General features: G+C 41.8%; 2 protein-coding genes across 2 annotated transcripts; both read right to left on the bottom strand.

The window, feature by feature from the left end:
• Nucleotides 1–26,152: 26,152 nt before the first annotated feature.
• cpz (carboxypeptidase Z) lies at nt 26,153–99,844 on the bottom strand. Its single transcript, XM_087977630.1, has 12 exons — nt 99,712–99,844; nt 98,687–98,865; nt 65,658–65,687; nt 59,258–59,632; nt 58,290–58,493; nt 56,761–56,957; nt 41,250–41,411; nt 36,271–36,429; nt 36,049–36,184; nt 34,043–34,182; nt 27,543–27,642; nt 26,153–27,375 (listed from the first exon to the last, which is right to left on the bottom strand). The coding sequence occupies exons 2-12, from the start codon at nt 98,775–98,777 to the stop codon at nt 27,029–27,031; spliced, it is 1,941 nt and encodes a 646-aa protein (XP_087833756.1). The 5' UTR covers nt 98,778–98,865; nt 99,712–99,844; the 3' UTR covers nt 26,153–27,028.
• Nucleotides 99,734–115,127, bottom strand: gpr78b (G protein-coupled receptor 78b). The gene is made up of 3 exons (XM_043698665.2): nt 113,433–115,127; nt 112,061–112,174; nt 99,734–99,968 (listed from the first exon to the last, which is right to left on the bottom strand). The coding sequence occupies exons 1-3, from the start codon at nt 114,098–114,100 to the stop codon at nt 99,734–99,736; spliced, it is 1,017 nt and encodes a 338-aa protein (XP_043554600.1). The 5' UTR covers nt 114,101–115,127.
• Between the last annotated feature and the right edge of the window lie 29,052 nt (nt 115,128–144,179).

Here is a 144,179-nt window from a genome sequence, read left to right as displayed (position 1 = left end):
CTGCAGGGGACCTATATCCACTTTGGCCACTCTTTTGATGGAACTATTTCTGGAACTTTTCAGTTTTCCAGAAGATACTTTAACTGAGAGATTTGTGCAGCCTATCTTGCTATAAGGTTTTTTTTTCTAAGATTGAATGATCTTGCTGCCCCCAATTTGATGCTTGTTCCTATAATTGATCACTTTAGCTGTGTACTGAAATAGCAACTTCAGATTAGAGGCTGTTGCTAGGCAATCTTCAGGACAATTCCTCTCAAATCAGACTGTTCAGCAATTGTAATCCATAAGATTGTAATCTTGTACAAGTTTTGGCTTGCATTTTTTCCATGGTCAGTTTGCCTTTTGTAGACGGTTAGCTGAACATCCATAGGAGGGAAAATACTAGAGGCTTTCATTAAAGAAGAAATAGTGAAAGATCTGGATGGAAAGCGTTCCATCTGGCGGATGTAGCATGGATTTGGACAGGGAAAGTCTTGTTTGACAAACTTACTGGAGTTTTTGAAGATGTAATGTAACAAGCGCGGTAGATGGAGGGGAACAGGTGGACATTGTGCACTTGGATTTCCAGAAGGCATTCAGTAAGGTGCCGTATAAAGAGTCATCGATAACATAGGAATGCATGGAGTTGCGGGGAATGTACTAGCATGGATAGAGGTGTGGTTAACGAATAGAAAGCAGAGAGTTGGGATAAACGGATGATTCTCTGGTTGGGAATCAGTGGTGAGCAGGGTGCCGTAGTGGTCAGTGCTGGGCCCGCCACTGTTCATGATAAATGTAAATGATATGGAAAAGGAGACTGAGTGTAATGTATCCAGGTTTGCTGATGACACTAGATTGAGTGAAAGGCAAACTCTGCAGAGGATGTGGAGGGTCTACAGAGAGATTTAGAAAGGTTAAGTGGGTGGGCAAGGGTCTGGCAGATGGAGTACAATGTTGGTAAATGTGAGGTTATCTACTTTGGAAGTAAAAATAGTAGGTCAGAGAATTATTTAAACGGTGAAAGGTTGTGCAGAGGGACTTAGGAGTGCTCGTACATGAATCACCAAAAGTTGATTTGGAGGAGCAACAGGTAATCAGGAAGGCAAATGGAATATTGGCTTTCATTGCTAGAGGGATTGAATTTAAGAGCAGGAAGGCTCTGCTGCAATTGTACAAGGTGTTGGTGAGGCCACATCTGGAGTATTGTGCACAGTTCTGGTCTCCTTACTTGAGGAAGGATATACTTGCTTTGGAGGTGGTGCAGAGGAGGTTTACCAGATTGATTCCAGAGATGAGGGAGTTACCCTATGAGGAGAGGTTGAGCCGCCTGGGAGTGTACTCACTAGAATTTAGAAGATTGAGAGGAGATCTTATTGAAACATATAAAAATATGAAAGGAATAGATAAGATAGAGGCAGGCAAATTGTTTCTGCTGGTGGGTGAGACTAGGACTAGGGGACATGACCTCAAGATTAGGGGAGTAGATTTAGGACAGAGATGAAGAGGAACTGTTTTTCCCAGAGAGTAGTGAATCTATGGAATTCTCTGCACAAGAAAGCAGTTGAGGCAGCTTCATTAAATATATTCAAGACACAGTTGGATGGGTTGTTGCATGGTAGGGGAATTAAGAGTTATGTGGATAATGCAGGTAGGAGGAGCTGAAAGATCAGCCATGATCTTAATGGATGGTGGAGCAGGCTTGTCAGGCCAAATAGTCTATTCCTGCTTCTATTATATGAAATTTACTCGTATTCTGAAAGCCAACTTGTTACTTCTAGTCAAAGGTCTAAGTCTAACTGATTTTTCAACTGAAATGAAGTTCAGTTTGAGGTTTTTTTGAATAGATTACTTACTATATGGAAACAGGCCCCAACAAGTTCACACCGACCCTCCGAAGAGCAACCCACCCAGACCCATTCCCCTACATTTACCCATTCACCTAACACAATGGGCAATTTAGCATGGCCAATTCACCTAACCTGCACATTTTTCGACTGTGGGAGGAAACCAGAGCACCTGGAGGAAATTCACGCAGACACGGGGAGAATGTGCAAACTCCACACTGACAGTTGCCTGAGGCAGGAATTGAACCCGGGTCTCTGGTGCTGTGAGGCAACAGTGCTAACCACTGTTCTTGACAATTGTGCAGCTGTAAGCACTGTGATCTCAATAATAGGATGTCAAATAGTCAGTGTGATATCTTCTTTTTCTATCCTTTGTTTGGACTTCTGGTCTATCATAGTGTTTCACTCTTTTCTGGTTTACAAACTAATATCACTTCTGCAGAGTTGTGTTGCCTTATCTGTCAAGTGAATGTGTTCTTGGGGTTAAAAGTGTATGGTTTAATTCTGCATTGTAATTTAGATGCTAACCAGTTTTAACACAATGTAAAAACACGGCTATTAAATAATAACAAGTTAGTTTTGAGTCTGATGGATATTTCTTTTCTTCTACAAAACAGAGATAAATTGAGAATTTTGATGATTAGTAAAACTTTTACACCTTCAGTACAGACTGTGGAGTTGTAATCCCGAGGTTCTTCATCAAGTCTGCGTTCTTTTCGAACCACTTTCCCCAGGCACCCATATTATTATGACTCTTCCTGTCAGAATCATAATAAAGGTGCATAATCAGAAATACATGTATATGAATGTCATTTTTACAATTTTGAGTTCAATAGAGGTAAGTGGGTATTGATTGCATCTGTGAAGAGGTTTCTTTATTAATAAAAATAAGGTCAGAGAATCATTTTGGAACTGTGACTTAAATTTATCATTTGTTAGAAAGCAAGTAACTATAGATCTTTGTGGTGTCAATGGACAGATTGGTTCATCCTGTTGGGTTTCTGACCAGAATGGTAAACATTTAAAACCTTAACCTTTGTTTTTATTTCAGAACAGCCTAGGATTGAGCAGGTTTTTAACTCCATTCAGAAAACAAAAAAATTGAATTCTGAAGCATGTTTAGCTGCTCTCCTAGACGGAGTTCAGGCAGTTTTGGGAAATAATCAATCTTTCAGAAGCTAAACCAAGAAGGTTTGGATTGAAATCTGTAGGTTATTAGGACAGAGAAAATTTATGCTTTCAAGTTTGTATAAAGTTCCTGTTGAGAGACTTGGAAATAATACATTGAATTGCCTCCATAGTCCATGACAAGTAAATTGTAAGGACCTGTTGGGTAAAAACTTCAAGTGTAGAAGTAGGGCTGGTTTTTTTTGGGCTTAAGTCTCAGTTACAGATAGTGCCAGGAATCAGGTGGAAGCTTTATTTTGCCAGGCGTTTTAAGGTCATTTTGTCTTCTATATTTAGAAATCTTGCTTTTTTTTGTGTTCCACTTCTGTTTCTTTGTAAAGAAAATCTTCAGCCTTCTGTGACTTGCCACCACATTAGCTAACTAGACGAATGGAAAAACATAATCGATCAAGGCAGGATTCTTTCTGGGATCTGATTTGTTCGATTGTAACAATTATGTGAGTCTGTTTACTACTGATGCTCACTGTACTCGAGTGGCCAAACATAGGTGTAGACTCACAAACAGTAAATAAATTGCAGAAGGTTCTGGAAGTTAGATCTGCACCATGAATGTGGCCATTTTATGACTGCAACGATATTTTACAACTCTTGCTGAAAATGTTCTATGCACATAAAACTTAGGGCATATTATCTCAGTGTTGGTCTGAGACATAAAATATGGAACAGTTGTGCTTGGCCAGCAAACAATGAAGATGGAAGTGTGATCATCGAGGTGACCAACAGATGTCCTTCTGCACTCCCTTTAGCAACATTAAAAAGAACCAACAAACTTTGAGACTTTGGTCATATCTCCACGTTGTACTGCTTCAGGCAATACTCTAGATAATTAGCTGTAACTCCATTCACTTGGAATGACATAGTCCTGTGGCCAGCACAGTGTTTGCATTCCCTGTTATCCCTGACAATGTAAAAAATAAATCAACCATCTCTTTCTCTTTCAACTATGTTTTTGGGATCCTCAGCTGTAGATTGTCCTGAATGTGCAGACACACATACATAAGTCAAACCACCAGTGAATGTTTCAAAAAATGCCATGTGAGCAAAGATTACAATGGTTGAGCCAATTATAGTGATGGAGCAGAGAAACTGTTTGAAACCAGCATCAGAGGACTGAGTTATGATTAAAACATTGGAAAATCCTTGAGCTAGTCAATTTTGTCCTGAGGTAACTGAGAAGAGACCTTTTAAGCTATGTATGATTTAATGGCACAGAAAAGTCCACAACTCTATTTCAAATTGAACCATAGCAGTCAGAAATAACAAAAAGATTAGCTGAAGGCAAATTTAGAATTGAAACCAAGAACATGACATAAAGAATGATTGATATATGGAATGGACCTCCAGGCAGGGTGGTGGAGATTACAACCTAGAATCATTTAGGCAACTGTTGGTTGTGGTGAAGAAGCAGAACTTGAGGATATTTCAGGATGAAAGAGCTGGATGGATCAAATGGCTTTTCTTATCCTTTTCTATCTTGTTGCACATTGTCAATAAATACTAATTTTCAAAAAAGTACCTCTTTTAGCATGACAATCATAAATGTACATTCCTAACAACATGCTAGCTAAATATGTTTTATCACTACTTACTTTTGAAACTACAGCTAATACGTTCCTTAGAAAGCTCTCCGTTTTTTTTTCTTTTGAAGCAAGTAGTACTCAACTATAATATTGTGCCTGAGGCAACCACAGCAGATGATCAATGCTGTTTATAACAGGATGGAACCTTTAATACCATGTTGATTCTGTCAGTTTAGCTTTACTACTCAACTATTAAGAGCATAAGAACACCAAAAACTCAATGACAGGAGAAGGTCATTTGATCCATCAAAGCTCATCTTTCTGCTGCTCCATGACAGCTAGTCTGGCATCCAGCTACCCCTCATATTTTTACATTTCCTGCCTTATGTTTGGTAGATGACTCCTTTAATTTTTTTAATATCAGTTTTAAATTTACTATTCAATATTCTGAATATATTTCCTCAGGGTGTAGACATAATTCATTCCTCCAATCAGTTCTTAATTTATCCTTGATTAGATTTCAATTAGGAATTCCATATCTTAATGGAAACTGCTCATAAAAGGATGCCATACCTCAATCACAGCTTCCCCTAACCTAACTCTTCAGCACAACCATTGAATTGAGTCACAATGCAACAAGTTTACATGGGTAATTTCCATTAATACTGTTGGCATGATCACTTATAGCTACAAAACATACGACAAGCAGTACGCTCAGTTGTAAGTCATTGTTGACACCTTCTGGTATACTGCTGAAATGCTGCAATCTTGATTGACATAATTAGGTTGTTAACTGTTTAGTGCCTTCTTTCTTCAGAAGCAGGAACAATATGACACTCAATAATCAATTACTCATTACAATAACCAATATTAAGTCACAAAAGTGCACCAATAATGTATATAATTAATTCCCTATGGGTAAGTATTAATGTATTACTGAACATCACTGCTATAATGTGGACACTTTCTGTACGCAATCAACTAGATGGGCTACCCTGATGTATACTATTTAGATTCTAAAAATTCCAGTCATTGTCAAGAAGGTCAACTATATCGTGTGACACCAATTGTAATCCTTAAATGCAAGCAGGTAGAATATTGTAGCTGGTGCATGGGAGTGAATGTGTAAGTGATACAAGGAGTGATGATAGAAAAGGTTTGGGAGAGCTCTGTAGAAACATAGTGATGGGCTCCAAACTATTACTGCTGCACGCAGTATATCCTAACCCATACTCGTTAACCTACATATACTGGATTGGCAATGCTTCCATTTTAAAATTCTCCAGCTTATTTTCAAATCCCCCATTATCTTGTTTGTTCCAATCCCTGCCAATTCTTAGAGGGCTCTGAATCTATGCTCCTTCGATTCTAGCTTCTTGTTTATCCTGGGTTTCCTTTGCAGCACTATATGGATAATGCATTATATGGATCAGCACGATATGTGTCATGCATTCAGTTGTCTTGACTTTAAGCTCTGGAATTTCCTCTCATAATTTCTTTGCCTCTCCGTAACTCCTTTTTCCATTAAGCTGCTCCCTAAAGCTTAGACCTTTGACCAAGGGTTTGTTTGTCTTTCTTAATATCGTATATGGCTTAATATCGAACCCATGCAATGCCTTGGGACACACTATGACTTTTCATGTGTGATGAGGTGGGTGTAGTTTGATGCATTTCAGAGTGATGTGCTTGGATTGCCTATAAACATTATGAAGCTGATATTCATCCTTCCTAATAGAAACAGATTAATAAACATTTTACATTCTTTGGGTAATGGGAGAGGGGAATGGCCTTAATGCAGTTATTGTTACTGGTGGATGTACAGGGAAGAGGGCAGAAGTTCAGAGCAGGTGAACATTATCGCCTTGGGATTAAAGAGTAAGACAAAACTAGTGGAAGGCTGCACAAGGTTTGACTTATATTTGCACAGAACCTTCTGCTGACCATGTGAGCCTGACCTTGCCATCTCCCCGACAAGAGCACAACACATTCTCTGAAACTCCTTAGCCTTCGCCTTGGAGGAAAGAAAGAGTTAGAATGTACCGATGTCCATTCTGGTCATCTGGGTAACACTTCAGTGAGGAACTCGTTATGGCCTCCTGCCAAGCAACCCCCACCAGGAATAGCAACTATGGCGAGGAGAGGTCAGATAAAGAATTCCTTTTCCAGTTTCCTTTTGTGCCAGGAGAAAGCTTCATATTCCTGAAAGGAAGTCTTTGGCCTCCCTTGAGCTAAGGTCTTACCCCTGCCCCGACTCACACCATGATTGCCTCTATTAGGAACACACACCTTGAGCTTGGTACAATTACTCTCTGTGGTGGTGCTGCCGAGTAGCCATTGTATACAACTGCATATTATTGAAGAGGCCCTTCGGCCCACCAAGTGTGTACTGCCACAAATATACTACTGCCTATATTAGTCCCATTTTCCCGCACTAGGCCCATAACCTTGAGTAAAAACAAGGACTGCAGATGCTGGAAACCAGAGTCTAGATTAGACTCATGTTTTTCCAGCACCACTCTAATCTAGACCCATAACCTTGAGTGTAGAAGTACTCATCCAAGTAATTTTTAAGAATTGCAAACTTTCCCCTCTCACTACCCTCCCAGCTAATGTGTTTCTGACCCCCATCACCCATAGGGTGAAAAACTCTTTCCCCAGATTCCCTCTAAACCTCCTGTCTTTCACTTTAAAATTATGCCCATTTCTGTCTAGGCTGCTTTTCCCAACCAGCTGTTAAAAACAAATCCTAAATTTCTTACCTTTTTGACACCAATATTCCTTAGCAAATCTTTGTGAGCATTTTTAACATGCAAAACCAATTTACCAAGGCACTGAAATATTCCTGACTTATTAAAAACTGGAATCTATATTGAACTGCTACATGTTCAATTATGCTTTGAATGAAATCATTTCATTTCCTGTGTTGATCTCACAATTCACAACACTCTTCTATGTAACAATTAATATGATTACTGTCACTTCACTCAACAGTACCTTTCCAATTCAATAAGATTAGACTTGGCAATTTGACCCAATTGTATTATAGCCATGAAAGATGCTGGTGAAGTTCAGAATGTGTGTCCTAATCGATTATATAATTAACAGATAAATTCTTGAAAAAGCTTTGCTTTTCCATGCATCTTCAAAAGAAACAGATGGAACATGAACCTACAGTTCCTTTACCACTCTCTAAACATACCAAGACATCCAATGCCAAATCAAACTGACCCAATTAAAGCCTAGTCACAGACCACCCTGATTGATCTACCCATTTTAGTCAGGTTTAAGCATTTGGCCTGGTATCATGTTCATTCCTGCTCTGTGTGTGTCCTTGATGCTGTTGCCAGATGCAGTAAAGTACATGTTGCCTTTTAAAGTGCAGCAGCCCCTCATTTTTATCAGGAATTATGTCCAGCAATTATAAGCAATATTTGCACTAAATTGGTTCTTTAAATTACATTGAATGCAACAAAATTCTGAAGAATAAAAACATCAGTGTTGAATTAATCATTCACAGTGGTGCTGCAACAAATTTTATTTTGATTTTGTTTCTCTGGAAGTTCTGACAAGACATTTTCATTCAACAAATCTTTGTACCCCTGTGTTATAGTGAGTTACATCTGATGATGCTCTCACTCCATGTCCAGGAGGCATTTTAGGCTCTGATTGCTTTATAAAGTAGTCAATTGTAAGTAATTAATTGTGGCACAACATCAGTAAATGTTGCTGCTGCAACGAGCTTGTGAAGCCAACAATTTAAACTATTGCATCCAATGTCTTCCAATTAGCATAATTTCATCCTGAAGTAACTATAATAAGGGATGTAATATATTGACTACATATAGTAATGTACTAAACAAGTATTAATATTCAGCAACGATATAATAAACTTAAACAATAAAATAGGAAGTAGTGTTGATGCTATTTCACTGATTAGTTACATATGATTTTATATTATGAAAAGACCTTTATTATTCTTAAAATAAATTGTGGCATCACTCGGGCCCTGGAGGCCCAGCATTATGGCCATACCCTTCCCCCATCACCGGAAGAATGTGCAATGCTTATTAATCTGTCCTTGTTAGGAAAGGATAAAATTACATTGGCCAAAGGCTGAATATCAGCTTCACAAGCCAACCACGTCTCTCCGAAATGCATCAAACTACATCCATCTCAACCACCAGCATATAAAGACATCTCATCATTTCTGAATATCTGTTTGAAATGCCTTGCAAATTGTTCTCACAGAGCTGAGCATTTTTGAAATGCAAGGAATACTTCAGGTCAGCGAACAAAAATATGGTTTGCTATTAAGCTATTGTATCATAACGCATGCCTGATATTACAGAATACCATTAGAAATTCAGGAGAAAAGACAACTGGCTTTGATAATACAGCCCTAGAAAGAAATGAGTGTCAATTGCTGAACTTTTGGGGGTTAGCTGGATGTGTAGAACTATGGGCAAAATTGCCCCTTCCCTGGTGTGGTGAGAGTAATAACTCACATGGTGACAAAATAAGAAGTGTATTATAAGAAAAATTACCAATCAAAAATAAATGGTAGTTTCAGAATCTTATATTGACATGGCAATTAGATTATTTCCATTTATGTTAATCTCATTAAAGCTCCATCTCATCCTAGTTAGATCTGATTTCCAATTCTCTCTCCTCCACCAAGAAACAAGAGTCTGAAAATTTATGGCAGGCAGAACAGAGTGGAGATGATGAAAAGCCTGAAGGTAAATAAATCAGCCAGACTGGATGGACTACACCTAGTTCTGAAGGAGATAACAGAGGAGGTTGTACAGGCATTGGTGGTGATCTTTCAGGTATCACTGGAGTCAGGGAAGGTCCAAGGGGACTGGAAAGTGACTAATGTAACTGTTTAGGAAGGGAGGGATGCAGAAGACAGGAAGTTATAGGCCGGTAGCCTGATCTTGATTGTTGGTAAGATTTTGGACCCTATTATTAAGGATGAGATTGCCGAGGGCTTGGAAATGCATGATAAATAGGGCAGAATCAGCATGGCTTTGTCAGGGGAAGGTCATGCCTGAAAAATCTGTTAGAATTCTTTGAGGAGGTAATGAGCAGGTTAGATAATGGAGAGCCATGGGCATAATCTATTTGGATTTCCAAAAGGCCTTTGACAAGGTGCTGGACTGGAGGTTGATTACAAAGATAAGAGCCCATGGAGTTAGGGGCAAGGTACTGGCATGGCTAGAGGATTGGCTGACAGACAAAAAGCAAGGTGTAGGAATAAAGGGGTCTTTTTCAGCATGGCAACCAGTGACGAGTGGAGATCCACAGGGGTCAGTGATATATTAACATTCTGGATGAAGGAACTGATGGCACTGTTGCTAAGTTTGCAAATGACACAAACATAAGTTGTGTTGAGGAAATGTAAGGCTGCAGAAGGACTTGGACATGTCAGGTGAATGGGCAAAGAGGTGGCAGATGAAATGAAGTGTGACAAAATGTGCGGTTACACATTTCAATGTAGAATAGGAGGGTTAACTATTCTCTAAATGGGGAAAGGGTTTGGAAATCTGAAGCGCAAAGAGACTTAGGAGTCATAATTCTTGATTCTCTTCAGGTTAACATGTAGATTCCGTTGGCAGTTAGGAAGGCAAATGCAAAATTGGCATTCACTTCAATGGCCTAGAATACAAGAGTAGGGATGTACTGCTGAGGATGCATAAGACTGTAGTCAGACTGTATTTGGAATCTTATGAACAGTTTTGGGCTCCATATCTAAGCAAAGATGTGCTGGCATTGGAGGCGGTCCAGGGGTGGTTTACTAGAATGATCCCAGGGGATGAAGGGCTTGTGTTATGAGCAGCTGTTGAGAACTCTGGGTCTATATCCAGTGGAGTTTAGATAGATACGGCAGAATCTGATTGAAACTTACAAAATACCAAGATGCCTGGATAGAGTGGATGAGGAGAAGATGTTTCCATTCGTAAGAGAAAGTAAGACCCATGGGCACAGCCTCAGAGTAAAGGGACAACGGTTTAGAACTGAGATGAGGAAGGACTTTTTCAGCCAGAGGGTGGTGAATCTGTGGAACCCATTGCCACAGAGGGCTGTGGAGGCCATGTCATTGAGTGTATTTAAAACAAAACTAGATAGATTCTTGATGAGAAAGGGTTTGAGGGTTACGTGGAGAAGGCTGAAGAATGGGGTTGAGAAGCATGTCAGCCTTGATTGAATGGCAGAACGTTTCAATGGGCTGAATGACCTTATTCTGCTTTTATATCTTATGGTCTGATGATGTTATGGTGTTATGGACATCAAAAATAGCTAATCACTTAGAACATAGAACATTACAGCGCAGTACAGGCCCTTCGGCCCTTGATGTTGCGCCAACCTGTCATACCAATCTGAAGCCCATCTATCCTACACTATTCCATGTACGTCCATATGCTTGTTCAATGACTTGTTGAGATTTGTTGAAAGAAAAATTGAAACTAAACTATCAGGATCTCAGAATCACGTGAAGCACCATGTCATTGTATATCTGGGAGTAACTAAAATCTGGCTTTTTCATATTCCAAACGTACACCTGCAAATTGGCCTGAAATTCTTTCACAGAACAGACAAGCTTAGTTTGTCTTTCTCTGTATTGCAACTTCACATTTAATTGCCTCAAGTTACTACTGACATTGGTGAGAAAAGGCAGACATGACTACACCCCAGAACCACATAAGTGAAGAGGCAATCTCTTAAAGATCAAGAGATTTGGTATAAAATCATGAGTTGATATGTTGTTTCAACGTATCCCAATTTTCGATCGCTTGTTTCAAACCCTTAACCGTGGCTTATTGAGTTGGCAACAGCTCAGATCTGTTTAAAGAATTGAAGGCTAGAATCTCCTCCTGAACTGGGAATTGCAAGTCAGAATGTTCCCTGATGACGCAATTCCATCTGTCGCTTTGCAGCTCCCAATCATGCTCTTTTCATCACAGGGTGACAGACGTGGGCTGGGGTCAGGGCCACCACTGCCTCCCAAAGTTGGGAAGTGAAGTGGTGGATGTCGAAATGGACAGATTGAAAGGCCCATCTTTATTTGCTGGAACATCAGCCCAATTCTCTACATGGCAGATGGGGAGGTGAAGGCATGGTGGGTATTATTACTCGTCTAGTAATCCAGAAACTCAGATAATGTTGCAGTTTATAAAAGGTTTGAATCTCAGCAGATTTGATTTAAATGGAAGTCTAATTATGGCCATGAAATCCATTGTTTTACAACCTTCTCTGATGACTTTCAGGAAAGGGCACCCCGTAGTACTGTGTGCAGTTTTGGTCTCCTTATCTGAGGAATGATCTTCTAGTTCTGCAGGGAGTGCAACAAAGGTTTACCAGATTGATTTCTGGGAATGGGGCAGGAACGTACGAAGTGACACAGGTTGAATTAGAATTGCATTTGCTTGGGTTTAAAATAACGAGGGGTCACCCAGAGGAGCAGACAGGGTAAATGCTGACCAGGGAGTCCAGAATCAAGGTTCTCAGTCTAAGGATACAGGGAAGACCAGTTAGGGCTAGAATGAGGAGAAATTTCATTCCCCCAGACAGTGGTGAACCTGTGGAATTCTTGCCAGAGAAAGAGGTTGAGGCCAAAACATGCTTTCAAAGGGGAGTTGGATGTAGATCTTGGGGCTAAAGGAATCAAAGGGTATGGGATTGGATGATCAGGCATGATCATATGAATGGCGGCGCCAGCTTGAAGGGCCAAATGGCCTACTCCTGCTTTTATTTGCTCTGTTTCCATGACAGAATTCATAACAATGTGGTTGAGTCTTAAATGTCCTAGTAAACCATTCATTTGTATTACCCTCTAGTAACTAAAAAAGAAATGAAACCAAACATGCTACTTGGTGTCAACCTGCAAATTCCTACTAATATCTTGGGGCTGGTGTCAAAATTGGGAGAGCTGTCTCAGCGATTAATCAAGCAACTGCCTGACACAGTCATACTCATGGAACCATACGTATCGTATAACGTCGCAGGGCACATTCTGCTCCAATGGCATGGTAGCCCCAGCAGGGATAAGGGCAAAATGGTGTACAGTTTGGAGGGAGCTACCTTAGGAGTCCCCAACATTGATTCCAGACCTATGGAGTCTCATGGCATCCGGTCAGGGATACGCAAGGAAACATCCTGCTAATTACCATGTATTGTCCCCCTCAGCTGATGAATCAGTACTCCCCCCATGTTGAACAGCACTTGGCTTCATTTAAATGAACAGTTTTGCTTGTTTTTCTTTCATGTGGTTTCCAGGTGCTGATTGTTTACTTTGGGCAGCTTCATGGTTACTTAATAAAATTAGGATTTCTCAAGTGGAGTTTTAAAGGGCACTTTCATGAGCATCCCAAATGCTTCCCAAATGTTAATAAATAGCTTATGAAATTTGTCCAAACGGAATACTGTCTGAAGGGCATTGGAGAATTTGGGGACATAGGTGATATAGGGGGAGGTGGGATATGGGGAAAGGATGGTATAGCCAAGGCAGGGATTGGATAGGGTGTGAAAGAAGAAGGGGTAACTACAGTGGGTGGGAGAGTTGAGGGGGTAAAGGGTGAGTGTTAGTGCTTTTTTAATTCATTTGTTTGTGCATCATTGGTTGGGCGTTTTCGTCTGCCTTCTTGAATCAATAAAGTTCATTTACTGTAGTTGGATGCACAATGCTATTGGGCTGGGAGTTCCAGAATGTTGACCCAGCAATGCTGAGGGAATGATAAAATGTTTTGAAGTCAGGATGGAGAAAACTTCGAGACGGTGATGTGCCCATATAACTGCTGCTTTTGTCCTTTGAGTTGGTAGTCGGTCATGGATGTCAAGGAGCCTTGGCAAATTTCTGCAGTGCATCATGTAGATGTTGCTGAGTGGCATTGGTAGAAGGACTGAACATTTGTAGATATGATGCCATTCAAGTGCACTGCTCTGTCCTGGATGGTGTCAAGCTTGTTGTGTGTTTTTGGAGTAGCATTTATTCAGACAAATGGGGAGTATTCCACCACACTCCTGACATGTGCCTTGTAGATGATAGACAGGCTTTGGGGAGTCAGGTGGTGAGTTATTCTCTGCAGTATTCCAAGTCTCTGACCTTCTTTTATAGCCATTCTATTTAAATGGTGAGTTCAGTTCAGTTTCTGGTCTATGGTAACTGCTAGGATGTGGATAGTGCGGGAGATCAGCGATCATAACACCATTGATTGTCTTTATGAATTATATTTTTTGAACTCTGTCCTACGAAGGTATGTTGTCCATTCTATTATACCAATCTTGAAATTGTGTGAGAGTACTTTTGGGAAAAGTGTTGTCATGTATTTAAATCAGAATAAAATGATGCTTGAATGGCTTGGGTAATGAAAATAATTTCAGTGTCCTTTCAAAATTGAAAAATAAAACAAACCCTTTAACAACTTTCACAAACGAGAAAGGAAATATTTTATTTCCTCCTGATCCACTTTATTGACAGGTGTATCTTGAAAAACTCCAACTGTTTTGATAGAGTGCATCACTTACATTTCTCAGAGTTTGGCATTAAATTTAAGCCAAGTTTGAATGCTTGGCTGAGCTTCAAAAGATAAAGAATAGCTTATCTCAGTGGGAGCCAGTGTTCACAGTTTGATTGCATTTACAAGGGTGGCATGGTGGCTCAGTGGTTAGCACTACTGCCTCACAGCACCAGGGAGCAGGGTTCAATTCCAGCCTTGGGTGATTGTGTGGAGCTTGCATATTCTCCCCATGTGTGTGTTGGTTTCCTCCCACAATCCAAAGATATGCAGGTTAGATGAATTGGCCATGCTAAGTTGTCCATAGTGTTCAGGGATGTGTAGATTAGATGCATTAGTCAGGGGTAAATGTAGAGGAATGGGTTGGGATACTCTTCGGAGGGTCGGTGCGCACTTGTTGTGCCAAAGTCCCTGTTTCCCCATTGTATGGATTCTAATTCTCGATGGTTAGTAAAGGAGTTTACCTTGGATTTGTACCTGTGACTCAGAAAAAATCAGAGCTGTGTGAATTCAACTTTTAAATGTTGCCACTGGTACATTGGATTCCCATTCCAGGGTTTGGGCTACATTAGAGCCTGTACTGGGCAACCGTGGAACAACAACAGAGGCTGCCACATGCAGAAAAAAGCTGACCAAAAGGCTTAGAATGATTCACCAGCATTGTATGAACACTTCAGAAAAACTACATAGAACCTCCCTCCATCTTTCATCCACTTACCCCCACACTCCCACACATTCCCCATCCATGCCAACTCTTGCCACATCTCACCCCATAACCCATTAACACTCCTTGTCAACGCAGATACCCATGTAACCCCTTATAATTTTTCTTCAATGTCAACTGATGACCCTGCACCCAATCACTAATGCTCCTCCACATCCCCCATGTCAACCTTCACCTCCTCTACTCAACTCACATTGGACTGTATGGTCCAAGCTATGTTAGCCTATGCCATTCCATCCAAAACCTTAGGCCTTCATAGCCATAATGTCAATGTTGTACCTTACTAGACCTTTTGCGCTTCCATCTACCTCATTTGTATCCATCATGCTCAGAGCATAAATAAAGTTCTAAGTTTGTATGATAATCTTCACTATGTTGATAAAGCACTCATTCATAAAAAATGATAATATTTAATTTTCTTCAAAAAAAATGGCTTCATGGAAGTGCAGTTACTTATAAAGACAAATATTTGAATTCATATACAGTCCCACTTCAAAAAGTTTATAACCATTTGTTTGTCAAGGTACCTCACACTTTGGATGATCATAAAATCAACCATGTAGCAATAATCCATGAATGGAAACCCTCAAAATTACATTAACAGATGGATTGAAGTAGAAAATAGTAACTTCTTTCAAAAGTACGGGCATATTATTTTCCAAATATTTTAAGGGTGTTAAAGACTTTATCAGCTCCTTTTGACTGTTGTTTTTGAAATTAATTTTCACAGGTGTGTCGACAGTTTCAAGGAGATTGACAGAGAATATCTTTATGTATTTTTACACACTTTATGACCACTTTTAACAATTCATAGGGACATATTCCCCATAGGTCACCTGACTTATTCCCAAATTGCTAAAGGAAAATATCCAATTGGATACCTAACCTCTCTGTGATTAAGCGATCACGGGCCCAAACCTGGACATCCAAAATTGGCCCACAGCTGGGAGATGAAGGGCCTGACTGAAAATTGTCCAAACTAAATTAAACAGCAACCAACACCTATTGAGAACTGTGGAAACCAAGATTAAAGAGATTACAAAGGTGCAGGTGAACCTGTTACAACCAGCCTCGAGGGTTGTATTTCAATCAGACATTCTGGCACCTTGACTTTCAGCCAGTGCCTAAGGATATGCACTTTATACCTCCTGATATGGCAACAGTGATGGATGGCAGCATGCCCCCATTGGATGATTTGAACCCAGTTCAGGACCCCATTGGACAAAGGCCACAGAATTCTCTGGAAGGTTAGGAGTAAGGAGGGGTGCGGCGAAGGTGAATAATAATACTCATCTGAATGCAACCCAGTCAGCAAGATGCAGTGAAGACTCAGAGAAGATTCGACCTGGCCCAGCAACAGAGCTGCAGCTACCAGGAGAGGAGAGAGAGAAAATCAGCCCTGATCTGTGACACCCACCTTTGTGGGAGAGAGCTGGGCTTGCATCAGAGAGGAAAGAGATTTCATTGCTCCAGCTTGAACATGTGGATCTTTTAGATAATCTCCTTTTTCAGATGTCTCGACTGAGGTAAAGAGTAAATATTGTGGGAATTTGGAAAATGCTCACATGACATTTTTAATAAGGAATATTTTGTGAATAAAATTGGGTTGAACCTCAAACCGAATTCTGTGCCCTTTTGTCAGCCTCACCAACAAAAATATTTAGATAAAGTATATTTTGTACATAAACTGGTTGAAGTGTATGAAGGATGGATAACACCATCAAAGCAAAGGCACAAAGTTCAGTTATGTTCTTACAAGGCCCAGTCTACATACTTCGGGATTCATGCTCCTGGGCTACAAACTTCTGACTTAAATAGAAGCAGCTGACTATTTCAATGACCAACTGCCTTGGTGAATTGTACACGTATGAATCTCAACATAACTCCTGGTTTGACCCTGTAAAAATGGGAATGCCGTATTTTGTGGCAGGACTGTGATTTCCAAACTTGTCTGCCATTTTTTGATTAGATTAGATTCCCTACAGTGTGGAAACAGGCTCTTCGGCCCACCAAGTCCACACCAACCCTCCGAAGAGTAACCCACCCAGACCCATTTCCCTCTGACTAAGACTATGGGCAATTTAGCATGGTCAATTCATCTGACCTGCACATCTTTGGACTGTGGGAGGAAACCGGAGCACCCAGAGGAAACACATGCAGACACGGAGGGAATGTGCAAACTCCACACAGACAGTCGTCCGAGGCTAGAGTCGAACAGGGGACCTTGGTGTTGTGAGGCAGCAGTGCTAACCACTGAGCCACCGTGCCATGCCCTTGCCATCTTCATCACAACAAAAATTTAAGCCCATATATTTATGATGTGTTTAGTGAAACAGATTTTTGTCTTAGTGATTTTCGAGAAGATTTGTAGCTCACGTTGATGATAAGTATGTAAGTTGGCTTGTTCAGCTTGAAAGTTTTTTTTCAGATGTTTCATCACCATACTAAGTAACATCATCAGTGAGAGTCTCCGGTGAAGCACTGGTGGTATGTACCGCCTCTCTATTTATAGATCTTGTTTTCTTAAGATGGGTGATGTCATTTCTGGGTTTTTTTTCAAGGGGAGGTAGACGGGATCTACGTCGATGTGTTTATTGATGGAGTTCTGGTTAGAATGCCATGCCTCTAAGAACTCTCGTGCCTGTCTTTGTTTTGCCTGGCCCAGGATGTGTGTGTTACCCCAGTCAAAGTGGTGTTCTTCTTTGCATGTAAAGAATAGGAGATTTAGTTGGGATTTAAGGAGAAATCTTTTCACCGGAGGATGATGAGTATCTGGAATCTCACTGGCTGAAAGATTGATGCAGACGAGAACTATTACACTTTTAAGCGTTCAGATGAATACTTGAAATGCCATTGTATAGAAGGCTATGAGATTAATGCAGATAAGTGCTTGATTATGACATGGATCTGATGGATCAAAGGATCTCTTTCTGTGCTGTAACACACTTTGACTCAGAACAAAAAGAACCATTTACCATCTTTCCTTCATAAACATCTATTATTATTGAGGAAACTTTATTCCACAACGATGCAGAACAATCAGTTTGGAACCTGAAGATAGTGAAAGGTATATTTCTCTCTGCAGCGATTCACTTTGGGCAGAAACAAAACCTTTTGGCCAGTGATGGTTAGTCCTTGAAGGCAAAAATGATAATTTTAGATTTAGATCACTTACAGTGTGGAAACAGGCCCTTCAGCCCAACAAGTCCACACTGATCATCCAAAGAACAACCCACCCAGACCCATTGCCCTACATTTATCCCTTCACCTAACACTGTGGGCAATTTAGCATGGCCAATTCACCTAACCTGCACATTTTTGGACTGTGGGAGGAAACTGGAGCACCTGGAGGAAACTCACGCAGACACGGGGAGAATGTGCAAACTCTACACAAACAGTTGCCTGAGGCGGGAATTGAACCCGGGTCTCTGACGCTGTATGGCAGTAGTGCTAATCACTGTGCCACCGTGTTGGCACCAAATATTCACTTGTGTTGAATATTCAGAAAGCTTTTGGTCTGACATTCTGATATATGTAGAAAGTTGTTGCTGGGAACCTTTGTGATGCAATCGTTCAGGAATCATCGACAAACTCTTTCAGAAACTTTTCACATAACAGCAGCTGAATACCAGGTACCAGACCAGGTCCACAACAAGGAACTAAATTGGGCAGCTCCTTGCAGTCAGCAGACCGACTGCCAATTATGTTAACTAATTTAGGTATGATCCTAGCTGACATGATTGCCAGACAAGTCAGATCCCAGACTGGCATCTGGCTTCATTCATCATATTTTGTCCTGATTTTAACAAATCTGAAACATAAGCACACAATGTTGCAGATTTTGCCTAAACAGTAAAACAGAAGATTATTAACTAAAGAAATGAAGATAAAATAGAATAACCTCAAACCATCTCCTCATAATAGAAAACCAAACATTTTCAAACACACAGTAAAATTATAATCCCAAACTATTCCTTTACCAATTGAAAAGAAAAGAAAAACAGTCTTTGCAGAGTATCCAAAACACACCTCAGGTACATTACCCAAAATATTACCTGTCCAATACTCACATCAGAGTCTCTGTATCAAATATGTCAATAGGTTTAAATCACTTGTGACTCCAACTTACAGACTGAAACAACAGATAGCTTCTTCCTGGAGGTAGTATACACTGTTAGGGCTGCCCATCGTTCTCCATTGACATAAAATGGCTGGGGAAGATTTTTTAGCTAAAACAGTAGGCTTCTGTAGTCTGATGCTTGAAGGTGAACTATAAATTTGAGTAATTATAAGCTTCATACCCTTGATAACAAGATTAAAATAACACAAAAGGCGTACAATAGGGTCCTGCTTAGCCAAGTTTAGTCATGACTTACACAGACTGTGTTTGATAACGAGCATCCATGACAACATAGAACATAGAACAATACAGTGCAGAACAGGCCCTTTGGCCCTCGATCTTGTGCTGACCTGTGAATTAATTTAAACCCATCATCCTACACTATCCCATCATTGTCCATATGCTTATCCAAGGACTATTTAAATGCCCCAAATGTAGCTGAATTAACTGCATTGGCATGCAAGGCATTCCATGCCCTTACAACTCTCTGAGTGAAGAACCTGCCTTTAACATCTGTTTTAAATCTATCACCCCTCAGTTTGCAGCTATGTCCCCTCGTGCGAGCAGATGTCATCATCCTCAGAAAAAGACACTCTTTGTCCACTCTATCTAATCCTTTGATCATCTTGTATGTCTCTATTAAATCTGAAAATGTGTTGCTGGAAATGCGCAGCAGGTCAGGCAGCATCCAACGATCAGGAGAATCGACGTTTCGGGCATAAGCCCTTCTTCAGGAATTCTTAATTCCTGAAGAAGGGCTTATGCCCGAAACATCGATTCTCCTGTTCCTTGGATGCTGCCTGACGTGCTGCGCTTTTCCAGCAACACATTTTCAGCTCTGATCTCCAGCATCTGCAGTCCTCACTTTCTCCTGTCTCTATTAAAGCCCCTCTTAGCCTTCTTCTCTCTAATGAGAACAGACTCCAGTGAAAAACACTGAAACTCTTGCAAGCTAGTCCAAAGTTTGCTATTTAATATGGGATAGAAGGGGGAAATAGTTGACCCACATTAGCTAAGACCTTCTAGGCAATTATAACCTCAATTATATATGCACAAATGTATGCAGTGGAGTTTTAAATGTAATCGATATTTAAGGCTTTAACTGAATTCCTGTAAACAATCAGCTTTAGACAGTAAGAAGAGACATTCTTTCTCATAGCAGGGGGACACTGAATAACTGGTACAGGAATTAAACCTGGAATAAGGTTGAATAAAATGCATTGTGAAAATCCAAGAATATGTGATAAGAGGAATATGGTAAGTATCATGAGATCGTGGGAAGATCTAGAATTTTCTATCACTGATCACGCAGTCACATAAATAACCTGATTGAGTATATCTGTAATCAATCAATAACTCAATTGGTTTGTAAATGCTAATGCAGGGTGAAAACAAGTAAGCAAAAATTTAGGTCTTTCCTTTGTTTTTCAAAGAAGCTTCTTGACCCACACTGGCATAAAACTCTTTCATACTACAGTGAATTCTGGGTGTTGAATGATTAATTTGGTCTCTCCACAACTGAGCTTAAACTTACTCAGCTCTAAATATCCTCTTCAGGATTTTATCCCAACACTTTTTTTTTGCCTGGGACTAACTTTTCCTTTCACTAAATAACCTATATCATTATATCCTTCTCTCTCAGGAGCACTGGTCTATAGTGCCACCATTATCCAAGGAGTTCAAAGGACTGCCTCACACAAAGTAAAACTGAAACCAAAAGTCTCCCCTTCTAGGCTGTGAATGTTGCTCTTAAGGTTCAAAATATATAAGTTCCAGAGGTCTCAGTAAATCTAACACATCATTATTTACCTTCCTGTGTAACAAAACAAAATGAGATGAAGTAACAGATCCATTAGCAGTGTACACAAACCCCTTCATTTTAAAGTGAAGTCTCAAACTTTTAAAAGAAATTACAATGACCAGAGAAACACCTACAAGTTAATGATTAATGTCAGACACACAGAAACAAACTCAAAAACCAAAAGCCTGAACTTACAATAAATTACATTAAAAATATATAAAACATTCCATGAGACAATTTACTGCCTACTCCAAACCAAACTCTGCAACCTGATAGTCATGAAGCCAATAATTTGGGTTTCAAGTAAACAAAAAGCTATCACAAGCCAGGCCAAGAAATGCCTTATAAATAAAAATCCAATATACTTTTATTGACCTCTTTAAAAAGGTATCCATAATCCTTCAAACACAAGCCAAAAACCATTACATTTGATACATAATATAACTTACCAAGAGGAATTGTAACTAGCCATTTGTTTGGATTGTGGTTGGCATTATTGTTCTTCTCACTGTCAAATAAAATTTCTGCCAGTCAGTAACAAAGCAAACCAAAAATAAACACCGTGGGTCAGATTTTCAAATTGAAAGCAAAAACCAGAAGACAGGACTAATTCTACGTCCCATCCCTGCCTCAGGTGTTGAGTCTGTCAGAAAGCTGGAATTTCTGAAGATCCATGCCAGGAGCAGGTTAAAAGACCTGACTTTGCTTCTAGAAAGAAATACTTGCAATGCAGTGGCTCACTTTTATACAGTTCAACCATCTGACCACTTAAAAACTCTTCACTATATCCCCTCAACCTACTTGATAACCATTATCTGGTACATAAAAGCTTACAAGTTATTGTCAGAGCTAGAAGCTGTTATGCTGCCCATTATATTCCCCAAGTGAAGAAACAGACTCTTTAAAACAAATGCGTAAACAAGATTAAAGAATTATAAAATGATTAGGCAGTTGGATTGTAATAAATAGCCCATAAAACTCCATGTGAAAATAAATTGACTTGAGAACTGCTACTTCAAAAGATATTTATATAATATATATCAAAATAATAGGAAAATGTTAAACATTTATACTTTGTGTGTCATGTTTGGCCAACTTATCAGTAGTATGAAAAGTCCTCCAATATTTTATCAATTCTGAGGACTATTCCACATTTATGATGTTGATCTTTAACTCAACAGCTTGCCCATTTGTAAAAGCAGGTGACTATCAAACGTATTTAAGTGATAGTTATGTGTTGCAATCACTGTCAAAGTTCACTTCAATGAACTAAAAACAAGTGATGCCTCAGTGTTTGAGGATGAACCATTAAGACGCAAAACCAATTTAGTTATCATTTAAACTTTTTCCATCTGCAATCCATGGTTCATACCTCTATATGGCTGGTATTCAACCCATCAGTTGCTGAAATCTAGCTACTTCCCTGAAAATTAAAAGTTTTGCTACAGACAGACACTTGCTAAGCCCAGTGCTACCTGTATAAGTGTGTGTGGGTTCCAGGACTGGGTCCCTCTTCTGCTCTCATGAAAATGGTCACCAGATATCTGAGTATGCTGCTTGGAGACCATCATTATTCCCAGTATCACCTCCACTTGGTTCCAATTAGGACTGTGAAAATCTGATCCACAGTGTATGTTGGTAGGGCTGATAGATAGTTTTTAGTAAACTTGTTCAGACATGTTTTGACACCTCTGGAGCAAATGGAGCTTGAACCCAGACCTTCTGGCCAGAGTGCCACAAGATCCCAGTCAGTCTGATATACTGGTGTTTTCTTGATTTGATTTATTATTGTCACAAATACCTATGTACAGTGAAAAGTGCATTAGGGTAATAGAACAAAGGGAAGAATACAATGTTATGGCTGCAGAGAAGGTAACAAAGAGCGACGTCAACATTAAATTTAAAATTTGAGAGATCCATTCAGAGGTCTGATAATAGTGGGGAAGAAGCCTGTTCTTGAATCTGTTGCTATGTGTGTATAAGCTTTTGTGTCTTCTGACCAATGGTAGAGGCTGGACGAGACTATATCTGGGGTGGGAGTGGGGGGGGACTTAGATGATGTTGGCTGCCTTCCTGAGGCAGTGAGAAGTGTAGATGGAGTCAATGGATGGAAGGCTGGTTTTCGTGATGGACTTGAGCTGAGCTCACGACTTTCTGTAGTTTCGTATGGTCTTGGGCAGAACAGGTACTATACTAAACCATGTTGCTTTCTATGGTGTAACAATAAAAATTAATAAGAGTCTTTGCAGGCATGCGGAATTTCCTTAGCCTCAACCTTCCCATGACTGGAGTAATAGCTTGACGGGATTTTTGAAGCTTTGTGCCAGAAGATCTGATTTAGACCTTAAGGTGAATCACAGTAAGATATGATTTAGTCTTGTCTGCACATCATGTGAAGGTGGCAATATCATGCAATTGTATTCATTGTATACAGCTTTGTATTAAAACTTGAGTCTTTCCTCCCAGTTCAGGAAATGCATGCTGTGTATCTGTACCTTTGAGTATTATCATCATTCATTTCTCTCTTTCCTGCTGACAGGAGATCCAGCGCTAGCTTCAAAATAAAATACTTAAATTAATTTAACTCAACTTAAATCAAAAAAGCCGAATCAAATCAAATCGAATCAATAGTGGGTGGCACGGTGGCACAGTGATTAGCACTGCTGCCTCACAGCACCAGAGACCCGGGTTCAATTCCCGCCTCAGGCGACTGTGTGGAGTTTGCACGTTCTCCCCATGTCTGCGTGGGTTTCCTCCGGGTGCTCCGGTTTCCTCCCACAGTCCAAAGATGTGCAGGCCAGGTGAATTGGCCATGCTAAATTGTCCGTAGTGTTAGGTAAGGGGTAAATGTAGGGGTATGGGTGGGTTGCGCTTCGGCGGGTCGGTGTGGACTTGTTGGGGCCGAAGGGCCTGTTTCCACAATGTAATGTAATGTAATCTAATCTAATCTAAAACCAAATTAAAGGGCACCAGTCCCTTAAAGGGACACTCTAAAAGAAACCAAGGGTACAAATTTAAATTAATATTCAAATTAAAATGTCACTTGAAAATTAGTATTCTACTCCAGGCCGTGCAGCACCCAGTGATCATAGGAAGCCTTGAGTGAGCCAGTGAACAGTGCACACTTCCTCTCTGTGGCATAGTACGTCATAACCACCCACTGCCTCTTTCTGGTGACTTTGGCCAGATATTTTCATGATTCATGAGGAAAGCCCTGAGACCTGCCTATCCCCTATGTGGCGGCTGGCCATAGATTGAGTACATGGGGCTGAACCGAATGCTTGAGGAGCATCTTGTGAAAAAGTGACGGTAAACAACCGTACCCAGGATGAGTGAGGAATATGGACCCCCGGGGCTGCAAGAAACACAGGCAGCTCCAGCCCCCCTTAACAAATTATTACATGTAGACCCAATATCATGTTTATTATGCTCCATCCAGGACAGAGGTCAGTGGTAGCACCCTATTAAAGAACCAGTTGTGAATGACTATCAAACATCTCAAGATCTCAAGGCCTCCTGGGAAGAAGTAGGGCTTACTTTTATCTCGAGATTGTGTCTGTTCTGATAATGGATGAGATTTGACATGATTGGAAATGAGACAGCACTTGGATAACTGCCTGAAATGTTACAATATTCAGGCTATGGGCATGGTTTGGGGAAGTGGGAACTGTGTATGTTTTGCAGTACAACTTAATGGGCCAAATAGCCTCTTCTGTGCTATATAATTCTACGATGCTAGGCGACCACATTTTTAAGGCAAATACAAGGACTGCAGATGCTGGAAACCAGAGTCTAGATTAGAGTGGTGCTGGAAAAGCACAGCAGGTCAGGCAGCATCGGAGGAGCAGGAAAATCGGGCAAAAGCCCTTCATCAGGAATGTCGATTTTCCTGGCCCTCGGATGCTGCCTGACCTGCTGTGCTTTTCCAGCACCACTCTAATCTAGACCACATTTTAAAAATTCCATCCTTATGATTTGTTAGATATTGTCCAGTTTGCCTATTCTATCAACCGTGTCTCTGATGGTTGCAGTCACAAACATTTCTAACACTTTGCCCTGGCTCTCACATTTGGTGTGCAATTTATGAATAAGGGCTATCAATCCCTTTCAGTTAGTTGGGAAACTTACGAGCCATTGAGGTCTGTTTATTGTGTACTTTACCACCTCCGCAATTAGCATTTATCTCCAACTGCCTCCAATTTCCATTTCTGTCTTATATGGCACATTGGCTCAGTGGTTAGCACTGCTGCCTCACAGTGCCAGGGATCTCAGTTCAATTCCCCCCTTGGGCGACTGTCTGTGTGGAGTTTGCATGTTCTCCCCATGCCTGTGTGGGTTTCCTCCCATAGTCCAAAGATGTGCAGGTCAGATGAATTGACCATGTTAAATTGCCCATAGTGTTAGGTGCATTAGCCTAGGGGAATGGGTCTGGGTCAGGTTACTCTTTGGAGGTTTGGTGTAAACTTGTTGGGCCAAAGGGCCTGTTTCCATACTGTAGGGAATCTAATTCTACTCCTATCCTAAAGGGACTGACTCTTTCCAAGTCCTCACTGTCCTTAAGGTTCACTTTATGGTGAGAACAGCAGAGTATCGCACTGAGACCCTCACAGCAAGGTATTGCAAAGCACCACATGACTGCATTGCCACAGGCACTGGACTCTGTGCCCTCTGAGCTGGCAATGCCATTTAATTGTTATCTTGTGTTGTCTAGCATCTGTCACCGAGGTGATGCATCAGTATGTAATGTGGAGTAGAACTCTACATTGACAAGGACGCAGTTGTGACCATCTGCCTATAGAGTCACAGTCTCATTTAACACAAGTTCTCAGTACTTTCACCTCTCTCAGTAAATTCTGTGCTCAGGTAGAATTGTGCCCCTAACCCTTTCTTCTGGCCTCTTGATGCTAACGATTCTGCCTTTCAAGGCAGGCTGCTTTCTTCATCACCAGTGGCCTGGATGTCTGGGGACAGAGCATCCATTTCAAAGTATTACTCTTCCTGATGCTTAGGTGGCATTTGAAAGCAGTGGTGCTACTGGGGTGGCAATGCTTTCTTCCTCCATGGCCTGTGATAAGCAGCTGCAACTTCACATTCAAAGTGTTGAACCCATTAACCTCTAAAATGCCTTTTTATTTACCTGTTTCAACTCTTCATGCCTCCATGAGCTACCATAGATGTTGCCCTTGCCTCAGTCTGATTTTCTGATTCAGACCGTTGCTAAACCCCAATCCACTCAGAGATGGCTAACCCCTCTGTGTTGGTCATTTATCATATAACTGGTGCATTCCAGTTTTGAGACTCACATTGTCGCCCACCCTTGTCAATTGACGGATGCAAGTGGAGCTTCTGGCTGCATGACAATCCAGCTTTTCTTTCACTGTCCACCTCTAACCAAACTTGGTTGGCCTTGGAAAATCTGGCTATCAGCAAAACAGTTGATGAAGCATTGAATGTAGATAGGTCCAGTGTAAATGTTCAATTTATTTGCAAATTGTGAACATTTTGTAAATAAGCACCAGTAGCGATTGAGTTGTGACAAAATCTGTCCGAACAAGAGAGTCGGCCTTATGTAGAGAGGTAAGCTTCGCACAGCATAAAATAGCAATGTCATTTTTGACAGATAACGATATTATCACACTTACATAAAACCACAGTCATTCAGATAGTTTGAGACACTCAATGCACTTGTATGTTACATGTTTTTACATTTGATAAGCGTTTTTGAAAAAAAACTCTTGAAAATAAAAAAAAGTTGTTTATCTCAAGCAGTGGAATGTATCCATCTATTGAAGAAAAAAAAAGTATGCCATCCACTTAATTTGTTATTTTGTTGTTAAGGGATAAGAAAGCACCACTTCTAGTGATATAACAATCACAGAAAACACGAATAAGGTAACCTGCTCCTTACAAAATGATAGATTTATTCCATAATTTCTTTTCAAGTAACAACTTGGATCACGCATGCCATAGGTAGTTAGGAAGAAAATATGCCTTTTAATTGAAAACAAAAAACAAAATGATCTCTTCCAAGTTCTTATCTGCCATAACATGCGAACATAACATTGGACATACAGTACACACAGCAATACGCCCAGGTAAGCATTCATTTTACTATGCTGTGATCTGTGATGCCCTCTTGTGCTGAGGACCTGTAATTATAATTGGCCCCTTCAGGACTATAAGATTAAGAAAATATGTTTTCAAAGTATATTTTTTTCCCATATCATAAGATATGATTAAGGTTAAGACTATTAAGGAATCACTGAGATTATAATTGCATTCTTTAAGGCCAACTTGCTCATGTATCCTCTGTTTATTATAAAATCCACAATAGCTATTAATTGTTTCGTAGAAGCCAGTCTGGTGAATTTGGTCCCAAAGTGGAAAAGAATGGCCACCACCAAGGCTTTCCTCCACGTGAAGATGAATATTCATCCTCTTCATCTTCATATCCCTGCTGAGTCCTCTCCAGACGTTCTATCATGTCTAGTTCATCCGATTCTTCATCAAAAGATTCGAAATAAATATCAGGTTCAAGGCGACGCAGAACAAAGTCCACACGTCCAGATCCCTCCATCTTTATTGGTAAATATACTCTCTTCAAAACGCGTGTATGGCCTCGAGCATATGCACTTACAAAATGCGTACCTGGAGGCAGTAATCTCCAATACTCTCCATTAGCAACTAAGGCAAAAATGGAAAACCAAGTTATATTCATAAACGAGACAAGGCAACATGTTTTAAGAGTGTGTTATATATTTAATAGAAATTATAAACAAATTTATATATCATTATGTATGATAACAAAGAGAACTTGTTTCCCTATAACTGTCCTAATTTTTCACATTTACCTGAAAGGATGTTATGTCTGATTCCTTTAACTTTGATCTGTGCCCCTTTAATTCCTCTTCCTTTGTCATCTTTTACAATTCCTTTGATTCCTCGATGCACCTACAAGACCAACACAGCATTGTGAATTAGTTCCAGTTCTTATTGAGAAACTGTGCTCCCCACAGCAATGGAGATTCATGGATTCCATGGCACCCATGCATTTTATCCGAACAAAATGAGTACACGACCCTGGAAATCTACACGCACAAAACCACATCACCTCTTGTCTTCAGCATGTATGCCACCTTTTGCCAGCTACAATCAGTTCTGAAGAAGGGTCACTGGACACGAAATGTTAACCCTGCTTTCTCTCCACAGACCAGCAATTTCTGACCTTGACCCTGGAAATCTAGCCTACTCTTTCATACAAGTATACACCAGATACCATTTTAGGTAATTTTCATTCAGTTCGCTAGTCTAGAATTCAATGTGTATAACAGTCTGCATTTGTTTTGCAGTGAAAACCATCTAGCACTTACTTACAAGGGTGCCCTCAGCTATATCATTGCTTTGTTCACGTTGACTGCTATTCTTGTTGTCTTAACTGACTTGGCTGCTGTAGTTGACATTGAACTTTCCAAATGTTTATCTGCTGAGTCTACAGTAGAATTTTGATGTGGAGCTTTTGACAATTCTCAGACTCTATATTTGTTCATCATTTGTGCATAATTGACACACTGTTGTGTTAGAAGAAGAGGAATAAAGAACACAAAGTATGAGGAACAAAGCTTGCAGAAACCTTATTGGAAAGAATACAGGGAAACACCTTGATAATGCTTGTCAGTTAGAAACAGTGTGTGAGGAGCTTTGGCGGGGAGGCTGTCATACAGTTATGTCACCTGCCATAGTACCAACTGCCACCCAGTACTGGACACACTTGCCTTTGTTGTGGTTGTGTTCGCCGAGCTGGGAATTTGTGTTGCAGATGTTTCGTCCCCTGTCTAGGTGACATCTTCAGTGCTTGGGAGCCTCCTGTGAAGCGCTTCTGTGATGTTTCCTCTGGCATTTATAGTGATTTGTATCTGCCGGAGGAATATGCCGGAATAAATGCCGGAGGAAACATCACAGAAGCGCTTCACAGGAGGCTCCCGAGCACTGAGGATGTCACCCAGACAGGGGACGAAACGTCTGCAACACAAATTCCCAGCTCGGCGAACAGAACCACAACAACGAGCACCCGAGCTACAAATCTTCTCCCAAACTTTGAACACTTGTCTTTGCCTGGAGCTCTGACACTCACTGTGCCCTTGAACCTTCATGTCTTGGGCTATTTCAAATTGCAGTAGGTGACGTTAGCAGCTTTATTCAATTAGCCGTGCACACCTGGATCAAGCAAATGATCAACACATTCTTTGTCATAACTAACAACTTCAACTCTGATCTCTATAGTGGGCACAAAGCAGGAAGGTGGAACTAACTGGGATTTAAGAACATAGGAAGTAATAGCTGGAAATAGCCATTTGGACCTGGAGCCTGCTCCATGATTTTACTAGATTATGGCTAATTTTGCACATTTATTCTATTTTCTCACGCTATCCCCACATTCATAGTCATATGGAAACAGACCCCTCAGTCATACACATGCATCTATGTTCCCAAACCAAACTAGTCCTACTTGCCTGCATTTGGCCCATGTCTCTCTAAATTATTCCTATTCATGTACTTAAACAAATATCTTTTCAATGTTGTAACTGTGCCTGCATCCATCACTTCCTCTGGCAGTTCATTCCACATACAAACCACTCTGTGTAAAAAGGTTGCCCTTCTTGTCCTTTTTAAATCTTTCTCCTCCCACCTTAAAACCATGCCCCCTACTTTTGAACTTCCCCACCCTAGAGAAAAGACCCTTGCTATGCATCTTATCTACACCCCTGTGATTTTATAAATCTTTTTAAGGTCACCCCGCAACCTCTTACATTTCAGTCCCAGCCGATCCAGCCTATCTTTCTAACTCAAACCTTTTAATGCTGATGACATTCTGGTGAATATTTTCTGAACCCTCTCCAGCTTAACAATGCCCTTCCTATAACAGGGTGACCAGAACTGGACACAGCCCTCCAGAACCGATAATATGTTGCTGGAAAAGCGCAGCTGGTCAGGCAGCATCCAAGGAGCAGGAGAATCGACGTTTTGGGCAAGAGCACTTTTCAGGAATGGGGTTCCTTCATCAGGAAGGGCTCTTGCCCGAAACGTCGATTCTCCTGCTCCTCGGGTGCTGCCTGACCTGCTGAGTTCTTCCAGCAACACACTCTCGGCTCTGGTCTCCAGCATCTGCTGTCCTCACTTTCTCTGAGTTTATCCCATCCACTACACTCATGTGCTAAATGCCTTCTTAACCAATATGCACCTAAACCCCTCAGTCTCTCTGTTCTATGAGACTACCAAGGGTCTTGCCATTAATTGTGTAAGTTCTGCCCTTGTTTTTTACACCAAATGCAATACCTTGCATTATTCTAAATCATGCTCCATCTGCTCATCCCATTGATCCTATTGATTGAGATCTCTTTGTATTCTTAGATAACTATCTTTACTGTCCACTATACCACCAAGTTTGCTTTCCTTGATAGGTTTAATATACAGAAAATGATCAACCTCTGTTTCCAATGCTCACAATGTCTGAGCTTCCACAGACCTCCAAAGATTCACCATCTCTGAGTGAAGACATTCCTCCTTACACCAGTTCTAATTGTTCTGGTTCTCATTCTGAGAATATGCCCCTGATTGTAGAACTCCCCCGCAAGAGGACTTAAATATTCCTTCTGTGCTAACCTTTCTGACCCCTCGAAGAGTTTGAAATACATCAGTGAGATCACCTCTCATTCTTCTAAACTTTGCACTCTAGTGGCCTGCAGTTCTTCTCACTAGATGAATCCAGGAATTACTCTGACAAATCTTTGTTGCACTCTCTTTCTGGTCAATATGTCTTTTCTTAGGTAATGAGACCAAATTGTACTAAAAACTCCACTGTGGTCCACCAGTCTCTGAACACTTGCAGAAGGGCTTCTTCACTTCTGTATTCAAATCCTTTTGCAATAAAGGCCAGCAAATCATTTGCCTTCCTAATTGTTTGCTGCATCCATAACTTATTTTTCAATGATTTATGAAGAAGGACGAAAGTGCTCTTCCTCTCATGCTCTGTTTTCTTGTTTTTCCGACCAGAATGGATAGCTTCAGCTTTTTCCACATTCTACTCAACCTGCAATTTTCCTGTCCCATCACTTAATGTGTCTAATTCCCTTTGAGGCTTCTTTGCATCTTCCTCACAGTTCTAGTACTGAAGCATCAGCAAGTTTGGGAATATTACATTTAATTTACACATCCACATTATTGATACGGATTGTGATTAACTGGGATTCAACCACTGATCCTTGTTTACTGCACGAGTCACAGTCTATTAACCTGACAATGTGCTGTTTACTCCAACTGCCAGCTTTCTGTGAACCAATCCTCAGTACATGTTACTGTATTACCCCCAATTCCTTGAGCTCTATTTTTGCTCAATGGTCTTCTATGTAAGATTATGTTGAAAGCCTTCTGAAAATCTAAATGTGTCATATCCATTGATTTCTTTTTCTTGGCAAGTTGCGTCCCCAAAATCTTTAACAGGTTTGTCAAATATGATTTCCTTTCCCTAAATCTATCTTAACTCTCTCCAACCCTGCCCTTGTTTACTAAATGTCTAATTATCATATCATTTCAAATAGATTCTAGTGTTTTCCCAACTACCAAGGTCACTTTAGCTGTCCTGTTTCCTCTCTCCTTCGTTTTTTAAAAAAAAGTCTTGCTACATTTGCTACCTTCTTATCTCCTGAAACCATTTCAAAATCGATAGAGCTTTTGAAGCTGACCAGCAATACATCTACTATCTCTACAGCCATCTCTTTCACCATTCTGAGGTATAGATCACCAGGTCCAAGAGATTTATCAGAACCAAAAACAGAAGTTGCTGAAAAAGCTCAGCAGCATCTGTAAATAAAGATCAAAATTAATGTTTCAGGTCCGGTGACCCTTCCTCAGAACTCTTTTGGTTTTTATCCAGGAGATTTATCAACTTTCCATCTCAATAACTTATGCAGTACTAATATTTTTAACCAATACTATTTTTTATATTTCTATTTTTTTTCTTTTTACCATCTGCTTTATGTTTTTCAGTAGCTTACTTGACTTTTTTTTCTTTATCAGTTTCTTGGTCCTCCTTTGCAGCATTCTAAAATGCTCCCAATCTCCAGGCCTCTTACTCTTTCAACTTTATAAGTCTCTACTTTTAATGCAATCTTTAAATTCTCTTCGTCATAATTTAACTACCTTAATCATTGGGTTTTTGTTCTCATTGAAATGTAACTTTGCTATAAAAACATTTATTAATTCTTGAAATGTTAGCCATTCCCTGCCTTCTGCATATTTTTTGATGGGCAGCCGGTGTATCCCTCATTCTCAGCTTGGATAGAGGATTGGTGAACCAACAGAAAGTAGAGAGTTATGATAAATGGGTCTTTCCCTGGTTGGCAAAATGGAATTAGTGGGATGCAACAGGGTTTGGTCCACCAGCTCCAACTATTTACAATCTGCATGGAAGCAATCCTTATGCATACTTGTGTTTTGCTGTTACTCTTTATTTGATGTGTATATTACGTGCTAAGCTGATTTTGTTGCTCAACTCTAATTTCCTTTAAGTGTACACAAGTGCTTGGATTCTAGGAGTTGCGCAAATGCTTAAAATTAATATCAGCTCTCAGCTCTATGTATGCACACAAACACATTTCAGATTTGTATTTGGGAGGGAAATATTTGGAAAAAAGTTCCAAGACTGGGAAAAGTGTTGACTCCTGTCAGAAAATGCAGAGAGACCATAAGACCATAAAACATAGGAGCAGAAATTAGACCATTCGGCTATCGAGTCTGCTCTGCCATTCAATCACAACTGATAGGTTTCTCAACCCCATTCTCCCACTTTCTCCCCATAACCCTTGATCCCATTGATACTCAGGAACTTACCTATCTCAGTCTTAATATGCTAAATAACTTGGCCCCCACAGCCTTCTGTGGCAATGAATTCCATAGATTCACCACTCTCTGGCTGAAGAAGTTTCTCCTTATCTCTGTTCTAAAAGGTTTCCCCTTTACTCTAAGACTGTGCCCCTGGGTTCTGGTCTCTCCTACCAATGGAAGCATCTTTCACTCTGTCCAGGCCATTCAGTATTCTGTATGTTTCAATTAGATCTCCCCTCATCCTTCTAAACTCCATCGATTATAAACCCCTAGTCCTCAAACATTCCTCGTATATTAAGTTTTTCATTGCTGGGACCATTCTCGTGAACCTCTTCTGAACATGCTCCAGGGGCAGTACATCCTTCCTGAGATATGGGGCCCAAAACTGCACACAATACTCCAAGGGCGAAAGAACCCAAAACTGCATAGTACATGACAGTCCCAGTTGATCTCTCAAATGGCAATTTTGTCAAATTACTAACACAGAAAAGTAATTTGCATCTTATAAAAAGAGGGTTACAGTCTAATTTGGGTGAAAGTTCTATAAGTTCAGTGGTTGTTCCTTTTCCTCCAGGCAGGAACAAAATAATAGGAGGGACATCATCCTAGTCAGTTCTTCAATCTTATTTTCATTAAGCATTAAGCATGAGACCTTCTAATCTACCTCACAATTTTAATCGGGAATAATCTCAGAGTAAAGGGCCACTTATTTAGGAGAGAGATGAGGAGAAATTTCTTTTCACAGAGTGTGGTTAATCTGGAGTTCTTTACGTAGACATAGAAACTAGGAGGCGGCCATTCAGCCCTTCAAACCTGCTCCATCATTCAATATGATCATGGCTGATCATCAAAAGACTGTCAATAAATATAGTCAAGGCTGAGATAGACAGATTTTTAGCCAGTGAGGGAATCAAGAGCTTGGGGTGAAAGGCAGGAAGGTGAAGCTGAGGATTATCAGATCAACCTTGGTGTCATTCAACGTTGGAACAAACTCGATGGGTTTCACTCCTCCATCTTATTGTTTTGCGGTCTCTTATTGTTATTATTTGAAAAAAATCAATTTTGTTCTTTTCTCTGGTCTGCATTTTAAATACCATTTAAACTCAGGAAAATGATTCCTGGAAAACTATCATTTGACATAGTTTTTCAACAGATACTTGGTAAAATGACAGCTGGCAACTAATTTCATGGTCTTGTCCAGCACTTCACCTAACATAGAGACAATGTGAAGTGAAGGAAATCTAGCTAGCTTTAAAGAATAACTGTCAGCATATTTAAAAGTGAATTGAAAAATAAATATGGTAGGAAGTAAACTCATGGCTTAAACGATCAACATTTCAAGTAAGAAAACAAACTAAAACATTAAAAATAAATTGAATCTTTGATGTTGACTTTTAAGAATATGATTCAGTGAGACAATATCCCAGTATTCGATATTAATTCAGGGATTAAATTTGTAAAAATAAAATACCATTTCCATGTATGTCAGGAGTGCTTCCTTATTATGCTGCCAGGCTGAATAGAGGTCGTCTTCTGGAGGATATTTCTCACACCCAAGCTCCAATGTTGTCTCAAAACAATTTGTGTGAAGGTAGTTAAAATCTTGCATCCCTGAAATTATGAAATATATGTCATAGAGCTTTAAACATGCATGAACATATACAAAAGAAACAGAATTGTTCAATGAGGCTTTTAATGACATTTGCACTGTAGCTGAAATCAAAAGACCTTAAGGAACAAACCAATGTGGTTTAGATGAGAGCTAATTGAAGGATATGATGAAAAGGAGTTTGGGAATGGGAAGTATGCTTGAGTCTGCAAGTTATGAGGATGAAGAGGTGAGGTAGAGAAATGTATCCCTGAGAAATGTTCAAACTTTTAGCATTCCAGGTATTCCAAAAACTTTGAGGTAATTCCTTTTATGGCCAGTGACATACTGATGATGCGTAGAGGAGGGAAAGTAGGTATTTGTTGCTTGAAAGGGCCAAGAGAGGTTCCAGAAATACTCAGTCAAAATCACTTTTCAACTTTAGAAATTCTGTGTGGGATACAAGATATGTTTGAAGAGTCTCCCTAAAAAATCGGGCAAGTATTCAAGACTTTTCTGAACTTGGGGATTAGAGTGAATTCAAAGAGAAGAATAAGCATTTAATTCGAAAAAGGAAAGTTTTTTTTGGAGACAGCTTCAGCAACAGAACTAATGGGAAAGTCCATTTGACACATCTTTATGAAGGGCTTGATCCTAATGAGCATAGCTCAAGTTGATTCTGCCAAAATGCAGAAATAGGTAAGCACGTTTTTGAGATTGACGTGAGCTGCTCAAAGTGAACTGAATGTTATTTAAATGGAAAAGGTCTGCAGAAAGCTGCAGAACAGAGGAATTTAGGAATCCTTGTCCATGAATCACAAATGGCTAGAGTCCAGATTCAGTGGGTAATAAGGAAGGCAAATGGAATGTTAGTCTTTATTTCAAAGGCAAAGGAGTTAAAGTAGGGACATTTTGCTAAAACAATACAAAGCATTAGTCAGAAAACAGCTGAAGTACAGTGAAAATTGTGCGCCTGTTACCTAAGGAAAAGCATACAGGCATTGGAGGCAGTCCAGAGAAGCTTCATTATGTTAACCACAGATATGGAAGGATTGTCTTGATCAGATTAGATTCCCTACAGTGTGGGAACAGGCCCTTCAGCCCAACAAGTCCACACCAACCCTCTGAAGAGTAACCCACCCAGACCCATTTCCCTCTGACGAATGCACCGAACACTATGGGCAATTTAGCATGGCCAATTCACCTGACCTGCACATTTTTGGATTGTAGGAGGAAACCAGAGCACCCAGAGGAAACCCACTGAGCTACCGCACCGCCCCGTCTTATGAGAGGTTGAGTTGTATGTACACATTGGAATATAGAAGTATGACAGGCCAGCTTGTTGATGCATACAAAATCCTTAGGGAACTTGATAGAGAGGAAGCACAAAGCTGGTTTCCCTTTGTGGGAGAGTTTAGGATTAGAGGGCATAATCTCAGAATAATGGGTCACACATTTAAGATAGAGGTGAGAAGGAATATGTTTCTCTCACAGGGTTACGAATTTGTAGAATCTTTTGAATGTTCAGGCGAGGTCATTTCAAAGCTGAGAAACCAATTGCTTAGCAGTAAGGGAGTCAAGGGTGATGGGGAAAAGACAGGAAAGTCGGGTTGAGGATTATCAAATCAGCCATGATTTTGTTGAATGGCATAGCAGACTCAATGCGCTGAATGGCCTGCTTCTGCTTCTATGTCTTATGGTCAATGGAGTTGAGAATTGAGAAAAACTATTCTAAGTATGACAAGTCAGACTGTGATCACAGTAGAGTCTTAATCCTAAAATGGTAGCAGTTGTAGATGCTCACATTGCTTACTGCACAAGTATCTTAATTCTTATGTGAATGCACTTCCAAGTTATTCATAAAAAAATTCAATAAGCTACTAATCTACCTCCAGCAAAACTGTACCACTGTGCTCCATTTATAATGCCTCCTTCATCAGCAAAGTTCCCTCCACATCTTTCATCTGTTTTATCCGACATTATAGGATGTGAATCAGCATATGTTTTAGCCAACATCTTGAACACCTGGAATCATAAATGAAACAATTAATTTGTTTTAATATAAATGTACGTCTTGATAAATAACATTTCAAATTATGTTAACAATATACCTGATCGTCTGGAGTGGGTGAGTAAAACTTGTTTTCTTCTGGCACTCTTGATAAGTCAAAAGGATAACTAGCGACCAAATCCCCACCATGCAAACTTGCAGAAAGAACAAAAGGTATTTTCTTGATCCATTTTATCACTCCCCTTGTCTCAGGTGCCACCTAAACGTAGCAGAAAGGAAATCGTATACATTGCGATATAATAGATAACGCAGTGTTAAATTTCTTAACACTTCATTAACTTTATTTGGTAAGAATAGTATTGCCATAAACATTAGCTTTGCAGAAAAGATCAAAACCTATTCAATATTATCATAGGATCAGAGAATACTTGAGTGCAGAGGAGGTTCATTGCTCCAAGAAATCTTGACAACTCTTTCAATGAGCTAGTATTTAGTCTCACTCCTCTGATCTTTCCCAATATCCAGTATCTCGCTACACTAACCTCCTTCCGTGCCTCTGTAGTTTTCTGAATACTATATACTAACACTGTACTTTACCGTAACTACTATTAAGAGCCTACAAGCCAGTATTGCCAGAAGCAGCATTGAAATCAGAGATGAATGTGGATTGAGTGAAAAATGGGATTGAGGACTAAGTAAAAGGATTGCATTAATTTCAATACATTCAGCCACATCTTAGTCATGGTCATTCCGATAATGGTGATGCCTATATCCTGTAAGATTAGATTACCTACAGTGTGGAAACAGGCCCTTCGGCCCAACAAGTCCACACCGAACCTCCGAAGAGAAACCCACCCCCCCCTATATTTACCTCTGACTAATCCACCTAACACTGTGGGCAATTTAGCGTGGCCAATTCATCTAACCTGCACGTCTTTGGACTGGGGGAGGAAGCCGGAGCACCCGGAGGAAACTCACGCAGACACGGGGAGAACGTGCAAACTCCACACAGCCAGTTGCCTGAGGCGGAAATTGAACCTGAGTCCCTGGTGCTGTGAGGCAGCAGTGCTAACCACTGAGCCACCATGCCGTAAGGTATGGAACCATAGTCCACAAAGTTCTACACGCAAGCTACTCTATGAGAGAGAGAGAGAAGGAATTGGTTATGTGTAGTCTGAAGGTAGACAACAAGTTTGAGGTATGAGGCTAATAGTTACATATCGAATTGTTCTATCTTGATAAATAAGTATAAGTAAAAGAAAATTTAGCAGAATGCCCACCCAGAATTAATAGATAGAAAGCAGGGTACTGATCATCGAGTCATAGAGATGTACAGCATAGAAACAGACCCTTTGATCCAACTCATCCATGCCAACCAGATATCCCAACTTAATCTAGTCCCATTTGCCAGTAGTTGGCCCATATTCCTCTAAACCCTTCCTATTCATATTCCCATCCAGATGCTTTTTGAATGTTGTATTTGGATAAGCCTCCACCACTTCCTCTGGCAGCTCATTCCATACACACACCACCCATAGGCTGGGAATGTTTCCCCTGGAGCGTTGGAGGCTGAGGGGTAATGCTGTAGAGGTTTATAAAATCATGAGGACATGGATAGGATAAATAGACAAGATCTTTTCCCTGGGGTGGGGGAGTCAATTGATTGGTGTGTGATCCTACTTTCCCCTTGTATGTTCCACTGTTAATCATTAGTGTTGCTGTTGGCCTTATTCTACTCTACACCAATTGCCTTTATTTGCTGCTTTTTCTGGTTAAACGTCACCCATGCCTTGCTGGAATTTGTTGCTGGGTGAGTAATGTGTGTGCGGCATAAAGCAGTGTTTGACGGTAGTGATGCCATTGGTTGGTTATAGCCTTTGAAAAAACATTCACTAACATTATCCATGCAAGTGAGGCATTTCAATCTCTCAGGGCATTGCATCCAGGTCCTCTGAGATAGATACATAGCATCTGGTATCATCACCTTTGCAAAGTTTGTTTGATGATTTTCTGCCTCCCTGTGGATACCTACCTGACAAAGGAGCAGCACTCTGAAAGCCAGTAATTCCAAAATAGATTAGATTCCCTATAGTATGAAAACAGGCCCTTTGGCCCAACAAGTCCACACTGATCCTTTGAAGAGTAGCCCACCCAGACCCATTCCCCTAACTAATGCATCAAACACTATGGGCAATTTAGATGGCCAATTCAACTGATCTGCACATCTTTGGATTGTGGGAGGAAACCCATGCAGACACGGGGAGAATGTGCAAACTCCACACAGTCACCTGAGGCAGAAATACTGGTGCTGTGAGGCAGTAGTGCTAACCACTGAGCCACCACGCCACCCTTAATAAAGCTGTTAGACTATAACTTGGTATTCTGTGATTTTTAACTTTGCCCAACCCAGTCCAACACCAGCACCTCCTCTACATTGAACTGAAGCTGTCTTCAAACAGTCAAATTTAAATTGTCGCTTTTCACAACCTTAAACCCTTGCTGAAATGAGCAACCACACAAAAGCATGCTTAGCTCTGGCAATTTTAATTAGCAGTCATCATGAAACCTTGGGGCTGTTTCATCAGAAGATTGTGTTGCGTCTTAATCAACATTGTTCGATCTGATCAGTTGTTCTGCTCACAATTTGCCTGCAGAGTGTTTTGAATTGAATCATATCCCTGATGAGAGTAAGTCTGAACATTAAAATAGGAGAAAGTGAGGGCTGCAGATGCTGGAGATCAGAGCTGAAAATGTGTTGCTGGAAAAGCGCAGCAGGTCAGGCAGCATCCAAGGAACAGGAAGAAGGACTTATGCCCGAAACGTCGATTCTCCTGTTCCTTGGATGCTGCATGACCTGCTGCGCTTTTCCAGCAACACATTTTCAGCTCTGAACATTAAAGCATCCAACATCTTTGTGGTGACTGACAGAGAGATGAAAGGCAAACTCCATTTCTTCACCATTGACTACAACTGATTGACTGGAACATGCAAGGCAACAAAGGATATGGCAAGTCACACACCAACCAATTGATCAGGGCCCTGCTTTCCATCTATCAATTCTGGATGGGCACACTATCAAATTTTACTTTTCTTAGATTTATTTATCAAAATAGAACAAATGTTATAAGTATCTATTGGTAAATAGGGCATAATGCTCTTTTATTATGTGCTAAATGTCAGTTGAATTGTTGGCAAATTTCAATTTCCTGAGCCAGCCATGTTTTGGGAGTTTTCATCTCATATTCAATAATGTTTGCATAAATGTAATTGTCTATTTCTTGATTATTTTCATTTCAAAGTAATTAAACTTATTTCCAGCATTCCCTAGTTTGCGCTGTCTAGTTTCAATATGAGAAACAAACTTTTAAAAACTTAATTGAGGCATTTTGACTTAAAATGTCAGTACCATGGCTATTAAAACTGATATGGCCATTGATTTTGTGATAAGTAAATCAGGAATATGTAATTATGCCCATGGCACATTGATCATGAAACGCTTCAACATCAGCACCAGAAATTTTAGCTGCTAAAATTATAGGGGAAGATTGGTAGAAAGTAGTAATCATGAGGTTTAGGCATAGGTTCCACCAATAGTGAATCAAAATTATTTAAGCAATTAGGAGAAACACCAAAGAAATCCAGACACAGGCAAAAATCTTTTTTTTAACACAGTGCCCTTTTAAGGTAGAAAATGCTCAAAGATCATATTATACTCGGTGTTCATGTGCATAGATCCCTGAAAGTTGCCACCCAGGTTGAGAGGGTTGCTAAGAAGGTGGTCAATGAGTTAGCTTTTATTGGTAGAGGGATTGAGTTTCGGAGCCACAAGGTCATGTTGCAGCTGAGGCCACACTTGATGTATTGCATACAGTTCTGGTCGCTGCATTATAGGAAGGATGTGGAAGCATTGGAAAGGGTGCAGAGGAGATTTATGCGGATGTTGCCTGGTATAGAGGGAAGGTCATATGAGGAAAGGCTGAGGCACCTGAGGCTGATTTCGTTCGAGAGAAGTGGTGACGTAATAGAGACATACAAGATGATCAGAGGATTAGACAGTGAGAGCCTTTTTCCTCGGATGGTGATGGCTAGTGATATAGGACAGGCATCAGAGGTAGGTTCTTTACTCAGAGAGTAGTAGGGGTGTGGAATGCACTGCCTGCAACAGTGGGAGACTTACCAACTTTAAAGGCATTTAAATAGTCATTGGATAAACATATGGATGATAATGGAATAGCGTAGGTTAAATGGGCTTCAGATTGGTTTCACAGGTCGGTGCAATATCGAGAGCTGAAGGGCCTGTACTGTGCTGTAAGGTTCTGTGCTCTATGTGCTAGGTTTTGCAGATTAACTCTGACACCCAAGCACATTGTTCAACATTGGAAAATTATGGCTCGCAGAATCAGTAAGTAGATACAGGATTTTCCACTCCAATTCAATCTGATTTGAGCTCAGAGTGAAATCTTTAAAGCAGTTATTCCACCAGCTCCCTGTTCAACACTGTCAATCTAAGATGATTGACATTCAGATGTGGCTTTTGTATTAAAATCACCTGATTTGCTTAAATTGGGTTGGGATTTGGCACTCATCTCATCTTATCCTTAGCACAGCAATTAAAATTGCTACTTAAATTTTGGTCAAGGCCAAGACAGCCTTAAACCCTGGATTCATGTTCACTCGGAATTAGGTTAAAACAACACATATCGGATGAACTACGATTTGGGGAAAGCGCATTGCATCTGAATAAGCCAAATTAAAACTCTCACCCCAAAATTAAAGAGTTATTAGAGAACTCCATTTCCTTCTTTTCATTTGGTCATGTTTATTCACAGCAATTTATGACATATTCATTCATAGACAATCCAAAGGAAACTACCATTGCAAGGCTTGTCACCAGTAATGTCAAGTCAGAAACAATCTCTGCATTCTCTGCAAGCAACCTAACAGCTACTGGAGGAAGCAAAACGTTGCAGCCTGCAATCAACTATTGTGGCCTTTGAATGTAAAACAGGATTCAGCATTGCTATCAACAGAATGGGATAAAAATAATTTCATCCAGTACAATATGTTAACAGGTCATACCTTACCATTCCAATATGATCTTGGAATTGGGATGTGATCAACACGGCCTCCTCTCTTTCTTCTTTCTTGATAAAATATTGTTGTCAAATCAGGAAAATTCCTGTTCAAATCAATACTCTGAATGTTTGACCGTCCAGTACCCCATCCATTGAACCCAGGACCCTGCATGATTAGGAAATTAATTTGTTAGACATTGCTACGAGCGAGTGAGGGCAGGAATAGGAGGATAGAGCAGATGAATGCATGGCTGAGGAGCTGGTGTATGGGAGAAGGATTCACATTTTTGGATCATTGGAATCTCTTTTGGGGTAGAAGTGACCTGTACAAGAAGGACGGATTGCACCTAAATTGGAAGGGGACTAATATACTGGCAGGGAAATTTGCTAGAACTGCTTGGGAGGATTTAAACTAGTAAGGTGGGGGGGGGGTGGGACCCAGGGAGATAGTGAGGAAAGAGATCGATCTGAGACGGGTACAGCTGAGAACAGAAGTGAGTCAAACAGTCAGGGCAGGCAGGGACAAGGTAGTAGGACTAATAAATTAAACTTCATTTATTTCAATGCAAGGGGCCTAACAGGGAAGGCAGATGAACTCAGGGCATGGTTAGGAACATGGGACTGGGATATCGTAGCAATTACGGAAACATGGCTCAGGGATGGGCAGGACTGGCAGCTTAATGTTCCAGGATACAAATGCTACAGGAAGGATAGAAAGGGAGGCAAGAGAGGAGGGGGAGTAGCATTTTTGATAAGGGATAGCATTACAGCTGTGCTGAGGGAGGATATTCCCGGAAATACATCCAGGGAAGTTATTTGGGTGGAACTGAGAAATAAGAACGGGATGATCACCTTATTGGGATTGTATTATAGACCCCCTAATAGTCAGAGGGTAATTGAGAAACAAACTTGTAAGGAGATCTCAGCTATCTGTAAGAATAATAGGGTAGTTATTGTAGGGGAGTTTGACTTTCTAAACATCGACTGGGACTGTCATAGTGTTAAAGGTTTAGATGGAGAGGAATTTCTTAAGTGTGTAAAAGACAATTTTCTGATTCAGTATGTGGATGTACCTACTAGAGAAGGTGAAAAACTTGACCTGCTCTTGGAAAATAAGGCAGGGCAGGTGATTGAGGTGTCAGTGGGGGAGCACTTTGGGGCCAGCAACCATAATTCTATTCGTTTTAAAATAGTGATGGAAAAGGATAGACCAGATCTAAAAGTTGAAGTTCTAAATTGGAGAAAGGCCAATATTGACGGTATTAGGCAAGAACTTTCGAAAGCTGATTGGAGGCAGATGTTCGCAGGTAAAGGGACAGCTGGAAAATGGGAAGCCTTCAGAAATGAGATAACAAGAATCCAGAGAAAGTATATTCCTCCCAGGGTGAAAGGGAAGGCTGGTATGTCTAGGGAATGCTGGATGACTAAAGAAATTGAGGGTTTGGTTAAGAAAAAGAAGGAAGCATATGTCAGGTATAGACAAGATAGATCGAGTGAATCCTTAGAAGAGTATAAAGGAAGTAGGAGTATACTTAAGAGGGAAATCAGGAGGGCAAAACGGTGACATGAGATAGCTTTGGCAAATAGAATTAAGGAGAATCCAAAGGGTTTTTACAAACATATTAAGGACAAAAGGGTAACTAGGGAGGGAATAGGGCCCCTCAAAGATCAGCAAGGCAGCCTTTGTGTGGAGCCACAGAAAATGGGGGAGATACTAAATGAATATTTTGCATCAGTATTTACTGTGGAAAAGGATATGGAAGATATAGACTGTAGGGAGATAGATGGTGACATCTTGCAAAATGTCCAGATTACAGAGGAGGAAGTGCTGGATGTCTTGAAACGGTTAAAGGTGCATAAATCCCCAGGACCTGATCAGGTATACCTGAGAACTCTGTGGGAAGCTAGAGAAGTGATTGCTGAGATATTTGTATCATCGATAGTCACAGGTGAGGTGCTGGAAGACTGGAAGTTGGCTAACGTGGTGCCACTGTTTAAGAAGGGCGGTAAAGACAAGCCAGGGAACTATAGACCTGTGAGCCTGACCTCGGTGGTGGGCAAGTTGTTGGAGGGAATCCTGAGGGACAGGATGTACATGTATTTGGAAAGGCAAGGACTGATTCGGGATAGTCAACATGGCTTTGTGCATGGGAGATCATGTCTCACAAACTTGATTGAGTTTTTTGAAGAAGTAACAAAGACGATTGATGAGGGCAGAGCAGTAGATGTGATCTATATGGACTTCAGTAAGGCATTCAATAAGGTTCCCCATGGGAGACTGATAAGCAAGGTTAAATCTCATGGAATACAGGGAGAGCTAGCCATTTGGATACAGAACTGGCTCAAAGGTAGAAAACAGAGGGTGGTGGTGGAGGGTTGTTTTTCAGACTGGAGGCCTGTGACCAGTGCAGTGCCACAAGGATTAGTGCTGAGTCCTCTACTTTTTGTCATTTACATAAATGATTTGGATGCGAGCATAAGAGGCACAGTTAGTAAGTTTGCAGATGACACCAAAATTGGAGGTGTAGTGGACAACAAAGAGGGTGACCTCCAATTACAACAGGATCTGGACCAGATGGGCCAATGGGCTGAGAAGTGGCAGATGGAGTTTAATTCAGATAAATGTTTGGTATGCTTTCCTTTATTGGTCAGAGTACTGAGTACAGGAGTTGGGAGGTCATGTTGCGGCTGTACAGGACATTGGTTCGGCCATTGTTGGAATATTGCATGCAATTCTGGTCTCCTTCCTATCGGAAAGATGTTGTGAAACTTGAAAGGGTTCAGAAAAGATTTACAAGGATGTTGCCAGGGTTGGAGGATCTGAGCTACAGAGAGAAGCTGAACAGGCTGGGGCTGTTTTCCCTCGAGCGTCGGAGGCTGAGGGGTGACCTTATAGAGGTTTACAAAATTATGAGGGGCATGGATAGGATAAATAGACAAAGTTTTTTCCCTGGGGTCAGGGAGTACAGAACTAGAGGGCATAGGTTTAGAATGAGAGGGGAAAGATATAAAAGAGACCTAAGGGGCAACTTTTTCACACAGAAGGTGGTACGTGTATGGAATGAGCTGCCAGAGGATGTGGTGGAGGCTGGTGCAACTGCAACATTTAAGAGGCATCTGGATGGGTATATGAATTGGAAGTGTTTGGAGGGATATGGGCCGGGTCCTGGCAGGTGGGACTAGATTGGGTTGGGATATCTGGTTGGTATGGACTGGTTGGACTGAAGGGTCTGTTTCCATGCTGTACATCTCTATGACTCTCTTTGACTCTACTACAACAACAGGTTTTATTTACTTTAAATAGTGATAAATGAGTTCAAAGTTATTATGTCAGTCATTCATTTGTGTTCGTGCCACCAACTCTCCTCACCCTCCACTCTCCATCCAGTTCAAGTCATTCAAAGCTCTGTTAGCTGTACCCAATTTCATACCAAGTTCAATTTGACCATCACCCGGACCTCGATTCCCTACACATGCTTCAACTTCCTAAATATTTCAAAGTTCACAGTTTCATCATTGTCTTCATATTCTGCAAAGCATATCATCCCAAGTTTTTGTGGAACTTTGAGGTTTGCTGTGTGTAAATCCAACCATAACAGAGGTCATAGCCAAACTCTTTTTATATCAAATAAGTAAAAGTGCATGCCAATAATTATTCCCATTGGATATGAAATAAGAGGTGTTATATAACGTCAAACAAATCGGCTACAAATAGTTTAAACACCAGTGAGGTTAGGTGTTCCACCCTACATGAGCACCCTTCTGTTGTTCATCCTGTGCTCGGATTCACACTCAGAAGTTCTCCCCAACCTTTCTGTCTCTCCCTCTTTTCCTTTAAGACCTACTTTAAATTCCACATCTTTGACAAAACTGGTTAGTCGCGCTCCATAACATCTTTTTGGATCTCCATTCAGTTTTTTTCTCTTGACGCTCTGAAGCAGGCGCAGGTGCCAAATAAATTTAAATTGCTGTTATTGGATACTTAATCTCTTAAAATTCCAGACATTTTACAGTTTTGGTATGCAGAATGTTGCTGTTAATCCAAAAGCAATATTGACCTTGATGTACTGGGTGATAGAATGTATTGCTGCACTGTCAACTAAACTATCTCTATGTACACAATTTGTTCAAAGTAGATACTCACACATCTATGATAAAGTCAACTAAAATCAAAACTGGCATGATTTCTGACACTGATTATTGATTTTACTCATCATTAATTTCAGAGCATTTACTGTGAGAAATCCCTTGTTTCCCTTAGACCAAAGTTATATCATATAGCAGCCTGTTCTTGCATGACCTTATAGCGATTACTTTAGCTGGAATAATCTTCAGATCTGAATATGCGGTGATGTCTTCTGCATTGAGAAAGTATCAAAAATAAAGTCAGAACTGTTATTAGCTAAAATAGGGTTTGTATCTATGAAGAAGAACATGAAGCATAAATTCAACAATCTCAAAGACGATAATACACACAAAATGGAAAAGACCCCTTTTGAAGTCTAATATTTTAACATCAAGTGAAAATTCAGCAAGTCTAACCAGTATTTCAATACCAGCTCAAAATAAACCTCTTTGTCTTGTAACCAGCCTGGTGTCAGTGTGCTATTTTAAACTTAAAGGCATGCAAAAACTATTTTCTGCACTTGTCACAGCTATTATTATGATACTTCTGTCCCTGATATAAGAGTTGGTAAGATACACTGCAGCGTTTGCATGTATAATTTGGAAGCATGTGGCGAGTACTGGCTCCATGTAATTGTTGGAGTCTCACCGAATCATTATGTTTATTAATGGGTTAGCAAACAGAAATAGACAGCCACATATCCAAGTTTGCTAATTGCACAATGATTGTCGCCACATTAAATATCCCTCACTATAAAGCCCTAGTTTACTCATTTTTTGCTTGTCCATAAAATGACAAGAATAGATTGAGTGGCAGATGGAGCTCAGTGCAAGTAGTTGGTAACAATTTGGGAGCAAAAGAGATAGATCTTGAAATAGTGAGATAGATCTTGAGATAGATGATTGAAATAGTGAAAAGCTAGAAACACAAGAGGTCTGAAGAGACTTAGGAGTGCACATACATTGAACGTTGAAATGTCGTAGTTGGAAACAAAACAATCAAAATGGCTAATGTGATGTCAACCTCTATTGCTAAAATCTGGTTACTGGCCAGCATTGTTTCATTTTTAATGTAAATAAAATGTGAGATCCAGGCACCTACAAAGAGAATACAATCTTAAGATTCCACTGGCTTGAACAAACAATACTTTACTGAACAAGTTCGAACAGTAATACACTCTATAGTAGAAGTACAACTTATTTTTAATGTGGATAATATGCGAGGGTTGAATACACTACAGTCCACATAAAAATGGTAACTGTAATCAAGAGAAATCCCATGGATTTCTCAAATACTCCCCTACTCCCCAACATTAATGACGTGGGAGGTCTTCAAATCTCCATTAACCTCATGAGGCATTACAATTATTCACTTTGGCCAAAGCAGTCCTAAAACTTCTCTCTCAATAACCGCTCTATCACGGACTCCATCAATGATAGCCCCTTGTTCTTGCCCCCGGTCCGTTTTCCCCTGCATTCTGAAAACTGCCGTCCGGTGCTCATTTGACGGCACAACTTCAGCTTTTATCTGACCTTGAGCTTCACCAAACAAGGTCTCACATGTTTTCCTTGAGCCCTAAACTTGTTCAGTTGCAGAAAGCAAATCCTGCTGAAGGGCTTTTCAACGCTGACTCTCAGCTGTACTGACCTACTAGGCTTCTTGCAAACCGCTGCAACACCCAGGATGTTTCCCAGACCCTGACTGTGACACCCAACTGTTCAGAAACTCATAAAATTTAACCTGAGTTTCAGCAGCATGGAGACACCCAACTGCTCTTTGAACTTGAAACAATTGCAATGAATGTGAGACAAGCTCAGCAGGTTTGGCAGTAATGGCAGCAACTTCCAGGGGGGTGACAGGATTGATGGCAGTGCTTCCCAAACTCCTCTCGGCGGTCACAGGAGGCGGCAGCATGGCATCAGCAGGAGAGCGGGCCATTGTGTTGGTGGTGGTCACGGTTCCTCGCGGCCTCTTCTCGGTGATCAGAGGCAGCGGCAGCACAGCATTGGCAATGACAGTGGGCCTGTCGCGTATTAGCGGCAGCCTCCTGGCAGTCCTGACAACTGGATGCAGCAGCATTCCAGAGCGGCGGAAAAAGCTCCTCCTGGTAATCGGAGGCAACAGTGTCATTGTAGAAACAAGAACATGGCTCCTCCCAGAGATCAATGCAAGACTCGTAGGCTGACTGAGACTCCAGGCCCTGGCTAGGCCCGGGTGCCTGCGTCAGTGGCTTTGTGGCGATGAGACTTTAGACATTAAGATCTGGATGTTTTCTTACATTTTGGCTCTTTCTTTAAAAAAAATCCTGTTTCTTTTAATTCTGGTTTCATAATCAAAATGGCGCTGGAGAATGGCGACTTTCTACTGTACTCATGTATTCCTATACTTGGATACATGTGACGATAAATATAATTCCAATTCTAATTCTATCACTAGGAAGAAAGAAACAAAGTTAATGTTTCAAGTTTGGTACAGCTCTTCTTCAGAATTGAAAGGGGATGGAAAGTTTGTAATATAATTTTGATAGAGGCAGAACAGTGAAACACAAATGAGTTGGTAACGGTGGAGAAAGACAAAAAGATGCAAAATGGGTGTTAGTTGAGATGTTAAAGCTAAAGCATAAGTCCTGTCTAAAGAGAGTAGGGTAAGCAAAACAATACTGTGTACATTAGGTGGGGGTTGAGGAGGGGAGGGGTGATGAGAGAATGTAAGAAAAGTGCACAACAGATATAATGGGGCTGTTTTCCCTGGCGCATCGGAGGCTGAGGGGTGACCTTATAGAGGTTTATAGAGTCATGAGGAGCATGGATAGGGTAAATAGACAAAGTCCTTTCACTGGGGTGGGGTGAGTCCAGAACTAGAAGGGAAAGGTTTCGGATGAGAGGGGAAAGATATAAAAGAAACATAAGGGGCAACTTTTTCACGCAGAGGGTGGTACCTGTGTGGAATGAACTGCCACAGGAAGTGGTGGAGGCTGGTACAATTGCAACATTTAAGAGGCATCTGGATGGGTATATGAATAGGAAGGGTTTGGAGGGATATGAGCCAGTGCTGGCAGGTGGGACTAGATTGGGTTGGGATATCTGATCAGCATGGACAGGTTGGACTGAAGGGTCTGTTTCCGTGCTGTTCATCTCTATGACTCCATGAGTTTGATGGTTGGAAGTGGCAGAAATGTGGGGCACAATCCTTTAATTATGGAATTTGGCAGGGCGGCAAATGAATTAAAGGGGAACCCTATCATTGTTCGTGAAAAGAGGGAAATGAGTGAGGACACAAGTGGAGGGGGATGGATTAGACACAGATAAAGGCCCTGTCAGCCACAAAAAGGGGAGAATCCTCTGTTTATGGAGTGGCAGAGCAGTGGGAAGTGGGATTGTCCAAGCAGGTACAATAGAGACAGAGAAATGGGACAATAGAATGGAATCCTTGCAGGAAACAGGATGCGAGGAAGTGCAATTTTGGGAACCGCAGGAGTCACTGGGCTTGTCATGAATAAATGGGCCTCTGCTGCTTTCCGAAATATAAGTCTAACCCCCTTTCTTCTCACTTCTGAAAAGTTTCTCGAAATATAGACTCAAAACTTTAACTCCGCTTCTCTCTCTACAGGTGCTGCCAAACCTTCTTCATAACACAATCAGTTTCTGAAGTTATTGAATTTCTCTGCCTCAATTTGCAAGGCTGGGGCAGGGGCAATGTTATGGCTGACCTTGAGGTTACCCACCCCAGAATTTATGGGTACTCATTGGAAATGGTCTCTAGCTACTACTTTCCTACCTAATGAACTGCCCTCAGCCACCAAACTCACCAAAAGGGAGCAAATAGTCACTCTCCACCATCAGCATAGATTCACTTGATGTGTGTATGTCTCTACTCAAGGAATTCCTAACAATATGCAACAGTGGTATGTCATGAAATGAAGACTGGAATGTCCTTCACTTCTGGCCAATGCCATGGGTAATGATGCAAAGTGGATTCCTGCAGAATTATCGGCCTGTCATCACTGGGCCAGGTTATGACCAGGGTGAGTTTTTACTATGACCCTTGAGTGTTGTGTTTTTCAGGGATTCAACCTCCAAGTCATTTTACCCAGTGAGTTTGACAATGGAATCATCGATTGCCATTCTGTGGATCCATATATTTCATGTGAAGTAGATGAGTGTTTCCACCTGCACCCGTATCCGTTTTAAATATAGGCTCTACTGAGCCTGTAACTCTGGGAATATAATCCGGATGCCTGCAAAGGTGGTACCACTGTGCAAGTAAACTCTTTGATGTCCACCATTGTGAATATCTGCTCACGTTGTGTGTCAATGGTCTGGCCTTGTTCATCATTGACAGAGTAGCTTGACGAGACATCCTGTGGACTGTGCCTCGATGTTGTTTGTCACATGGCTTGATTGCTTAAAATGCCGCACCTGTCTGACCTTTGGTTGTGGCTTCTCATGGCATTGAACCAGGTGTTTTGGGACTACAATGTTGACCATTTTTTAAATGGATTCTTAAGATAGTCATCATTCAGACCTGATACGTTTTATCTGTGTAGGCTTTGGTTGCCACTGACAATTTGAAATTTAATGGCTTGTTTATCTGGGTTGGAATTACTGAGGTCCAGAAAACACAAGTTGGGAACTGAGCTGCTGTCAGGCCAAAATAAATTCAGACTGAAGAGCAGCTGACTTCCAATTGAATGTAGGAATTTTTGTTTTTGTCATGCAGCTTTTCCCAGAATGTTTAATCTTGTCTGGAGCTTTTATAAGGTGTTTAAGTTTTTTCCAGAGCTTTATGTACCTTCCAGTATCTTTGCTGGTCATGGTTATGGCTTGACCACCATGGTGGTGCTCATTTTGTTTTCTCTCAGTTTTATCTCTGAAATGCCATCCACGAAGCAGGAATTTTACAGGAAAATGGATTGGACTGCTGCAATCAAAAGTCCTTCTTTTATCAGGCTTCTTTCAGCTCTTAAAAGCTTTTATTGGATAGAACATGTTTCTCAGCCAGTCTACCTTGATTAGATTCAGCAGCTAGTGAATTTTCCCACATGCGAGATTCCACTTAAAGTCTCTTTATTGATCCTGCTGTTTAAGTTCTGTTCTGATTAATCTTTGTAGCAGGTAGATCTTGCACTGGGAGCTTTTTAAAATGGCTCAGATTTGAACAATCTTACTGACACCACACGTCTGCTGCCGAGAGAGAGAAATGTAGTGTTGGAATGAAGGTACAGTGTACAAAAGCTCTAAAAAAACTGCAAAATCCAAACACACAGTGACTCTTGATAGTATCCTATTTCTGTGGCAGGTCTTTCTCCCTACATTGTATGAAGGGTTGAGTCTTGCATATTTTGGAATTAAATCTTCAAAACCATGTTACGGTTATTCAAAAAACCAAACAACACTAGAAACTACAAGGTATCACCATCTTTTCAACTCGACTTAAAAATGTACCCTCATTCCTGATGAAGGGCTGATTGAAATATCGATTCTCCTGTTCCTTGGATGCTGCCTGACCCGCTGTGCTTTTCCAGCACCACACTTTTCAACTCTGATCCCCAGCATCTGCAGTCCTCACTTTCTCCCATAAAAATGTTCTAATCACATACAAGGATTGGCAAAATTAGAAAATGTATTCTTCTGTTGAATACAAGACGTTTAAAATTCATTCAAGGGATATAGACTTGACCAGCTGAGCCGGCATTTATTGCTCATCCTTAGCTGTCTTTGAGTAGGTGATGGCAAGTTTATATTTTGATCGTTTCTGTATATTTGGTACAGGTACACACACAATATTGCTCGGACGTGGGTTCCAGGCTTTCGACCCTATGACCCTGAAGGGTAGCAATATATTTCCAAGTGATTGGTTTGGTGATTGGTTTGGCAGGGATCTTGTAGGTAGTAATGTTCTTGTATATCTGCTGCCTTATCTCTTCTCGATGGTCATTGGTTTAGAGGGTACCTTTTAAAGAGGCCTGGGGAATTTCTGCAGTGCATCTTGATGATACATACTGCTGCTACTGAGCACTGGTGGTGAAAGGTGTCAATATTTGAGAATGTGCTGGCAATTAAATGGATTGTTTTGTCCTCAATGGTGTCAAGTTTCTTGACTCTTATTGGAACTATACTCATCCAAGCAAGTGAGGGGTATTCCATCACATTCTTGACTTATGTCTTGCAGATGCAGACAGACTTTGGGAATCAGAAGGTAAGTCATCCACCATGGTATTCCTAGTCTCTGACCTTCTCTTGTAATCACAGTATGTATATGGCTGGTCTAGTTCAGTTTCTGGTCAATGGTGACTCCCAGGACATTGATACTGGGGTAATACATTGGATGTCAAGTGGCGATGTATTGTCTCCAATTGGCGATTATCATTGCCGATTATTTGTGTGGTGTGAATGCTACTTGCCATTTTTCAGCTCAAGAGTGTGGTGCTGGAAAAGCACAGAAGGTCAGGCAGCATCCGAGGAGCAGGAGAATTGAGAGTTTGGGCAAAAGCCCTTAATCAGGAATGAGGCTTGTGGGCCGGGGGTTGACAGATAAATGAGGGGAGGGCTGGGGGGAAAGTAGCTGAGGATGCAATAAGTAAATGAAGGTAGGAGAGAAGATAATAGGTCGGAGAGGAGGGTGGAGCAGATAGATGGGAAAGACGAGGGACAGCTCAAGAAGGCGGCGCTGAGTTGGAGGCTTGGGATGGGGGTAAGGTTGGGGAGAGGAAATGAGGAAACTGGTGAAATCCACATTGATCCTGTGAGGTTGCAGGGTACCGAGATGGAATATGAGGCATTCTTCCTCCAGGCATTAGGTGGTTAGGGTTTGGAGATGGAGTCGGCCCAGAACCTGCATATCCTTGGCTGTTTGGGAGGGGGAGTTAAATTGTTCAGCCACAAGTGGTGGGATTGGTTGGTGCGGGTGTCCCAGAGATGTTCTCTGAAATGATCCGCAAGAAGGCGTCCTGTCTCCCTGATGTGGAGGAGACCACACCGGGTACAATGGATACAGCAGATGTGGAGTTACAGGTAAATATTCGTCGGCTGTGGAAGGATCCTTTGGGATCTTGGATGGAGGTGAGGAGGAGGTGTGGGCGCAGGTTTTGCACTTCCTGTGATTGCAAGGATGGTGCTGCGAGTGGGGTGAGGGCTGGTGGGGAGGCTTGGACCTGACGAGGGAGTCGCGGAGGGAATGGTCTCTCCAGAAAGCTGATAGGGGTGGGGAGGGAAACATATCCCTAGTGGTGGGGTCTATTTGTAGGTGGCAGAAGTGGCAGAAAATGATGCAATATATATGGTGGTTGGTGGGTTGGAAGGTGAGGACCACGGGGATTCTGTCCTTGGAGGGTTGGGGTTTAAGGGCTGAGGTGCGGGAATTAGAGGAGATATGCTGGAGAGCATCGTCAACGTGGGTGGGAAATTGTGGTCTTTGCAGTAGGAGGCCATTTGGGATATTCTGTGGTGGAATTGGTGATCCTGGGAACAGATGCAGTGGAGGCAGAGGAATTGGGAATAAGGGATAGCATTTTTTACAGGAGGCAGAGTAGGAGAAGGTATGGTCCAGGTAGCTGTGAGAGTCCATGGGTTTGAAGTAGATGTCCGTGGTTAGTCGGTCACTGGAGATGGAGATAGAGAGGTCCAGGAAGAGGAGGGAGGTGTTCGAGGTGGTCCAGGTGAATTTGAGGTCGGGGTGAAAGGTGTTGATGAAGTTGACGTACCTCCTTGTGGGAGCACGAGATTGCGCTGATACAGTTATCGATGTAGCGGAGGAAAAGGTGGGGGATGGTGCTGGTGTAGCTGCAGAATATGGACTGTTCCATGTACCCGATGAAGAGGCAGGCAGAGCTGGGGCCCATGCGGGTGCCCATGGCTACCCCTTTGATTTGGAGTAAGTGGGAGGATTGGAAGGAGAAATTGTTGAGCGTGAGGACCAGTTCAGGCAGGCGGGTGAGGGTGGTGGTGGCAGGGTACTGCTTATGATGGTGCGAGAGGAAGAAATGGAGGGGTTAGAGGCCTTCATTGTGATGGATCGATATGTACAGGGACTGGGTGTCCATGGCGACAATGAGGCACTTGGGAGCCAGGGAAACAAAAATCTTGGAGGAGGTGAAGGGCATGATGGGAGAACAGGATGGTGTCAAGGTATGCAGAGATGACAGGAGCAGGCTGAGACAATGGATCGGCCGGGGAAGTCAGGTTTGTGGATCTTCGGTAGGGAGTAGAATCGGGCTGTGTGGGGTTTGCGGACGATGAGGTTGGAGGTTGTAGATCCCCAGAGATCCCCTGTCCTCTTCTCTGCATACTTTGTTTTGCATCCCAAGTTAAAAAAGGAAGCAATGGAGAAATAATGGCTGTTCTGAGGAACATTTTCAATCACCACTAGATATAAGTGAGGTCCCAAAGGAACAGAGGTCTGAAAAAATTGTACAGTTGGATAAAAAGGTGTGAATAATAGGCCAGTCAATCCAACTTTATGAGTGGAAAAATTACGAGAATAGTTTCAAAAGCCAGGAAAGACTGTGACATGAAAAGGCCTGGATTAATGAGGGACAGTTTTTTTTTAAAGAGAAGATCTTGTCCTACTACCATTAGTGAATATTTTGAGAGATAGTACAGAGGATTGATTAAGCTAGTGCAGTAGATGTTGTCTACATTGATTTTACTAAGACATCTAACAAAATGCAGCATGACACACTCAGAAATGTAGAAGTTCATGGGCTACAAGGGACTTCAATTTTGGATTCAAAATTGGCTCAATGGCAGAAAAAAAATGATAATGGCTGATGGATAATTTTGAAATGGAAATGGAAAGGGTTCAATGTTGGATCTCTTGCTGTCTGTAATATTTATTAATAACATTGAATTAAATATGGGAAGCATGGTTGGGCAATTCGCAGAGGACACAACAATTGGTTGCGTAATTGACAGCGAAGAGAGTAGCTGTCAACTTCAATAATATATCAATGATTTAACTGATGAGTAGTAAAGTGGAAAATGGAATTCAATCCTGAGAAGTGTGAGGTAATGCACATGGGGAGGGCAAAAAAGCTGAGATATACATAATAATGGGAAAATATTGAGGGGTAGAGGAATTGAGAGACCTTGGAGTGCACATCCATAGGGCTTTGAAGTTAATGGGGATAGAGCTCTGATGAAGAGTCATCTGAACTCGAAACGTGAGCCTGCTTTCTCTCCATGGTTGCTGCCTGAACTGCTGAGATCTCCAGCATCTTTTTTTTCAGTACAGATTCAAGCATCTGCAGTAATTTGCTCCTCCATGTTTGGAGTTGTCTAGTGTCTTAGCTGTCTGTGATGTTCACCTACTGGACAATGACAGTCTGTGGGTCCCTTTGGACATTGGAGACAGAGTAGTGGTGACTTAGAGAAGTGTTTCGAAGGGATGTAGCTCAGAACAGATCCACTAAGAGGCATGCTGATTAAAACAATGACTAATGTGAGAGAATGGGATCGAATATGTGAGGGAGTGTCAGCAATGCTGGTTATATGCCGTGAGCACGTGCCTTTGTGGATAGTGTGTTATGAAGTTGCCAGTAAAGGACAATGCCAAATTGCCAATGCCTGAGAGAGATGATGCAGGTGTAAGGAAGGCTGATCTTCTGACAGATGCCTGCTGAATAGTGAGTTGTTCTGGGAACAGAGCATGGTAAGATGAGGCATGAATCAAATAATGGGAACAGTATCGGACAGTAAGTAGTTCATGAAGTGGTTTTACTAAATGAATCTTAATGGACCTTGGGGTGAAAATCTCTTTATAAAATGTCAATGCAACTGGACATAGCCAAAACAAAAATAACTCAACCCCATGATTCAGATGTTGTGGTCAGTAGTGAAGCTTGCTGCATTTCAGACTGTATTTACAGCGAGTAAGTACTTGGAAACCTGCCTTGCTGCAGTGTAAAATGCATGTTCTTGAGGAAACTAGAAATATTGCAGGTTGTTGGGAAAGTACTGTGAGTATTTTCATCGGTACTGCTGGATTAAGTGTGCCACAGTAAGAGCTACAATCTCTAATTTTAAACATTACATTCTGCAAATATAAAGGTAATTTTTCAGAGGCAAAGACATTTTTAATACCAATTGTGATTGAGGGTGCTATTAAAAACAGGTTTCACCTCATTAACAAGTTCTTTGGTGGGTATTGCGAAAGAGGGTGCAGTTCTCATCCATTCAGTTTTCCAAAAGGATTGCCAGCATTGCAGGGACTTTGACAGCACACATTGCAGAGGAACAAGGAATTACTGACAGCAGGGTCTCCATTTCCATCATTGACGGTATAGGTGAGGATGCTAGAGACAGCTCCAGTTTCACAAGATAATGGCAGTGCACACAAACAGTTTTACTATCAGTACAAACCCAAACACCAAGTCATCTGAAAGTGAACCGAAACTTAGTGCTCACACTGTCTTCTCCTTCTCCTCACTTTCTCCTACTTTTCAACTCATGCTTGGATATTGTCCAGGTCTTTCTGCATTTGAATGTGGACTAACTTCAGTATTTGAGGAAATGCAAATGGTGCTGAACATTGTGCAATAATCAGTGAACATCCCTACTTCTGACTCTTGATGGAGGGAAGATTATGGTCACTGAGGGCTAAATAGTACATCTTATGTTGACTTCTGCTGCTTATAAATTGCCTTTACATTATGGATTAATACAGCATTTCCTGTTGAGGTGGGCAGTGATTGATAATGCTTGTATTCCCTTTTGGTGCATGCATATAGTAACATGACAGCAAATTGGTGTCACTCTACAGAACAAGAGCAGAATGCACCAGGAAAAAATGATGAGAGGAGCTTGAATTGGTATGGAACAATGTGTTAATGTTTAACACATGTTTAATGTTTAATATCTACAAAATAATAAGTATAGATCCAAGCATACTTTTTATGAGGAATAAGTGGGTAAAGTTAAAAGAAAATGTGTTCAATGTGGGGAAATGTTTGGATGTGTGGAAGCGGACAGATGGATGGGGCTTCATTAGATGTTTAGGTGGGAAGGTTACAGGCCACTCTATGAGAGGTGACAGTGTGGAGAAACTATTCAAACACAGAGGAGAGGAGATGGTCAGAAAACCATGATTTACTGAAGTCAGAGATGGTCTCAGAAGAGTTAAGGATGTAGGCAATTTCAGACTGGGCTGGAGGTGGAATAACGTCAAGGTGAGAGGAAACAAGTAACAAATGAGGAGCAAGATAAAGTTATTAGTCTATTTTGTATTTCATAAGTTAAATCTTGTGGCCTTAAAAAGGCAAAACAACCTACATGAAAATCATCGCCATAATATAATCTGTTTTGTATGGTTTAATAGAGCGTATTGCAAATAATGCCATGGAAGATTTCCTGGTATTCATGCTATTAAAGATCAAGAAGAGAAAGTAAGTTACCTCTTCAGATGCTATATCATAGCCATCAGGATTCATAGAAGGAAGTAGATGGATTCTGGTATTATTGATTAAAGCCTGAATTCTTTGGTTTCCACTTAAATACTCAGAGCACAAATACTGTGCAAGATATAGCAGTAGCTCTCTTCCCAGTGCTTCATTCCCGTGCATGTTTGCAATATATTTAAATTCTGGTTCAACTGAGAAAAAGAAATCATTATTTATTATTTTTCATCATTAAATATCATACTAATAATACAATCTATTTCTTTTGTTAACACAGGGACACTTAAACCAAAACTTGCAGGCAGAAACCAGCAGGATTGGACCTGCTGTGGGTCTTATGTCTGAAGTCAATGTAAAATATCACCGGATGTGTTGTACCCAATCAAATGTCTAATCGGAACCCATCAATTTACCATCAGGCAGATTAGATTAGGTTTATCCAAAAAGATTGACATAATCAATGCTGTTTAAAAAAAAAACACAACTTACTTAATGTAAAATTGCAGACAGAATGATAACTATTTTCAGGCCCCATTTAATAAGAAGGGTGAATTGCTAGCGTTAAGATATTAACGGTGAGTAGGGGGTGGTGTTGGAGGTGGGGATCTGTTACATTACACACCTAAATTGTCACATAGATGGTAACAACATGGGTGCAATTGCTCAGCTATGATTATTCATGGAGGCTGCATCTCACCTTAGCCCACACTTATATCGTGATGCCCTTTATGCTACATATAACCAATTGTCACTCTCGAAGGGAGAGAGATGACTGTGGTCTTTTGCAGATTATGGCTCATTAATTGTGCACTAAAATTTAACATTGTACCTTGCAGCTCCAACATGTCACCTTTCAGGCCATTTAAACTTGTACTATCCCAAATCAGCTCCTCGACAAGCCTACCCCAAAGAGCAAGCCTGGGTTAATTAACATACAAACGCAGCACAACTTAACTCAAAACAAGGAGTCTGATTCTTTTGGCTTCTATGTGTGGATAAAAGGCAAAGGGAAGGGAATGGGGTGACCCATTAAGGCATTGACGATCTGCCACATTTAGACACACATTATGGACCAGAGCAATAGGATTGTTTCTCTGAAGTCCTTTCTGATTTCATTCGTACCCCGATCTCCTGCAATGTCCTCATTGGTTCAACTGACCGCATGAAGCCATATATATGGGAGCTTAACTGCAACTTTCTCATAATTTCTCCTCCCACTCACCTTCCATTCTGCCAGTCTAACTGGGTGCCAGGCAGGAATTGGTGAGCAACTGTTTAAATGACCGTCTAATGTTAACATCGTTAGGATTTCTTTGTCCTGGACAGTGCCAGGTTTCTCACAGGAGCATTGCACTTAAATCCAAGTCAATAGAAAGTGAAACCTGAGCAGTGTAAAGTGAACAGTTGATCTATACCACCATTTGCTCACCAGGCTGGTTAAATTAAATTTCCTACCTGCAAAATGGATGCACTGAAATCAAAGGCCAAGAGAAGAAATGGGCATCGTGAATAAGCCAGCTACTTACGCAATTCATGTTCTCCAGGGTTACTTGAAAATTCAATCACGTAAAGGTTTTTGCCATCAAAACTGCGGCCAATGGTGTACATTGTTGAGATAGATGAGCACACAGATGCAGTATGCTTTAGTAATTTTGTCATCTCTGCATAACTGTGGTATTTGAACTGTATCATGGAGAAGGGTGTTTCCGATTCATCTATCAAACTCGAACCTGTCAAGAAAGGTCACTGCTGTTTACTTTCAAAGCTTGGTAAAAGGTTTGCTAATTCCTGCTGTGCTCATGTTAGCATTGCTTCTTTTTTCCAATTTCTTCAAATTTTGATCCTTCCTCTAATGCTGACAATCTCTCCCTAAGAAATGTGATCAGTTCCCTCACAATTTTGGACACTTGTATCCAATCTCTCTCTATCGAAGAGGAGCAGCTTCTGCAGCAGCCCCATTACACAACTGGAACTCCTCATCTTTGGAACCATTCCTGTGAATTTATTCTGAACTCACTTTAATATCTTCACATTCTTCCAAAAGTGTGGCAACAAAAGCTGGATGTATTATTCTAGTGGGGGCCGAATTAGTGTCTTATTCTTTTTTATACGCATTAATAACCGCTTTTCCAAATGCCCTGCCATATTCAGTCATTTGTTAAATATGGTAGTCTCTTAAGAAATCTGATGTGGCTTTCCTAAACTGATTCATATTTGTCCAAGTGACTGGTGATTTTGTTCCAAATTATTGTTTCTGTTTATACACCATCAATGTTAAACCAAAAGGCTGGTGCCATTTGGGCACTAGGTGCTGAGAAATTCAACTTATTTATTTCATTTGAAACAAATTTGTAAAGTGTTCTGTTGTGGACAAACATCTCCCTCAGTGTGATAGGAAAGTATAATACGTCAGTGGATTAGAGCTTCTTATTGGAAAACCATAAGTTAGCTTCCACTGCATAATATCCAGACTCAAACACAATCAGGTACCTACTTTGGTATTTTCCGATAGGATCGTAACAGCCTTCCTCTTCACCAACAAAGAAACGATCACAGTCCATGAAATATGGCCACGCCATCTGAATCATTTCAAATGAATGTTCACATTCTTTCTTAAGTGCTTCACACGCATATCGACAAGGCTTCACAATCTTATTGTTCTCACAATGTGGAGCAAGGATGGAACAGCCCAGCAACCTGAGATCAGTGTTACATTCTCCATTCAACAAGTTGTCCAGGACACTGATAAGAACATACTCAGCACTCATCTCAGTTTCTGCTCTTGTTAGTTGACCAATCAAGTTCGGAAACATTATCTTTGAGTAAGACACGCCTGAACAGTAATTTAGATAGTTGTTCATACACTGTGCTGTAGAAACATAGACCAGAACACATTAGGTCAATTAGTTGGTTATCGTTATGCTTTGCAATACGTTATAGTGACAAATTGATCATGTCCTCATTTTAAAGTAATGTAATATGAATGAGAACAGATCACAAAATAAGCAGGAATCAAAACATGTTTTGCTTGTATTATTTTGTCAGACAGTGCGAGCATTAAGCTTTGGTTCACTTTCAGATGGCTTGGTGTTTGGGTTTGTACTGATAGTAAAACTGTTTGTGTGCACTGCCATTATCTTGTGAAACTGGAGCTATCTCGAGCATCCTCACCTATACCGTAAATGATGGAAATGGAGACCCTGCTGTCAGTGATTCTTTGTTCCTCTGCAATGTGTGCTGTTAAAGTCCCTGCAATGCTGGCAATCCTTTTGGAAAACTGAATGGATGAGAACTGCACCCTCTTTCGCAATACCCACCAAAGAACTTGTTAATGAGGTGAAACCTGTTTTTAATAGCATCCTCAATCAATTGGTATTAACAATGTCTTTGCCTCTGAAAAATTACTTTTATATTTGCAGAATGTAATGTTTACAATTAGAGATTGTAGCTCTTACTGTGGCACACTTAATCCAGCAGTACCTATGAAAGTTTCCTCAAGAACATGCATTTTACACTGCAGTAAGGCAGGTTTCCAAGTACTTACTCGCTGTAAATACAGTCTGAAATGCAGCAAGCTTCACTACTGACCACAACATCTGAATCATGGGGTTGAGTTATTTTTGTTTTGGCTAAGTCCAGTTGCATTGACATTTTATAAAGAGATTTTCACCCCAAGATCCATTAAGATTCATTTAGTAAAACCACTTCATGAACTACTTACTGTCCGATACTGTTCCCATTATTTGATTCATGCCTCATCTTATCCATGCTCTGTTCCCAAAACAACTCACTATTCAGCAGGCATCTGTCAGAAGATCAGCCTTCCTTGCACCTGCATCATCTCTCTCAGGCATTGGCAATTTGGCATTGTCCTTTACTGGCAACTTCATAACACACTATCCACAAAGGCACGTGCTCACGGCATATAACCAGCATTGCTGACACTCCCTCACATATTCGATCCCATTCTCTCACATTAGTCACTGTTTTAATCAGCATGCCTCTTAGTGGATCTGTTCTGAGCTACATCCCTTCGAAACACTTCTCTAAGTCACCACTACTCTGTCTCCAATGTCCAAAGGGACCCACAGACTGTCATTGTCCAGTAGGTGAACATCACAGACAGCCAAGACACTAGACAACTCCAAACATGAAGGAGCAAATTACTGCAGATGCTTGAATCTGTAGTGATAACAAAAAATGTTGAAGATCTCAACAGTTCAGGCACCATTCGTGGAGAGAAAGCAGGCTAACATTTTGAGTCCAGATGACTCTTCATCAGAGCTCTGATGAAGAGTCATCTTGACTCGAAATATTAGCCTGCTTTCTCTCCATGGCTGCTGCCTGAACACCTGTGATCTCCAACATTATTTTTGCTTCAAGTTCCAAAATGAAACTTTATTTGCAGCAAGCACAAACAAGCCAAGCCGAGGTTACAGTTCAGCCCCATAATGCAAACCAAATGCTAGCATGGTAGCTATTGACTACTCTGTGGTCCATGATGGTCCTCTGCACCCAGTTCTTATCTCTTGGATCTGGGTGTCATTTTGGTCCTGCCTGGCTAATAATGCCTGACACAGCTTAGCTCTGTTATGCACAATGTGAACCTCTTTCTTCCAAAGTTCTCATCCATCTGTTCAGAAGACATTTCCCAGTTCCTAGTATCTGCCACATTGCATTGTCGCCTCCTCCAATTGTGAAGCACAGCACATCATAATAATGCAGTACTGTCCATACTGACCAGTCAAAGCAGTGGGACCACATCTTAGGTAGCCCTAAGGTCTAATCCACCATGGTCCTAGTCACAGAATGTGCATTTATATGATAAAGGTGCCATGCCAGTTGGGTGACAAACACATTACATCAATAGGAAATGCTTGGCATGCTCTGACCCTGTTCCCATCCTAGACCCTTATCAATCGTTCAACTTTTCATTGTATTCAGTAGCGTTCACTGTGATATTTACATGACATATTATAAGGCAATGTTCCCTCTTTGCAGAGCATCCTTGGAAGATTCCCAAGTATGGGAAGCTTTTGGACATTGTTTCTAGCTTCTGCGTCATTGAATGCCAGCATTACATTTGCCAGCTCCAATGGCATGATGCAAATAGTCTTTGCTCACTGTTTGATGAGTGTTGTGTTTCACTTGTTTTTCACAGTTACAATTCTCAAGCCCTGGCAAAATTCTTGTATATTTCCTTTGTAGTCTTTCCAGAGCTATTAAGTTCTGCTTCTAAAACAGTGATCAAAACAAAAGCCACAAAATCCCAGCTGTGGCCTAAACTGGCATTTCATTCAGTTCCAGCATATATCTTTGCTTTTGTATTCTGTATCTCATACAATGTCAGAAATACTCCCATATGCTTTCCTTACCACATTATCTACGTATTCCACCAACTTCAAAGCCCTATGGATGTGCACTCTCCATTCCTCTACCTCCTCAATATTTTCCCATTATTATGTATTACTCAGCTGTTCTGCCCTCCCCATGTGCATTACTTCATACTTCTCAGGATTGAATTCCATTTTCCACTTTACTACTCATCAGTTATATCATTGACATAATATTGAAGTTGGAGGAGAAAGTGAGGACTGCAGATGCTGGAGATCAGAGCTGAAAATGTGTTGCTGGAAAAGCGCAGCAGGTCAGGCAGCATCCAAGGAGCAGGAGAATCGACGTTTCGGGCATGAGCCTTTCTTCAGGAATGAGGAAAGCGTGTCCAGCAGGCTAAGATAAAAGGTAGGGAGGAGGGACTTGGGGAAGGGGCGTTGGAAATGCGATAGGTGGAAGGAGGTCAAGGTGAGGGTGATAGGCCGGAGTGGGGGTGGGGTCGGAGAGGTCAGGAAGACGATTGCAGGTTAGGAAGGTGGTGCTGAGTTCGAGGGATTTGACTGTGACAAGGTGGGGGGAGGGGAAATGAGGAAACTGGAGAAATCTGAGTTCATCCCTTGTGGTTGGAGGGTTTCCCATCTTCATCTTCCTCATCTTCATGCCTCATCTTCTGCCTAGGAACCTTCCAACCACAAGGGATGAACTCAGATTTCTCCAGTTTCCCCATTTCCCCTCCCCTCACCTTGTCTCAGTCAAATCCCTCTAACTCAGCACTGCCTTTCTAACCTGCAATCTTCTTCCTGATCTCTCTGCCCCCACCCTCACTCCGGCCTATCACCCTCACCTTGACCTCCTTCCACCTATCGCATTTCCAACGCCCCTCCCCCAAGTCCCTCCTCCCTACCTTTTATCTTAGCCTGCTGGACACACTTTCCTCATTCCTGAAGAAGGGCCCGAAACGTTGATTCTCCTGCTCTTTGGATGCTGCCTGACCTGCTGCGCTTTTCCAGCAACACATTTTCAGCATATTATTGAAGTTGACAGCTACTCTCTTCACTGTCAATTACACAACTAATTATTGTGTCCTCTGCGAATTTCCCAACCATGCTTCCCATATTTAAGTCAATGTTATTAATAAATATTACAGACAGCAAGAGATCCAATGTTGAACCCTTTACATTTCCATTTCAAAATTATCCATCAGCCATTATCATTTTTTTTCTGCCATTGAGCCAATTTTGAATCCAAAATTGAAGTCCCTTGTAGCCCATGAACTTATATGTTTCTGAGTATGTCATGCTTTAGTAAAATCAATGTAGACAACATCTACTGCACTAGCTTCATCAATCCTCTTTGCTTTCTCTCAAAAAGTTCAGTAATGGTAGTAAGACAACATCATTTTTAAAAAAAATAACTGTGCCCCATTAATCCAGGCCTTTCCAAGTGACAGTCTATCCTGTCTCTTGAAATTATTCTGGTATTTTTCCACGAACAAAGTTGGACTGACTGGCCTATTATTCACATCTTTTTAACTAATTGTACAATTTTTTCAGACCTCTATTCCTTTGGGACCTCACATATATCTAGTGGTGATTGAAAAATGCTCCTCGGAACACCCATGATTTCTCCATTGCTTCTTTCTTTAGCTTAGGATGCGAAAAACATCAGGTTCTGTTGATTCACTCATCTTTGAGGATGCAATCCATCTCAGTATTTCCTTTTACATTATGCTGTTTGTAACCATTGTTTGGAATGTGTCCCTCAATAATTCAAATGCCTGTGTCCCTTGTGATGATAGAGGCAAAGTACTCATTAAGACCCCTGCCAACATCTCCAGTGCCAATGTCAATCATCATGCATGGATCATCAGAATTGTTGCATGCAGCTGAGAGGGCATGTTACTCTGTAACCAAGCGTAAGTTACCTGATACATCTCTAGCACACACAAACCAGTAATTAATAAAAATAATTGGGACAAACAGCATGGGACCTAATCCCAAGCCTTAGGACACAACTGGAAACCCTTTTCCACGGTGAGGACATCCAAGATCATTACCCTTTGTTTCCTTCTTTTTCATTCTTTTATAGAATGTGGATGTCACTGGCTGTACCAGCATTTACTGCCCATTCCTAGTTGCTAACAGGACTGTTACAAGTCAGCCACATTACTGTGAGTCTGGAGTCACATGTAAGCCAGACCAGGTAAGCACGGCAGATTTCCTTTCCTAAGAGACATTAGTGAACCGGATGGGCTTTTTTCCTGACAATGGTTTAATGGTCATCATTAAACTCTTATTTTCAGATTATTATTGAATTCAAATTCCACATTCTGCCATGGCAGGAGTTGAAACCATATCACCAGAATATTACTTTGATCTCTGGATGAAAAGTCTAATGGCGATACTGCTAGTCCATCGCCTACCCCTGTCACATTGACTGTCGGGGATTTGATGCTGATGGAGAATGAAATCTATAACCAAAAGGATTACTTTATTGTCATTACTTAACACCTCGTTGTTTTATTTCCAAGGCTGCGAAATGATAGCACTGTTGATGAAAAGCATTTTAGTTGCACTTTCATGCCTATGAAAATTATATTAATTTTGCAATTTAAGAATCAAAGCAGCACAACACAATATGTGAGGTTTAGACACATCAGGAGAGATCGGACAGGCTGGGGTTTACTTGTTTCCTAGACCACAGGGGTCATCTGAAGGAGGTATTTAAGGTAATGATAGGATTTGATCATGTAGATATGGAGAAAACATTTCCACTTTTAATCCAGAGCTGAACTAGAGGCCATAAATATGGAACAGTCAGTAATAAATAGCGTAGGGAGTTCAGGAGAAACCTTGTTGTGCAATGAGTAGTAAGAAATGTGGAACATCCAGAAAAAGAATAGATGAGGTACACAGCACAGATTTATTTAAGGGGCTACTAGAAAAGCAGATGCAGGGGAAAGAAATAGGAGGACATGTTGGTAAGACATATAGAGGAATGAGAGGAGGCTTAACTAGAGCAATAGCACTGGCATATACCCAGTTAGGTTGAATTCCACTGTGTGTGTGTGTGATTAACTCTGGGGGACAAATTTGTTTCTGTGGCACTGCAGAGACTTACCTCAATTCCCCAAGGACAGGTAATGTGCTCGTGTGGTCTTCTATGATAATATTGCTGTTGCGTCTAGTGAAATAATTTGTGTGCTAGGGCTGCCAGAATGTCAATGAATATCTCCTTTCTCAACGTACATTGATCTAATGCACAGCTGTGCAAAATATTCCAAGGATGTGAATAATATCAAGAAATAAAATAATTGGCCACGTTTCTGATATGAATACATTTTTTGTATGTATTCCATTGAATTCAATTATAATAATAATCCTTGAAGAGGTATAAACCAAGAAACTTTAGCCACCAGTATTTGTAAATAAACTGGCATTTCATTCTGGTATTTAAGTGGGGTCAAAACTTGCATAATCATTTGATTAAATTACGCTGTCATGAAATTTCCAACTCCACAATTGTTGGCTTACAGGAAAAATAGAGGTTTTGACACTTACCTTCCTCTGCAGCTTCAGCTCGACATCGTCCTGAAAGATAAAAGATGTGGCTTTTAGTGAAAAATAATCATAGCAGTTTTAGACATGGGCATGAGAATGAAAACTGAGAAAGTTGTGTAAACAACGGAATCATCATAATCACTTTTTGTGCTACCTTTAAAGTCAAAATTACTTCCAGAAATCTGAAACTTACCTTAGATATTGCCATTCCCTGTGAGGAACATGCTAGTGGATACTTTAGAATGGTGAAAATGGCAGATTATATCTTCCCAAGGGAGTGATAGGGGAGCAACGTTATAAAAACTAGTAAGAAAGTGGACTTGAGATGATAATCAGATCAACCTTGCTAATAGCAAACAGTAGAATGGGCTCAGTTGGCCAAATGACTTACCCCTGCTCTAATCTTCAAGAATGGAAGATCTAACGAATGTTGCTTTATTGTATCCTGAGGCCACTGCACATGCATGCTTAAACACCAGTGACAAATTAACTAAGGGACATATATCCTAATAACTTTGGACTTACAGAGGAAATTTAAATTTCTACCACGTGGACTGGTTTAAAATCATATTCCCTAAATAAATAAGACTTTCCTTTTCTTTTCATGCTGCTGCACTAACTCATTCCAGTAAGAATTCTAAAGTTCCCAAGATAGCGAGGAAGTAAATGAACAGTGGTCCAGCAATTCCTGATAGTGGCTCATGTAATAGAGTCCTGGATGCTTAGTTTTGATTGTATTGACCCTTGAATTGAAACAAAAAAACCTAGCGAATCACAAAAGCTTGCAAGAGAATATGATAGTGAGTGAAGAGTGCAGCAAAATCTAAGGTTATGACAAACCTGAGATTCTTAATGGGAAGGCATCATTTAAGTCAGAACTCTGTGGATTCTGTTTTGATGTTCTCTGTAAAATTTATAAACTGGCAAGGATGAGTAATAATTTAGCAGCAGAAGATTGCAGTTGGGGAGGTGAGGGAATGATCTCCAGCAGTCAGAAATGGAGGAAAGTGCAGGGCCCACCAGGGACTACAGTGGTAGGCTGTTTGTGGACATGGGCAAAGTCTTAAATGAATACTTTGTATCAGTTGTCACAATGGAATTGCATGCCGCAGGGATAGACATCAGGGTTGATGGCTGTGAACTTTCAGAAGATAACATAGATAGAGAGAGGAGGTACTAGAGGTTTAACAGATCTAAAAGTACTTAATCTGCAGGTCTGGATGATACATATCCTAGGAGGCAAGGAAGAAAATATCAAGGGATCCTGGCAGTAATTTTTCAATCTTTTCTGGTAATGTGTAAGATGCCAAAGGAGAACGGGACTGTTAACATTCTCAAAGGATACTCCAAGAACTTACAGGCCAGTCAGTTTAGCCTCAATGGTGGTGGAGGTATTAGAAAGTATTGTAAGGGACAGAATATATCTGCACTTAATGAGATAATCACAATGGATTTTTCATGGTGGTGTTGACAAATTTGATCACATTATTTAGGAGGTAACCAAGAGTGTTGATTGGGTTAATGAGATGGGCATGACCTTAGCAAGGCCTTTGACAAGGTGCCTGAAAGGAAGTAAGAGCCCATGGGGAAAATTGGCATTTTGAATGCAGAATTAGCTGTGAGGCAGGAAGCAGAGGATAACAGTAGAGACATACATGACCTATATGGACTTCAGTAAGACGTTCGACGAGGTTCCTCGTGGTAGACTGGTTAGCAAGATTATATCTCATGGAATACAGGGAGACCTAGCCATTTGGATGCAGAACTGACTTGAAGGTAGGAGACAGAGGGTGGTGGTGGAGGGTTGTTTTTCAGACTGGAGGCCTGTGATCAGTGATGTCCCACAAGGATCGGTGTTGGATCCGCTGCTCTTTGTCATTTATATAAATACTTTTGATGTGAAAATGGAGGGATAGTTAGAAAGTTTGCAGATGAAACCAAAGACAGGTGAAAAATTTTAAAAAGACCTAACTTTTTCACACAAAAGGTGATGCGTGGGCCAAGTGCTGGCAAATGGGACGAGATTTGTTTAGGATTTCTGGTCAGCATGGACAAGCTGGCCCAAAGGGTCTGCTTCTGTGTTGTTCATCTCTATGACTTAATGACTTTATGTTTCTGTGTCTGGAATTCTGTTTCCAGTAAGGTTCTTCAAGGCTCATTACTGGGATCCTGTTGATTGTGGTGTACATTAATCACTTCAAATTAAATGCAGGGGCTATGATCAAGAAGTTTGTGAATGAAAATTTGTAGTGACATAAATAGGAAGGCAATAGTCATAAACTGCAGGAAGATATCGATGGACTGATCAGTTAGTTTGAACAATGGCAAACGGAATTCAACCTGGAAAAGTGGAAGGTAATGAACGTAACAAAGGAAAAGGTTGCATTAGGAATGGTAAGACCCTGGAAAGAACTGAAGATCAGAAGGACCTTGATGTGTTTATCCACAGATTCCTGTAAGGAGTAGGGCAGGTAGATAAGATGATTAAGAAGATTTATGAGATATTGCCTTCATTATCCAAGGCAGAAGGATTAAGGCTAGAACTGGACGGATAATTAGTTAGGCCACAACTGCATTGCTGCATGCAGTTCTGATCATCACATTATCAGAAAGATGTGATTACACTGGAGAGAATGCAGAGGAAATTTACCAGGAAGGTCTGGAACTGGGCTGGGGGATCTGAACTGTGAGGAAAGATTGGACATGTTGTGTTATTTTCCCAACAAGATGCAAAAAAACTGCAAGAGGATGTGATCAGGGTATATAAGATAATGAGGGGCATTGATCGGGAAGTTAGGAAGGCACTTTCTTTCCATGAGTAAAGTGGTCAGTAATCAGGGTTCATTTAAGGTTGGAGGTAGGAGTCTAGGAGAATGGTTTCACTCAGATCACAGTCAGAATCTAGAAAACATTTCTTGAAAGTGTGGTTGAATCAGAAACTCTCCCAAAATTTAAGCAATATCTTGATATTCACTTGTGTTGCCACAGTCTCTACCACTATGTGACAAAAACTGCAAGACGGGGTTTGTGAACTCAGACCTTTGTTGACCGGTGTGAATACGATGGGCCAAATGGCCTTTTTCTGCGTTGTCAATGTTGATGAGTCGGTAAGTCTGAGGTAACTCATCAGTCTATCACTAAATCTCATATATATCAGGAAATATTGTCACTCTCTTATCGTTCTGGTGAATGAAACTTTTCTATGTCTTTCTTGTTATGTCTCTATCTTTCTATTTTTACTTCTCGTTCTTTTAATTCTTCCTTTTGTTTATCTGCTCCCTGTTTTTGGAGATGTAGCTGTAGGGAGCATATGTTTATGGTCCACTCCTAACCATTGCTCCACCAGTCAGAGTGCCCCATGCACTTTTGCTGTTATTACTTTAACTATCCATTCTCATTCTCACCACCCATTCTCCTCAGTCCAAACAGCTTGGTGCTACTTGGTAGTTTTACAGTCTCTTCTTCTCAGAGAAGTCCCAGGAGACTGGAAGTAGCTATTGTTCGTCTGTTCAAGAAGGGAAATAGGGATAATCCTGAAAACTATAGACCGTTGAGTCTCACATCAGTGGCTGGGAAACAATTGAAGAGAATTCTTCGGGATACAATTTATGAGCATTTGGAAAAGCATACCCTAATTAAGGACAGTCAGCATAGCTTTGTGCAGGGCAGGTAATGTCTTACTAACTTGATTGAATTTTTCAAGGATGAGACAAATGTGATCAATGAGGGTAGAGTACTGGATATTACCCGCATGGATTTTAGTAAGGCTTTCGACAAGGTCCCTCAGTGTAGGCTTATCCAGAAGATTAAAGTGTCTACGATCCACAGTGGCTTGGCCATGTAGATTCAGAATTGGCTAGCCCTTAGAAGGTAGAGAATGGTGGTGAATGGCTGGAGGTCAGTGACCAGTGGTGTTCTGGAGGAATCCATAGTGGGACCTCTGCTGTTGGTGATATATGTAAGTGACTCGGGTGAAAATGTAGATGAGTGGGTTAGTAGGTCTGCAGATGATACAAAGATCGGTGGAGTTTTGGATCATGTTGAAAATTGTCAAAGGATATATAGGGGCATAGATCAATTGCAGATATGGGCAGTAAAATAGTTAATGGAATTTAATCCGGGTAAGTATGAGGTGGGAGGCCAAATGTTAAGGAAAAGTATATAGTAAACGGCAGGACCCTGAACGACATTGATGTACAGAGGGATTTTGGGGTTCAAGTCTCTAGCTCCCTGAAAGTGGCCACACAAATAGATAGAGTGGTAAAGAAGGTGTATGGCCTGTTTACCTTTATTGGTCAGGGAATTAAGTACAAGACTCCGAATGTCATGTTACAGCCTTAATAGACTTCGGCTCGGCTACACTCAAAAGTATTGCATTCAGTTCTGGTCGCCACATTACAGGAAGGATGTAGAGGTTTTGGAGAGGGTGCAGAAGAGGTTAACCATAATGCTGCCCTAATGAAAGGGTATGAGCTATAAAGAGAGGCTGACGCTTCGGGCAGATTTGATCAAAGTCCATAAAATTATGTACATAGATAGGGTTGACGATCAGAATCTTTCTCCCCCCCTAAGTCTAAATTTAAGGGGGCATGCATTTAAGATGAGAGGGGGAAACAATCAAAGGAGATGTGAGGGGCAAGTTTTTTTACACAGAGAGGGGTCAGAGAGTGGAAAGCACTGCCAGGGATGGTAGTGGAGGCAAATACGATAGGGGTGTTTAAGGGACTTTTCGATAAGCACTTCAATATGTAAGGAATGGAGGGATATGGATCAAGAGCAGGCAGATGGGAGTAGTTTAATTTGGCATCATGTTCGGCACAACACTGTGGGCTGAAGGGCCTGTTCCTGTGCTGTACGGTTCTACGTTCAATGTTCCCCTTGCTTCACTTCCTCCCTGCCCCCAACCTTATCATTAACTCTCACCGTGAGGATTAAAAATTGAGCTGCAAAATGAAGAAGCATGTCTCAGGTCTTCCTCTCTCACAGATTCTTATACTTCCTAAATTGCTGTGAAATCTGATCGCTCACAAAATTGCTCAACATAAACTCTTCTTCAGTCAAGTCTATATTTGGCTTCCAGTTTTCTTTTTAATTTGAATAATTACTGGGTAGTAAACAGTTCAAATTAAAGAATCATATCCCTTCAGCTGACTAAATGATATCACATGATGGATTCTGAGAAATAAGATGCATTGGAAATGCCCAGATTTCACAATTCAACTCACAGGGCTGCAGCCCTGGCCAAAACTATCAGTTCATTTCAGAGATTTTTTTGTGGTATGGGGTTTTCAACTTCAAGCTTTAATAAAATCATTGAAAAATATAAAGACAATAAAATAATTTTATTGTAACTTTTTTTAAAATGTTGCATGTAAAATATTCTAAGAAGAAAAAATGTTCAGTGAATTTTCAGAATGCATTTTGAGTAATTTGCAGGAGCCTGCTGACCAGGTTATGTAATTCAGTATAAAGGGCTAGATTTTGAAATTTGAATCATAGGCAAATGGTTAGCATTGATGTTGTTACGACTGTAAAATTGACAACTTTTGCATCCTCACATGCAAAATTAAATGGAGAAATCCAAAAGTTTGTGGTAGTGATTCCCCACCTCTTACTGCAAGCTTTTTAAAGAAACTACCCTTTCTGAATAAGCTGTTGTAATGGCATATGTCACTTATAGTTAATGTTCGCTTTATACAGCTTTATCATAAAGTTCTTTTTTTTGATAGTTTTTTGCACTGAAAATCTACCTTTTTTTTCTTTTTACTGATGCTGAGAGACCATGTGTATATCTCTAACATGTTCAAAAATAGCTCCTTGTCTGTTCTGCCTGTGTCAACAACATTAGTTGCACATTGATTTGTGGTTCAATTGTCAGAGCTCCATCTTCATTCCAGCTAACAGCTGTCTACAACACATTGCAGAATTGTCACCTTCTGATATGATGATATGTGTGCAGATATGGTGGCCACTTGAGCCTGTCCAAAAAGTCATCATGATCAGACTGCGCCATACAGAAACAAGGTATTAGAAGTAAATAACTATCGACATATAGTGAATTTGCAGACTCCTGCGATCTCCAAGCAGATTTCAAGAAGACAGGGATTCCATGATGGAAGGGTCAGGTACAATGTAATCTACAGGTTGTCATTAATTGTACCAGAGACGCAGAATATCTTGCTTCTGAAAAAGACTAATTCAATGCAGGTAGTAGCAAAAGAACAAAAGAAAGAGGAGCAAGAGTTGACCATCCAGCCCTTCAACTAGGAGACTGTGAGGTCTGCAGATGTTGGAGATCAGAGTTGAGAGTGTGTTGCTGGAAAAGCACAGCAGGTCAGGCAGCATCCGAGGAGCAGGAAAATCGACATTTCGGGCTGGAGTCCTTCATCAGGAATTCCTGATCCTGATCCTCAGATGCTGCCTGACCTGCTGTTTTTCGAGCAACACACTCTCAATCCAACCCTTCAAGCCTGCTCCACTATTCAATATAATCATGTCAGAATCTTCCACCTCAGATGCAATTACCCATGCACTCCCCTGATCCTCCTGTAAATAAAAATAAACTGGGGACCCTCCAATGACAATGTTTGGGAAGGACATGTATGTGTGTGACTCAATTATTATCAGTCAGAGTAACACTTTTTATTTGGAATGAATATATTCTTTCCATTCTAAGAATAACATTTCTAAGATGTCAAACAAAAACAAAATGTTATTTTCCTCTACCCTAAATTGTGTTCCTAGGGTGATTCTGTTGGGATTCCCTTAGTGTAACGGTTTTTGTGATAACCGAAAATTGACCAATAAAATGTGAAAATAGTTACTACTTTCTTCAGTAGGTAATCGCAACTGTGATTTTGTTTTAATATATCTTTGTGGGCTCGTGAAGGAGAAGGGAATCCAGCAAAATTCTTTTATTTTATTTTACACAATACATGCTCTTCCTTCCATCTTTATAATATGATAAAACCATGCAAACAAAATCTAACCTTGTTGCAAATTTCCAAGTAGTCCATGCTGACTCACATGAAATAATTACAATTTTAAGGCTTCTCTTGCCTCATACAGGATTATTTTCTAACTATGGAATGGCACAAGAAAAATCAAGGATGTCTCATTTGGTATCAGCCTAGCTACTGTTCCAGAAATACACAAATAGGGGAAATTATTCACTGAACTCACAGTTCTGATGTGCACTAACTGATATGCTTTTGGCTTGAAGGGATGGGGCTGTCTGTAGAAACAGCTGAGCTCAATACTAGAAGGTTGAAAGAAGCAGGTTATTGACTTGTTGTTCCTAATCTGAGATGAAATGTTTATCAAATATGACAGTGTTTAGCAGATGCTATTGATTAAGATATAGCACAGAATTAAAGAATATAGCTAGATAATTCCTTGACAAAGAGAAACCTACTGCTTGCAGTTCACTTCAGTCGTCAATGTTAACCACCACTAAGAAAATTTTTTTTTCAGAAAACATCGACTGACTGTTCACCATTAATGAGATGAGATTCCCTACAGTGTGGAAACAGGTCTTTCGGCCCAACGAGTCCACACCAACCCTCCGAAGAGTAACCCACCCAGTCCCATTTCCCTCTGACTAATGCACCTAACACTACGGGCAATTTAGCATGGCCAATTCACCTGACCTGCACATCTTCGGACTGTGGGAGGAAACCAGAGCACCCGGAGGAAACCCACACAGACACATGGAGAATGTGCAAACTCCACACAAACAGTCACCTGAGGCCAGAATCAAACCTGGGACCCTGGTGCTGTGAGGCAGCAGTACTAACCACTGAGCCACCATGCCACCCTTTAATCTTTGCTAAAAATTTTCACTCCTCATTTGGAATGAAAGCCATTATTATTAAACAATCTAAACTACCCATTGCATGGCAGTGTTCAAAATAATGTACCTCCCTGAGTTCAAACCTACTCAACTGAAAGCATTTACTGATTCCATGGTTTGTGCTAGTGTCAAATTCTCAATTGGTTCTTTTGAAATGATTTTATAACTTCTAACTCATATGCAAAATGGGGTTTAAATTATGAATGTTACACTCCTGATCATTCCATGTGCACAACACGGTTTTAAATCAACAGCAATAGGTTGTCGTAACAATGAACAATTCACTTGTCAGTCACCATGTGCTTTACGGTGAACGAGGATTTCTGTTCTGCATTTGTGTGGAGCAGAAAGAAAATATACCATTACCAAATCTGATGCCGATTTCTGTCCTTCATGCTAAACCAAGTTGCTGACAAGTAATAGAGTAATGTTTTCAACTGCAGTCAAGTAGACTGACGCAATGGAACTTATATCTTCATAGCAGTGGCTCAAGGACCCATTTGTTGCAAGCGGACTTTACAGTGGTTCTTTTACTCAGCCACAGCACTTACATCCATGATTCCAACCAAGCACGGAATTTGGGCATGATGTCCTGACCTGATCAGTAGAAGAATTGAGAGCAGAGGGAAATGCATCTCCAGTGCAGATGAAGCCTTGGAGATTGGTACAAGGCAGAGATTGATAAATTCTTAATCTCGCAAGGAATTAAGGAATACTGGGTGAGTGCGGGTGAGTGGACTCGATGGGCCAAATGGCCTTACTTTAACTCCTATGTCTTATAGTCTTGCAATTGGCAGAGTCCATCAGCACCGATAATGGACATACTGGGAGTACTCACATACTTGGTGATATGGAAGTTATTATGGCAGTGATGTAGTTACTTAGAGTTGCAATGTATGCCCAGGATCATGTTACAGGGCTCCAGTAACAGATATTGGTAGTGCATTGTGATAGGTTAGCTAAATCACCGGGAGATGAGCTAATGCTGAAGATGATGATGTTGTAATGTGATAGGTTAAGTGTGATGGAAGGAACCAGTATGGCAGACGATGATTAGTTTAGAAAGATAAAGCAAGCCATCATGATTGGCTCTGCTAATGTTATCCGATAAGCGCGGGACCAACAAATTGCGTAAACTGGAGGCAAACAAAGAAATTGTGGGGAGCCAGGGAAGACATTTTGCTGGCTCCCATTGCTTTGTTTTGCAAGATTAAAGTTTAATTTCACGAAGGATTTTCTGCATCTCCTGGTATTTGTTTATAGAACGTTGAGTGATTCTTTCACAAGAGTGGCAGACTTACACGTCATTCTGCAGCTTAGCGTACAGCAGCTACTTTTGTTGAAGTCTCGCTACTAACTGAAATACCCAGGCCTGACAATTTTACAATCTAAAAGCTTTCCCTGTTTCAGTTCTAGTTCATATCTTTTATCTCCCACAGGTCCTTCAATGTTGACAGAAAAACTGAGGTCAGAAGAGGCTAGGATGTTGTCAGAAAACTCTGAGAGTAGCACTTTCACATGTTAATGCACACCTTACACCTTAGTGAGTCATCCAAGAACATGTTAGATTGTTATATGGTGAGCTGTGCATTATTATTCATGGGTTTGAAAGGGTTTATCGAGTGTAGCAGGCTGCACTACTTCAAGGTGTCATGAGTAAAGAAGAAGCTGGGTCTGCTGTGCTTTGAATGGTCTCTACAATAATGTGGGTCAGAGTCATACAATCTGTACACAGATGCAGGAATGTGATAAACTTCATTTGTTTATGCAGCATGACTCTTCTAGTTAGACTAGAATGTTGGCTATCCTGATCAACACTAGACCACTTCAGTCTTGAAGGAATCCACACACACATGCTGAGTAGCATTGCAAATGAGAAATAATGTGGTCACAACATAGTGAGCCACATTGACAAGCATTGTTTCTAAATACTGCTAACTTAGGGAAATTAGACTTCAGGCTTTCAAGGAAAAAAACAGGTGAAAAATATGTTGGTGACCCAGAAAACTTCAAATAAAACAGATACTGCTGATTACTGATATCAGCACACACTGCAAACCTCATGGCAAAACTCTACACAGAAGCATACTTCAAAGAATTGCGCAGGAAGTATTTCCAACCTTTTGAAGACATACAGGAACAGAAATAATTGATCTCGCTAAGGCAAGGGTCTAGGCTGTTTAGGGTGAGAGGGAAAGATATAAAAGAGACCTAAGGGGCAACTTCTTCACGCAGAGGGTGGCACAAGTATGGAATGAGCTGCCAGAGGATGTGGTGGAGGCTGGTACAATTGCAACATTTAAGAAGCATTTGGATGGGTATGTGAATAGGAAGGGTTTGGAGGGATATGGGCCGGGTGCTGGCAGGTAGGACTAGATTGGGTTGGGATGTCTGGTCGGCATGGACGGGTTGGACCAAAGGGTCTGTTTCCATGTTGTAGGTCTCTATGACTCTATGACTCTGTGTGACAATGGTCATTGGGACCAATTTTGAATCCATATTAAGCCAGTGACATTACCTGATTTCAAGGACTGCATGTGTTAAAGATTAAAAAAAAAATCCTTTGGTGGAAATGGAAAATTCTGTATAACGCAGGTAGAAATGGCAGAAATTTAAAAATTTGCAAGTTGCATCACTGATTGGGTATCATTGCCGTGGCACACAGTTGCCATGAGGTAGAGTTGGAAAAGTTAAACTAAGTTGGTCACAAGAAAAAGTTTATATATTCCAACAACAGAAAACCAAGGAAAGCACCAAGCTGCTTAAAGCAGATAGAAGTTGGGTAATTTAATGAAAGATGTGATTCGGTTCCAATTTGGAGATGTTTTCAGGAAGCAGAGACAGAGGGAGCACAGGGGGAGTCATAGTGCAAATTTATAGTGTGGGAAAACTTTCAATACAGCCGTGAAGATCAGGAAACCCTCCACTACAGCCGCAAAGCAAAGGGAATCCCTTGAGCCTAACAGCAAAGTGCGGAATAATTGCTATTAAAACCAGCAGAATAACAATTGTTAAAGGAGATGAATTATCCATTCACCAGGGTATATGGGAACACAGATTTGGGGGTTACAATAAGATCAGTCATGATCTTATAAATGATGGAGCAGACTTCAGGGGTTGAAATGCTAACTCCTTTGACTAATTTGTAGGATTGCATGCTCATATTAAATAAACATATGAAGGTATGGCATCAGAAATGGTTTCCATGAAGTTTAACTTTCACAGATAGACCATGTAAAACTCTGAAGTGGACACCAGGCCAAAAGTTGAAAAAGCAAATGCGCTTCTGTACAAAATTGGGTGTACAATAGATGATATTATTGAATGCCAAGGTGTTAAATTAAACATTAGACAATTTTTAGTTGTTTTTCAAAACCTCTTTAGTTATTTTTCAACCATAGAACTGGCAATATTTCTGAAAGAGCAAGATTTAAGATAAGAATACTGCATCCAGATAAATCCATGAACTATGTTATTAAAGATCTCTACAGGCCAATAGAGAGGTGTCATCATGGTGCATGAATGTCAGAATCCATGAGAGACTAGATTGTTGTAGATATTACTGATGAATTGTTGTCAGATGTATTCCAGTCTAAAGAAGACCTGAATCCAGAGAAAGCCATTCAGGTGGTGAGAGATGCAGAGATCCAGAAGCAAAACAGATCAATGCTAAGAGGAGAAGATAAAAACTTGGCTGAGGAGATCTACAGAATATATTAATTTTTTAATGCATAAAATCAAAGAAAAAGATGTACTTGATATGCCAATGCAGGTAGGACATACCCAGAATGGATAGGTTGTCATATGAGGAAAGGTAAATAGGCTGGAGTTTAGACGGGTCAGAAGAAACTTGATTGAAATATATAAGATCCTGAAGAATCTTGACAGGCTGGATGTGGAAAAGATGTTTCCTTTGTGGGACAATCTAGAATTAGGTTTTACTGCATTAAAACAAGAGGTTGCCTTAGGACAAGGGAACAATTTAGTCTCCCAGAGACCATAAGATGTAGGAAGAAAAGTAATTCAGCCCATCAATTCTGTTCAGTCATTCAATAAGATCATGCCTGATTTGATAATCCTCAACTCCACTTCCCTTCATTCCTTTACTGATTAAAACTCTGTTTATCTTAGTCTTGAATACATTAATGACCCTGCCTCGACAACAATCTGTGATAAAAAATTCCATGGATTGAATATTCTCTGACAGGAAACAATTCTTCCTTATTCTTTTTTTAAATGAACAGCCCTTTGCCCTGATCTTATGACCTGTTGCCCTAGACTGTCCCACCAAGGGAAATGATCTTTCTCCATCTATCCTGTCAAGCATCCAATGAATCCTACATGTTTCAACAAGGTCACCTCTCATTCTTTTATATTCTAACAAATACAGAGCAAATCTACTCAACCTCTCCTCAAAAGATAGTCCCCCCATATCTGGAACTAGTCTACTGGGCTGCCTCCAATGCCAAAGTCTCTTTCTTTAGATAAGGGGACCAAAACCATTTGCAGTATCCCCGCTATAGTCCGACTGGTACATTTTATAGTTTTAGAAAGAACTGCACTATGTTTAAATTCCATTCCCTTTGAAATAAAAACCTTCGCTATTACCTGCTGAACCTGTGATTCATAAACTAGAACTGCAAATTCCTCTGTGCTGCAGCTTTGTGCATTCTTTCTATCTTTGATGATTATTCAGCTCTTGAATTTTTCTTGAAAAGTGTGTAACCTCACGTTTTGCCATGTTATGTGCCATCTGCCAGGTTTTCTTTCCCACACACTTAAGTTGTTTATATTCCTCTAGAAACTCTTTGTGCCACAGTCATGACTTGACTTCCCATTTCATTTTGTGTTGTGTCATATACAAAATTTTTGATAGTACATTCATTTCACTCTTTAACGTCATTAAGATATATTATACAAAATTGTGGCCTCAACACAGATTTCTGTAGAACTGCACTAGTTACAGGTTGTCATCCTGAAGATGCCCCGGTTTTCCCACCTCCCTGTTTATATTAGTTAGCAAATTCTCTATCCATTTTAATATAGTACCCCTAACACCATGGGATCTTATCTTAATAAGTAGCCTTATATGCGATACATTATCATGCAACCCTTGGTTCCTTTCAAACTATCCTGCCTGTTGCCTCCATAAAGTGCTGTAATTGATAGGCATGATCTCCCCTTCAAGACATCATGCTGACTGTACTTAACTTGATTAAATAATTCTAAATGTGCAGTTATTTAATCCTTTATAATTGACTGTAACATTTCTGAATGACAGATGTTAAGCTAATTGGCTTGATTTTTATTTCTTTGCATGTTTGAGCAAGGGTGTTGCTTTGCCACTTTTCCAATCCTCTGGGACTTTTTCCGAATATAAAGATACTTGGAAGAATACAACCAGTGCACTTGCTATCCTTTAAAATGCTGTGATGCAACCCAAACGTTCCAGCAGTGTTATTAGCCTCCAGCCCCATTAGAATCCCTATTACTTTTACTCTCTTAATAATTATTGTGTTCATTCTTTCTTACCACTCCAAACACCAGTCTTTATAGTGTCATAGAGTCATACAGCATGGAAACAGACCTTTCCATCAATCTTATCTGTGCTGACCAGACATCCCAACCTGACATGATCCCATTTGCCAGAGTTTGAACAATATCACTCTAAACCCTTCCTATTCATATGTCCATCCAAATGTCTTTTAAATGTTGCAATTGTATCCACTTACATAAACCCCTGGGACCTGATCATGTGTTTTCCACATGTAATAAGGTGGGGAAGAGATTCTTGGGCCCCTTGAGTTATTTGTATCATCAACAGCCACAGGTGATGTGTCAGAAGCCTGAAGGTTGGCTAATGTAGTGCCATTATTTAAGAAAGGCTGTAAGGAAAAGCCAGTAAACTATAGACCAGTGAACCTTATGTCAGTGGTGGGTAAGTTGTTAGAAGGGATTTGAGGGACAGGATTTACATGTATTTGGAAAGGCAAGGACTGATTATGGATAGGGATCCTCAACATGGTTTGGTACATGGGAAATCATGTCTCAGTAATTTGTCTGGGTTTTTTGAAGAGACAAAGTAGATTGATGAATGGCAGAGCAGTAGATGTATATATGGACTTCAGCAAATGACAAGGTTTTGCATGTAGGGTGAGTAACATGAGATCACATGGGATCCAGAGGGAACTGCCAATTGGATGCAAAATTGTCTTGAATGTAGGAGACAACTGGTGGTGGTAGAAGGTTGTTTTTTGGACTGGAGGCCTGAGACTAGTGGCATGCCACAAGGATCGGTGATGGGTCCACTGCTTTTCATCATTTATGTAAATGATTCAGATGTGAATACAAGGGAGCTGCTTCATCAGTTTACAGATGACACCAAATAAGGTGATGTAGGAGATAGTAAAGAAGATTACCTCTTGTTCAGATGGGCCAATGGGCAGAAGAACGGCAAATGAAGTTTAATTCAGATAAATGCGAGGCATTATATTTTGATAAGGCAAACCAGGGCAAGACTTACACAGTTAATGGTGGAGCCCTGGGGAGTGTTGCTGAATGAAGATATCTAGGAATGCAGGTGCATTCTTGAAAGTGGAATTGCAGGTAGACAGGGTGGAGAAGAAAGTGATTGGCACACTTGCCTTCATTGGTCAGAACATTGAGTATAAGAATTGGTATGTCATGTGGTGGCTGTACAGACATTGTTGAGGCTGCTTTTTAAATACTGCATACAATTCTGGTCACCTTCCTATAAGAAGGATGTTGCTATACTTGAGAGAGTGCAGAAAAGATTTGCAAAGATGTTTCCAGGACTGGAGGGTTTGAGTTATAGGGAGGGGTTGAACAGGCTGAGATATTTCTTCTTGGAGCATCAGAGACTGAAAGGTGTCCTTATAGAGTTTAATAAAATCATAAGGGGTATGGATAGGGTGAATAGCCAAAGTCTTTTTCTTAGGGTGAGGAGTCCAAAACGAGAGAGCATAGGTGTAAGTTGAGAGGGGAAAGATTTGAAAAGGATCTAAGAGGTAATTTTATCATGTAGAGGATGGTGCATGTATGGTTAGCTCTCTGATTATTCAGATTTTGAAATTATTAATGTCCTCTACATGAAGACTGATACAAATTATTCATCCAGTTCAGAAACAAAATCAGAAATTGTTGGAAAAATTCAGCAGGTCTGGCAGTGTCTGTAGAGAGAAAGCAGAGTTAATGCTTTGGATCCAGTGGCCCCTTCTTAAAAGTCTGCCATTATTCCTCAACTATGGTTTTTGCTCATCTCCTTACCCAGTCCATTTCAGCCTACTCTCAGATTACTTTTTATACCTACCTCATTGCACATTGCCATTTCCAAAGTAGCTGAATCTTTTGTTGAATTCTCATCATTTCTTCCAACAAACTGTACCAAAAAAGTTCTATGTTTTTTTTTCTGTTGCTACCTTTGTCAATTGGGTTTTCCCAATCAACATGAAGATTAAAGTCAAAAATAATGTACTGACTTTTTTTGCATGCCCTCATAATCTCCTGTTTTATTTTCTGTCCTACAGAACATCTACTGTTAGGATTGGTGTAGACTATTCCCATCAGTGACTGCCTGATTCTCCATTATATCTTGCCTCCCCTCATTTGAATTCGACATCATCCAACTCAAGATAATTTCTTGCTGCCAAACGTAATCTATCTCTGATTAACAAAGACTCTTCGCTACCTTTCTCCCATGCCTGTCGCATACACGGAACATTTACTTCTCAGCTTTGATCTCCTTTGTCACCATGTCTACATGATGAAGATAAGACCACAGCCATTAAGCGCTGTTTGTGACAATAATTCATTTATTTTGCTCCAAATACTATGCGTATTTAAGATCCCATAATATTCTCTTTTTAACCACCTTTCATTTTTTTTTTGCTGATTTATTTTAAATGTTAGAAACCATGGAAATGATACAGCACAGGAAAGGGCTATTTAGTCCATCTTGTCTATGCCAACCCAAAGACCCCCAAAAGCCCTTACTAATCCCATCTTCCTGGACACAGCCCCCATAGCCCTGCAACTTATAATACTTACAGTGGAGATCCAGGAACCTTTTCAGAGAGTTTAGGGTCTCTGCCTCCACCACCAATGCAGATAGCGAATTCCCCACACTCACCACCCTCGGTTTCCTCAAGTCCTCTCTAATTCTTCTTCCACTCAACTTGAATCCATGATCCCTCGATTCTGAACTCTCCTGTCCTCTCCATCTCTATCCCTCACAATGTTGTGCACCTCAATCATGTCACCCCTTAGCCTTCTCTGTTCCAAGGGAAACAATCCCAAGCTCCCCAATTTCTCCCTGTAGCTACAATTCTCCAGCTCTGGCAACATTCTAGTAAATCTTCTCTGCACCCTCGCCAAAGCAATTATGTCCTTCCTATTACATACAGTGCTCCGGTTGTGGATCACCAGTGTCATACATGTTTGTACACACTGTCCCCTCATGTCCCACCTTGGATAACATCATCAAAAATAATTGCCTTGCAATGCTGCCAGATCTGTTTACTTTATAAGCCTATGTATCCACTGAGCTGAAAATGTGTTGCTGGAAAAGCGCAGCAGGTCAGGCAGCATCCAAGGAGCAGGAGAATCGACGTTTCGGGCATGAGCCCTTCTTCAGGAATGAAGGGCTCATGTCCGAAACGTCGATTCTCCTGCCCCTTGGATGCTGCCTGACCTGCTGCGCTTTTCCAGCAACACATTTTCAGCTCTGATCTCCAGCATCTGCAGTCCTCACTTTCTCCTATGTATCCACTGACCCCTACACCAGCGCAATGCTAATTAGTTTAAAGTTCTCTGCACAGCCCTACTCATTAAATTCTCCAGGACAATGGTCCCAGCATGGTTCAAGTCCAAAGCTGGTGCCAGTGCCCAGTGAACTGAAACCCACTAACCCCCCCAAACCGCGCCCCCCACACTAAGCATTAACGATTGTGAGACAGTTGTGAATATTTGAAATCTTAACACCAGTAGGTGACAGAAGCAGAGTTTTGAATATTTTTAAGGCAGACAAGTCGGATTCTTGATAAGTGAATGGGTGAAAAGTTATCATGAGAACACAGGAATGTGGGATAATCAGATCAGCAATGACCTTTCTGAATGGTACAGAAAGCTTGCAGTGTCAAATGGCCTAAGACAGCTGCTAGTTCATATGTTTGGACTGGCTAAGCCTGTGAAATCTACTAAAGACATAACATCAAACGCACACACACACATGCGTGCGCACGCACATACACACACATGCATGTACACACACAATTAAAAAGGGGGATCTTCATTATAAGGAAAGGCATAAATGTACAGTTTAGTGTGTTTAGGATGTCCTTGAGCATAAGAATTTGAACTATCAGTAAGAGTGAAGATTGCAATTATACTTTCAGTTCTCTGTTTTGTGATTATTTTTTTGCAAACAGTGTTGTCACTTTGGATTTTCTTGTCACTTCTTGAGAGACTGAAAAGAACCTCAGCCTTTTTTAAAATGCTATATCCTTTGTTTGATCTCATCTCTCTGCCAAAAACAACTCCTTGAAATATAATTCCTTGTCTGTGTATTCCTTTCTGCAGAAGTGATATCTTAAGACTTTTCAATTGCAGGCAGGATTCCATCTCCAATGTGTAACCTTGCTCTTAAAGGCATAAGTCCTAAGAGAAGATAAGGGAAAATAGGGCCTGGTGGCATCTTCGTTCATTTCATTGAATTCAGGGGAAAATGTTAATTTCAGCTCAGGTTGGGAATATTGTTTAATCCAAACATTAGTTGGTGCATAAATAATCACCTTCCAATAACATAGCAGGGTCGTAATATCTGGAAATGATTTTAATACAGGAAAAATAAGGCCCTGATGTCCATTTAAAACTATTTAATTTAAAGAGCTGACTACTGCCAGTTATAAAATAGAAGCATTGACATGATTAAAAAGTACTCCATCAATCGATAAATGTTGTGAAGATGTGGATGTACCTTTAAGAGAGTTAAAAGCTAGCAGTGACAGTACCAAGTGTCCTCAATAAGACACAATGTAACATGTGATCCAGCTATTGGGGTAGCTAGGGTAGCCTGGTTGCCTGGAAACAAGAATGATACAATCCGATGCTTTGGGGGTATAAGACAGGGGAAAATTGAACAGTTGGAAGGACAACTGCCAAATCCCAGCATCTGCAAACTGCCCAGAGAATAGCTCTCTTAAAGGTACCTTTATCGATCAGTAACCTGTGAAGCAGAATCCCTAAGAAGAAGAAATGAAGACGGGAATACAGAGAAGAACCGAAAGCTGCCTGGTTTTGAGATAAGAAGTTTTGTTTTGTAAATCTTAATCGGGAGTTTTATCTGACTAGTATAATAGAAGGGAAGGTAAAAGATAGGTTAGAGGAAAGAGTTGTAAATAGTTGTTAGTTAATTATTCACTGTTATACTTTAAGAAATAAAGTTGTTAATTTTTACTTTAAATAGTTCTTGATCTCTCGAATTTACACAGATTATTGTACAGGATAAATCTTTTTTGTGTTGTTGGGTTAAAATAAGCAGGAAGGTTTACCCTGTATCGTCCCAATAAGTAATTCCATGGGCGATCATTTTTGTGTAAGAATCTAGTCATGATGATTTGATGCGAGGTAGGTTTAATCGTCTTTGTCTACTCGTCAGTTCACATAACTATACTTTAAAGACAAACAACAAGAAATTCAATGAACTAGGAATGTGTTGAGCGGTGAATCTGAAGAGCTCCAGGCACAGCTGAGTGTGAAGCTCCTGCTCAACTACTTCCCTCATAAGAGAGTTTTCAAGTCTCGATAAGCGGCTGCCAACTTCTTACAAAGCACTTCACCTGTCCAGATTCTCAGTCACCTCCAGCTTTCTTTCCCTGCTCCCAGCCATCACCATGAATTAGGTTCAGTAAGTTCTTCTCACACACCCGATGGGGAGCATGAGGAGTCACTGCCACAACTCCAGTAAGCCCAGGGCAGGATCAACACCAATTGTACTAGACTGTCCTCCTCTGCAGGCTGCTCTACCGTCCAGAGGGGATGGTCACCTACATTCAGGCAGAGGAGATAAGATTTCCTAATGTGGGTTTTGGATTCAGAGGATTAACTCAATCTGAATATCTGTGAACCACTGACTCAAAGGATTACATTTTCACAGAGATTTCCTACTACTCTCTGTTGCTTCCTGGAACAAAACCTTCATTCCTGTCACAAACAAAAACAGAAGTGGAAAAGTTCAGCAGGTCAAAGTTAACGTTTCGGGTCTGGTGACCCTTCCTTAGTTTTGAGCTGCTGAGCTTTTCCAGCAGCTTCTGTTTTTGCTATTCATTTCCAGCATCTGCAGTTCTTTCAGTTTTTATTTAGTCTTCATCTCTCTCAAGTGGATAGGAGTTCCAACATGGGTCTAGGTAATGTAGCTGAAAAATGTGTTGCTGGAAAAGCGCAGCAGGTCAGGCAGCAACCAAGGAGCAGGAGAATCGATGTTTCGGGCATGAGCCCTTCTTCAGGAAGAAGGCTTATGCCCAAAACATCGATTCTCCTGCTTCTTGGATGCTGCCTGACCTGCTGCGCTTTTCCAGCAACACACATTTTTCAGCTCTGATCTCCAGCATCTGCAGTCCTCACTTTCTTCTAGGTAATGTACTACTGGTTACTGGTTTGACTGGATATTTATAAACTGATTGTTGGACAGTTGTACTCTGACTGCTTGTTTTAGATAGACTTGACATCATTTGCTCTCTCTTGATATGTTCACTGCCCACTGTAACTAGTCAAATGCCTTGTCCAACTTCAAGTAGGTTGAGGTTAAGATGTGCTCAACTGAAGCTTCTTGATGATTAATTATTTGTACATTCTTTGCCATTTTACACTCTGTGTAATGCAGAGTTGCTTGCATTATGTCTTTCAAGCAGTTCACCACCACTCTCTCAATGGGCAACTAGGGATGGGCAAAAATCACTGGCCTAGCCAGCAACACCCATGTCCCACGTGTGAATATCAAGAAGAAACCTTGCTAGCTGGTCCTTCAGACCAATGTGGTTTTGTCTCTGCAACAGATAATTTCTGGTTGTTGATATTTCTAATCAACCTGTTCAGAGATGTTATGACACACCTCTGCAGCAGTCAAGACTTGACCAGGACCTCCTTATTCAGAGGTAGCGACACTACCACTGCTTCAAAGTTATTTTTAATCAACCTGTTTGGCAATGGTTTGAAAACACCTCAAGAAAAGTTGGGACTTGCACCTGAACTTGCTGGTTCAGAGGAAGGGATACTATTACCACACTACAGGACCCTGATATCTGCTGGCTGTTCTCTTATCAGAGTACTGTAATCTAATAAGAGAGGAGCGCTCATTCCTGAATCAATCTTAAACTTACTGAGCTGCCCACTAACACAACCAGGTTCTGTCATACTCGAGTTGGTTGGATCACTAATCTCCCTGAAGAATGTATTAGATATCTTTTCTAATGTTCTTTGTTGTACTATATTGCCATTTTTTTTAATGAAGGGACATTTGGCTTTTTCTGCTCAGTACTTGTTTCCTACTTCTCCATACTTTTTGGAAGTGACATACAATTCTACAGATATATCTATTTCATAACAGCTCGGTACCATTTTATTGGCGTGCCAGGCTTTTTTGTTCTATAATGCTGGTATCTGCAATCTGCTTTATTCTTTATGTTGGTTTATCATGTGCATTAGCTTGTCACATTTGTCTTTTTGGATGTTTGCACTTTATAACCTGAACGGATTCTGTTGCTCCCCTGTGATAAGGTTATTCTTCTCCCTCTCTCATTGGGATTCTTCCTGCTCTCTGCTTCCATTGTAATCTGAATTGCTCTCTCCAGAGTCAAATCTTCTTTACAGTGTAATAAATCTGACAAAAGCTCATCAGTAACTCCAACAAAAATTCTGTCTATTATGAATTCTGGTTTCAAACCTCCATTGTTGCTGTTTCCAATAAGCTATAGAGTTCATTAATCAAATTATTTACTGTTTCCTCTGAGTGCTGATCTCTTCAATTAAACCTTGCTCTTCAAGAAGTTTATTTGTTCTCAGATTAAAATAATTGTCAAAAGCTCATCAAATTTGATCAAAGCTGTTCTTTTCTGTTTTGACAAGCCATAATGTCATTGGCTACTCATCCCATTGAGCACAATAGTATTTACTTTTGTCAACTTGCAACATAGTGTCAAGCACGCAAGCAAGTCTAGATCCTCACAATCATTACTTTATACAAAAGAGAGTCCTCATTAGAGATGCAAGACAGTTCAAGCTCTATTTATCTGGACTCAGATGCTAAGCCTCATGGCTCCTACAGTAAAGAGATACTTATGTAATGGTAATGGGAAATGTGATTACTGCTTCAGAATTTTTAGAAACAGCGCATATCCCTATACAAAAAATGGAGAGGTCCATCTCGAACAAGAGTGTAATGATATCCCAGGCATTTGCACTGATTGCCAACTCCTTTGAAGAAAGGCCAACCTCATAGAAGGTCAAACACAGCAGGACACTGAATATGAACTGGCCCACACTAACAGCCTGCACAGTCTGACTGCCAATTTACACAGGATCAAACAAAGCCTTGCTTTGGTAGTTGAATGACACAGTGATGCATACCAAAGTGTTCTCAAATAGCAGTGAGTTGAAGGTGAGCCAGGCGAAGGAGAGTGGGGAAAGGGTTATGGAAATGCCACGTCCACTCCACTCAGACAATGGGCCACGTGCTGCCTCTTTCCCTGATAGTTGAGTACTTCCCTGTGTAGTTACAGCTGGGTTAGTGTTTATTGTGCTCTCACATGCTTGAAACCCAGAGGATATCTGCCTTGCATATTCCATCTGTTGGAGCAGGGGAAAAACAGCCTTGATCCAGATCTGCTGAAGTGACAGTCATAGCATTACATGAAGCATGATAAGACAGGTAGAGGAAAACTATAGTTGCACAAGGGATTTACTAGGATGCGTGAAGCTAAGGAAATGTTGGTTAACTGGTGAAATAGTTAATGAAGAATGTTAGTCTTCCTCTCTTCACTGTAATATCCCCAATAGATAAAAAGCTGAATTAGAATAGTCCGCCCACACTGTGCTTTTCATTCTCCACCTCCTCTTCCTCCTTCTCATCGGAAGGTGATCATTGCTCTGTAGCTTCCTTTTCCTACCCCTCCTGTATTCACTACAATACCATGTTGTGCAGAGTGAAGTAGACTCTTACCACTTTGACAAGTGCATATGGAAGAACAGTCCCAGAACCAGCCTGGCCTCTGAATCCTATTTCAGGCAACACAATCTTTAAGACCATTGTGTTGATGTGGTTCCTGTTATATCGCTCTCTGCCATCACTGGGAGATCTCCCGACAGGAAGATCCTGTGAGTAGGCCATGTCTTCAAGGTGCCTCCCATTCCATTTGCTGCAGGTTCAAACATCTGTGTGTATGTGACTGGTGCAGAACTTGGGAATTGAGCAGCTACTGGGAGATGCTGCACATAAATGCCAAATAAAGAGACAGTATCACAAAAGGCCATCCTCTAGGAATTACATTGAGATCCTTGTTACCTGATCAATTACCTTCCACTGTGCTCAGAATGGACAATTCTGCCTGAGATACAGAATAGGGTTTGAGTTACTATGGACCTATCTGGCTACAGATACCAAATAAAGTGACAGTGTCACAAAAGGCCATCCTCCAGGAATTACATTGAGATCCTTGTTACCTGATCAATTACCTTCCACTGTGCTCAGAATGGGCAATTCTACCTTAGATACAGAATAGGGTTTGAGTTACTACGGACCTACCTGGCTACAGATATTCTGTATACAATGTTTGCAGAGTGTCACAAACCCTCCTGGATGACAAGGGATTAGCTGATGCTGCCTTGTTATCCCTATGGGTGTGGTTGATGATTCTCTGAACAGTTGAGGACTCCAGCCAATTCAAGATCTCTCTGCGTCAGTCTGGTCAAAGTGAACGCAGTGTACAGCCTTGACAAGCATGACAAATATGAGCTGGGAGACAGACTCTGGATTATGAGATCTGGGAGATGCCAGGAAAGATTGAAGGTGAAGAAATCCATGCTTGACATCAGGTTAGCACTGATGCTCTTGAGAAGAGGTTATAAGCGCATGGCAGCAATAAATTTCTATGAAGCACACTTTCACCAGGCCACTGTGCAAATTGATCCTCTATTTGAAAGGGTACCACCTCCTTTGAACTATAGCTCTGTGGCATTATCCTTTGTCTGCAGAGCAATATGTGGTGGTGGGGACAGAAGCTGCTACTGGTGCTCCAGCAACTGCTGGTCCTTTTGTCCCCAAGAGGGCAATGTAATGGCGGCAAGCCACTTTCATTCTGCTGCACAGGCTGACAGTAAGAGAAATTAACAGCAAGAAAAGTAAGGTCCAAGGTAAAGTCAAGCAACTTCCAAAGATTTTTTCCCAGTTCTGTAAATTAGGAAAATTACTGGCAGCTCAATTCTTTCCTGCTTAGCACGGCTCTTGCTGTTCAATTTCTCTGTTGCTGTCAGTTACCTGATCAATTACCTTCCACTGTGCTTACACTAAAGGGGTGCCTCAGTATGGGCAATTGTACCTTAGATACAGAATACGGTTTGAGTTACCACGTGATTGCTGTTCAATGTCATGGTGCATCTCAGCTATTACCATGAAGGGAATTTTCCACTGTTCTGAGCTTGCTCGTGTTGGGCAGAATCTTCTGATTCCATCGTGTTGGCAGTAAAGATTGAATTGGGTGAAAATTCAGGTCTGGGTTCATGGTTTGACGTGATCATGCCTCTGGATGCTCTTCCTGGTGGTAGGCTCTCATCAGCACAGGCTGCCTGGGGCAAGTTAGAATAATTAATTCCCTAATTGTAAGCATGTTGCAGGTTCTGCTGTGATCGTTCACACAGGGCCAGGGCTGGCAGGTAGCTGTGGGCTACTGGGCAAACGATATTCACAAGGTTTGCTGCTCTTACCCACACAACCCCCCACACTGGAGTAAGATTGGTCAGTGCGAGGCCATAGATCTCTCTTTGGGGGATCTTTCTGCTTCACAGCTTGGCCTGGCAGTGCAGCCACTCTAATCTCCACCAATGGTTCATGCATCTTCAATGGGCATATCAAGATGGTAGTGCCCTCATGATTGCCATCCAGCAGAGGTTGTGCCTTGCTCTCTGGTGAAGCTGTCACCCTTCCAAAGCTGCAGAGTCTCTGGTTGAACTTGTGTGGTTATTGGAATGAGATCAGCCAGGCAGACCTCATTTGATATCCATTCCCTGATTGGGGCTTTTAATCTGGGAGTCCTGGCTGACAGATATAAACAGGAGTGTCAGGGATTCTGGTCATTCTAGGAACTGGCTCTGACCCAGTGGGGTCAGTGTCATATACAATGCATGTGTAAATAAAGGGTGATTTGGTAATGGGATATCGGTCTTTGTAGAATTATTTCAGTGGTGACAAGAGAGAAACACACCCCTGAAGCAATTCGCTTGCAACAGTCGTCTTTGAGTTGGGTTAAGCATTTCAGGCGTCATGCCCTTATTTGGGAAGCTTGACTCATTCAATCCTGCCATTGAAGACTGGGCCCAGTATGCAGAAAGAATGCTTTACTTTGTCCAGGCAAATTTTATTGTGGTAGACAAAAAAAACCAACAAGTCAGTTCTTCTGACAGCTTTGTTGGTTATTAGGAGCTTAATTTTCCCTGAGGCACCTTTCAAGAGTTGATGGATTTGGTTAACAAATGTTCAAATCCCAACTTCCTCTAATTCTGAGATGCTATTGGTTTTACTTGGCATTTCAAGAACCAGGGGAATCCATATTGGGACATTTTATTAGGTTAAGACATCAGGCAGAGGCATGTGATTTTAGTTAACACTAAGTGAGGTGCTGAGAGACCATTCAGTTCGTGGGATTAATGACATAACCATGCAAAAATGCAAAATAGCTGAAGCCCAACTGGACTTCAAACAAGCACTACAACTAACTTTATCATTGGAAAATGTGAAAAGTGGAGCATATTTTTTGCAGGGTATTCCGATGGAAGTGGATACCATCACCAGGCCTACTGAGCTTGGGGAAAAGCAGTTGCATAGCCTCACTCAGGACATATGCTGAACAGAGGGACTCGAGGCCAGCCCACAGCAAAACCCCAAAACAAAGCCAAAAATTTAGCGTGCTCTTCAGGCTCCTGGCTGGCAAGCCACTGTAGTTGCTGCTGGTATGAGGACTCGAGATAGCAGTAGAGTCCCACTAGGCCTGAACTGAGTGAGATAACTCATAGGCAGGTATCCAGGAAAGCACACACCCTGGAAAATCCACTTACAACTGGTTTGGAACAGTTGATTGGCTCATCAACGTCCAAATCAGAGCCGATCCAAATAAGCATCTAGATCAATGGTTACTCACGTCTAATGAAGGTCAATATTGGCTCAGCTATATCACTGATTGAGGAACCAGTCTTTATCAAACTCCACTTTTGACTCCAACCCTTAGGTTTGCATAAGACCTCGGCCAGACTGAGAACCTATACCGGGGAACCCCTATAGATAAAGGGTATAACTTTGGTTCTGATCTCTTATGAATTCACTTACCATCAATTACAAGGATGGTAAGTGGTTCAGGCACAAGCTTGTTGGAGTCAAATCGGTTGAGAGAGATTCAACTTGATTTGCTCCACATTTTTTGATTAGAATATGGCTGCCTGAGTGAAGTCATAAATTAAATAGAGTCATAGAGATGTACAGCATGGAAACAGACCCTTCGGTCCAACCCATCCATGTCGACTAGATATCCCAACCCAATCTAGTCCCACCTGCCAGCACCCGGCCCATATCCCTCCAAATGCTTCCTTTTCATATACCCATCCGAACGCCTTTTAAATGTTGCAATTGTACCAGCCTCCACCACTTCCTCTGGCAGCTCATTCCATACATGCACCACTCTCTGTGTGAAAAGGTTGCCCCTTAGGTCTCGTTTTTATCTTTCCCCTCTCACCCTAAACCTATGTCCTCTAGTTCTGGACTCCTTGACCCCAGGGAAAAGACTCCATCTATTTATCCTATCCATGCCCCTCATAATTTTGTAAACATCTACAAGGTAAGCCCTCAGCCTCCAACACACTGGGGAAAACAGCCCCACCCTGTTCAGCCTCTCCCTATATCTCAAATCCTCCAACCCTGGCAACATCCTTGTAAATCTTTTCTGAACCCTTTCAAGTTTCACAACATCTTTCCGATAGGAAGGAGACCAGAACTGCATGCAATATTCTAAAAGTGGCCTAACCAATGTCCTGTACAGCCGCAACATGACCTCCCAACTTCTGTACTCAATACTCTGACTAATAAACGAAAGCATACCAAATGCCTTCTTCACAATCCTATCTACCTGCGACTCCACTTTCAAGGAGCTATGAACCTGCACTCCAAGGTCTTTTTGTTCAGCAACTCTCCCTAGGACCTTGCCATTAAGTTTATAAGTCCTGCTAAGATTTGCTTTCCCAAAATGCAGCACCTCGCATTCATCTGAATTAAACTCCATCTGCCACTTCTCAGCCCATTGGCCCATCTGGTCAAGATCCTGTTGTAATCTGAGGTAACCTTCTTCGCTGTCCACTATACCTCCAATTTTGGTGTCATCTGCAAACTTACTAACTGTACCTCTTATGCTCGCATCCAAATCATTTATGTAAATGACAAAAAGTAGAGGGCCCTACACCAATCCTTGTGGCACTCCACTGGTCACAGGTCTCCAGTCTGAAAAACAACCCTCCACCACCACCCTCTGTTTTCTACCTTTGAGCCAGTTCTGTATCCAAATGGCTAGTTCTCCCTGTGTTCCATGAGATCTAACCTTGCTAATCAGTCTCCCATGGGGAACCTTGTCAAATGCCTTACTGAAGTCCATAGAGATCACATCTACTTCTCTGCTCTCATCAATCTTCTTTGTTACTTCTTCAAAAAACTCAATCAAGTTTGTGAGACATGATTTCCCACGCACAAAGCCAAGTTGACTATCCCTAATCAGTCCTTGCCTTTCCAATACATCCTGTCCCTCAGGATTCCCTCCAACAACTTGCCAACCACCGATGTCAGGCTCACTGAGCTATAGTTCCCTGGCTTGTCCTTACCACCTTTCTTAAATAGTGGTACCACGTTAGCCAACTTCCAGTCTTCCGGCACCTTATCTGTGACTATCGATTATACAAATATCTCAGCAAGAGGCCCAGCAATCACTTCTCTAGCTTTCCACAGAGTTCTAGGGTACACCTGATCAGAGCTGTGGAGCGGCATGGTGGCTCAGTGGTCAGCACTGCAGCCTCACAGCGCTAGGGACCCGGGTTCAATTCTTACCTCGGGCAACTGTCTGTGTTGAGTTTGCACATTCTCCCTGTGTCTGCGTGCGTTTCCTCCCACAGTCTAGAGATGTGCAGGTTAGGTAGTTTGGCCATGCTAAATTGCCCATTGTGTTAGGTGCATTAGTCAGAGGGAAATGGGTTTGGGTGGGTTACTGTTCAGAGGGTCGGTGTGGACTTGTTGGGCTGAAGAGCCTGTTTCCACACTGTAGGGAACCTAATCTAATCAACCTGATCAGGTCCTGGGGGGTTTATCCACCTTTATGCGTTTCAAGACATCCAGCACTTCCTCCTCTGCAATATGGACGTTTTGTAATGTGTCACCATCTATTTCCCTGCATTCTATATCTTTCATATCCTTTTCCACAGTAAATACTGACGCAAAATACTCGTTTAGCATCTCCCCCATTTTCTGTGGCTCAGCTTGAGGGACTGTCCAAGGAGCCACCTCACAGGTTGACTAAGAAGCAATTCCAGGTTTCTGCAAGGCTTGCCCATTACCATTTGCCTTATATACAGAAGTCAAGTCTGGAATGCAAAGGAATCATCAGACCAGTCATACTGATTGTGAAGGCTTATGGGCTGGTTCACTTTTGTGGGGATTTCAAGCAGATGGTAAAACCTGCTTTTCACAGCTAAATAAATACAGCTGAAAATTCCTCTTGGAGAGGATTTATACACAAAGTTGATAGGAGGGCTGTCATTCACAAAGCTGGACTGAGCCATGTGTATCTGCAATTGCGATTAGATAAGGATTTCCAGAGATACGCTACACACTAGACTGTCATTTGGGGAATCATCAGACTGTGCCATTTTCCACTGTCTGATGGAGAACATTTTACAAGGTTGAGCCTAGGTCATCATTTATCTGGATGACAGGAAGACCAATAAGGAGTATTTAAAGAACTTGGACATAGTGCTTAAATGTTTCTCCCAGGTGGGTGTCCATCTTAGGAGAGAAAAATATGTATTCCAGGTACCCCAAGTGACCTATTTGGGCTACAGAGTTGGCAAGACCGTGTTACACCTGTAGGAAGATAAAGTGAAGGCAATCAAAGTTGCCCCGGCTTCCAGTCTGTACCGAAGCTTAGGTCTTTCCTTGGGGATGGTTAATTATTATGGAAAATTCACACATAAACTGGCCTCTGTCCTGCTATTGATCAAGGGTCAGCCTTGAAAATGGTCTCGTAACCACGATGTAGCCTTTAGAGAGGTGAAGAAACAGCTATTGTCATCTAAGATGTCGACCCACAATGATCTGAAGTGAGATCTGGTGCTGACATGCAATGTCTCCCTGTTGTATCGGGGTAGTGTTGGTTCACCGGTCCCAATGGACAGCAATGCCCGATAGCGTATACTTCCGCATTTTGACTGTTGCCGAATGCCAATAGGCCCCAATAGACAAGGAAGTTTTGGCGGTCGTCGTTCTACCTGTTGGCACACCAGCGAGTTCACACAGAGAAGAGAACATTCCACTGTTCTGTGTGTGGAAACGGATTCACTCCCTCATCTAAACTACTTGCACACCAGTGAGTTCACACAGAGGAGAAGCCATTCACCTGTTCCAAGTGTGGGAAGGGATTTACTGAGACACCAGCCAGTTCACCGAAAACCATGGTTGAAGGGTTTTGCTCTTACTCACATCAAGGAATGAACTGGGGTCTTTGGGCTGTTTGTACTGATGTTATTAATCCCTGCTCAAAGTTTTCCCTTCTCTTGGAAAATAAGACCAGATGGGTGACAGAGTTGTCAGTGAGGGAATACTTTGGGGCCCATGATCATAATTCTATTAGTTTTAGAATAGTTGTCGAAAAGGATACCTCATCTAAAAGTTAAAGTTGTATTGGGGTAAGGCCAATTTTGACACCATCATGGGACGGCATGGTGCCTCAGTGGTTAGCACTGCTGCCTCACAGCAACAGGGATCCATGTTCGATTCTCACTTGTGTGCAGTTTGCAAATTCTCCTCGTGTCTGCGTGGATTTCCTCCCGATGCTCTGGTTTCCTCCCACAATCACAATGATGTGCAGGTTAGGTGAATTTGCCATGCTACATTGCCAATAGAGTTCAGGGATGTATGGGTTAGGTGCATTACACAGGGGTGAATGTAGGGTAAGAGGGGAATGAGTTTGGGTGGGTTACTCTTTGGAGGGTCAGTGTGGACTTGTTGGGCCGAAGGGCCTGCTTCTACATTGTAGGGATTCTATGAATACCTTTACAGATGGAAATTTGTGAAAGTAACGGACCACAAAGCCCTGCTTGGGCTACTTAAATGGGACATATATAGCTTCAGGTTGAATTAGCAGTGGCCTTTTATTCTGAGCGTGTACAATTACAAGTTGGAATATCATCCAGGAGGCCAAGTGGCAAATACAGATGCCTTGAAGTGTGTCCCACTGGTGGATGCTACCACTAGAGGAGTCTGTTCTGGTTTGAAACTTTCTGGACACTGTTCCAGTCACCGCTGACAATATCAGACTATAGACAAATTAAGATCCCGGCCTGCCAAAACTAAAACAGCCCGTGGTGATGGGGGGAGCAAAAGAGCCATCACGAGCAGAATTAAAACATAGGGGACAGCATTTTATTATGGGGTATAAGTGCAATTTTCCTGAGCACAGATGACTTGCCAGGTACTGTCTGAACTCCATCAGGGTCATCCAGGGGTTGCCACATTTGAAGATGTTGGCAAGAGGTTATGTCTTGTGGCCTGGATTGGATATTGACATAGCCACATTGGTGGGGCAGTGCCCAGAGTGCCAATAAGGAGAAGAAGTACGGCCAGCAGCTCCTCCACATTTCTGGGAATGGCCGGGAAAATCCTGGACTTGATTACCTGTCAAGTATGTAGGTCCTTTCATGGGCTCTTTGTTTTTAGCCATTGTGGATGCCCACTCAAAGTGGCTGGATGTGCAGAGAGTTCATTTAGCAAACACAAGGACAAAGATTGAAAAGCTCTCAGAGATGTTGGTCACAGATAACGGTCCATCATTTACCAGCAGGGAATTCAAGTATTTTGGAAAATCGAATGGCATTTGACATGTAAAAGCAGCTCCATGCCATCCATCGTCCAATGATATGGCAGAAAGAGCAGTCCAAACTTTGAAGGCAGGCTTAAAGAAACAGCCTATAGCTCAATACCAGACGTCCCAGTTCCTGTTTGACCATGGGACCACACCTCATTCCACTACAAGGACAGTTCCTGTTGAGGATAGCAGACTGCACACCAAGTTAAACCCAAGCTTCCCAGACCTGGGAGGGAGGGTGAAACGACAACAGGAACCCCAATGCCTGACACAAGACTCCCCCTGTGCAAGAGAGTCTACTTCTGGGGATGACATCTGTGTCCAAACCACTGGAATGGTCTTGCATGGGTGAAAGGTATGGTTGACGCAAGGTCAGACGCTATGATGTACGAAATTCGGGTAGGAGAGATAGTCCTGAACAAGTACGTAAACCACATGAAAGTTGTAACCTTGTCAATGGGGCAAGAGCAAAACATACCTGGCCCCTCAAAACATCTGGCAAGGCTTTCAGAACCCATGGCTTCTCCCCTTGTTCTCAGCGTCAAAGAAACTTCTGATGACGAGATGGATGCAGTAGATGTCACAGCCTCGATGCTGTTACTGCCCGAAGAAAAAGATGAATTCCTTCCAAGACGCTCCAGGCACAAGAGGCGAACTCTGGTCCAGTACCCACTGCCTTCCAGCATCTGAGACAGAGTTGGAGGAACTGGACCTGGTGCAAAAACACCCCTGGAAAAGTTACAGGAAAATGAATGGGCCTACGTCTCAGGACTTAAAAGGGGAGGAATGTAATGATTGGGATGAGGTCAGCCAAGTGGGCCTCATAGAATATGAGTGCCCTGATTGGGGTGTTAACCTGGTTCAATCAGAGAGCCCTGGCTGACACATATTAACAGGAGGGTCAGGAATTCTGTTCACTCTGAGAGCTGGCTCTGTGCTAACTGGAGACAGTTAGTACAAAGCCAGCCATTCCTGATGAAGGGCTCCGGCCTGAAACATCGATTTTCCTGCTCCTTGGATGCTGCCTGACCTGCTATGCTTTTCCAGCAACACTCTCTCAACTCTGTACTAACTGGGTCGGTATCATACACTATGCAATTGTAATAAAGGGTGACTTGATGATAGGATACTGGCCTCTGTGGAGTTATTTCAGTCAGTACCATCAGAACCCACCCAGTCAGTGTGGGGTTATAAACCAGAATGATACCAATCCTCACACAATTTGACAGGGCAAAATTCCATCTATTGAATGCGGAGGCTGAGGACAGTGGATTTATGATATTTTGAACTCAATCCCACTTCACAGTTAAAATTCAGGCGTCTCTTTCCCATAGCTGCTGCCAGACCTGCAGGGTATTTTCAGCCTTTACCTTTTGTTTCCGATCAATTCAATTCAATGTTGATTTTTCCTTTATTCGGTGCGATATTTTAATGTGCTTTGTGTTCAATCCTGACATTTCAACCGTTTACCATAAAGGCACTAGGTGGCAGCAGAGACTTCTGTTCAAGCCTGACACAGAGGGGCAAGCTAACAAAAGGCTGAGTTGTTGAAATTTTTTGACTTGTCTTCAGGGACCAAAGCAGAACCGAAATCTTTTGGTTTGGAGCCAAAAATGTCATTTGCAGATTTCGCTTTGTTCTTCATGCTTTCGAAAAAAAAACTTTTTCTGTCTTTACCCGGAGCAGGAAACTAGCAGTTTTGTTGAAAAACAAAACAGGATAACCATGAGGGATCCGACACACGAATATACTTGTACCCGAAATGGCAATGTACTTTTAGTTTATACAAAAGGAATTCAGAAGTAACAAATAAAAAAAACTGAAAACTGCGGATGCTGTAAATCAGAAACAAAAACAGAAATGGTTTCTATTTTTACTTCAGAATTAATAAAAGCGATCTTTGCTGTCTATAATGGTTGACTCTATTTAAATATTCCAAAGTAATGTCGAAGCAAAACTTTGGAAATGATAGAATGCAGTGAATTCAGTCCTTCCCACTGGAATTGAAACCACTTCTGGTTTCAGGAGCGTATCTGAACCAGTCCTGGCTTCAATGCTGACAGACAGACAGGGGTCTCTGAGAGACTGCAAACAATTTCTTCAGCAGCCTGTGAGCATCTGCTGAAAGCAGTCACGACAGTGATGCGTGTGTGTGTGTGTCTCTCTCTCTCTCGGTCAGACACAGCACAGATGCGCCTGAGCGTGTGCAAGGCAGATGTGGAGGCGGACTGAAAGCTAACCACCGGACACAGTGACTTCAGGATGCAGACAATGTCCCTTTCGAAAAATAAATGACAATTCGGGGGGGGGGGGGGGGGGTTGGCGTGGTGGCAACATGAAATGTTCTTTAATTTTGTTCCCTTGTGCGTTTCAGCGTTACAAAATCGCCACGGAGACACAGACGCCCCAGCAATTTTTTTCAAACAAGTCGTATTGAGGACCAATGCGCAAAGTTTAAAGAATTTGCGTATCTCATAACTTTGGTAGTTGCAAATTTTTGTATTACCATACAATAGCCTCAGGGAGCAAGTACATATGGTTCATATCCTGGTGGAGACAGGACATGTCTGATATTACAGAGCACAGTATCAGAGCGGTGGATGTGGCGGGCAAAGCATCGAGGGATGCAGGTTATATATCCATATAATATATGTATTCTCATGTTAAAGAAGCAGCCAGCATTGTGGCTGGGGTGTGGCGTGTGAAAGGTGCAGCAGGCTCGGTGGTTAGTGAACCAGGTCCCGGGGTGCAGTGTTAAATGAGACATGCAGACAGTGACTTACCTTGTGCTTGATCCCCGGGCTCACACCGTGGAGGGGCACAGCGCACCAGGGTCACCATAAGGGCCGCCAGAACAGACGCTAGCGGCTTCATTTCGCTCCGTTAACTGGGCACTGCTCTCTGATAAATGGCACTGGGCGATAGGCTTGAGTTATATGTGTGCACCCTTGCGGAATAGCATCTGAAAAGGCAACGTGCATGTCTTATAAGAAATACGGCGCAATATCAGATTACCGTATTGCCACGTGGAGGTACAGTTACAATCGGCAAAAGCACAAGAGAGAGAAGTCCCAAGTGGAATCTGGGCTGGAAATGTGAGCATTGCTCACTATTGTAAATGTACACGTCGGCTGGAGTTGGGAACTGTTTGCAATTCCTTCAATTTTCGTTCCCCAATTATTTCTCCAAAAGACAGACACATGTTCAAATAAAATTCTGTCTGACACACCAAGTGGACTCGTGAAACTTTCGTGTTTTTTTTTATTATTATTGTTTCAATCGTCTGTCACATCGAAGCCTCAAACGAGTTTATATTAATGTCACAGCGGGTTCCGCCTTGAAATCTAGTCTAAATCGGCGGACATTTGAGCGCACGTTGGGAACACGGTTGAACACAAATGATTTGTTGGAGTTGTCTCCATCTTTAACATGGATCCTTTTTGTTGCTTGTTGTTTCAAACAGGATGCTTTAACTTTTTTTCATTTTGGCACATAATTACTAAATGACATCTTATTCATTTTCTAACTGCTCTATAGAAAGCCTTAACAAAGTTTAAGAGATACATTGTAAACACCTCTCTCTCTCTCTATATATATATATATAAATACTCAAGCTTGATAATAATTTGCACAAAACTGCGAAAATACAAATAAACGACGGAAACTCGAACCATAATACATTCTTTCAATAAAATATTTCATATCATAAAAAGACGATTTGCCTTTGGCGCTTAGAGTGTCCCTCCTAACACTGGAATGATCAGAAAGTGCATGTAGTCTCCTCGGATTTGGCAGAGCTTTCACTTACAGTTGGGGCGAGGGGGCAGAGCTCAGACCCTCTGCAGGCAGTAATCGTTCTCTGTGTCCAGGGAACTGTTGTGGCCAGAGGACGGGTAGAAATCCTTTCTGAGTAACCGGTTGACTATGTTGACCAGGACTCTCTTGTACTGTTGGCGCAGCAGCGAATACACAAAAGGATCCGAAGCAGCTTTGGAATAGGCGAGGCACTTACTCAGAACTGCCCAGTAGTAGTTAATGTTGACAAAGGGAAGCAGTTCTATCAACCTGTGTGTGGGTGGGAGGGAGGGAGAGAAAGGCAGTTTATTAGTGATGGTCTAAAGACCTACAATTCATCTATTTCCCCATTACGTGACTTTCAGCAGACAAGAAGTCTTTTGGATTAAATTGCTATGAAAAAGGAGCACTATAGATGCTGGAAATCTGAAATACAAACGGATAGTGTTGGAAATGCTCGGTAGGTCTGGCAATATCTGTGGAGAGAGGAGTTAATGTTTCAAGTTCAGTATAAATCTTTTTTCGAACTGGGATTCCCAGAAACAGTCATGATGGATTCAATTATTAACTCAATCTCTTTGTGGCGAGGGTAACTGAGTGAATATTGAATCCAACATGATGCTTCCTGGGAATCCCAGTTCCGATGAAGATTTACGCCGGCTTTGAAACATCAACTCAGTTTCTCTCTCCACAAACGTTACCAGACCTGCTAAACTTCTCCAGCACTAGCAGACCCAACCCGGTGTTTCCGCGCCCCCCCCCCCCCCCCCCTCAGTAGATGCCTATATCAGCTTCCCAGTTTGGAGAACGCACCGTCACTTTTAATTTTTCATCAAAGTGATCCCTCTGCCCCACATATGCAGATGTCAGCACCCATTTGATCTGTTTAAGGGGAGGTCTGCTCATGAAACAGCCACCTGAAAGCTGCCTGAGTTCTAACCAGGCAGGGAAAATGTAGCTGCTCACTGGGCGGCTCCCTCGTACAGGGCTGAAACTTCTCGGAGAACACCCCCCACCCCCAAACGTCCAACAAACACACACCCCTTCCTTGTGGTGCACCCAGTGTTTGCTGTCTGTGGTCTCCAGCCCGGAGATGGAACAGAATTCCCAAGTGTACGAGGAACACACTGGCGACATTCTACCCATAGTGCTGTCCTTCTGTAATAATCCAGCCAACGTTGCCCGATTCCTACAGCGCGGTGCATTCACCAGGTTTGCAGAGAACCGACATTTACATCTCATTATTTCAGCGACACCTACACAGTGCATCCAAAATGAAATACATATGGGCCTTGTCGGGTTGCGAGCAGGAGATCTGACGACCAGGCTAGCGTCACGAAACCTGTGTTGGTTCTTGCTGTGCAACAAACCCTTGTGGTCATGGCTTTTATTTTAGACAAGTGGACCATTTGTGCCCCTTTCACTGGGTTATATGCTGTTACACCTTCTTCAGTCAGGCAGAAGATATACAAGTTTGCATACATCACACCAACAGATTCAAGAACAGCTTCTTCCTGGCTGTTATCAGACTTTTGAATGGACCTCTTTAATGTTAATTCTGATCTCTCTTTCTCTCTGCACCTTCGCTGAGGCAATAACACTCTATTCAGCACTCTGTTTTGCCAATCTGATCTCCCTTGTACAGCATTCACAACAACACTTTTCACTGTAACTCAGTACATATATCAACAATCAATCAAGTTGTTCTGGATTTTCAATGCAATTCCTCAGAAATCAGCCTTGCCAATGTTAGATACAGTTCATGGAATTTCGAGCATTCACCCAGCCCAAACCAGTTTCCTGTGATATTTAGTCCTGATTAAACAAAGCATAGCTCTAGAACTAGGTCACACTCATAACTAGCCATAGGATTGCACATTTTATTATAAGATTCAAGTAATCATATCCTGTGACATTCCTTAAAATTAAACATCGTTAGGGGTGCAGGGACACTGATAAGCAATTATTGAAAGTTGTTTTTTCCTTCAATTATTCAAAAATATTTCCTGAAGACCTGAATGTACAGTACAACTTCAAACATTTACAATGATACATAACTTGGATGAGTAGCAAATGGCAAAATAATATCTACAGTAATGTGCTGGAAAATTCAACAGGACTGGCAACATCACAAGGGTCAATGGACTCAAAATGTTAACTCTGTTTCTCTCTCCATAGATGCTGCCAGTCCTGCTGAGTATCTCCAGCAAGTTTTGTTTTTGTGTGCTTCAGATCTCCAGCATCTGCTGTTTCTTGTTTTATTTTATAGTCAGAAGATACTAATTGGCTGAAGCAGGATCCACATAGGCCACAGAATAGGCAAACAAATGGCAGCTGGAATTTAACACAGGGGTGCGATGATGCATTTTGGCAGAAATGATAGGGAGAGGCTGTATAGACTAAACGGTATAGTTTTAAAGAAAGTGCTAGATAAATATTAGGGTTCTGGGCATAAATCCTTGAAGATGTCTAAACGTATTGACAGATTGGTTAGCCAAGCACTTAGGGTAATGAGCTCCATAAGTAGAGGTATTGATAAAAGCAGGAAGCTATGCACAGTTGTTTGAAGCAAGAGATTAGCCATAACTGGAATATTGTGTCCAATTCTAGTCATTTTGCTACAGGAAAGAAATAAGAGTTCCTTGTCGGGGTGTAGCTGAGACTTGTTTTCCAGAATAGTTCCAAGAATAAAAGATTTTCAACTACAACATTAGGTTGGAGAAACTGGAGCTAAGGAGATGCAGCAAAGACTTAATAGAGGTGTTAAAGATTATGTCAGTTTCAGATAAATTTGTTTTTCTTAATTCTAATAAAGGATGTGGGTGTTGCTAGCGAGACTGACATTTGCTGAACTTGATTGCACTTGTTCAAGCTTGAACAGATTGGCTGTCTTGGTCATTTCATTCAGTGGACAAATTAAAGCTGTCCTTATTATTTGGTTGTACAAGGACGAAGGTATTGAAGAAGAGATGTTGGAGAATGGAACAAACTAAATTGCTCCACTGAGAGATAACATGAAGCCAATGGGCTGAATGTGCTGAAATGAATCTGTATCAATGAAACTGCTAAGTAGTTATGAAGAATTTTCGAAAGAGACTTCCAGTGAATTGAAATCAGGTTAATTGCAGGGAGTAAATTAGGCATGTTTCCACAAACATTATATTTTGGAAGCAATTCATTTTCAAATGTATCGGTGAATCTGCCCCTGGGTTATCACCCTTAAAGATATCAAGGAAAAATAATTAATACAAAAGAAAGAACATTACATTCTAAATCAAATACATTATAAATTATATTATTTCATAGCGATGGTTCGTACTAGATTTTATATTCAGCAATATGTACAAACTTTGAATAGTAATTGGGCAAAAGTCAATTTAAACAAATAGTGTGATTTTGAGTACAAGTTGTTCTAGATTGCCAATTTCACCCAAAGCAAACATTGCAGGCTAATCATTACCTCTCTTCAAATGTTACCTGGACCGGTGTGTGTTTTAACTTCTTCAGTTAGCTGAATTCATTTTCTAGTATGTTAGCTATGTCCATTCTATGTCCCATTTTACCTCCTGAGAATTGCTGTCAGCTACAGCAGACAAATGACAACAATATGGACTAATGAATACTTCACACATTTTTTTAATTGGATTTAACAGATTCCAAAGTTTCAATCGCAAATAAATTCATTGTGAGACTGACAGTTCATATCCAACTCATCTGATGAAACTTTCCAGCAAAGAAAAATAACAACCTTGATGCAGTAAAATGCTCCAAGGTCAGTATCAAACAAAATCTGACATTAAGGTGATATTAAGTCAGATGATAAAACAAACTTGGGCAGGGGATAGGTTTTAAGAATATTCTTAAAGTAGGAAAGTGAGGTGGAGAAGTGGAAAGGTCGACAGTCCAGAGTTTGGAGTCTTGGTAGCAGAATGTATGGCTACCGATGTTGTTGAGTTTAGAATAGTGATGGATAGAGACATGAATTGGAAAAATACAAATGTCTCAGACAGTTGAAGCTGAAGAGCTGCTAATGAGTGAGGCCATAGAGGAATTTTTAAAACAAGGGGGAAGAATTAAAATCAAGGCTGTTTAACAGGAAGTCAAGCATATGGGTGTCAGGAAAAACATACCATGATACCACTGGAAGGAAACATACTTTCGCTATCCAACCTATCAAAAACCCTCAGGATCCCATATATTTCTACTCCAGGCCATTTCAAGATACAATGCACATGATTCTTCTTAAATAGACTTTTAGAATATTGCAACTGCCTGTCGATTTGTAATGGGACCATGTGAGTCTATTTCCAGCCAGTTTATTAGTTAAGATAATTGTCGGTTGAGGGTCTAGTAATTATCTATATTGTTACATTTGTTAAATGTTTCATTTCTCATATGTAGGACCCATTTCAAATCTAAACATCAAGGTCATGCTATATGCTGGTTAAAATTCATAGCTAATACTTGCCACAAGCTTCACCATTTCAAGTCAGGGAGGTTGATCTGTAGCTTGTAGCATGGTGTGCAAGGAAATGGTTTAGATTTTTGGGGTTTTGGGATCATTTTGGGTCAAGGCGAAAGCTGTTCAGAAGAGATAGGCCTCACCTGAGCAGAAAGGAACTAATCTTCTGGCTGACAGAGTAAATAAATGGAATTAAACTTGTAAGGCAGGGTAGGGGGTTAGTTTGATTTATAGTCCTAGGACTGGAAGTATCAAAGAGAACAAAAGTGAGACGCTGGGGAATGGGGAAAAGGAAATGAGAGGAGGCTTGGGTGTTGACATTGAGCAAAGAAATGGCCGCTTTCCAATAGGCAAGAAAGAGAAAATGGTAGGATTAAATTATATGTCTGTACAGAGGATAATGTTCAAAACTGGGGGACTGGAAGCAGATGTTACTGAAGGGGGAATATGACAAAGTAACATGAAAGAAACATGGCTCAAGCCAAAACAGGCATGGATACTTACTACCCCATGTTATCTGCTTTTACTCAAAATGGAGTGGTAAGAAGCAGGGAGATGTAACACTCTCCCTGCTTCAAAGATAGTGCCATCGCCCTTCAATGAAATGCAGCTCCTGAATTAGGATCTCTGTAGTTGGAGGCCCGGCCCATATCCCTCCAAACTCTTCCTATTCATATACCCATTCAAATGCCTCTTAAATGTTGCAATTGTACCATCCTCCACCACTTCCTCTGGCAGCTCATTCCATACCTGTACTACACTCTGTGCGAAAAAGTTGCCCCTTAGGTCTCTTTTATATCTTTCCCCTCTCACCCTAAACCTATGCCCTCTAGTTCTGGACTCCCTGACCCCAGGGAAAAGACTTTGCCTATTTACCTATCCATGCCCCTCATAATTTTGTAATCCTCTATAAGTTGTTGGATATTTATTATGGACTTGCAAATAGTGGGGAAGAAGTAGAAGAGAACATTTGCAGATGGATTATAGAAACCTGCAGGAGAAGTAGAGTTGTTATAGTTGATAATTTCAATTGCCCTAAGTAGACTGGGAGAACGTTAGAGTGTGAGACTCAGAAAGGGAGAAATTCCTGCAATGTGTGCAGAAAACTTTCTGCAGCAACACAGTCCCTGGCCTCCCAGGTAGGGAGCTGTGTTGGATTTGGTCCGAGGCAATGGGACACGCTAAGTGAAGAATGTCAGAGTAGGGGAGCATTTAGGAGATGGCGATCATGACATAATAAAGGTTTAATATTAAGTTGGAAAATGATTTTTAAAATCAGTCAATTATTAAAATCCTAGATTGGAAAGGGACAAGATTTTAGTCTAAGAGTTGAACTGTAGCACATTGATTGGAAATGCTATTTGGTGGATAAACAGTGGATGAAAAATGTGAGAATTTCAAACGATAAGTGAGTAGGGTGCAAGCTTTGTACATACCAATGAGAAATAAATACAGAATATCCAAAGCTAGAGTACCCTGGATGGCCATGGATATTGACTGAAAATAAGGAAGATAAAGAAGGCATATGATACATACTGGAAGAATGATAGCACTAGATATCAGGAACAGCAATTCAAATGCAGGAGAGAGGCTAAGGCTGGAATAAGGAAGGCTAGGAAGAAGCATGAGGAAAGGATGACAGGCTGTTCTAAAACAAATAGTAAAATGTTCTTCACACACATTACTAGTAAAAGATACTGGAAGGATAAAGAAGAAGGATAGAGTATGGTTGATAAGGAACAAACAAGGTAAGCTGCTCACTAAAGCAAAAGACATGGCAGCGACACCCAATGAATATTTTGCTTCAGTCTTTGCCAAATTAGAAGATGGTGCTAATGGCGTAGTTGGAAATGCGGGTGTTGAGCAACTGAGCTGTAAAGAGAGAGATAAGAAGTGCTAAACATGCTGGCAGCATTCCAGGTAGACAAGCTGCCAGGCCCCCACAGGATACATCCTAAAATGCTGAGAGAGGTAAAGGGAGCAAATTGCGCAGCTGTTGATAAAAATTTTCCAGGCCTCTCTGAATCCAGGATTTGTCCTGGGGGCATGGAGGACTGCAAATGTGATACTGTCATTTAAGAAATGGAGCAAAGGATAACACAGGAAACTGCAGGCCTGTCAGCTTGAGATCTATCAGTGGGAAAACTAATGGACACTATAACATGGGGTAAGCTAAATATACACTTAGAGAAAACTAAGCTCATGCTAGATCATCAACATGGCTTTGTCAAGAGCAAGTCATATCTGACAAATTAAAATGGGTTCTTTGACAAGATGAGGGTATCCTCATCATCTTTGGAAGAGGATGAGGATGGTATTGAGAATGTTGTACCTTTGGGTTTTCAGAAAGCATTTGCTACAGTGCCATATGGCAAGTTCATTAGTAAATTAGAAATATTTAGGATGATGACTCCCTGGCAGCATGGATCAGAAGTTGTCGAAAAGATAGGAAACAGAGAATTGGTATCAATGGGTATTTCTCAGATTGGAGATGAATTGAAACTGCTGTTCCCCAGGGATCACTGTTGGCACCCTTAGTTTTTCTGATTTATATAGACAACATGGAGATTGATGTTGAGAGCAAAATCTTGAAATTTGCAGATGATATTAAACTATTGAGGACAATTAATTGTAAGAATGATGTTGAGCACCTTCAGAGTGACATTGACAAGTCAGCCAAATGGGCATACAGCTGGCAGATGAAGTTCAATGCAGAGAAATATGAGGTAATGCAACACGGAGAGACAATACAGGCTCAATGGTGCAACTTGGAAGGGAGTAAAGGAGCAGAGGGACCTTAAGGTTCACATCCAAAAGTGGCCAAGCAAGTTGCTAAAATGGCTTATATGATCCTTATAAAAAGTTTATAAATAGAGGTACAGAATATAAAAGCAAGGAAGTGATGCTAAGTATCCACAAATCATTAGCCAGACCATATTTGGAGGATTGTGTTCAGTTCTGGGCATTTTATTTAAGGGAGGATGTTAAAGCCCTGGAATGAGTTTAAATGTAAGTTACTAGAATGATATCAGGAATGACAGATCTAAGATACAAGGAAAGATTAGAGGAATTGGACTTAATCTCCCTGGAACAGTGAAGATTAAGAGGTGACCTAATTGAAAAGTTCAAAATAATGAACCATTATGACCGGGTAAAGAAGGATATTCTGTTTCCACGAGTTGCAGTGTCAGTAACTAGGGGTCACAATTTCAAGACTGTCAACAAGAGAAGCTTCTTTACTCAGAGAGTTGTTAGGACTTGGAATGTGCTGACTGGGAGAATGGTGGAGGTGGATTCCATAGGCAGTTTCAAAACAGAGCTGGATACTGTATATATTTGAAAGTGATTAATTTAGAGGGCTACGGAGATCGGGCTGGAACATGGAATTCACAAGATGGCTCTTATGAGAGCTGGAGCAGACATGACAGGTTGAATGGCCTCTCTTTGCAATGTAAAATTCTATGATTCTGTATCTAAAATTGTGAAAAAAAGCCATTTGGCTTAATCAGCTTGTGTTTATATTCCACACAGATCTTCTCTCACCCTTCCTCATTTATCCCTCAATTTCTATCTCTGACATGTGTTCCTCAAACTTATTGTTGATGCAACTATACTCTTCATCATAACTCACTGCAGATGCTCCCCATTGTTTCTGATCTTCAAAAAACATTTCTTACTAACTTCCCTGTGGGATTAATTGGTGCCTGTCCAATTAGGCCTCTAGGTCAGGTCTGCACCACAAGTGGAAACATTTCCTATATATGGATCCTGTCAAATATTTTCATAGTCTTAAATACTTTGGTTAGGACATTTATGGATATATATCCCAGCCTACTCAGTCTTTCCTGATGCATATGATCTCCTTCGGTATGTTGTGATGGTTTGATTCATAAACTGACTCATTAATTTGTTTCTCATGATCATGACAGCAGAGTTAAAATGCTTTTCATTAATCTCACTATCATTTTGCAGTCTTGGAAATAAAAATGAGATTCAGGTAATAGTCATAAAGTGAGCCTACTGGTCACCGCCTGAATTCTTCAGCAACCTTAAATCCCCAACAGTCATCAATCAGCCAAGTGTCCAAGAGTGAAGTAAAATTTCCCCTTGCCAGAACACAACAGAATGCATGAAATAGACCATATACTTAGCTTGATTAATTCAAATGCAACATCCAAATACACAAAAAGAGTGGAATATAGTGTTTACATACATTATTGCCTAATCAATGGGAATCTTTCTAAAACAAAACTACCACAATTCACATTATGGGAGACATGGTGGCTCAAAGACTGACGCGGTGGCTCAGTGGTCAGCACTGTTGCTCACAGCACTAGGGATTTAGGTTCATATCCATCATCAGAATGATCGCCTGTGTGGATTTTGCATTTTCTCCCTGTGTCCGCATGGGTTTCCTCTGATTTCCTCTCACGGTCCAAAGATGTGCATGTTAGGTGGATTGGTCATGCTAAATTTCCCATAGTGCCAAGGGATATGCAGACTCAGTGGATTAACCATGGTAAATACAGGGTTACAGGGATAGGATGGGGTGGGCTGGGTGTGGATGAGATGGTCTTCAGAGGGTCATTGTGGACTTGATGGGCTGAATGGCCTGCTTCAATACTGTAGAGATTTTATGAATTCTAGATTTCTCACACAAATAAAAGTAGTTGCAGTGCAACTTCCATAACTTGGAGAGGTGGAAGAAAGACATCCGTGATGTTGTGAATTAACATCAAGCAGAATATTGCCTTGCAAAAAAAAACACTGTAATGATTGCCATGAGTCTCTATGATTTAAAAAATGTCAGCATTTTGTAATTGTTCTGGCAATAAACAATGCAACTGTCAATCTTAAACAAATGGGATGTAGCTAAAAGTGAAACTTCCAATAATTAGATTCAATATTGCTTGACTAAATTAAATGAAGTAGAATAAAATTTGATTTCTATTTGCTTTTGTGATTTCTGCTCATTCCCAATGCATCCACGTTAAAATGAGGACATGACTGATCTGTCTCTGTAACTTATTTCAGAACATTGCAACGATCAACTAATTGACCTAATGTGTTCTGGTCTATGTTTCTACAGCACAGTGTATGAACAACTATCTAAATTACTGTTCAGGCGTGTCTTACTCAAAGATAATGTTTCCAAACTTGATTGGTCAACTAACAAGAACAGAAACTGAGATGAGTGCTGAGTATGTTCTTATCAGTGTCTTGGACAACTTGTTGAATGGAGAATGTAACACTGATCTCAGGTTGCTGGGCTGTTCCACCCTTGCTCCACATTGTGAGAACAATAAGATTGTGAAGCCTTGTCGATATGCGTGTGAAGCACTTAAGAAAGAATGCGAACATTCATTTGAAATGATTCAGATGGCGTGGCCATATTTCATGGACTGTGATCGTTTTTTTTGTTGGTGAAGAGGAAGGCTTACGATCCTATCGGAAAATATCAAAATAGGTTCCTGATTGTGTTTGAGCCTGGATATTATGCAGTGTAAGCTAACTTATGGTTTTCCAATAAGAAGCTCTAATTCACTGACGTAGTATACTTTCCTATGTTAAAAATCACACAACGCCAGGTTATAGTCCACACTGTGTGCTTTCAATTAAACCTGTTGGACAATAACCTGGTGTTGTGTGATTTTTAACTTTGTACACCCCAGTCCAACACCGGCATCTCCAAATCATGTATACTTTCCTATCACGCTGAGGGAGATTTTGTCCACAACACAACACTTTACAAAGTTAGCTCAGACGAAAATAAGTTTCACAGCACCTCTTGACTGTGAATGATGACTGACGTGTAGTCATTGATACTGAGACAGCGGACAGTTGTAACCCACCTGCTGATAAACTGACTGGATTAGATTGCCTGCTCAGTTTACATACTGCTCAATTGTACTTTTTTAAAATTGAAGCTAGGATTAGGTTAAAACGACGCCCAGGTTCAAGAGAATCCATTTTAATTCCTCGCTTCCGGATTTAGCTGATCTTTTATTTCGTGCAACAGGGTACCCTGTAGTTAGTCTTTGAACCGAAAGCAACCAAAATAGCGACCATTCCTGATCTGGACTATTATCCAGTGGCTCAAACTGAAAGCATCTATGTGTGGATGTCAGCCGAGGACAGGCTCAGAAACCAGAAGAGAAAATGCTGGAAAGTCTCAGCAGGTCTGGCAGCATCTGTAAGGAGAGAAAAGAGCTGATGTTTCGAGTCTAACTGACCCTTTGTCAAAGCTTGTCAGCTCTTTTCTCTCCTTACAGATGCTGCCAGACCTGCTGAGATTTTCCAGCATTTTCTCTTTTGGTTTCAGATTTCAGCATCCGCAGTAATTTGCTTTTATGAGGGCAGGCTCAGATTTGCTTGCGATGCCATGCACACCGCCCAGTCTAACACACAGGGGTTCCCTCACTCAGGTTATTATAGGCTTGTGACAGTGACCTACTCTACATTCGACAATCAGTTTTGAGCACTGAATTTCTTGGACGGGTGGATGGATCAAATTCTAGATTACGTTGATGTATTTCGAATGTCGGAGTTTGGATTTTGATAAGGGATGAGAGCAAGTGTGCGGGCCATTTTGCCGCTGGTGCTGTGCAAAAGGCATGACCCGGTGCATGCAATCTTCATGAGTTCGGGAAAGCTTTTTAATGCACACCTTACAAATAATTACCAAAGGCACGTACCACTCAGGATGTAGTGTGACACTTGCTACTTTTAGATCAATCGTGCAGTAAACTCCGACCTGTCTCCCATTTCTCACCTACTGGTGTAGCTGAAATTACTCATTTGAAGATTGTACTATTTGCATCACATTTATTTCCAATCACATTAGAGTCATAGATTCATTCAGCGCAGAAAACAGACCCTTCCGTCCAACTCGTCCATGCTGACCAGGTCACCCAAACTAAACTAGCCTCCTTTGCCTGCGGTGCCCCATATCCCTTTCAATCTTTCCTACTCATGTGCCTGTAGAAATGTCTTTTAAATGTTGTAACTGTATTTGCACCTACTACTTCCTCCGATAGTTCAATCCACGTCCAAGCCACCCTCATTGTCAGACAGTAAAAGACAGAACATTTCATGTGATCCTGTTTGTATCACATGACAGATTTTAACGTGCAGGAGGCAGAGTGGAGCACTCCCTCTTTGCAACGCAATGATACGTGTTTGTAGTGCCGTTTCAGAGTTTCTGTTTACTGTCCCTGACACAACTTAAGGATGGCATTTCCAAACACAGGGCAATCGATTCCCATCAATGGTGCTGTGCAAGTCGAGTTTCATGTGTCTTTTGCCAATGCATTGTGTGTTTTAACAGTACAGGCCCACTCTATGGGGTCTGGTGGCCTGGTGGTATAGCCCCTACCTCTGAGCTAAGAGCTCCCGCTTCAAATCCCATTTATTGTAGAGGTGTGTAATGCTATCTCTGAACTGATTTGTTCAGGATATGTGTTGGTCATGGACGAATTGGACCGAAGGGTCGGTTTCCGTGCTGTACATCTCAATGACTCCATGATTCCAGTTCAAAGTCGAGTTCAAAGCAGTGGGGGTAGGATTTTTTTTTAAAAAAAGTGATAATACCCTTTAACTAGGGAGTGTGCATTGGCCCCGGAATCCAGTATCAGGTTGGTTGTAATTAGTATTCTTTATTACATTAGGCTCTCTCTACATTGATTTGGACTTATTAATGCAAACTGAGCGGATGCTTTACGTTGTAGAAGCTCTCTCTCTCTCTCAGATATCTTTCTCAATGATTTTTTTTTTCTAAATCTCCTGAATTTACATTATTTCTTATCCACGTCCAACCAAAAAACGACAATGGACCTCCCAATTATTTGGTAAACCATGGATCGCTAAGCGAAGGGGAGGGGTTGAAGTTGTTCGATTTTACCTGGTTATGATATAGGGAGCAAAACAGACAATAAACGACCCTATAAAAATGCTGATCTTCTTGGTTGCGCGCTGTCTTCGACTTTTCTGCTCCGCAAGGCAACGCTGTTTGACACTGAATGGGAAGAAAGGGGACAATTCTTGGTATAAGTTGCTTTCCAAGGGGAAAAATCATCACTTCAGATTTGAGTAAATATTCAGTTTTGAGTAAATATTCGGTTTTACTTTTAAAAAAAAACACAAAACAGTCAGCAAAGATACAAAGAAGGAAAAAATTGGAATTAAATGTGTAAGAACACGGTTGTACGACTATAACACGGCTTCTAAGCAAGTCCAGTTGGTTGGTTATATCTCTCACAGATCAATCAGCATTCCTCACCCGTCATCCCAGCGCCAAAGAAATACAGTCATTTGCAAAACCAAGTTGCTTTCTATTCTAGAGAGCAACCTCCTCGACCGACAAAACGGTAGTTTGCTGAACCCGTTTCATTTTGGGGGAGTTGGTGATCGAATATTCTCCCAAACGGAAGTATGCCATCAAATATTACCGACGCTGCAGCGACAACCCCTCAAAATCTGTTCTGAGACCCTGTTCTGGCACTCTGCAGAAATACTGTCGCTAATATAAAAGAATGAAGTCTAAAGTCTTGGTTAGCGTCAGAATGGGATGCCAAAGATTGGTAGAAGCAGGGACAACAGGAAGCTCTTAAAGGGAACTGGACATGTTCTTGAAAAGATATGGTGGGCTATAACGCGAGGGCAAGAACATATTGGCTCGTTCTTTCAAAGTAGAACCAGCACGAGAATGGGCCGGTTGGCCTCCTTCCGTTGAGTAGGATTATATGATTGCCCATATTAATTGGAAAACCAGACGCCGGAATGGAGTTGGTTACACAGTTACAAACCACCTCGCCTACAACACCCAGGTGTGTTTCCTAACTTTGAACAAAGCACTTGGACTGGATTCTGGTGTACCCACGCTGCATTGCATGGTGTCCAACAGGTTATAGCCCACATTGTCGAGAACTTTTTAGATTAGATGAGATTCCCTACAGTGTGGAAACAGGCCCTTTGGCCCAACCAGTCCACACGGACCCTCCGAAGAGTAACCCACCCCGTCCCATTTTCCTCTGACTAATGCACCTCACACTATGGGCAATTTAGCATGGCCAATTCACCTGATCTGCACATCTTTGGACTGTGAGAGGAAACCCACGCAGAAGACACAGGGAGAATGTGCAAACTCCACACAGACAGTCGCCCAAGGCTGGACTCGAACCTGGAGACCCTGGTGCTGTGAGGCAGCAATGCTAACCACTGAGCCACCGTGCTTGTTGAAGCTAACAATAGAATTTCCGAAAACAACACGTTACCTGGGGTGGATGTCCACCAATAAAACCAAGGTCTGCATGGTGATAATGTCTATTCTTCTGCAGTGGAAGCGGGCAACCTTCAAGACTTTCAGGTACGTAAAGCACAGTATAACGAGAGAAAGCATAAAGCTGGTGGCATGAAAGACAATGGTAAAGACTGTAAACTGCCTTCTGTGCATCTCCTCTCGCAGATGCAGAGTACACGAAGCGTATCTGTTACTGAAGTCGACCCAGCTCAAGAAAGCCGCCACCACCGGAAAAGTGAGAGAGTGGACCCAGGTATAGCTCACCATGAGCACAGCGTCTTTGTACCTCATCTTACTGGCGTAGCTTAAGGGGAACACAACAGCAATCCACTTATCGATGCTCAAAGCGGCCATGCTCAGCATAGTGTTGGTGCTGAGGAATGTCTCCACAAAGCCAACTGTTTGACAGATGCAGTCGCCAAACGGCTGCTGTTTTTTGACAATCCCCAGCAGTGTGGCTGGCATATTCAGGACCGTGAGAAGCAGGTTGCAAAAGGACAAGTTCACGATAAATATGCCCGGCACTTGCTTGCGGATGTCCGAGCTGTAGATGAAGCATATCAAGACCAACAGGTTGGATAACAAGGAGACTATCAGCACCACAGCGATGAACAGCGCCACAACAACGTCTGCCAAGTCCATCTCTCAAAAGGTTACGCTATAGCAACAGGTCATAGCCCATGGTTTTTAAATCTCCTGAAATATCAGCAGCGCCGCTCATAACCTTCTTCCAAGTCCACGCTGCATCCTTCCCCAACACTTGCCCAAGAAAGCTACTCCAAACCGGAGCTGTGCACAGTGCAGGGAGGAGGGAGAGCAGGGGAGTTGAGACCCTCCGTTGAGCCGGGTTGCAGTCTCTGACAGTGACTGCACAAGGCGACCAGGTTCTCCCCTGCTCAATCCTGCCAGCCTCCCACTGCCTGGTGTACAACCAGCCGGGATGTTGATGCGTCCCCGTAGGCAGCGTTTGTCACCTCGACAGCGCCAGCTCCATCCACCAACACCGGCCGACTCATGCGCACAGGGACGCTCGATACGGAGATGCAGAACACCCCGAAGGGCATGGTAGACCCAGGGGGCAGGTAGCCCAGAGCGAGCTGGCAGTTGGCAAAGTGCTGTAGCCCGCTTCCCAACGCATCAGGCTGCTCTCCCAAGTCAAGAAGGCGCGCTCAGTCACTCCTCTTTGTGCTGGGGAGTTGTCTTGTAGCCTTTGAGCAGCCGCCCCTGCAAGACCTGGAGATAAGTGGGGGGGGGGGGGGGTTACTCGGTGCCGTTCAGGTGGGGCAGGGTGGGTGCACTAGAGTCGATGGAACTGGAGCGACGGGGGGAGGTGGTTAAGTTGACGCTGCCTCCCCTTGGCCGAGCGGGAGTTGGAAACGATCGTCCAGCTGCCGAGTTATTGGAAAGCCCTCGACATTCTCGCAATCAGCTAACACGCAGGCTGCATTAAAACACTGCGAATTGAATCTGCTTCAGTGATAGGCAGCCCAGGCATATTCACACAGCCGTGAGAGTGTTGCACCACCACCCTGCATTGGCAGCAACCACTTTACAATTGAATCCGATTGCTAAGAGAGAGAACAGTTTTAGTGGGCTTGCTTAGGAAGCTGATCATTCTGCAACTGACTGGAAGGTCCAGTTTGAATGAATGGCTGCAACAGTTGATCAAAAATATAAAGGGAAGTGTTTTATTGGGGCCAGTGACTTTTCCTTCGCCCCAAGGTATTTAAATTGCGATGAATATTTCCGAAACTACTGATTGCTTAAAAAAAAACCATTTTCCGCTTCATGGCCCCGCCAGTATTTCAGGCGCAATTGAATGAATTGTGGTGATTATTGAGTAGGAAATTTAACACCGACTGAGTTAAATAATGAAGGGAGCACGATCCAGTTCAGCTTGAATTGCAAAACAAACCAACACGGAGTCTGCAAAGTTAACTAACGGTTTAACCGAGGCAAATATTAACGTAAACCTGCAAATGTGAAACATAACGTTTACTGTAAGATGCATTACTGGTGTATTCCAATGGGGTTAAGGTGATTGATATTTCTACTGTTATAAATGTCGTTCAGATTAACTTATTAATAATGAACATTAGGTGAAAACAATCAAAGCAGCACACAAACTGAGAGAAGATAAATAAGCAAAGCAGGCATTTGAAGTAATCAAATATGTGAGGCACTTCATTTATCATTTTATAGCATATTGCATTGAATTGATTGTTTTGTTGGGAGAAAGCAACTTGCCAGGGTAAAAATTCTGGACTAAAACTAGGTTTCACATTTCACAATATTGATGTTGTCTGCCCATTTACTTAATTATCTGCAAGAACAACTACATTTATGTAAATCCTTTAACAAAGTAGACATCCCAAGGTGTTTCACAGGAGTGTCATTGCACAGGATATTGTGCCTAGCTATGGAAAAAAGACAAATGATTTGGTTTGATTCATTATTGTCACATGTACTGAGATACAGTGAAGCCTATTGTTTTGCTTGCTAACCAGACAAACGATGCCTTTCATAAGTGCATCAGGGGAACAGACCAGAATGTAAAAACCACAGTGAAGGTGCAGAGAAAGATCAACACTAATATATGAACAAAAGTTGGTCAAAACAGTAAGCTTTACAGAGTGCCTTGAAGGAAGAGAGATTTAGGGTAAGAATTGCAGAACTTAGAGTCCAGACAATTGGGGGCCTAGCTGTCAATCCTGATGAAAAGCTTATGTTGATTCTCCTGCTCTTCTGATGCTGCCTGACCGGTTGTGCTTTTCCAGCACCACACTTTTTGACCCTGCCTAGCTGCCAGTCATAGTACAATGAAAATTGAGGAGGTACAAGAGAGCAGAATGTTGGGAATGCAGAACAGAGTTATAGAATTGCAAAAGGCAAGAGTTTTTAAAGAATGAGACAATCAAGAGATTCAATAGCAAGGACTTTTAAATCAGGGGATTGTTTAACCGAGAGCCAAAGTAAATTAGCAGGTGCCTGACTACAGTGTGCTTAGAATTGTTTATTCTATCTTAACTAATTCAATGAATAATCTTATTAAAGGTCTTTATTTCTTACAGATATACTTCCAAGTCAGTATGATATGTGGCTTGGGAGAAAACTTGCAGATGACAGTGTTCTCATGGATCTGCTGCTCTTGCCAATCTCCATGGTAGAGATCATCAGTTAGTGTTGTTGAGAGAGCCTTGTTGATTTATCTTGTATAAAGTGGAACGTTGCTTTCATTGTCTGTGTAGATGGTGAAAGGAATGAATGTTGAATGTGGTGGTTGTAGGTTAGCATCAAGGAGGCCATGTTGTGCTGTGTGATGTTCAACCTCTTAAGTGTTAGGCAGATTGAGCATGTTCTATCACACTTTTGGCTCCTACCTTGTTGATGATGGACAGTCATTGAGGAGACAAGAGGTGAGTTATTCACCATGGAATATTTGACCTCTGATTTGCTCTTGTAGTTACAGTATTTATAAGGTAGGTTCTCTTCAGTTTCTTGTCAATAGTAATGCCATTGCATGTCTATTTTTCGTTAAGTATAACTCCAATAAGATAGATTGTCCCAGGATTCCCACTGACTGCAATTTTGCCATGGCTCTGTGAAGCCTTGTTCAGTCAAATACTAACTTAACATCAAGGACAGTGATGTCTACGTTTTGGTCATCAGCTTTCTGTCTCATTATTTAAGTCTTTAATAAAACACTGAATAGTTACAGCCCAAACATGTGTTTTGGCGAAACCACAATAAAGTCGATGTACCTTTTATCCTTTCTATGTGTCTCCTACTTTGAGGAGAAAGTAAGGTCTGCAGATGCTGGAGATCAGAGCTGGAAATGTGTTGCTGGAAAAGTGCAGCAGGTCAGGCAGCATCCAGGGAACAGGAGAATCGACGTTTCGGGCATAAGCCCTTCTTCAGGAATGAGTAAGTTTGAATGAATCTAAAGGTGGCATTGTTGAGGAAAAAGGGTGAATAAGCCTGTTATTTGTAAAGATTTCATTCTCAGCTCATTAATTCAGACTTAACTGGAAGTATGGATTGGAGGTAATTGCTGATTCTCAACAGTTTGAACACAACAGATTGCTTATCATTGGAAAGGGAAAGAATGTGAAATTGAGTGGGGACCCACATCTACCCTGATGAAATGTTCAATCTCAGTAGTAGCATGTGCTTTCTCCACAGCTGTATCATAGACTGCAGCATCTTTTACTCTATAGAAACGTCTCCTACTTTGAGACAATTGGTCATCCAGGTCAACAATTTAACTTTAATATCTGTATGTAAACTGTAACTAACAATGTCTTAAATGGAACTTTGTCTATTGCTTTTTGGACATTCATATAAGTAAGAACTATAGCCATTATTCTGACTAGTGCTTTAGTCAACACATCATAAGTCTAGTCAGGAATCTTCATTATGCTTAATCATACTCTCTAGTAATTTCCTGACACCAGGTGATAGAATAACTGGTCTATAATTCCCCAGTGGTCTTCATTATGTTAGAGGGTGACCCTTACAAATATCCAATTTAAACTAATGCTTCCTGAATCTAGAGAGCTCTAGAAGATAATATTTTGGCCAGCGTCAATATTCTCACCTCTTTCAGATGGAAACCATCTGATCCTGGGGGTTTGTCACTCATACTTGCCATTACTGTTGTTTAGTCTCCATTTATTTTCATGAAATCCTGCCTCCAATTCAGAACTTTTTTTGGGGCGTGGGGTTGGGATGGATTTCAGGTAAGCTAACCTTTCACTCTCAATACTAACGCAAAGTAAAAACCCAAAGAACTGTGAACACTGGAAATCTGAAACGAAAATGGAAATTGCTGGAAAGGTTCGGCAGGTCTGGCAGCATCTGTGAAGAGAAATCAGAGTTAGCCTTTTAGGTGCAGTGACCCTTCCTCCGAACTGGTGGTAGCTAGGAAAAAGTAATGCAAAGTAATTATGCAACAGGTCCATCATTGTTGTCAAGGGATACACATTGCTCCTGATCACCCTTGCTTTCCGGATATAATTATTGAACTTGCTTTTTTTTTGTTTTTAAAAACCCCTTGAACATTTTTTTCAAGCTCCCTTCTTATAGTTCTCCCTATTGGTTTTATCACTATTTGTTGTTCTTTGTAGTTTTCCCATCCACTAAAATCTATGCTTCTATTTGCATGCTTACTTACTTTTTCAGCTTTATGTTGTCCCATCTCTTTTCTTTACTATGGCATTTTCTTCTTGTTAAGTAGAAATTTTGCCCTTCAGGATATAAACTGATTGGGCATCACATTTGTTTATAATCTGCTTCCATTCATCTGTTGTTGTTTCACTGATGTTACTGTGGACAGTCTCTGTCTTATTCAATTGAGGTCAGTGTTGTCTCAGTTTAGAATCTTAGCTGCTGTATTCTTTTCTTAAGCAAATGCTTGGCTAAAAAGAGCTTTAACTTTCTTCAAAACAATACTGTCAGAGATTTCATAATAATGAGATAAGTTGTAACCTTTTCTACAATATTTCAATGCCTATCTAACTTCAGCATAAGTTCACTATTGGTTTAGTAAAACAAAATCATTAATTAATAGAATAATCTGTTTATTTTTTATTTGATCACAGGATCTGGTCAGCACAACATTAATTACCCATCCCTAATTCCCTTCAGAAGGTGTGGTTTATAGTGATTTTAATGGGGTCAGCCAAGTGGACATCATAGAATTTGAGTTCGCTGACTAAGGCTGTTAACCTGGTCTAATGAGGGAGCCCTGGCTGACAGGCATAAACGGGAGTGTCAGAGGTTCTGTTCACTCTGAGAGCTGGCTCTGAGGGAGGTGGATCAGTGTCGAGGACTCTTTAAATAAATGTGAATGGTGATGGGATGCCAGCTTCCGTGTAGTTATTTTAGGGTTAAGCTGCCTTCTTGAGACACTACAGACTTGAAGTATAGATAATACAGCACTGTTAGGAAAGGTTTCCAGAATTTTGACCAACTACAAGCAGCAAAGAGAGAATTCTATCTAGATTAGATGTAATTTATTCTCATAAAATGATAGCATGACAACTTATTAGTATTGACACTGAGGAAATAATGGTCACCTAAATGCAGAAATTAATTCAATTAAATCAATGCATTTTTCAACCATCTATCACTATCTTTCTCACAAATTCAAATGATCAAGACCCTACATAACTACCTAATATGACAAACATTACAATTTGCATTTTATAACATATTACTGCATTCTTTCTTAAAATGAGAGACAATTTTAAAATCATTTTCATGTAAAATTCCCAAAATATAGTTGGCAACTACTTGTTCAAACAGGATGGATTACACAGAAGGAATGGCTGGATTTTGACGACCAGTGCATGTAGTCAGACATTTCCTGAGTTCTGCAAATTGTCTATATTACAAAGCATGAATTGCTGAACATCTTAAAACACATAGAGGCAGATAAATGCCTGGGACTTGATAAGGTGCATCCCAAGAATTTGTAGGAAGCTAGGGATCTTACTGCTGGGCCTCTTGCTGAGATATTTGTATCATCAATAGCAATGGGTGATGTACCAGATGTCTGGAGGCTATCTGTTGTGGTGCCATTAGTTAAGAAAGGTGGTAATTAAAAGCCAGGGAACTGTATATTGGTTAGCCTGACATCTGTGGTGAGTAAGTTGTTGAAGGGGATTTTGAGGGACAGGATTTATATATATTTGGAAAGGCAATATCTGTTTTGGGATTGTCAACATGGTTTTGTACGTGAGAAATCATGTCTCGCTAACTTGATTGAGGTTGACGAAGATGTGACAGAGAAGATTGATGAAAGCGGAGCGATTGATATGATCTACATGGATCTCAGTAAGGTGTTCCATGAGGTTCTGCATGGCGGACTTGTGAGCAAGGTTTGATCATATGGAATCCAGGGAGACCTAGTCATTTGGATACAAAATTGGCTTGAAGGTAGGATACAGAGGGTGGTGGCGGAGGGTTGCTTTTCGGAATGGAGGCCTGTGACCAGTGACGTCCCGCAATGATCAATGTAGGGTCCACTGCTTTTCAACATTTATATAAATAATTTCAATGTAGATATTGGAGTATGGCTAACAAGTTTTCAGCTGACAATTGGTGGTATAGTGGAGAGTGAAGGAGGTTATCTCAGATTATAATGAGACCTTGAGCAGATGAGCCGATGAGCCGAGGAGTGACAGATGGAGTTTACATAAATCTGAGATGTTGCATTTTGATAAGGCAAATCAGGGCAGGCCATATACACTTAATGGTGGGGTCCTGGGGAGTGTTGCTAAACAAAGAGACCTTGGATTCATAGTTCCTTGAAAGTGGAGTCACAGATAGTTAGGATAGTGAAGAAGGCGTTTGGTATGCTTGCCTTTATTGGTCAGTACATTGAGTATAGGTAAGTTGGCAGGTCATGTTACGGCTGTACAGGACATTGGTTAGGTCACTTTTGGAACACTGTGTTCCATTCTGGTCTCCCTGCTGTAGGAAAGATGTTGTTAAACTTGAAAAGGCACAGAAGAATTAGAAGGACGTTGCTTGTTTTGGAGGGTTTGAGCTATCGGGAGAGGTTGAATAGGCTGGGGATATTTTCCCTGGAGCTGAGGGGTGACTTTATAGAGGTTTATAACATCATGTGGGGCATGGATAGGGTGAATAGTTAAAGTCTTTTTCCCAGGATGGGATAGTCCAAAACTCGGGGAAATAGGTTTAGGGTGAGAGAGGAAGATTTAAAAGGGGTAGTTTTTTCACACAGATGGTAGTGCGTGTATGGAAGGAGCTGCCAGAGGAAGGATGGAAGCTGGTACAATTACAACATATAAATGTATATGAATTGGATGTGTTTAGTTGGATATGGCCAAACGCTGGCAAATGGGACTAGATTTAGGATATGTGGTCAGCACGGACGGATTGGACTAAAGGATCTGGTTCTGTGCTGTATACCTCTCTGACTACAACAACCTGCTCTGTACAACAGTATCATCCAATGCTACTGCTGGTTTTTAATCTCTGCCAGTCAACCAAAGCAGAGCAGTGGAGGGATTGTTCTAACTCTCAATGACAGCTGTAGATATTTCTTCATGCGTAAAGCCTGGGTTATTTTAAAAAAATCTTTATAACAGTTATACAGATCTTGTCTGCCCTTCAAGAGTGCTTATACCTATTCCTTCAATTCATGAGTCCTAAATCATCAGTTAAGGTCATTGTGAGGGCCAAAATATAGTTGATTTCAGCACTAAGTTCAAATGTTTCTAACATTTCCTAGGAATATGATTCACTCCCTGCTGGCTGCCCCCTATCAGCACAATATTGGATCTGCTGTACATGGTCCCGCTAACCATTTTTAAATATCCAAGGAGTGCAGCAAATCTAACTCAGTGCACAGCTGAAGCTTGACTTTGGATAGCCAATCACTATGTTTTCAAGTTGCTCCCATTTGAAATCTGAAAGGTTCATTGTAGAACATTTTAGAAGCAGAGTTGTATATTATCAGCTGCTTCTTTACTACCTCACTAGGAAAGAGGCTGTCTGAAATAAAGATTGGCCATTGCAGAAAAGAAATTAATTGGGGAAATGCTTAGAGCCTCTATTTCATTGTATTATTTAGAATTAGAACTTGAAACCAATAATTATTTACAGAAACACTTTTGCACAGATACCGTTAGTAAGAGAAACACTCAGTGATTTTGCAGGGGCCAATCTGAACAAAAACTTTCATCACTGCCATAAATCTAGAGTCTTAAGTATTTACTTCTAAAATCTTACATCGGGTATATGCTTGCTTCCATGCTCCAATATCAACAAGGTTAAGGCATGAGCATTTGAACACATTCTGTGGTGAGATAATAAACAATGCTTGCATTTGGAAAGGTTTTCTACACTTGCAAATGCACTGAGGAAACCACACTAATGCTTCCTGGAGAATTTGTTCTTAGAATAACAAGCATCTCTGCACATTAGCACCTGCAAAAGTAATCTTATTCAATTTGCAAGAATTTGTCAGACACTTTACTGCTTCACATCTCTGCAAATGTTTTCCTGATTTAACTGCCAGACACCAAGATTCCACCTTTCAGTCTGCAAACTCGATCAACCATTTAGCTTCCCCCCTTTACCAACATGCAAAATTCTGTCTCCATATTGTTACTAAATCACCAGAATCCCACAACAACTGTCTCGCAACAAGGATCCCTCAATTCTGCTCCAGTATCTGTACCAAAGTGTTAACAAAATGCCAGGTAGCAACATCTTAGTGCTGCTAAACTTCGCAATGTCTGTTTTTTTTGTGAAATTACAGAATCACCATTCCTGCTTTGATCAGATTCCAGGCTACCCTGGTGTTCAAAGCAGTGTCCCACTTTTGCTAAATTCCGTGATTGCTTGTCCTCTTTATCCATAAACACTAAGAATTTACATCTAATCTGATGCATTATATCAACTTCTGGAATGTAATTATTTTTTAAAGTGAGAAAATAAGTGTCCCGATTGAACCTACCTCCACAGTACTCTTAAATAGTATAATCCAGATTTTAGCTGTGTAAAAAGGTAAAGGAATATAACAATGGTAAAGACTTAAGGCTGTCTTGGAACATAATGTTCAAATCTCCACTAAATATCCTGGAATACTATATTCTGCGAGTTCTTTAAAATTTTATAAATCACAGACGTCGTTCACATACAAAACACTACACAGCAAACAGCAACAAGAATCATTAATCAGATAGCTAAAAAACTGGAAAGCAAGATAGTAATCTCAATAGCCTCCACTTCAAAAAAAGTAGTCTCCGTGCATCGAAAAACTCAAAACATGTTTTTTCAAAATCTCTTTTGGTTGCGGGCTTTAGCTTCTTGTAACAGGAATCATCGAAATATAAGGGGCACATGTCGGGAGGAAGAAATAGGTTTGTTCTCAAGAAGAGTCACATTTGACATGAAATGTTAACTGTGTTTCTCAATGAGTTTCTCTTGGATTTTCTGCTTTTACTTCAGATTTCCAGCATTTGCAGTATTTCGTTTTTACTTGGGCATCTGCGCATAAGGTTCAAGTTAAGATTTGTAACATAATCTAGTCTCAAAATATATATCTTGCTGATAACATAATTATATTTTTTTATGTGTCTCTGAGTGCAAAATGACATTATTTCTGAGACCTGGCAGCTGAGGGCATTTAACAACTGCAAGTCTCAGCAAACATCTGTTCCTAGCATTCCCACTATGTTACAGTCTGAGTGTCTGCACTGTGGAGTAATTCTCAGCATGCATCGGTTTCATTTTCATCAGCTAAATTGTTCCCTGCTATATGAAGCCCAAGACTCAAGCAATAGTAATAAATATGTTTGTTTTGGACATGCAAATAAACTTTGGAACTTCTTTTGAGGCAAGTTTTGACATGGAAGTTATTTTCAAGAATGTATTTTTACCCCTGACAAACCAATGCATAATTTGAGAGACGAGAGGAGGTAGGGAGCGTTGTGTACAATAATGACACAGGCACATTAAGACTCAGAAACAGAGGCAAAAAAATGCATCCGATAGAGACAAAAGAAACTGTAATAGAATCAAAGACAGACAGACAGACAGACAATCAATCAAATGACAGAAAGGACAGTCAAACTAAACCACGCAGTGAAAGATGTTGAAATACGGCACCAAGAAGGCAGTGACAGATAGGCAGTGACAAAAAAGATACTGACAGTCTAGAGATGTGAAGCCAGTGACAGAAAAGGATGGACAGATACAGTGGGTATCGAGTTTAATTTATTTCATCTAAATGAAGGGAAAACTACGGTCTCAAATGAAGTCAGGTATCTAGCTTCACCATTAATCCTAACAACATTACTAATGCCGTTTGGAAAACTGCTGACCTCCTGGTGCCCAGAGAGTAAAAGGCCTTTGATTTACATATGAATCCCCTCAGAGCAGATTGAAATTTTAGTTTGGAACTGTTGGCTGAACTGTGCCCCTGCTCTTACCCACTCTTTACTTGCTGATGACTGAATGGTGGCCAGTCACATGGGACATCACAGATGGCCATAACAATGTAAATGAGGCTGGTTGGCTGCTTACCTAAACATGCACCTTTCAGTGCTCAATGGCAGCTTCCTGCTCAATGGATGGATGGGCATTGAACACACCACAGACACCCTGTTGCTTGGCCGGAGCAGTCTGGAGTTCAAGGCCAAAGTGATGCTAGGTCCACAAAGTTACTGGGAACCATCAAGCAGTCGGCTGAATGTCCCTCTCCATATTTGTAGGTGTCTTCTCCATGATGAAAGCCATGTGCTCATGCACCTGAAACATGGCACTACCCCTGGTCTTTATGTACTGCTCCATTTTCTGTGCTTGGTATTTGGCACCTCTGCCAAATGCTTCCCTGTTTGGAACTGCAACTTCAGAGACTCAGTGTGGCTCTAAGCAGAGGTCAATCACCATCCTGGGGCTCAGTATGGGCTTAGCCTCTCTCTGTCCTTTCACCGTCAAGATTGTCAGTTATCACAGCCCCTGTCTGCTGCTTCTGTATGTTTGTGAAGTTTTCATCAGCTTGGGACTCCAAACTGACTCAGATCTATATATCCACTGAGCGTTCTTCCTCCGAGGTAGACTGGAGGCATTAACCCATCCCTTCACAGAGTGGATAGCTGCATGGAAAATCATCAATTCAATTCTCGGCCTTTGCATTGACATTCCTTTCTCATGTCTGGCTGGATCGGCTGGGGGGGGTTTCACTGTAGTGTCAGAAGCTGAGAGGTGACCTTGAAGAACTTTATAAAATCATGAGGGGCAGAGATAAGTTGAACAGCAAAAGCTTTTTCCTTATGGTGGAGGAGTTCAAAACTAGAGGGCATATACTTAAGGTGAGAGAAGAAATGTTTGAAAAGGACAGAGGTGCAATTTTTTACACAGAGAATGGTTCATGTGTGGAATGAACTGCCAGAGGAAGTGGTGGTAGCATGTATAGTTACGTTTAAAATACATTTGGATAAGTACATGAATAGGAAAGGTTTCGAGGGTTATGGGACAAATGTAGGCAAGTGGGACTAGTTTAGTTTGGGAATGTAGTCAGCATGGACAAGTTGGACTGAATGGGTTGTTTCTGTGCTGTATGACTCTATGCTTCATTCCTGCATGGCGGTGAATTCCAAATTCAAGTCTTCTTCACTCTCATTGCCTTCCGCTTTGATCTTTACTTCAGCAATGACCCATTGGGTCTCAAGTCTGGTCAGGTCAAGAGTTTCCACCTCACTAGCTGTCAGGATGTTCCACACTGGCACATCTCACCTACCTTCACCCTCTCTCTTGAGCTGTTGTCATTTTCTCACAAGGAGACCAAGTCTGCAGATGACTCACTGTCTCGTGCTGCTCAGGGAACTGATGGCTTTCCATAGTTGTTCCTGTCACACATCCATTCACACAGGATTTGGAGAAGCCTTGCATTGAGAGTCCAGTGCCTGTCACCCATGTGTAGCCACTCATCCTGAGACAGCTCAACTGCATGGGTTCATGCTCCATTCACCCTCCTGCTGATCCTTCGTCATGTCAAGAGCCATCATCTCACTCTCACACACTGAAAAACACACACACACACAAACACAGGAACAGACACAAACAGAAACACATAGAAACACGTACACACTCACACATACGCATACTAATCCTGGCAATGCAGGAGAGATCAATTACCTCCTGTAACACCATTGTTCAAAACTTCTGCTACTACCTCCGTCAGGTATCCTTGGCCAGGTGGGAGAGACCTTCCTTCTGTCAGCTGGGGACAAGACCTCCCACTGTCTTCAGATCCCCTTAAGGGGAACCTGCAATTGGCCATCACTGAACAATAGTTCCACCCTCTGCCTGACGTGCACCATTTTCCAGCTTGTGGCCCCTTAGATTAGATTACTTACAGTGTGGAAACAGGCCCTTCGGCCCAACAAGTCCACACCGACCCGCCGAAGCGTATACCACCCAGACCCATACTCCTACATTTACCCCTTCAGCTAACACTACCGGCAATTTAGCATGGCCAATTCACCTAACCTGCACATTTTTGCATTGTGGGAGGAAACCGGAGCACCCAGAGGAAACCCACGCAGACACGGGGAGAATGTGCAAACTCCATACAGAGAGTCGCCAGAGGCGGGAGTTAAACCCGGGTCTCTGGCGCTGTGAGGCAGCAGTGCTAACCACTGTGCCACCGTGCCACCCATCCCTTGCCTTGAATTCTTCCTGAAGGCTGCAGGGATGGGACATATAAGCTGGTGATAATGATGTATTGAAATCTTCCTGTTGAGATGGTCCTGCCTTGGTATTGAAAGCTGGTAGCGGGGTTGGTTCGGATGGGGGGTAGGGGGCAGGGTCAGGGGAGGGATATGATACTCTCATCTTCAGGTTTGCATGAATAAAGGAAAGTGGAAATAGAAGGAAGGTTTAAGGTCATAAATAGAGAGGGAGAGACTCAGATGTAAAACTGCATGTTTTAAAATATTACAATACAGGTATTGAGCATAGCATCAAATTTAACTGATGGTGTAAGCCATGTAGTAAGGAAGATAATAACAGTGAGGAAGGTAGTAACAGACTTCAGGAGGCGTTAGACAGACTGGTGAAATGGGTAGACACATGGCAGCTGACATTTCATGCAGAGACGTGTGAAATGATTCATTTTAGTAGGAGAAATGAGATTGAGACAGTGCCAAACAAAAGCTGTCATAATGAAGCAGACTCAGTTACAGAGAGCTGGGCTTTCGGCGCTCACAGGTGGCAGTTCATGTGGAGACATTACTGTCAAAAAGGCAACGGGATTGCTGAGACTTTGTAAACAGAGACATGGAGGAGAAAAGCAAGAAAATAATGCCAAATCTCTAAACCCTAGCTAAGCATTTTGTCTGGCTGCCATTTTTAGGAAGGATGTCAAGATCTAATTGAGGTGACTCGAAACATTGATTAATTAGTATCAAAGGTATAAGACATCAGTTACATGGAAGGACTATAGAATCTAGGATTGCTCTCCTTAGAGTAGAGATGGTGAAATTTGATGGAGATGTTCAAATCCCTAGAGGGCTTGACATTGTAAGTGAGGAGAAACTGCTTTCAGTGACAAAAGAATTGGAAGCCTCGATAATTGAAGGTTTAAAAAAATTGGGAATAGAATCGAGATGAGAGGAGAAATATTTTTATGTAGTGATTTATGATGATCTGGAACATACTGTCTGATAGGACCGTAAAAGCAGGTACCAAAATAACTTCAAAAACAGAATTCATAAATACTTAAAGTGGAAGTATTTTGTAAGGCTGGAGGGAACATGCAGAGAAGTGGAACTATTTGGAAAGCTCTTTCAAAGAGTCAGAGAAGACACAATAGGGTAAATTACCTCAAACTATTATTGTCCAAGCAGAATACATCATTAGTAACTTTCTAATGGCTTTTTTGGGTATTTAACCTTTCAGTTGACATGTGCTTAGCTTTAACATTAGAATTGCTAGTAAAAAAGAAATTGACAACTCAGCAAAAGTTTGTTATATTAGCTCATTAGATACTTTATTTTTGTGCAGCATGATAGACATAAACTTGAGAACTTAAAAGCATAAATTGAAGTGTCACAACGTAGGGTCATGATGTTATTTAACAGCAATTCCCTGAGTAACCATGGGGAATGAGTCGAAAAGGGTGGCGCTGGAAAAGCACAGTAGGTCAGGTAGCATCCAAGAAGCAGAAGAGCCGACATTTTGGGCATAAGTCCTTCATCAGGAATGCTGGAGAGGAAGGTAAATGAGAGATCCTTGTGGAGGAAGGAGGAGAGGAATGCAGAAGGAATCATGATTTGATCTTTTGAGGAGTTATTCCTGAGAGCCTGAGAATAGCATTTGGAACATTCCTTGGATGTGATCCCACTCCATCAAGTTTACCTTGCTGGACATTCATAGGAGAAAGTGAGGACTGCAGATGCTGGAGACCAGAGTTGAAAAATGTGGTGCTGGAAAAACATAGCAGGCCAGGCAGCATCCGAGGAGCAGGAGAATCGACGTTTCGGGCATAGGCCCTTCTTCAGGAATGAGGCTGGTGTGCCAAGCAGGCTGAGATAAAGGGTAGGGGGAGGGAATTTGGAGGAGGGACACTGGGAATACGGTAGGTAGAAGGAGGTGAGGGTGATAGGCTGGAGAGGAGATAGGGCGGAGAGGTTGGGAAGAAGATTGCAGGTCAAGAGGGTGGTGCTGAATCTGAGGGTTGGGACTGAGATAAGGTGGGGGGAGGGGAAATGAGGAAGCTGGAGAAATCTACATTCATCCCGTGTAGTTGGAGGGCCCCTAGGCGGAAGATGAGGTGCTCTTCCCCCAGGCGTTATGTGGCCAGGGTCTGGCTATGGAGGAGGCCAAGGACCTACATGTCCTTGGCGGAGATGGAGGGAGAGTTAAAGTGTTCAGCCATGGGGCGGTTGGGTTGGTTGGTGCGGGTGTCCCAGAGGTGTTCCCTGAAACGTTCCGCAAGTAGGCAGCCTGTCTCCCCAATGTAGAGGAGACCACATCGGGTGCAGCAGATACAGTAAATGATGTGTGTGGAGGTGCAGGTGAATTTGCGACAGATATGGAAGGATCCATTGGGGTCTTGGAGGGAGGTGAGGGGGGAGGTGCGGGCGCAAGTTTTGCACCTCTTGCGGTTGCAGGGGAAGGTGCCGGGAGTGGAGGTGGGATTGGTGGGGGGTGTGGACCTGAAGAGGGAGTCGCAGAGGGAGTGGTCTCTCCAGAATGTTGATAGGGTTGGGGAAGGACCCCCCTGGTGATGGGGTCTGTTTGGAGGCGGCGGAAATGACGAAGGATGATACAACATATCTGGAGATTGGTGGGGTGGTAGGTGAGGACCAGTGGGGTTCTGTCCTGGTGGCGATTGGAGGGGCGGGGCTCAAGGGCGGAGGTGCAGGAAGTGGAGGAGATGCTGTGGAGAGCATTTTCGACCACGTCGGAGAGGAAATTATGGTCTTTGAAGAAGGAGGCCATTTGGGTTGCTCGGTATTGGAATTGGTCCTCCTGGGAGCAGATGCGGTGGAGGCGAAGGACTTGGGAATATGGGATGGCGTTTTTACAGGGGGCAGGGTGGGAGGAGGTGTAATCTAGGTAGCTGTGGGAGTCGGTTGGTTTGTAGTAAATGTCTGTGTTGAGTCGGTCGCCGAGATAGAAATGGAGAGGTCTAGGAAGGGGAGGGAGGAGTCTGAGACAGTCCAGGTAAATTTGAGGTTGGGGTGGAAGGTGTTAGTAAAGTGGATGAACTGTTCAATCTCCTCATGGGAGCACGAGGTAGCGGCAATACAATCATCGATGTAGCGGAGGAAAAGGTGGGGCATGGTGCCAGTGTAGCTGCGGAAGATGGACTGTTCCACATATCCGATGAAGAGGCAGGCATAGCTGGGGCCCATGCGGGTGACCATTACTACTCCTTTGGTTTGGAGGAAGTGGGAGGATTGGAAGGAAAAGTTGTTAAGAGTCAGTCAAAGGAGGGTGTCATGGAAGGGTACTGGTTGGTACGGCGGGAAAGGAAGAAGCAGAGGGCTTTGAGTCCTTCATGATGGGGGATGGAGGTGTACAGGGACTGGATGTCCATCGTGAAGATAAGGCGTTGGGGGCCGGGGAAGTGAAAATCATGGAGGAGGTGGAGGGCGTGGGTGGTGTCCCGAACGTAGGTGGGGAGTTCTTGGACTAAAGGGGACAGGATCGTGTCGAGGTATGCAGAGATGAGCTTGGTCGGGCAGGAGCAGGCTGAGACAATGAGTCGGCCGGGGCAGTCGGGTTTGTGGATTTTGGGCAGAAGGTAGAAGCGGGCGGTGCGGGGTTGTAGGACTATGAGGTTGGAGGAGGTGGATGGGAGATCCCCTGAGGTGATGAGGTTATGGATGGTCTGGGAGATGATGGTTTGGTCGTGGGAGGTTGGGCCATGCTCAAGGGGGCAGTAGGAGGAGGTGTCTGCGAGCTGGCGTTTAGCCTCAGCGGTGTAAAGGTCGGTGCGCCAAACTACCACTGCGCCTCCCTTGTCTGCCGGTTTGATGGTGAGGTTGGGGTTGGAGCGGAGGGAGTGGAGGGCTGTGCATTGTGAAGGTGAGAGATTGGAGTGGGTGAGAGGGGTGGACAGGTTGAGGCAGTCAATGTCGCGGCGGCAATTGGCTATGAAGAGATCAAAGGCGGGTAAGAGGCCAGCACGGGGTGTCCAAGTGGATGGGGTGTGTTGGAGGCAGGAGAAGGAGTCATCAGAGGGTGGGCGAGAATCCTGGTTGAAGATGTAGGCGCGGAGGCGAAGGTGGCGGACGAAATGCTCGATGTCTAGCCGCGTGTCGAACTCATTGATCCTGGAACGTATGGGGATGAAGATGAGGCCTCTGCTGACATTCATAGGTGCTACCAAGGTCAACATCATTCCTAAGACTTTTCTGGTCATGTCTGCTCTTTCCAGTGTTGTTGTTTTGAATTGCCATTTCTGTTTGTCTCTCTTTCTCTTTCTCGTGCTGTTTGCATCCTGCCTTGTATTACCTATTATTGTTTTATCACCACTCACCTTATACAGTCGCACTCCATTCTGCTATTTCCCTTCTCAACGGAGAGACCAGAGAACCCTATTACTAATCTGTCTCCTTTCTCCCCTTAGTTTAATTTCCAAAATGCTTTCCTCAGATAAGTTTGCTTTTGAAATGTAACTTGTTTGGGAAACAATAAAAAGCAACTGATGAGAATGAGGAAAAATATTATCTTCCTACCGTTTGCTTATTTTTCCTTTCTTTCACCTTATTTGTGAAAGAGGTAAGCATTCTGGGAGTTTCCAAAAACCCAGTAGGTTGGGGACTAAATGAGATGTTAAAAGCTTTAAAAATCTCAACCCTAATACAAAGCCCCCTTTGGTTGTTTCTTCATTTTGTCTGTATCTATTCCCTTAAGCCCCTGATGTAGACTATCTCTCAGCTGTCCACTTCAGTGTATAACAAAGTTAACATAGAACATAAAACATTACAGCGCAGTACAGGCCCTTCGGCCCTCAATATTGCACCACCCTGTGAAACCAAACTGAATCCTATCTCACCGACACTATTCCATTCTCGTCCATATGTCTATCCAATGACCATTTAAATGCCCATAAAGTTGGCGAGTCTACAACTGTTGCAGGCAGTGCATTCCACACCCCTGCTATTCTCTGAGTAAAGAAACTACCTCTGACATGTGTCCTATATCTATCAGCCCTCAATTTAAAGCTATGCCTCCTTCCTAGGAAAAAGGCACTCACTGTCCACCCTATCTAACTCTCTGATTGTCTTGTATGTCTCAATTAAGTCACCTCTCAACTTTCTTCTCTCTAGAGAAAATAGTCTCAAGTCCCTCAACCTTTCCTCATCAGACGTTCCCTCCATACCAGGCAACATCCTGGTAAATCTCCTCTGAACCCTTTCCAAAGCTTCCACATCCTTCCTATAATGCGGTGACTAGAACTGCATGCAATACTCCAAGTGCGACCGCACCAGAGTTTTGTACAGCTGCAGCATGATCTCATGGTTGTGAAACTCGATCCCTCTATCAATAAAAGCTAACACACCGTATGCCTTCTTAATAACCCTATCAGCCTGCGTGGCAACTTTGAGGGATCTATGTACATGGACAGCGAGATCTTTCTGCTCATCTACATTCCCAAGAATCTTACCATTAGCCAACTACTCTGTATTCCTGTAACTCCTTCCAAAGTGAATCACTTCACATTTTTCTGCATTAAACTCCATTTGCCACCTCTCAGCCCAGCTCTACAGCTTATCTATGTCCCTCCGTAACCTGCAACATCCGTTGACACTTTCCACAACTGTACCGACATTAGTATCATCTACAAATTTTCCAACCCATCCTTCTACACCCTCATCCAGGTCATTTATAAAAAGGACAAACAGCAATGGCCCCAAAACAGATCCTTGTAACTGAACTCCAGGCTGAACGTTTCCCACCAACCACCACCCTCTGTCTTCTTTCAGCTAGCCAATTTCTGATCCAAACCGCTAAATCACCCTCAATCCCATGCTTTTTGTGCAGTAGCCTACCATGGGGAACTTATCAAACCTAACTAAGATTTGTCTGGGAAACTAAACTATTTCCAGTGGATGCTTTACTCATTTAAGTATGATGATGATCCTGCGAGCTACACATTGAACCTCTGTTTTGATCAAGTCTCAGGGAACCCAGCAGCTCCCAGGAATTTATGACAACATTGGGGTGGAATATGAGTGTCATTGCAGAGCTGTTTGTGGGCCATGTTGAGCAGGAATACCACTTCCTGCCTAGCCATTTCCTCAAATGTAACTGGTTCCCCTGCCAATAAATCCACTCCTCACCATCGGAAACCCCTGACCAGATTCCCTCCCCCAGCTCCATTCAACAGCAGTTCATGTATTTGCAGGACCCGTATCTGCTCCGGCTTTCACATGGGAGCTTGGTTTAAGATCAGCCGTGGCTCTTAGGGCCCTCAGAGAACCTGTTGAAAGGAATGTTACTGGGTGTGGAGTTAAGGAGAGGCCAGCAAAAAAATTCTGTCGCTGCTAACATGATCCAATATGAAAAATATTGAGGCTTTTGTTTTATGTTAATAATTTATACTTGGTTCATCTAACTGTCAAGAGAAAAGAAGCAAAGTTGCAAAGTTCAACTGCTGGTTTTAAAATTGGAGCAAGTTGTGTGAAGAAAGAATATTTCTGATTTAACCATCCTTTCTCCTTACTCCCTTCCATCAGCTCTCTCTACCTCCTTTATTGGTTTCCTTCACCTTGTCTCTCTCTGTCTCCAAGTGTCATACTCTTTCAGGAGTTCATTAATGCACCCAAAAACAAGATTCTTACACAGTCCATTTTCATATTTGACTGAATGGATGAGCTTATTGTCAGGTCCATTTTACAGTGAGAGTGCAATAAAATACTGTGAAAGGCTTCCATTTGCTGCCGCAATTTGGCTCCATTTTGAATAATTTAAGAATAAGGGAAATAAAGGAAAAAAGAAAGGTCTAGCTTGAAGAGAGTCCATCAGTCCTAAGCCAGATCATCATCAATGAAACCTACGCTGCCATACCCCCTTCCTGGCTTTGCCACCGTCTACACTGGACCTAACCAACGCCAAAGTTGTCAACTCTCAAGCGCCATCTACTGCCACTGGGCTGATAGTCCTTCACTACCACCTCGCTGCTTCCTGTTTCGCTCCAACTAATGCCAGAGTGGTGTCTTTCACTGCAAGGCCCACCTCACTGGGATGCCCTTCCGTCGCTGCTTTCCCATTGCCAGCGCTGGACCTAAACAACATCGAAATTGCTGATCCTCACGCATCATCTTTTGCTGCTGAGCTTACCTCGCTAATTTTGCCTCCGCCAATGTAGCAGTTGCCAATTCTGATGTCAGATCCTGCGCTCGCTCTGGAAAAATAAGTAAGGGCTCACTCGAGGCCTGCTCTGGGCCTACTCTCCTCTGCAGTGGTTTCGATCGAGGGCCGCGCTCAGCTTGCTCACTTTCGTGCTGGGCCCACTCGACGTTGGCAATGGGCTCACTTGAGGTGAATGCAGGACAAGAGGTAAGTAAAGTTAGAGAGAAAAAGAAAGAAAAAAAGAGATAAAAAGGAAAGAAAAGAAAAGCGGTTGGACGAGACAGGCTTCAGCTCAGGAGTCGTACTCCAACGGCATCTTGCTCACACAAACAAAGAGGTGCACAGGTACATATTTACAACTTCCATTTGTATTTTACACTGAGTTTTTCATTTTCATTTTGCAACAAGTAGCTATTATTTGGCTGAAATATCACATTCATATAACAGCACCAACTCCTACCTGAACAAATAGATGATTCATCAATTACAGTAAGGAAAGTGGACACACAAATGGCTGGTGAGAAACTATATATGATGCACAAAACCATCAATAGCACACAGACAATGAGATTTACCAAGAAAAATGAGGAAAAGCTGAAAATAATTACACAAAATGCTTTATAAAATGTTTGACTCCCATCAACTGCAAAAGTTTAAAACCCAAAATTATAGTTCAATAAAGATGCTGGCCCAAAGCATCTGGGAAGCATAGAGTCCCGATAGTGTGGAAGTGAACCATTCAGCCCATACTGACCCTCCGAGAGCATCCCACCCTATCCCTATTTTTACTATGACTAACCCACTTTGCCTGCACATCCCTGAACAACACTAGCAATTTAGCATGGCTAATCCACCGAACCTGCACAACTTTGGACTGTAGGAAGAAACCCACACAGACACAAGGGGAATGTGCAATCTCCACCCAGACAATTGCCTGAGGCTGGGATCGAACCCAGGTCCTGTGACACTATGTGGTAGTAGTGCTAACTACTGAGAGCTTCCACTGTGCTAACCAGAATGCTACCTATCTTGGCTCTGGAATTTTATTGATAGGATGTGTTATGTCACCATAGTCTTACCAGACGGTAGGGGCTGCTCTCTTATTAGAGAGAAGTGACTGGTGGTGATTTAACCCGAGGGTCACCAGACATCAGGTAAGGGAAGAGGTTGAGAAGGAGAGTTCATCATGGTAACCTCACACCAGTGATGGGAACTGAACTCTCACTGTTGGCATTACACTGCTCTGTAAACCAATAATCCAGCCAACTGATTCCCTGATGGAATGATTTTGGGGGATACACATCAGGACCCTGCTGAAATTATAACACACACAGTTACATGTCCAGATATCCCAGGAAGTTTAAACTTCTGCTGTGCATATTCCCTGCTGACCTGGACCTCTCTAATGCTGAGCTCAGTGAGATGTACAGATGCTGGCACTGAGCTCAGCATTAGAGAGGTCCAGGTCAGCAGGAAATATGCACAGCAGAAGTTTAAACTTCCTAGGATATCTGGACATGTAACTGTGTGTGTTATAACTTCAGCAGGGTCCTGATGTGTATCCCCCAATATACATTCCATCAGGGAATCAGTTGGCTGGATTATTGGTTTACAGAGCAGTGTAATGCCAACAGTGAGGGTTCAGTTCCCATCACTGGTGTGAGGTTACCATGATGAACTCTCCTTCTCAACCTCTTCCCTTACCTGATGTCTGGTGGCCCTCGGGTTAAATCACCACCAGTCAGTTTAGTCAGACGTACAGATTAACCTGGATACTTGCCCAGGATATGTTAAACAGATTAATACTTGGAGTAACAGCTCTGTAACTCAACTGAGTATCACAAATGACACCATCGATTACCCCCTCCCTGATAACTTACTCTGGCCAGATCTCACCAACTCCCCAAAGCCATAACACCCCTGCCCATAAGCCCACCCCCTTCAATTAAACACAACTATTCTGACAGATCATCATGTTGGCCTGGCATGGTTATTCAACAATCACCTGACTGTATTCCTGATCACCCACTGGAACTGACTATACTCTGGCTACCTGGCTGAAACCCCAAATATGCAAAGAACCTTCAAACCAGATCAGACTACCCTGACTCCCCAACTACCACTCCCTCTGAACACATGATTGCCTCCCCACATGACCAAACTATGCTTTAAGCAGACCTGACTATCTTCCAACCACACAGCTAACCCTCAACCACCCAATGACATTGATCCATCCATTAACCTGACTGTATACCACCTCCAGATCTGATAACCCTCTGTACCCACCAACTCACCTCACCGGCCTCTCCACTCACCCACCTCAGAGTACTCCTCCATTCATTCACCTATTGCGTCACTCCTATACAAACCTGCTCTAATTAAAGGATTTGGAAGATTAAGCATTTACTGGACTGCAAGAATCATGTGATAAAAACATAGCCCACCCTGTCTTCCCCAGCTGCGCTGCTGATTTCTGCATTAGTTCGGATCAGAAGATACTGGAAAAATGGAGCAGCAATTTTGCATTAGAAAATAACGTTTTGCCGATCATCAGCATCCCCTCCATTATTGTTGCTGCGTGGAAGAGCTAGGCCATTAAAATTACAATTATATAAAAAAAAAGGTGTTGTCATTTCCAAACAAAGTTCTTCTCAATTCCTTTCAGTGCGTTTTTCACCGCTGCCTTACCAAGTTGGAATCTGTCATTATATTTGGTGCTGGTTGGGTTTGTATTGGCACTGTTAATAGGGGAGGAACCAGTTCTTCTGAAAATATTACTTAATATATAATAGTTAGAAAATTTAAGCCCTCATATTGTTAAATCTTTGACAGGCGAGGTCTGTTTACTGAAGTCATATTCCCAAATGGATTGATTTGATGCTGTCAGCATCACTCCATATTATGCCAAAAAGCAGCTGAAGGCAGTCATACAAAGACAATGGACCCAGACAATGTTGTGCCTGAAGCATTGAAAATATCTGCTCCAGAGCTAACTGTCCCACTAGTCGAGCCCTTCTAGTGCAGCTGCAACCCTGGCATTTCCATTGCACAGCTGAAATTGTCCCACTGTTCATAAAAACCAGAGCAAATCCAGCTTGGCCAATCATCAGCATAGCATCATGGAAACCCATCAGTGTGGAAGCAGCTATTTGGCTCATTAATTCTACACTTACCTTCTGAAGAGCATCCCACCCAGACTCACCCCTTTCCCCATCCCTGTAACCCTGTATTTCCCCATGATCAATCCACCTAAACTGCATATCTTTAGAACTGTGGGAGGAAACTGAAGCACCTGGAAGACACAATGTGCAAACTCTACACAGTCACCCAAGGGTGGAATTGAACCCAGATAGCAGCACTAACAACAGAGCCACCGGACAGCCAGCAATTATCATCAGCAATTTTCTCAAGTGTTATTGTAACTTACTCACAGATATTCAGGTTGGGTTCCACCTGGGTCACCTGGCCTGAGGTGTCATTACGACATCCATGTAAACATGGGTAAAGGAGCTCGATTCCACAAGTGACCATTCTTGATACTATTGGAACATTTCATTGAGTGTGCCGTTAACAGGCCTTGACAAAATTAATATTAATGGAAGTTGGGGAAAAGCCTTCTGCAGGTTGGAGTCATATTTGGAACAAAGGGAGAATCTTATGGTTACTGGAGGTGAATCACCTCAGTTTCTGGATATCTTATAGGAATTTCTCAGAATAGCCTCCAAGGCCTAATAATGCTCAGCTACTTTATCAATTGCCTTCCCTCCAACATCAAGTCAGAAGTGGGATGTCTGCTCATGGTAACACATTATTCCACAGCATTTACAACTTCTCAGATACTGAAACCTGTCCACATTGGTGTGCAGCAAGTCACAAGCAATAGTCAGGCTTGTGCAGATAAGTGACACACCACGAAAGTGCTGGGCAATGACTATCTCCAACCAAAGAGAATTTAACTATCTCCCCATGATATTTAATGACATTCCCCATTATTAACAGCCTGGAGGTGACCATGAATCAGAATAATGGACCAGCATATAAAATACTGTGGTTACAAGAACTGGTCAGAGGCTCAAAATTCTATGGTGAGCAATGCACCCTTTGAGTCCCCAAAGCCTGTTCACTATCTAAAAGGCACGAGTTAAGTGTGCGATGTATTATTTCACACATGCTGGATGACTAAATCTTCAACAACACTCAAGAAGCTCAGCATGATTCAGGATCACTTGATGCATGCCCCACTTTAAACCATTTTAACATTCACCATCTGCACCACTGATATACAGCTTTAGTATGCAAGATTCACATCAGCAACTTACCCAGGATCCTTTGACAACATCTTTCAAGCAACCATGGAAAATGGAATCACCATTGCCTGTAAGTTGTCTACCATGGCACACATTATCCTGATTGCTGTTCCTGCTCGGGTGCTGAAATAAAATCCCGTAACTCCCTTCCGAACAACACTGTTTGGATACAATGGTCTGCAGCAATTCAAGAGTGCTGCTCACAACAACCTTATCTAGAGAAATTACAAATGGGATCTCCCAGTGATGCTTAAATGCCACAAAAGAATAATTAACGAAAAAAAAATTGGCCAAGTATCTGACTATCATTGACCAGCTGTGAATATCTAATTGCAGTATGTCCAATAAGATTTGGGTGAATCTGCAATTTCAATGACAGTGACACTTTTGCTCCCCACAGTATAATGTTTATGCGTAGACATTTGGGATGGTTTTTGGGAACGCTTGTTGAAGAACCAACGAGAAAATAGGCCCTCTCAGACTGGGTTTTATGTAATAAGAAAATATCTTTTGGTAATATAGTAGTGAGAAAGTCCTTGGGAATGAGCACTCATAATATAATAGAATTCTTCATCAAAATGGAAAGTTTGGCACTTGATTCTGAAACCAGGGTCCTGAGTCTTAATTAAGGAAACTATAATGTGAGTTGGCAATGATGGATTGGGAAATATTATTGACAGGAATGACTGTAGATAGGCAATGGCAAACTTTCAAAGAGTGAGTGAATGATCTACAAAAAATGTTTATTCCTGTCTGGCACAGATCGCAAAGAGAACAGTAGTGAAATCATAGCTGACGAGAGATATTACAGATAGTATTAGATGCAATGAAAAGGTATACAAGTTGGCAAAAACAAAAACATAATAGATTGGGACTTGCTTAGAAGTCAGCAAAGGAGGACCAAGGGATTGATTAAGAAGGGGAGAATAGAACATGAGAATAAACTTGTGGGAATCACAATGGATTACAAAGCTTCCAAAGATATGCAACGAGAAAGAATTAGTAAAAGGTAATGTAGGTCCCTTACAGTTAGAAACGTAGGCATTTGTAATGGAAGGCAAAGAAATAGCTGATGAACTAAATTCATACTTTGCTTCTGTCTTCAAAAATGAGGACATAAATAATGTACCAGAACTGAATGTTAACACAGGATTTACTGAGAGGGAAGAACTGAAGCAGGAACTGAAGAAGCTACAGGGACATAGTTACGCCAGAGAACAGAGGTAGCTGGGTAACAGTTAGAGGTGGGAAGGGGAGGAAGCAGGCAGTGCAGGGATCCCCTGTGGTGGTTCCCCTCAACAATAAGTATACCGCTTTGGATACTGTTGGGGGGGACCGCCTAACAGAGGCAAGTTGCAGTGACTGGGTCTCTGGCACGAGGTCCGGCTCTGAGGCTCAGAAGGGAAAGGGGGAGAGGAGGAGAGCGCTAGTTATAGGAGACTCTCTAGTTAGAGGGATGGACAGGCGGTTCTGTGGGCATGGGCGAGACTCTCGGATGGTTTGTTGCCTCCCGGGTGCTAGGGTCCGAGACGTCTCGGACCGTGTCTTCAGAATCCTTAAGGGGGAGGGTGTGCAGCCAGAAGTCGTGGTGCATGTTGGCACCAATGACATAGATAGGGAGAGGGGTGGGGAGGTCATTCAGGAGCTCAGGGAGTTAGGCTGGAAGCTAAAAGATAGGACGGACAGAGTCGTCATCTCTGGGTTGTTGCCGGTGTCACGTGACAGTGAGGTAAGGAATAGGGAGAGAGTGCAGTTGAACACGTGGCTGCAAGGATGGTGTAGGAGGGAGGGCTTCAGGTATTTGGACAATTGGACTGCATTCTGGGGAAGGTGGGACCTGTACAAGCAGGACGGGTTGCACCTGAACCAGAAGGGCACCGATATCCTGGGAGGTAGGTTTGCTAGCACTCTTTGGGGGGGTTTAAACTAATTTGGCAGGGGGATGGGATCCGGACTTGTAGTCCAGCAAGTAGGCTAGCTGTTTGTCAGGATGTCCAAGAATGTAGGGAGGTTGTGGAGAAGGTAGCACTGACAGGGAATACTTGCGGACACAGAGATGTGTTCAAGTCTGTATACTTCAACGCAAGGAGTACCAGAAATAAGGTGGGTGAACTTAAGGCGTGGATCGGTACCTGGGACTACGATGTTGTGGCCATCACGGAAACATGGATAGAAGAGGGACAGGAATGGTTGTTGGAGGTTCCTGGTTATAGATGTTTCAGTAAGATTAGGGAGGGTGGTAAAAAAGGAGGGGGGTGGCATTGCTAATTAGAAATGGTATAATGGCTGCAGAAAGGCAGTTCGAGGGGGATCTGCCTTAGGAGGTAGTATGGGCTGAAGTCAGAAATAGGAAAGGAGCAGTCACCTTGTTGGGTGTTTACTATAGGCCCCCCAATAGCATCAGAGATGTGGAGAAACTGATTGGGAAACAGATTTTGGAAAGGTGCAGAAGCCACAGGGTGGTCGTCATGGGCGATTTCAACTTCCTAAATATTGATTGGAAGCTCTTTAGATCAAGTAGATTGGATGGGGCGGTGTTTGTGCAGTGTGTCCAGGAAGCTTTTCTAACTCAGTATGTAGATTGTCCGACCAGAGGTAAACCATATTGGATTTGGTACTTGGTAACGAACCAGGACAAGTGATGGGCTTGTTAGTGGGTGAGCATTTTGGTGATGGTGACCACAATTCTGTGACTTTCACCTTGGTTATGGAGAGAGATAGGTGCGTGCAACAGAGTAGGTTTTACAATTGGGGGAAGGGTAAATACGATGCTGTAAGACAGGATCTGAGGAGCATAAGTTGGGAGCATAGGCTGTCAGGGAAGGATGTCGTGGAAATGTGGAACTTTTTCAAGGAACAGATACGACGTGTCCTTGATATGTATGTACCTGTCAGGCAGGAAAGAAATGGTTGTGTGAGGGAACCTTGGTTGACGAGGGAGGTTGAATGTCTTGTAAAGAGGAAGAAGGAGGCTTACATAAGGTTGAGGAAACAAGGTTCAGACAGAGCATTGGAGGGATACAGGATAGCCAGGAGGGAGCTGAAGAAAGGGATTAGGACAGCTAAGAGAGGGCATGAAAAATCTTTGGCGGGTAGGATCAAGGATAACCCCAAGGCATTTTATGCGTATGTGAGAAACATGAGAATGACGAGAACGAGGGTAGGTCCGATCAAGGACAGTAGTGGGAGACTTGTGTATTGAGTTGGAAGAGATAGGAGAGGTCTTGAATGAGTACTTTTCTTCAGTATTTACAAATGAGAGGGACCGTATTGTTGAAGAGGAGAGTGTGAAACGGACTGGTAAGCTAGAAGAGATACTTGTTAGGAAGGAAGATGTGTTGGGCATTTTGAAAAACTTGAGGATAGACAAGTCCCCGGGCCTGACAGGATATATCCTAGGATTATGTGGGAAGCAAGAGAGGAAATTGCAGTACCGTTGGCAATGATCTTTTCATCTTCACTGTCAACGGGGGTGGTACCAGGGGACTGGAGAGTGGCGAATGTTGTGCCCCTGTTCAAAAAAGGGAATAGGGATAACCCCGGGAATTACAGGCCAGTTAGTCTTACTTCGGTGGTAGGCAAAGTAATGGAAAGGGTACTGAGGGATAGGATTTATGAGTATCTGGAAAGACACTGCTTGATTAGGGACAGCCAGCACGGATTTGTGAGGGGTAGGTCTTGCTTTACAAGTCTTATTGAATTCTTTGAGGAGGTGACCAAAAATGTGGATGAGGGTAGAGCAGTGGATGTAGTGTACATGGATTTTAGTAAGGCATTTGATAAGGTTCGCCATGGTAGCGTCATGCGGAAAATCAGGAGGCATGGGATAGGGGGAAATTTGGCCAGTTGGATAGAAAACTGGCTAACCAGTCGAAGTCAGAGAGTGGTGGTAGATGGTAGATATTCAGCCTGGAGCCCAGTTACAAATGGAGTTCCGCAGGGATCAGTTCTGGGTCCTCTGCTGTTTGTAACTTTTATTAATGACTTGGAAGAGGGAGTCGAAGGGTGGGTCAGTAAATTTGCAGATGATACAAAGATTGGTGGAGTTGTGGATAGTGAGGAGGGCTGTTGTCGGCTGCAAAGGAACTTAGATATGATGCAGAGCTGGGTTGAGGAGTGGCAGATGGAGTTCAACTCTGTCAAGTGTGAGGTTGTCCATTTTGGAAGGACAAATAAGAATGCAGAATACAGGGTTAACGGTAGGGTTCTTAGTAAGGTGGAAGAGCAGAGGGATCTTGGGATCTATGTTCATAGATCTTTGAAAGTTGCCACTCAGGTGTATAGAGCTTGTAAGAAGGCCTATGGTGTATTAGCGTTCGTTAACAGAGGGATTGAATTCAAGAGTTGTGAAGTGATGTTGCAGCTGTACAGGACCTTGGTTAGGCCACATTTGGAGTACTGTGTGCAGTTCTGGTCGCCTCACTTTAGGAAAGATGTGGAAGCTTTGGAGAGGGTGCAGAGAAGATTTACCAGGATGTTGCCTGGAAGGGAGAATAGGTCGTACGAGGATAGGTTGAGAGTGCTAGGCCTTTTCTCATTGGAACGGCGAAGGATGACTTGATAGAGGTTTATAAGATGATCAGAGGAATAGATAGAGTAGACAGTCAGAAACTTTTTCCCCGGGTACAACAGAGTATTACAAGGGGACATAAATTTAAGGTGAAGGATGGAAGGTATAGGGGGGATGTCGGGGTAGGTTCTTTACCCAGAGAGTGGTGGGGGCATGGAATGCGCTGCCTGTGGGAGTGGCAGATTCAGAATCATTGGTGACCTTTAAGCGGCAATTGGATAGGTACATGGATGGGTGTTTAAACTAGGACAAATGTTCGGCACGACATCGTGGGCCGAAGGGTCTGTTCTGTGCTGTATTGTTCTATGTTCTATGTTCTATGTTCTGTATTATTGGAGAAATGATGGTGGGGAAATTGATGAAACTGAAGGCTGCTAAATTCCCAGAAGCCTAATAATTGACATCCTCGAGTACTTAAGGATAGTGGCCTTTTTCCAAGATTGTTTAGACCCTGGAACAGTTCCTACAGGTTGGAGGACCACAAATGTAACTCCATGATTTAAAAAGGGAGACAGAGAGAAAACAGGGAATTATTGACCAGCAAGACTGACATAGGTAAGGGGGAAGATGCTAGAGACTACTATCAAGGATTTTATAGCAGAAAACGGTGGTACAATCAGACACAGTGAGCGTGGATTTACAGAAGGGAAATCACATTTGATAAATCTACTGGAATTCTTTGACTACTAATGTTGATCGAGGGTGCCAGTAGATGTGGTTTATTTGGATTTTCGGAAGGTTTTCAACAAAGTCCCAAATAAGAGATTAATATGTAAAATTAAAGCACATGGGAATAGGAGAAGTGCATTGAGATGGATCAAAAATTGGTTAGCAGACAGGATACAAGGAGTAGCAATATAATTTTCTGAATGGCAGGCAGTGACTGGTGGGGTTCCATAGGGATCAGTACTAGGACCCCAGCTATTCACAATATACATTAATGATTTAGATGAAAGAACTAAATATAATATCTTAAAATTTACAGAGATACAAAGCTGGTGGAAGGGTGAGCTGTGAACAGGATGCAGAAATGTTGCAATGTGATTTTGGCAGGATGAGTGAGCAGGAAAATGCAAGCCATATTCAGTATAATGAGGACAGATGTGAGGTTATTCAGTTTGCTATCAAAAATAAGAAAGCAGTTTATTACTTGAATGACTGTAAATTGAAGGTGGGGAATTTTCAATGGGACCCGGGTGTCCTCATGCTTCAGTCACTAACAGTAAGGATACAGGGACAGCAGGCAGAAAAGAAAGCAAACTGTATGCCTTCACAGTGAGAGGATTCGACGACAGAAACGAGGATGTCTCACTGCATTGGTGAGGTCTCACCTGGAATATTATGTGCAGTTTTAGTCTCTTTACCCGAGGAAGGACGTTTTTTGCCGTGGAGGAAAGGTTTAGCAAATTGATTCCTGGGGTGGCAGTAATGATGGATGAGGAGACATTAGGTCGGTTGGAATTGTATTCACTGGAGCTTAGAAGAACGAGGGATG

This window comes from Chiloscyllium plagiosum, unplaced genomic scaffold (genome assembly GCF_037043375.1).
Source record: "Chiloscyllium plagiosum isolate Xiang-an unplaced genomic scaffold, Cpla_swu_hap1 HiC_scaffold_1, whole genome shotgun sequence".
In the NCBI taxonomy this organism is placed as follows: Eukaryota; Metazoa; Chordata; class Chondrichthyes; order Orectolobiformes; family Hemiscylliidae; genus Chiloscyllium; species Chiloscyllium plagiosum.
This window is presented reverse-complemented; position numbering and strand designations above follow the sequence as displayed.

Bases quoted from the DNA above. Each gene is read 5' to 3' on its own strand.
- cpz (XM_087977630.1), bottom strand. From the start codon at position 98,777: ATGAAGCCGCTAGCGTCTGTTCTGGCGGCCCTTATGGTGACCCTGGTG. The intron at 65,688-98,686 runs GTAAGTCACTGT...TTTATCTTTCAG, and splicing joins GCCCGGGGATCAAGCACAAG to GACGATGTCGAGCTGAAGCT. The intron at 59,633-65,657 runs GTAAGTGTCAAA...ATGTTTCTACAG, and splicing joins AGCTGAAGCTGCAGAGGAAG to CACAGTGTATGAACAACTAT.
- gpr78b (XM_043698665.2), bottom strand. From the start codon at position 114,100: ATGGACTTGGCAGACGTTGTTGTGGCGCTGTTCATCGCTGTGGTGCTG. The intron at 112,175-113,432 runs GTAACGTGTTGT...CTTCCCATTCAG, and splicing joins TTGGTGGACATCCACCCCAG to TGTCAAACAGCGTTGCCTTG. The intron at 99,969-112,060 runs GTAAAATCGAAC...ACCCACACACAG, and splicing joins GCTCCCTATATCATAACCAG to GTTGATAGAACTGCTTCCCT.